The sequence below is a fragment of the Oncorhynchus clarkii genome, chromosome 30 (genome assembly GCF_045791955.1).
Source record: "Oncorhynchus clarkii lewisi isolate Uvic-CL-2024 chromosome 30, UVic_Ocla_1.0, whole genome shotgun sequence".
NCBI lineage: Eukaryota > Metazoa > Chordata > Actinopteri > Salmoniformes > Salmonidae > Oncorhynchus > Oncorhynchus clarkii.
Window position 1 is genome coordinate 22,910,659 of NC_092176.1, and position 143,372 is coordinate 23,054,030.

At 42.4% G+C, this 143,372-nt stretch overlaps 8 protein-coding genes and 1 long non-coding RNA gene across 18 annotated transcripts in view; 5 read left to right on the plus strand and 4 right to left on the minus strand.

Annotated features, from left to right (window-relative positions):
• Positions 1-41,467: 41,467 nt before the first annotated feature.
• LOC139389941 (mesoderm induction early response 1, family member 3 b) lies at positions 41,468-46,280 on the plus strand. Its single transcript, XM_071136978.1, is given in 13 exon segments — positions 41,468-41,489; positions 41,773-41,918; positions 42,859-42,993; positions 43,291-43,414; positions 43,698-43,771; positions 43,984-44,056; positions 44,195-44,343; positions 44,441-44,522; positions 44,605-44,699; positions 44,872-44,999; positions 45,207-45,361; positions 45,603-46,000; positions 46,003-46,280. Coding segments are annotated over 12 exon segments (1,578 nt in total). The 5' UTR covers positions 41,468-41,489; positions 41,773-41,819; the 3' UTR covers positions 46,069-46,280.
• Positions 46,281-50,841: 4,561 nt separating this feature from the next.
• LOC139389697 (chronophin-like) lies at positions 50,842-52,644 on the plus strand. The gene is made up of 2 exons (XM_071136589.1): positions 50,842-51,541; positions 51,681-52,644. The coding sequence occupies exons 1-2, from the start codon at positions 50,938-50,940 to the stop codon at positions 52,004-52,006; spliced, it is 930 nt and encodes a 309-aa protein (XP_070992690.1). The 5' UTR covers positions 50,842-50,937; the 3' UTR covers positions 52,007-52,644.
• A 152-nt stretch (positions 52,645-52,796) lies between these two features.
• On the minus strand, positions 52,797-55,791 carry LOC139389579 (alpha-ketoglutarate dehydrogenase subunit 4). 2 transcript variants are annotated; one of them, XM_071136401.1, is made up of 5 exons: positions 55,418-55,791; positions 55,114-55,206; positions 54,444-54,507; positions 53,659-53,852; positions 52,797-53,429 (listed from the first exon to the last, which is right to left on the minus strand). In XM_071136401.1, exons 2-5 carry the CDS (start codon positions 55,162-55,164, stop codon positions 53,412-53,414), a joined length of 327 nt encoding a protein of 108 aa, XP_070992502.1. In that variant the 5' UTR covers positions 55,165-55,206; positions 55,418-55,791; the 3' UTR covers positions 52,797-53,411. The 2 variants fall into 2 exon arrangements, with proteins under 2 accessions (XP_070992502.1, XP_070992501.1); XM_071136400.1 differs by having other exon boundaries at positions 55,060-55,206; positions 55,418-55,645.
• Positions 55,792-55,928: 137 nt separating this feature from the next.
• On the plus strand, positions 55,929-59,585 carry LOC139389932 (centromere protein H). The gene is made up of 10 exons (XM_071136967.1): positions 55,929-56,018; positions 56,333-56,467; positions 57,108-57,163; positions 57,261-57,309; positions 57,426-57,494; positions 57,691-57,747; positions 58,162-58,225; positions 58,430-58,481; positions 58,725-58,885; positions 59,252-59,585. The coding sequence occupies exons 2-10, from the start codon at positions 56,346-56,348 to the stop codon at positions 59,345-59,347; spliced, it is 726 nt and encodes a 241-aa protein (XP_070993068.1). The 5' UTR covers positions 55,929-56,018; positions 56,333-56,345; the 3' UTR covers positions 59,348-59,585.
• Positions 59,586-59,717: 132 nt separating this feature from the next.
• Positions 59,718-63,190, plus strand: LOC139389355 (DIM1 dimethyladenosine transferase 1-like (S. cerevisiae)). The gene is made up of 12 exons (XM_071136043.1): positions 59,718-59,914; positions 60,388-60,461; positions 60,648-60,734; positions 60,834-60,895; positions 61,003-61,096; positions 61,199-61,248; positions 61,608-61,731; positions 61,935-62,027; positions 62,161-62,225; positions 62,327-62,390; positions 62,507-62,613; positions 62,720-63,190. Exons 1-12 carry the CDS (start codon positions 59,857-59,859, stop codon positions 62,760-62,762), a joined length of 921 nt encoding a protein of 306 aa, XP_070992144.1. The 5' UTR covers positions 59,718-59,856; the 3' UTR covers positions 62,763-63,190.
• A 680-nt stretch (positions 63,191-63,870) lies between these two features.
• On the minus strand, positions 63,871-96,161 carry LOC139389354 (kinesin-like protein KIF2A). 4 transcript variants are annotated; one of them, XM_071136042.1, is made up of 21 exons: positions 95,976-96,161; positions 94,324-94,489; positions 86,112-86,206; positions 85,374-85,496; positions 84,923-84,977; positions 84,682-84,795; positions 83,469-83,569; positions 83,176-83,271; positions 83,022-83,076; positions 81,500-81,662; positions 81,143-81,233; positions 80,891-80,954; positions 80,689-80,780; positions 79,107-79,249; positions 78,752-78,956; positions 78,306-78,416; positions 76,934-77,001; positions 74,932-75,076; positions 74,624-74,725; positions 74,226-74,361; positions 63,871-64,680 (listed from the first exon to the last, which is right to left on the minus strand). In XM_071136042.1, the coding sequence occupies exons 3-21, from the start codon at positions 86,187-86,189 to the stop codon at positions 64,592-64,594; spliced, it is 2,031 nt and encodes a 676-aa protein (XP_070992143.1). In that variant the 5' UTR covers positions 86,190-86,206; positions 94,324-94,489; positions 95,976-96,161; the 3' UTR covers positions 63,871-64,591. The 4 variants fall into 4 exon arrangements, with proteins under 4 accessions (XP_070992143.1, XP_070992140.1, XP_070992139.1 ...); XM_071136039.1 differs by lacking the exon at positions 94,324-94,489 and adding an exon at positions 84,418-84,462 and having other exon boundaries at positions 95,976-96,114; XM_071136038.1 differs by lacking the exon at positions 94,324-94,489 and adding an exon at positions 84,418-84,462 and having other exon boundaries at positions 84,923-84,980; positions 95,976-96,114.
• Positions 96,162-103,493: 7,332 nt separating this feature from the next.
• Positions 103,494-104,811, minus strand: LOC139390015 (uncharacterized). Its single transcript, XR_011629452.1, has 3 exons — positions 104,112-104,811; positions 103,831-103,896; positions 103,494-103,728 (listed from the first exon to the last, which is right to left on the minus strand). It is a non-coding gene; the product is annotated as an uncharacterized lncRNA (long non-coding RNA).
• A 17,749-nt stretch (positions 104,812-122,560) lies between these two features.
• On the minus strand, positions 122,561-141,456 carry LOC139390054 (protein unc-45 homolog B-like). Of its 2 annotated transcripts, none has more exons than XM_071137169.1 (20): positions 141,306-141,456; positions 140,352-140,522; positions 140,188-140,224; positions 139,842-140,017; positions 139,614-139,703; positions 139,298-139,465; positions 138,929-139,094; positions 138,551-138,721; positions 138,154-138,325; positions 137,601-137,901; positions 137,334-137,428; positions 130,611-130,752; positions 130,340-130,480; positions 129,974-130,101; positions 128,944-129,010; positions 128,324-128,437; positions 125,589-125,704; positions 125,171-125,288; positions 124,910-125,065; positions 122,561-124,467 (listed from the first exon to the last, which is right to left on the minus strand). In XM_071137169.1, exons 2-20 carry the CDS (start codon positions 140,520-140,522, stop codon positions 124,198-124,200), a joined length of 2,799 nt encoding a protein of 932 aa, XP_070993270.1. In that variant the 5' UTR covers positions 141,306-141,456; the 3' UTR covers positions 122,561-124,197. The 2 variants fall into 2 exon arrangements, with proteins under 2 accessions (XP_070993270.1, XP_070993269.1); XM_071137168.1 differs by lacking the exon at positions 141,306-141,456 and adding an exon at positions 141,015-141,093.
• Positions 141,457-141,763: 307 nt separating this feature from the next.
• Positions 141,764-143,372, plus strand: part of LOC139389317 (phosphatidylinositol 4-phosphate 5-kinase type-1 beta-like) — a 75,996-nt gene continuing 74,387 nt past the window's right edge. For 2 of the 5 annotated variants that reach the window (XM_071135970.1, XM_071135971.1), the window contains exon 1: positions 141,858-141,944. The gene's annotated coding sequence lies outside the window, so the exon portion shown is untranslated. Of the gene's footprint in view, positions 141,945-142,501; positions 142,672-143,372 lie in introns of those variants that run through there. The other 3 variants (XM_071135969.1, XM_071135968.1, XM_071135972.1) reach the window with 3 other exon arrangements.

A 143,372-nucleotide genomic window follows, 5' to 3' on the forward strand; every position in this document is an offset into this window, starting at 1 on the left:
ACAAATCATGGATACGGCCATGTGGGATAGGCAGATAAAGAGGAGGCAATCAATAAAGTGATGCAGTCCAGGTGAGTCCAATGAATCGCTGATGCGCGTAATGTTGGTGACAGGTAGGAGGGTAGACTAGTGGTTAGAGTGTTTGGCTAGTAACCGAAAGGTTGCAAGTTCAAATCCCTGAGCTGACAAGGTACACATCTGTTGCTCTACCCCTGAACAAGGCAGTTACCCCACTATTCCTAGGTCGTCATTGAAAATAAGAATTTGTTCTTAACTGACTTGCCTAGTTAAATAAAGGTGTGAGTAATGATGGGCAGCCTGATGCCCTTGAGAGTGGGAGCAGGCGTGACACTTTGTTTGTAAATTATGTCTGAGTGGTGGAGTGTCTATCTGTAAAAATAAAACAACAAATTAAAGGACAGTCTGGTTTGCTTAATATCAGCTATTTTTACTTTTGATACTTAAGTATATTTTTGAAATTACGTTTACTCACCAACAGTAACTCTTGAACCATTCAATCTAGATACACCAAACCAACTTCCACATATTCAAGCTATCGTAACTTCAAATTCTTAAAAACTTGTAGCAACTATAACTATAAACGTTTGCATAAGTTAACCCACAAACTAAGGACAGACGCTGGAGACGAGAAGCAGGTAGAGGAAGTGAACATTTAATGAAACACGAACATGAAATAGAAGAGGAACAGCATCTGGACAGGAGAAAAATAACGACATCAGTGCTGACACAGGGAACAAAGTGAGGAGCAGACAGATATAGAGGGGGTAATCAACAAAGTAATGGAGTCCAGGGGAATCTAATATTGCGCAGCTGCATTTAATGATGGTGACATGTGTGCGTAATGAAGGGCAGCCTGGCACCCTTGTGCGCCAGAGAGAGAGCGGGAGCAGGCATGACACAAACCGTAACTCTTGAACCTTTCAAGCTAGAGACACCAAACCAACTGTCACATGTTCAGACTATCCTAACTTCCAATTATTACAAATGTTTATCACCTATAGCCTTATACATTTGCATAAATTATAATTAAATAATCTACCAACATTAACTTTTGAACCGTTCAAGCTATAGACACTAAACCAACGGTCAGATGTTCAGGTTATCCTATTTATCATATCCAATTAACCAATCAATTATTAAATTATTCAATCAAGCTATCTTTCCATCTACCTACTTTTTCAACTATTACCAGTCACTACCATTACTACTGCAGTCATTACCACTAATTTAACTTATTTCACAACCATAAATACTTGAACTTTTCTTGTTTGTTCTTGGTACTCTAGTCTATCCCGAGTGGGCTCCCGAGTGGCGGAGCGGTCTAAGGCACTGCATCTCAGTGCTTTAGGCGTCGCTACATACACCCTGGTTTGAATCCAGGCTGTATCACAACCAACTGTGATTGGGAGTTCCATATTGGGAGATCCATAGGGCGGTGCACAATTGGCCCAGCATCATCTGGGTTTGGCCGGTGTAGGTCATCATTGTAAATAAGAATTTGTTCTTAACTGACTTGCCTATATAAATTAAAAGATATAACCCTGCCATGGCATTTTTTCTTCTTCCAGGACTTTCCATGCAGACTGTGTGATGCTTCAGAAGCCATGTTTCCTTCTGGTATCAGGAAGGTGTTTTTGCAGAGGTAAGCAGACGTGCTCCTGATTGCATCTCACCACCCCTGGGGGTCAACTAGAGCAGAGGGGGACATCCTGAGCTTATACAGAGAAAGTAATGGGGGGAGGGTATACTGTAGAGTGATAGTGCTGTGTGTGTGGAGTTCATAGTGCTGGGAACAGCTGCAGCAGGACTTCCTGTCCTGAACAGGAAACAAAATGGCGGCGGACGGAACACTCAGAACAATGCTGTGAAACTCAGCCGCCACCCAAGTAAAGAGGGGAGGGCCTGGTGAATCAGAGGGGAGAGAGCCGGACTGAGCCCATCCCAGGATCTACATAGGAACCACGTGGTGGAATATTGTTACCACAAAGGCCTTTACAATATGTCCATCCTTATGACAGTACAGTATAAACCACATACTGTAACACTTCACCCCAGTGTATTTTGGTCTGGTCTGGTTTGATTAAAAAAAAACACATACCTTAAAAACATCTTAAATCCAAATATGTTGTTTTTGCTATGGTCCTCTTAGATTGCAGAGTCTATGACAGTATGATGGAGGCTTCAACTTCTGATATCTGGTCTGGCTTTGATATTTAGATAGTAGATTTAGTTAGTTTTGTGATGAAGGAAGCTGATTCTTATCCATTAGATATTTATTCTATAATTGACCTTCTTTTTAGTTCTAAAAGTAACAGACTTCCTCAGTCAAGGTTTCCATGTCCTTCTAACAAAAAAATATTTTGCCATGAGCATTTTCACGTTTCAAAACTTCATTCATTTATTAGAATAGTGAGGAGGATGCAAACGGACATGACTTTCTTGTGTTTAATATGTCACACAGGCCCTATATTTAGCCTGAAAGACATAATAGGCTAGGAACGGTTGTATTGTCCTCAGGACCTGCAAGCTTGGGAAAGGGTCTTCCAGGGTGACTATTGGGGTAAAGATGAGACAGGAGAGAGCAACTTATACACTCAAGGGTTCACAGAAACACAAATACACCCATACTGTACAATACACCCTCAAGTGCAGATACACACAAAAACACACACACGCTCTTATAGACGGGTAAGCTGACAACGTCATGAAAATGATGTGCAAGCATCGATGAGGCAGAAGACCGTGTGGTGCTATGATTCTGAACTTTCAGAAAGCTAGCAACAATGACAAGAAGCTGCCACGTGAGGAATCGTAGGTGGCTTGTGTTAAGAGTCAATGTGCAGCAGGTGGGACGGAGTCAGGCGCAGGACACAGGGAATGAGTAAGAACGGACTTTACTCCACAAAACAACAAAATATACCAGCTCACAAATATAAGCGACCACTTAACACAGAACAAACACACACAAAACCATGGGGGGAACCAGAGGGTTAAATAAGGAACATAATTATGGGAATGGAAACCAGGTGTGTACAATGAAGACAGAACAAATGGAAAATGAAAAGTGGATTGGTGGCGGCTAGAAAACCGGTGACGTCGACCGCCAAACGCCGCCCGAACAAGGAGAGGGACCATCTTCGGCGGAAGTCGTGACAGCTTGTTTCAGCTCGTCTTGCTTTGAAGTGTTTTGACTCATGTCATGTCTATGCTAATATGGCAAAAACGTCATAGCTAAATAACCAACAATTGTTACGATATATTTGAGCGACAACAAGTGCTCATTATGCAAATCTATTTATGTTTTCAATAGTTTACATGTTGTCAATAATCTAAGCCAACCCAGTCTCTTTTGTCCCATAGTTTCGCACGCATCGGTTTTGCTGCTAAACAACCAACCTGAGAATAGACAAATATTTAGACAAAAAAAACAACTGATATAGAACTACAACACTGATATAGAACTAGAACATTCATATAAAACTAGAACACTGGTTTAGAATTAGAACACTGATATAAAACTAGAACACTGATATAAAACTAGAACACTGATATAAAACTAGAACACTGGTTTAGAATTAGAACACTGATATAAAACTAGAACACTGGTTTAGAATTAGAACACTGATATAAAACTAGAACACTGGTTTGGAATTAGAACACTGATATAAAACTAGAACACTGATATAAAACTAGAACACTGGTTTAGAATTAGAACACTGGTTTAGAATTAGAACACTGATATAAAACTAGAACACTGATATAAAACTAGAACACTGGTTTAGAATTAGAACACTGGTTTAGAATTAGAACACTGATATAAAACTAGAACTGTCACGTTCTGACCTTTATTTCCGTTGTATTGTATTTATTTAGTATGGTCAGGGCGTGAGTTGGGTGGGCAGTCTATGTTTGTTTTTCTATGTTTTGGGGCATTTCTATGTTTTCGGCCTAGTATGGTTCTCAATCAGAGGCAGGTGTCATTAGTTGTCTCTGATTGAGAATCATACTTAGGTAGCCTGGGTTGCACTGTTTGTTTGTGGGTGATTGACTTTGTTAGTGGCACTATAGCCCTAGTAAGCTTCACGGTCGAATTTGGTTTATTGTTTTTGTTACTCTTTTGTATAGTGTTCAGTCTTTCTTTATTAAAGATTTTACCATGGACACTTACCACGCCGCATATTGGTCCTCTGATCCTTCTCGCCTCTTCTCTTCAGACGAAGAGGAGGACGACCGTGACAGAATCACCCACCAACCAAGGACCAAGCGGCGTGGTAGAAAACAGCGACGACAGCAGCAGCAGCAGCAGCAACAGCGGCCGGTATCACAGGACTCCTGGACATGGGAGGAGATACTGAACGGAGAGGGACCCTGGGCACAGGCTGGGGAATATCGCCGCCCCAAAGCAGAGCTGGAGGCAGTGAAAGCTGAGCGGCGGCGATATGAGGAGGCAGCACGGCAGTGCGACAGGTACGAGAGACAGCCCCAAAAAAATTTTGGGCGGGGGGCACACGAGGGGTGGAGCTAAGCCAGGTAGCAGACCTGCGCTCACTCCTCGTGCTTATTATAAGGAGCGAAATACTGGGCAGGCACCGTGTTATGCGGTTAAGCGCACGGTGTCGCCAGTACGTGTCCATAGCCCGGTGCGCTATAGGACAGCCCCCCGAGAGTGTCATGCGAGTGCGGGCATCGAGCCAGGGCGTATGGTGCCTGCTCAGCGGGTCTGGTCGCCGGTACGCAGTTTTGGCCCAGGGTATCCTGCGCCGGCTCTGCGTGCTGTGTCTCCGGGGCGCTGGATGGGTGCAGTGCGTCCTCTGCCCGCGCTCCGCTCGTGCCGGGCGAATGTGGGAATGGAGCCGAAGGGAGAGGTGCGTGTAGTAAGCACTAGATCTCCCGTGCTTACCCACAGCCCGGTTCAACCTGTGCCTGCACTCTGGACGGTCCGGGCTAGAGTGGTTATCCAGCCTGGGGAAGTGGTGCCAAGGTTGCGCACCAGAGCTCCAGTGCTCCCCCACAGCCCGGTCTTTCATGTGCCTCCTCTTAACCCCAAGCCTCCTGAAGGTCTTCCCAGCCTGGTGGTTCCTGTGGCAGCCCCACGCACCAGGCTGTCTCTCTGTCTCCTCCCTGCAGGTGGTCCTGTCTGTCCGGCGCCTCTGCCGGAGTCTCCCGCCTGTCCGGCGCCTCTGCCGGAGTCTCCCGCCTGTCCGGCGCCTCTGCCGGAGTCTCCCGCCTGTCCGGCGCCTCTGCCGGAGTCTCCCGCCTGTCCGGCGCCTCTGCCGGAGTCTCCCGCCTGTCCGGCGCCTCTGCCGGAGCCTCCCGCCTGTCCGGCGCCTCTGCCGGAGCCTCCCGCCTGTCCGGCGCCTCTGCCGGAGCCTCCCGCCTGTCCGGCGCCTCTGCCGGAGCCCCCCGCCTGCCCGGCGCCTCTGCCGGAGCCCCCCGCCTGCCCGGCGCCGCTGCCGGAGCCCCCCGCCTGCCCGGCGCCGCTGCCGGAGCCCCCCGCCTGCCCGGCGCCGCTGCCGGAGCCCCCCGCCTGCCCGGCGCCGCTGCCGGAGCCCCCCGCCTGCCCGGCGCCGCTGCCGGAGCCCCCCGCCTGCCCGGCGCCGCTGCCGGAGCCCCCCTGTCCCGAGCAGCTGCCCCTCTGTCCCGAGCAGCTGCCCCTCTGTCCCGAGCAGCTGCCCCTCTGTCCCGAGCAGCTGCCCCTCTGTCCCGAGCAGCTGCCCCTCTGTCCAGTGGGGTCATTGAGAGGGGTGGTCATGGTGAGAAAGCCACGGAGGCGGACAATAAAGCGGACTAAGACAATGATGAAGTGGAGTCCGCGTCCCGCGCCAGAGCCGCCACCGCGGACAGACGCCCACCCAGACCCTCCCCTATAGGTCAAGGTTTTGCGGTCGGAGTCCGCACCTTTGGGGGGGGTACTGTCACGTTCTGACCTTTATTTCCGTTGTATTGTATTTATTTAGTATGGTCAGGGCGTGAGTTGGGTGGGCAGTCTATGTTTGTTTTTCTATGTTTTGGGGCATTTCTATGTTTTCGGCCTAGTATGGTTCTCAATCAGAGGCAGGTGTCATTAGTTGTCTCTGATTGAGAATCATACTTAGGTAGCCTGGGTTGCACTGTTTGTTTGTGGGTGATTGACTTTGTTAGTTGCACTATAGCCCTAGTAAGCTTCACGGTCGAATTTGGTTTATTGTTTTTGTTACTCTTTTGTATAGTGTTCAGTCTTTCTTTATTAAAGATTTTACCATGGACACTTACCACGCCGCATATTGGTCCTCTGATCCTTCTCGCCTCTCCTCTTCAGACGAAGAGGAGGACGACCGTGACAAGAACACTGATATAAAACTAGAACACTGGTTTAGAATTAGAACACTGATATAAAACTAGAACACTGGTTTAGAATTAGAACACTGATATAAAACTAGAACACTGATATAAAACTAGAACACTGGTTTAGAATTACAGTGCATTCGGAAAGTATTCAGACCCCTTGACTTTTTTACACGTTTTGTTACATTATAGCCTTATTCTAAAATGTATTATTGTTCTTTTCCCTCATCTGTCACGTTCTGACCTTTATTTCCTTTGTTTTGTCTTTATTTAGTATGGTCAGGGCGTGAGTTGGGGTGGGCAGTCTGTTTGTTTTTCTATGTTGATTTTTGTGTTCAGCCTAGTATGGTTCTCAATCAGAAGCAGGTGTCGTTAGTTGTCTCTGATTGAGAATCATACTTAGGTAGCCTGGGTTTCACTGTTGGTTTGTGGGTGTTTGTTTTCGGTTTTCGTTTTCATCACATTGTTTATTGTTTTGTATTTCAGTGTTCAGTTCGTTTTTAATAAATCATCAAGAACACTTACCACGCTGCATCTTGGTCCGATCCTTACTCCTCTTCAGACGAAGAGGAAATCTGTCGTTACATCATCATCTACGCACAATACCCCATAATGACAAAACAAAAATGAAAATGTATTAAAGAAACAATGAAATATAAAATGTACATAATTATTCAGACCATTTACTCAGTACTTTGTTGAAGCACCTTTGGCAGCTATTACAGTCTTTTAGGGTATGACGCTACAAGCTTGGTACACCTGTATTTTGGGGAGTTTCTCCCATTTTTCTCTGCAGATCCTGTCAAGCTCTGTCAGGTTGGATGGGGAGCATTGCTGCACAGCTATTTTCAGGTCTCTCCAGAGATGTTAGATCGGATTCAAGTCCGGACTCTGGCTGGGCCACTGAAGGACATTCAGAGACTTGTGCCGAAGCCACTCCTGCGTTGTCTTGGCTGTGTGCTTAGGGTCGTTGTCCTGTTGGATGGTGAACCTTTGCCCCAGGTTGAGATCCTGAGCTCTCTGGAGAAGATTTTCATCAAGGATCTCTCTGTACTTTGCTCTTCATCTTTCCCTCGATCCTGACTAGTCTTCCAGTCCCTGCAGCTGAAAAACATCCCCAAAACATGATGCTGGCACCACCATGCTTCACCATAGGGATGGTGCCTGGTTTCCTCCAGATGTGACGCTTCCCATTCAAGCAAGAGTTCAATCTTGTTTCTCATGGTCTGAGAGTCCTTTAGGTGCCTTTTGGCAAGCTCCGATTGGGCTGTCATGTGCCTTTTACTGAGTGGCTTCCGTCTGGCCAATCTACCATAACGACCTGATTGGTGGAGTGCTGCAGAGATGGTTGTCCTTCTGGAAGGTTCTCCCATCTCCACCGAGGAACTCTGTAGCTGTGTCAGAGTGACCATTGAGTTCTTGGTCACCTCCCTGACCAAGGCCCTTCTCCCCCGAATGCTCAGTTTGGCTGGGTGGCCAGCTCTAGGATGAGTCTTGGTGGGTCAAAACTTTTTCCATTTAAGAATGATTGACGCCACTGTGTTTCTTGGGGACATTCAATTCTGCAGATTTTTTTGGGGGTAAGATCTGTGCCTCGCTCGAAGGACAATTCCTTCGACCTCATGGCTTGGTTTTTGCTCTGACATACACTGTCAACTGTGGGATCTTATATAGACAGGTGTGTGCCTTTCCAAATCATGTCCAATCAATTGAATTTACAATCAAGTTGTAGAAACATCTCAAGGATGCTCAATGGAAACAGGCTGCACAGAGCTCAATTTTGAGTCTCATAGCAAAGGGTAGTAATACATATGTAAATAAGGAATTTCTGTTTTTGACACATTTGCAAACATTTCTAAAAACCTGTTATCGCTTTGTCATTATGGGGTATTGTGTGTAGATTGATGAGAGAAAAAATATATTTATAAATGTTTTTGAACAAGGCTGTAATGTAGCAAAATGAGGAAAAAGTCAAGGGGTCTGAACACTTTCCGAATGCACTGTAGAACACTGATATAGAACTCGGCCACCGATACAGGACACTGCTAGGCTTCCTGTGCACCAGCATTGTCTTACGTCAGATGGCATCACTCCTGCGCGACGGACGTTGCACTATCTGACGTGACACAGAGGCTAAGGGTGATGGAGGCAGAAAGGAAACTCAGCCAATGGAAATATGTAGCTACAGCACACCAGACAGCACTATACCATGACGTAAACCTATTCCTCTGGGATATGCTTTTCCAATTCCAAACTAAACACACACCCTGATATAGGCCTGTAGCTATGAGGTAGAGGGGCCACAATGGAAACACAGTGGAAAGGTTTGATCAAATCTACTACTGTAAGAGCAGGGAGGGCAGGTACCAGGCAGCATGGGATGGATATTCCACTCCATCACCAACTTAGGCTGGTTCCATCATCGTAAGCAAACAGAGGTGGAGTCTCTATCTTCTGGGAGAAGCGTCCATGTGTTGCTCATATGATAATAGGGTTGATTTGTTTAGTGCTTTCCAAAAATAGAATTTCACTTTGTTTTACGTAAAATAAACATTGACAAACTACCAACCATCATTCATTAAACAAAAAAATCACACTGCTGAAAAGGAAAAATAACTCAATAATTTATGCACATACTCACCTTGCTGTGATGATTTTTGTTGTGTTTTTTTATGTTCATGATGTAAACTGAACAGAGGGAAATCAGCATCTGTTTGTCTTCAGGGCCAATCAAGACAGAAACATAAAGTACTAGCCCATGGCTCAACCTTACTTTCACACAAAAATGTATAATTATCATGTTCTAACAGTAGTCAATGGTATTCAATGGCTTGTCATGTATTTCTGTAGCTGCTCCAGGTAACACAGCATCCTTATCCTCTTAGAATTTATACTCCCAAGGTGGGCTGGAAAGCAGCGGAGGAGCTAAGAAGTAATTAAGCTTCTATTTTGAATTTATTTTTATCCGATACCTGCCCACGGAACTGAGACTGACAGACTGACAGTGGAGATTCGTACATAACGGAGGCCCTAAGGATGAAAATCCTGGAATAAGAAGGACCCGGACAGCACTCGTCTCCTTATCGCGTCGCACAGGTGTCTCTGAGTCTTATTGAACATACACCTGGCTGTGTGTGCCTGACAGTTCTGTATACTTAACAACCCCTATTCAACTCCTCTCCCAGTAAGACATATGAGAGATATGCCCTGCAAGTAAACAGGCTGATTGGGTGAATGAAGTGTCACTTGATTGATTTTCTTGTCTCGCTGTCATTATGATTTTGAGAATGACTGTGATAATAATGACAAAATAATTTCCCGGACAATAGTAAATCCCTGACCAGGAAATGGCTCTTGCTTGTGAGGGTAACTGTGATGAGCAATCAGGTACTGTGTAGTTAGTATGGCAACAGTGGTCCACACTGTTCAAAGGAGAGCTCATCTTTTGGTCGAATCTTCCGTAAATGCAATAGGTCTACTGTGCATTTAATCTGTCCCTGAACTTTGAGAAACTCTGTTGGTAGTACACTAACTTTTATTATTACAGAACTAAATGTGTCTGTCGTATGTGTCTACTGCCTGAGAAGATTATGAATAGCGACAGCAGCAAAGGTGTCTTTTCTTTTAAGCAATATCTGATGGTCCTCAAGATGCTGTATCACTGAGCTAAAATACATTCCTTCGCTGTACGCCTACCCAGATGCGTTTTCAAGCCTACAGGGAGCTAACAGCACCTCTCACTTAATCCAACCTGTCCTGTAACTCGCCTCCAACTACTGTAACCTAACGTAGCAGGTGTACAATAAACACCTGAGCGGGGTCCCCACATCCGGTTTTCAGGGGAAAAGGAAGCTAAGTTGAAGATACTATATGTTTACAGTTTCTTCCGACCCCGCTGAGCCTAGCCGCCAACAAAGGTGCTCTGATGAAAACAAAAAAATATTTTCATCTGTCAGCAGTCCGTTCCTGTTGAACAGGCTTATTCTCTCTCTCTCACTCTCTCTCTCTCTCTCTCTCTCTCTCTCTCTCTCTCTCTCCTTCCCTCCCCCTTTCTTTCTGGCAGAGCAGCTCATTCTTCTTCATTAGAGCATGTCTGGAAGAGTGATTGATGCAATAGTAATGGGAAGACAGCAATTTCCCCTCTCCCTGTGAAGGATCCCATAAGGAGGCAAGCTGCTTCATCATGATAGAGGGGTCTCCAGAAACAGTGTTTTATCTTTAAGGGGCAATGTGAGCTAGATAGAACAAAAACAACATACGTAATACATGTGAATTATGGCAGTGGCAGTGGCAGTTCTACTCTACCATTGTGAATTATGTATGCCATTTCTGCCATGTTTCTAAATCGATCAATACATCCACTCTTTCTCATAATGTTACAGTGCCTTGCGAAAGTATTCGGCCCCCTTGAACTTTGCGACCTTTTGCCACATTTCAGGCTTCAAACATAAAGATATAAAACTGTATTTTTTTGTGAAGAATCAACAACAAGTGGGACACAATCATGAAGTGGAATGACATTTATTGGATATTTCAAACTTTTTTAACAAATCAAAAACTGAAAAATTGGGCGTGCAAAATTATTCAGCCCCTTTACTTTCAGTGCAGCAAACTCTCTCCAGAAGTTCAGTGAGGATCTCTGAATGATCCAATGTTGACCTAAATGACTAATGATGATAAATACAATCCACCTGTGTGTAATCAAGTCTCCGTATAAATGCACCTGCACTGTGATAGTCTCAGAGGTCCGTTAAAAGCGCAGAGATCATCATGAAGAACAAGGAACACACCAGGCAGGTCCGAGATACTGTTGTGAAGAAGTTTAAAGCCGGATTTGGATACAAAAATATTTCCCAAGCTTTAAACATCCCAAGGAGCACTGTGCAAGCGATAATATTGAAATGGAAGGAGTATCAGACCACTGCAAATCTACCAAGACCTGGCCGTCCCTCTAAACTTTCAGCTCATACAAGGAGAAGACTGATCAGAGATGCAGCCAAGAGGCCCATGATCACTCTGGATGAACTGCAGAGATCTACAGCTGAGGTGGGAGACTCTGTCCATAGGACAACAATCAGTCGTATATTGCACAAATCTGGCCTTTATGGAAGAGTGGCAAGAAGAAAGCCATTTCTTAAAGATATCCATAAAAAGTGTTGTTTAAAGTTTGCCACAAGACACCTGGGAGACACACCAAACATGTGGAAGAAGGTGCTCTGGTCAGATGAAACCAAAATTGAACTTTTTGGCAACAATGCAAGACGTTATGTTTGGCGTAAAAGCAACACAGCTCATCACCCTGAACACACCATCCCCACTGTCAAACATGGTGGTGGCAGCATCATGGTTTGGGCCTGCTTTTCTTCAGCAGGGACAGGGAAGATGGTTAAAATTGATGGGAAGATGGATGGAGCCAAATACAGGACCATTCTGGAAGAAAACCTGATGGAGTCTGCAAAAGACCTGAGACTGGGACGGAGATTTGTCTTCCAACAAGACAATGATCCAAAACATAAAGCAAAATCTACAATGGAATGGTTCAAAAATAAACATATCCAGGTGTTAGAATGGCCAAGTCAAAGTCCAGACCTGAATCCAATCGAGAATCTGTGGAAAGAACTGAAAACTGCTGTTCACAAATGCTCTCCATCCAACCTCACTGAGCTCGAGCTGTTTTGCAAGGAGGAATGGGAAAAAATGTCAGTCTCTCGATGTGAAAAACTGATAGAGACATACCCCAAGCGACTTACAGCTGTAATCGCAGCAAAAGGTGGCGCTACAAAGTATTAACTTAAGGGGGCTGAATAATTTTGCACGCCCAATTTTTCAGTTTTTGATTTGTTAAAAAAGTTTGAAATATCCAATAAATGTCGTTCCACTTCATGATTGTGTCCCACTTGTTGTTGATTCTTCACAAAAAAATACAGTTTTATATCTTTATGTTTGAAGCCTGAAATATGGCAAAAGGTTGCAAAGTTCAAGGGGGCCGAATACTTTCGCAAGGCACTGTATATACGCCATTAGGAAACAGTCTTGGGTTTGAATAAAGCATGCAGTGCACTCTACTCAGCCTTTTGAACAGCCATATGAGGATACATCTGTCTTCTTCCATTCTACTCTGACCTCTTTTCCTTTTCTCAAAACATCCTGCCAATGATGGCAATCTGTATTCATCCAGCAATCCTCAAGACCTTGTCCTTGAGACATTCTCTGTGTTTAAAACTGCATAGTGTTTTAACCAACAGTATTGGAAAGAGATTTCAGTATTGCATGAATACTTTCCTCTGTGTTCATAATGGCCTAGTGTGGGCTTGATTCATGATCTATTCAGTAAACATTGAGTAACAGCATTTTGAGGATGGAATCTCTGTTGTCCTCCTGATGCACTGAGAGAGTATGGCGGCTGGTTGAGACGAACCCTGACCGTGTTGACTGATATTCACTGGCATTAAACAAGAGGCTGGCACAGCAGCCACTCAGGCCTGTAGCTGTAATGGGAAACTGTAGCGCATGACAGCTAATCAAAGCTAGCTTAGTATCACACAGGAAGGTCTCATTCCCCAAGACCTAAAGTTCTGCAAAACAAGGAGTAGGGTCAAGTTACCCCTAGACACTGATCTAAGATCAGTTTGGTATTTCATCCACTAATGGTTAAGATTAGGATTTGGGAAGTATAAGATTAAACTTCATCCTGAACCCTACAACTGCTCAAGCTGTACTTAATGAGTGAGGATAACATTTTGACACCTTAAAGATGAAATGCAAGTATTTGATACACTGCCGATTTTGCAGGTTTTCCTACTTACAAAGCATGTAGAGGTCTGTCATTTTTATCATAGCTACACTTCAACTGTGAGAGACGGAATCTAAAACAAAAATCCAGAAAGTTCAAGATGACGGTCAATCACCCTCGGATTTTTAAGTAATTAATTTGCATTTTATTGCATGACATAAGTATTTGATCACCTACCAACCAGTAAGAATTCTGGCTCTCACAGACCTGTTTTTCTTTAAGAAGCCCTCCTGTTCTCCACTCACCCTGTATTAACTGCACCTGTTTGAACTCGTTACCTGTATAAAAGACACCTGTCCACACACTCAATCAAACAGACTCCAACCTCGCCACAATGGCCAAGGCCAGAGAGCTGTGTAAGGACATCAGGGGAAAAATCGTAGACCTGCACAAGGCTGGGATGGGCTACAGGACAAAAGGCAAGCAGCTTGGTGAGAAGGCAACAACTGTTGGCGCAATTATTAGAAAATGGAAGAAGTTCAAGATGACGGTCAATCACCCTCGGTCTGGGGCTCCATGCAAGATCTCACCTCGTGGGGCATCAATGATCATGAGGAAGGTGAGGGTTCAGCCCAGAACTGCACGGCAGGACCTGGTCAATGACCTGAAGACAGTCTCAAAGAAAACCATTAGTAACATACTACGCCGTCATGGATTAAAATCCTGCAGCGCACGCAAGGTCCTCCTGCTCAAGCCAGCGCATGTCCAGGCAAGTTTTCCAATGACCATCTGGATTATCCAGAGGAGGAATGGGAGAAGGTCATGTGGTCTGATGAGACAGAAATAGAGCTTTTTGGTCCAAACTGTACTCACCGTGTTTGGAGGAAGAAGAAGGATGAGTACAACCCCAAGAACACCATCCCAACCGTGAAGCATGGAGGTGGAAACATCATTCTTTGGGGATGCTTTTCTGCAAAGGGGACAGGACAACTGCACCGTATTGAGGGAAGGATGGATGGGGCCATGTATCGCGAGATCTTGGCCAACAACCTTCTTCCCTCAGTAAGAGCATTGAAGATGGGTCATGGCTGGGTCTTCCAGCATGACAACGACCCGAAACACACAGCCAGGGCAACTAACGAGTGGCTCCGTAAGAAGCATCTCAAGGTCCTGGAGCGGCCTAGCCAGTCTCCAGACCTGAACACAATAGAAAATCTTTGGAGGGAGCTGAAAGTCCGTATTGCCCAGCGACAGCCCCGAAACCTGAAGGATCTGGAGAAGGTCTGTATGGAGGAGTGAGCCAAAATCCCTGCTGCAGTGTCTGCAAACCTGGTCAAGAACTACAGGAAACGTATGATCTCTGTAATTGCAAACAAAGGTTTCTGTACCAAATATTAAGTTCTGCTTTTCTGATGTATCAAATACTCATGTCATGCAATAAAATGCAAATTAATTACTTAAAAATCATACAATGTGATTTTCTGGATTTTTGTTTTAGATTCCGTCTCTCACAGTTGAAGTGTACCTATGATAACAATTACAGACCTCTACATGCTTTCTAAGTAAGAAAACCTGCAAAATCGGCAGAGTATAAAATACTTGTTCTCCCCACTGTATATTCCCAAAGCTGTATAATTTTAAATACTAGCATAAATTATTGGAGCATTCTTTTGGATTTGGCAGAAAAAAAGGTTTTAGAAAGACTACCAGCAAATTATATATTGAATATTTGATAATAATGGATGTATTGATCATTTTAGAATATATTGATATTCCGAATGAAAGCCTCAAAACACATCTGTATCATTCATGTTTTACTTTCCTCCTACAAAGCACCTTACACCATAAAAACCTTACAGCTAAAATCCAGGGATATAATGATGACCCCATGGTCCCCGGAGCTCTGGACAAATTCCTCCATGTCCTGGGGAAGTGACTTGGAGGGCTTGCACTGGAAGCTGCCCATGTAGACCCTGTTGGCATGGTAGGATTCGGGAAATCAAAGATAAAGTAATTCATTATGAGTCAAATGTCTGCTGCCTGGAAGAACGTCATGTAGTGAATGTCAGTGTCGAAGTGACAAAGTTTAGCTAGGGTTTAGGAGATATGCGATTTGCAAATAAGACATTTTTACCCTCTCAAGAAAAGTAATTTTGTCTAACTTTGCTCCTGGGGCATACTTTTGGTCATGTAGTGGATGTGGACGCCTACTTCATCTCATTCCAAAATCATGGGCATTAAAATGGAGTTGGTCCCCCCTTTGCTGATATAACAGCCTCCACTCTTCTGGGAAGGCTTTCCACTAGATGTTGGTACATTGCTGCGGGGACTTGCTTCCATTCAGCCACAAGAGCATTAGTGAGGTTGGGCACTGATGTTGGGCGATTAGGTCATGACTCTGTGCAGGCCAGTGAAGTTATTCAACAAGCCATTTCTGTATGGACCTTGCTTTGTGCACAGGGGCATTGCCATGAGGAAACAGGAAAAAGCCTTCCCCAAACTGTTGCCACAAAGTTGGAAGCACAGAATCATCTACAATGTTATTGTATGCTGTGGTCGTTAAGATTTCACACAGTGGTAACTTAGTCTCTAGTGCTAGCTGTGCCACTAGAGATTCTGGGTTCGAGTCCAGGCTCTGTCGCAGCCGGCCGCGACCGGGAGACCCATGGGGCAGCACACAATTGTCACAGCGTTATCCGGGTTAGGGGAGTGTTTGGCAAGCAGGGATGTCCTTGTCCCATCGCGCACTAGCGACTCCTGTGGCGGGCTGGGTGCAGTGCACGCTGACACAGTAACCAGGTGCATGGTGTTTCCACCGACACATTGGTGCGGCTGGCTTCCGGGTTAAGTGGGCATTGTGTCAAGAAGCAGTGTGGTTAGGATGGGTTGTGTCTCGGAGGACACAGGGTTCTCGACCTTCCCCTCTCCTGAGTCCGTATGTGAGTTGCAGCAATGAGACAAGACTGTAACTACCAAATTGGATGCCAATTGGATACCACGAAATTGGGGAGAAAACTTTGTAATAAATAAATAATAAATATTTCACTTCACTGGAACTAAGGGTAACCTAGCCCGAACCATGAAAAACAGCCCCAGACCATTATTCCTCCTCCACCAAACTTTACGGTTGGCACTATGCATTGGGGCAGGTAGCGTTCTCCTGGCATCCGCCAAACCCAGATTTGGCCGTCGGACTGCCAGATGGTGAAGCGTGATTCATCACTCCAGAGAACACGTTTTCACTGCTCCAGAGTCCAATGGCGGCTTTACACCACTCCAGCCGATGCTTGGGGTTGCCCATGATGATCTTAGGCTTGTGTGCAGCTTCTTGGCCATGGAAACCCATTTTATGAAGCTCCCGATGAACAGTTATTTTGCTGGTTGCTTCCAGAGGCAGTTTGGAACTCGCGCTTCATCACTCGGTTGTCCCGTTCTGGGAGCTTGTGTGGCCTACCACTTCATGGCTGAGCCGTTGTTGCTCCTAGACGTTTCCACTTCATAGTAACAGCACTTACAGTTGACTGGTGCCACGTTGAAAGTTACTGAGCTCTTCCATAAAGCCATTCTACTTCTTGTCTATGGAGATTGCATGGTTGTGTGCTCGATTTTAAACACCTGTCAGCAACAGGTGTGGCTGAAAGGATGAAAGTTCATTGTGTAGCTAGATGTAGAAGGCTCATGTTAACTAGCTAACGTTGCCCATGAAAGGAAGTTAGGCTAGCGAGCAAGCATTTTAGCCAGGTAGCCTAGGACAAAAAAATGTTAAACGTGCACTGTATGACAGAGTGATAGACCGTTTTGTCGACAGGATGATGTCATTGGCATTTCTCTATCAGTAGGGTGTCAACATGTTTTTTCTACTTGCATGAACGCACTCACACAGACACAAATCAGAACCATGAACAGCCATATCAAATGTAGCTTAGGTTAATTGGACACAATATTTTATTTGTCACTGTATTACACTAAGCATAGGTGATTTGATGATGTTGAAATGTTGGTTGAAATTGTGCTGGAATAGTGAGATGTTAATTAAAACATCACGATGCCCCAAAAGGTGATAACAAAACAAACGTTTCAGCCTCAGGCCATCATCAGTGTAAATCGTTGGCACACACACCTGGCTTGAAGGATAATTGTACACTGTGAGGTTGGAATAATATTGTAACAATTATGATAATGCCCTTTTAGCGTAATAGCTGTTTGTTTGAATAGACCGCCTGAAATGTCTGCCTGTTTTGGTGGGTTGGAATTTTGGCCTGCCTGGTGACATCACCAGGCGGTAAAATAGTTAATAGACCATTAAGAAATAGAGTTCCAAAGCTCTCTGCCAGTGCCAATAACAGCTAGTTTTCAGTTTTACTCTCCCCACTCAGACAACTGTTAAAGTTGTTAAACTTTTAAACTGTTAAACTGTTAAAAATATAAATGTGTTTGTTTTCTTCCAGATGTAAAAAATAATGGCTTTCTGCTGAGATTTAAGCATTGACATGGAACAATTGTAATTTTGAGAGTGAAAAACAAAAACATTCTAAAACCAGATCTATTTAACTGTGTAAACATAATTTGGGAAACATGTCAAATATAATTTGTGGAGGAAATCTGAGATTTCATAGGGCCCCTCTTAGAGTTGTTTATTAACCATTATTTCACCAGGTATACTGACAGAAAAGTTCACTTCTTTCTTTTGTACACTAAGGACCCGGAGAAGAGTGGCAGGGATGAGAAGAGAAGAATGAGCCTATTTGAAAGCAATAAATAAAAATTGTAGCTCACAACATGTTTCATTTGTTAAAAGTAGCTCTCGTGCTTGAAAAGGTTGGAGACCCCTGATGTAAAGTAACAACCTAACAAATAATAGTTATTCTTTTTCATAATATACAACTAAAAGATTTATATCAGCTCCATCAGACACCAAAAGGTATTTCATTTTTACAATTATTATCCAAGTGTTTAAAGGCCTTGATTGTTTAATTCTAACATTATATTATTCCAACATGGAATACAAATCTCCAAACTTATTTTTCTTATTTCGTTAGCATTTTAGCATGTTTTTATATATCTAGAACAAAAAACACAATTTATAAAGCAAACATTATCCCTTAGGTCTAGAACAGCAAATACCTAAATTGTTTAAGTATATGTTGTGTAACAGTAATTACAATATTTTTTCTGAATACTGACAAAAAAATATATCTTAAGGGGGTTAGCCATCAATGAGGGAGTTGACAAGCCACTGATGGAGTTGACAACCGATTCTGTAAACATACAGTCCATGTACATATTTTTGCCTCTAAAAATAGTTCAATAAAACATTTGTAAAATACAGAAAATGATTTGTTTGAAAATCCCCAATAAAAACATGGTGGAGAGCTGCAACGTGTTTACAGTATATGCTATCTGGGGGCCCTGACCTCCGGGGGACCTGCAGTCTGTCAGGAGACCATTCAAGGCCATTCTCAAACAAACCATTGTTGCTGGGACTTGTAATAACACATGATTGTTACTGCATGATGAAATTGTCTTGCCTAACAGTCAGATCTCCATCCAATCTTTTCATTATTTTAGCAGCAGTGTATTTGAACTGTGGAGAGCTGCAACATGATGTCAATGTACACTGTTTCCTCCCTTGCTTCCTCCATATTTGCACATTTGAACTTCTATTTGCACTTCAGATGTCCTTAGCCACATGCAGACAATAGGCCTACTCAGAACACTAGGCCAAAGGGGTGTTCCAATCTAACAAGCATGCCAGACAACCTAAGAGCAGCTACTTCACCACTAGAGAGAGTGAGTAACAGTAGAGAGTGGGCTGTCAGTGCAGTGTGGGTTGGTAATGTTGGGCAGAAAGGAGACAAAAAGAAAGTCGACCAGACAGAAAAATAGACAGGAGGGAGGGCGGACACTGACATGCTGGTGGGTACACAGTGTGATGGGTGGATGGCTGCAGAAGGTGGGTAGATTCTCATGTGTATAACATACAGGCAGAGAGATAGGGGAAGGAAACAGGCAGACACAGGGAGGAAGCTGGGCTGAAGCATAAAAACAGAGGAGATAGATTTCCAGAGTGTTTGCACCTGCTATTTTCAGAAGGGAAAAAAATACACAACACAAAGCTAGAACCATGAAACTGTCTTCAATTTTAAGAGTTTATACACTTTAACATGTTGTTCTAAAACTCCTATAGGTTTTCTACCTCTGGAAAATAACAGGTGTATTGTGTATTTATATAACTGTATACATACGTGCAAGCTGTACACACACACACAAATGCTCAGTAAATCTGACCCTGGCCCTTGTACAGTGCCTTCAGAAAGTATTCATACCCCTTGACTTATTCAACATTTTATTGTGTTATAGCCTGAATTCAAGATTAATTAAATATATTTTTTCCTCACCCATCTACATACAATACCCAATAATGACAAATTGAAAACATGTTTTTAGAAATTTGTGCAAATATATAGAAAATACAATACAGAAATATCTAATTTACATAAGTATTCACACATCTGGGTCAATATTTTGTAGAAGCACCTTTGGCAGCAATTACAGCTGTGAGTATTTCTGGATAAGTTTCCAAGAGCTTTCAACACCTGGAATGTGCAACATTTGCACATTATTATTTAAAACCTTCTTCAAGCATTGTCAAATTGGCTAAACAACCATTTTCATATCTTGCCATAGATCTGTAACTGTAACCTGGCCACTCAGGAACATTCACTGTCTTCTTGGTAAGCAACTACAGTGTAGATTTAAACTCGGGTTTTAGGTTATTGTCCTGCTGAAAAGTGAATTAATTTCCCATTGTCTGGTGGAAAGCAGACTGAACCAGGTTTTCCTCTAGGATTTTTCCTGTGCTTAGCTCGATTCAGGTTATTTTATACCCTGAAAAACTCCCCAGCCCTTAACAAATACAAGCATACCCATAACATGATGCAGCCACCGCTATGCTTGAAAATATGGAGAATGATACTCAGTAATGTGTTGTATTGCATTTGCTCCAAACATAACACTTTGTACTCAGGACAAAAAGTTAATGGCTTTGCTAAAGTTGCGGTATTATTTTATTGCCTTGTTGCAAACAAGAAGCATGTTTTGGAATATTTTTTATTTTGTACAGGTTTCCTTCTTTTCACTCTGTAATTTAGCTTAGTTGTCACGCCCTTATCTTTGGTTTCTTTATTATTTTGATTACGTCAGGGTGTGACGAGGGTGGTTTGTTTAGTTTTTGTATCTTCTAGGGGGTTTTGTATGTCTAGGGGGTTTTGTATGTAATGGGTTTTTGTAAGTCTAGGTGTTTATATGTCTATGGTTGCCTAGATTGGTTCTCAATCAGAGGCAGCTGTTTATCATTGTCTCTGATTGGGGACCATATTTAAGTAGCCATATTCCTTGGGTATTTTGTGGGTTCTTGGTCTATGTTTAGTTGCCTGTCTGCACTATGCATATTAGCTTCATGGGTCGTTTTGTTGTTTTCATAGTCTGTTCAGTGTTCTTTCAGTGTTCTTTCAGTGTTCTTTCAGTGTTCTTTCAGTGTTCTTTCAGTGTTCTTTCAGTGTTCTTTCAGTGTTCTTTCAGTGTTCTTTCAGTGTTCTTTTGTTAATTAAAGAAGAATGTACGCTTATCACACTGCGCCTTGGTCTCCGCATTATAACGACCGTGACATTGGTATTGTGGAGTAAATACAATGTTGATCCATCCTCAGTTTTCTTCTGTCCCAGCCATTAAATTCTGTAACTCTTTTAAAGTCACCATTGGCTTCATGGTGAAATCAATGAGGTTTCCTTCTTCTCCATCAACTGAATTAGGAAGGACGCCTGTATCTTTGTAGTGACTGGGTGTATTGATACACCATCCAAAGTGTAATAACTTCACCATGCTCAAATGGATATTTAATGTATTTTTCTGTTTTTTACCCATCTACCAATAGGTGCCCTTCTTCGCGAGGCATTGGAAAACCTCCCTGGTCTTTGTGGTTTAATCTGTGTTTGAAATTCACAGCTCGGCTGAGGGACCAAACAGATAATTGGATGTGTGGGGTACAAAGATGAGGTAGTCATTCAAAAATCATGTTAAACACTATTATTGCACATAGAGTGAGTCCATGCAACCGATTATGTGACTTGTTAAGCACATTTTTACTCCTGAACTTATTTAGGTTTGCCATATCTAAGGAGTTGAATACTTATTGACTCAATACATTTCAGCTTAAATTGTTTTATTAATTTGTATAAATGTTTCACTTTGACATTATGGGGTCTTGTGTTTAGGCCAGCGACAAAGCATCTCAATTTAATCCATTATACATTCAGGCTGTAAAACTATTTTTGTGGAAAAAGTCAAGAGGTGAGATTTCTTTCTGAAGGCACTGTATATAAACATTTGCTTTAGCATGACTGACAGTCCATGTCTCTGCAGGTGGGAGTTCTATCTGCCTTTACCTCTGTCTGGAAGCTCCCAGGTTGCTCATCCATATTGATATGCCACAACAATCAGACATATTTGGTAGACACTGGAGCTTGTTCAACATTGCAGCCAGGTCAAGACTGACTGACCTACAAATCACCTGGCATAATAAATACTCATTAGTAGATCATCTACTCAGTCATAATTCACACACAGTGCATCCCAGATTTGATCTGCTTGAACACACCCACAGACTGTGCTGTCCTGCATTGAGAGCAAATATCCCTTGATTAAATATTTTGCCGGAGGTCGGTGCTTATCACAGCAGAAAGTCTTCAATTAGTCACTGTGGACCTATAGACAGCCAAAGGTGTGACTAATTGTTAAAATGAGGTAGAGAACTTTGACTGCTCTGTCTGACTCTCAGTTGGTTGCCACAGATAATGGTTGAAACTGTGCAAAGAGATATTTGTTTCAGGTCAAGTGGCCATTGTGCGCTCATCATGCAAGGGAGTCCCAGGTGTTCCATCAGTAGCTGTTCAAGAGGGTCCTTTAAATCAGAAATGAAGTAAATTAACTGATACATTACAACGTGACACGGCTATTAGATTACCACAAAGCTATCCCACTCTACCACTGCATTTTCTCTCATAGTTGTCTTGTTTTTGCCACCTAGTGTGTTAGCAACTTTCTAGATGAGTTACTCCTGTGAACATTTGGCAATGCATTCTATATGTGTGTGTGTGGTGGCAGAATTTGGGGTGAGCTGTTGTAACTTCTAAAGGGATATGTTCGGTGTTGGACTGTGATATTATGCCTTTCACGGACTCCAGGGAGGCTGCTCCCTAACACAAGGCCATTGTGTTCCGGAACTGTTGATTCTATTGAAAGAACTGTTGTGTAACAACATGATTGTATTATTACCTCCCAATATCTAAGGGACATGTAACCATTTCTTCCTAGAGTTGGTCCCTGTGAAATCAGAGCTGGATCTCCCCTGCAGCTGCTTGTATTAACGATTATTCTACACTGCTCAAAGAAATAAAGGGAACACTTAAACAACACAATGTAACTCCAAGTCAATCACACTTCTGTGAAATCAAACTGTCCACTTAGGAAGCAACACTGATTGGCAATCAATTTCACATGCTGTTGTGCAAATGTAATAGACAACAGGTGGAAATTATAGGCAATTAGCAAGACACCCCCAATAAAGGAATGGTTCTGTAGGTGGTGACCACAGACCACTTCTCAGTTCCTATGCTTCCTGGCTGATGTTTTGGTCACTTTTGAATGCTGCCGGTGCTTTCACTCTAGTGGTAGCATGAGACGGAGTCTACAACCCACACAAGTGGCTCAGGTAGTGCAGCTCATCCAGAATGGTACATCAATGCGAGCTGTGGCAAGAAGGTTTGCTGTGTCTGTCAGCGTAGTGTCCAGAGCATGGAGGCGCTACCAGGAGACAGGCCAGTACTTCAGGAGACGTGGAGGAGGCCGTAGGAGGGCATCAACCCAGCAGCAGGACCGCTACCTCCGCCTTTGTGCAAGGAGGAGCAGGAGGAGCACTGCCAGAGCCCTGCAAAATGACCTCCAGCAGGCCACAAATGTGCATGTGTCTGCTCAAACGGTCAGAAACAGACTCCATGAGGGTGGTATGAGTGCCCGACGTCCACAGGTGGGGGTTGTGCTTACAGCCCAACACCGTGCAGGACATTTGGCATTTGCCAGAGAAATTCGCCACTGGCGCCCTGTGCTCTTCACAGATGAAAGCAGGTTCACACTGAGCACATGTGACAGACGTGACTGGGTCTGGAGACGCTGTGGAGAAGGTTCTGCTGCCTGCAACATCCTCCAGCATGACCGGTTTGGCGGTGGGTCAGTCATGGTGTGGGGTGGCATTTCTTTGGGGGGCCGCACAGCCCTCCATGTGCTCGCCAGAGGTAGCCTGACTGTTATTAGGTACCGAGATGAGATCCTCAGACCCCTTGTGAGACCATATGCTGGTGTGGTTGGCCCTGGGTTCCTCCTAATGCAAGACAATGCTACCTCATGTGGCTGTGACTGTCCAGGAGTTGGCGGATGCTTTTGTCCAGGTCTGGGAGGAGATCCCTCAGGAGACCATCCGCCACCTCATCAGGAGAAAGAAAAAAGTATTTAATAAGAATATTTCATTCATTCAGATCTAGGATGTGTTATTTTAGTGTTCCCTTTATTTTTTTGAGCAGTGTATTATAACATTAAATGGTCTCTGCCTTAATCCTTGGATCGAATTTTCCACAACATGTGGGAGTATGAGGCTCCCCCTTTCAAGATCTCACCCTCCAACAAGAGTACAGTAACTTATGTACTTGGGCAACTGTTCTGGTCATAGATGGGTTGCTATAGTGATATCATCACCCACATGGTTTTTCACACACACACACACAGACACACACAGACACACACACACACACACACACACACACACACACACACACAACATTCTCGGTCTATTCTACATTCCTCAATGTATTTGTAAGATAATGAATGCCCTTCAACACAGGAGGGAAAAATGCATATTGTTAAATGACAGTCGAGGTGACAGATTAACAAATGTTAAATCATTTAAAAGCTAAATCTGCATATGGATTAGTTATGGCCACTCCTGAAGTATCATTCCATTACTCACACAGTGATGTTTTGCAGATGAGCAATTGAAAAATCTCTGAAGCCAGTGCTATCTTTAAATGGTCATTTCCATTGTGGAAAAAGTATTTTCATGTAAAAGTCTTCTGCATGACGTAAAGTAGAGATAAGCACACACCTCCGCACCTAGTCACAGGAGTCTAATACAGTTAGAGAGTAAAAAAAGAAATGATTGAGCCCACTCATTTTACTTCCACTGATCCTTTCAGTCAACTGTTATGGTGAAATGACGGTGTATGTCAATTACATTTTTCATTACATAAATCAAACAAAGTCTTTAGTGTTTAATCCACTGGTAGAAGTCACAACCACAAATGCTTCTTGGGGAAGATAAAATGAAGGTAGAATGTTCTCAAGAGATAACTACTTCGCCTCCAGTTCAACCACACACACATACACACACACACACACACACACACACTGGTTTCCGGGCTTACATGAGAGGATGACTCATAAGGTAATGTGCTGTGTAGGAGTTTCAAACATGTGCCTCATTAAAGGTGAGATAGGTGACCCAGCTAGCACATTTGGTTCCTTGGCAGTTGTGGGAACATATGTTTTTGGTTTAATATTTGTTTTGGGAACGAAGCCATATGTTTTCTGACCGGTAAAACTGAACGTTTTTTTAAACGTTCTGAGAACAGAAGTGAAAATGTTGCCTGTTCTGTGAATGTTAAGTTTTAGGTTGCAGGGAGGTTCTGAGAACGTTGAACTCTGGTTCCATTAAAGTTTTCTTGTCAGGTTTTATTAATGCTCTGAGAACAGAAATAATAGGTTATTTGGAGGTTTTTTAATAACGTCCTAAAAACTCACACAGAATGTTTCAATATGACTTTTATTAACACTGTCAACTTTTTTGAACTTGTGGAAACTAATTTCCTTAGGCATTAATCATTGCAACACGTCTTTTTTATTGTGACATGGCATCAGTGAGATTCAAACCTATAATATTTTGTTTTCTATCCATGGAAATGGTCCGCTGCGCCACCAGGATGGAGGACGCATGCTAGGGTTTTTTACAGATACAAAGCTGTTAATTTTAGTCTATTTTAGTCAAGACCCCATTTCAAAGGAAACAAGCACTCATTAAGAACAGGTGTGGCCAATTAATGGGTGTGGCCAACACATCTGAACAGACTTAACAAGATAGAGGATAGAGAGAGTTTTGTTGGTTCTGAGAACGAAATGTATATGTTTTTAAATAACATTCTTGGAATGTTGTCTTAACGTTACTAAAGTTTTATTGTGGTTTTTATGGAAAGTTTTTTAAATAACATTCTTAGAATGTTCTCTGAACGCTAAAGTTTTCTTGTGGTACGTAAAGTTTTCTTAACGTTCTTCGAACATAACTTTAATTAGAACCATGACGAAACCTGTAGAAAACTGAAATTCTCTCAGATGAACATTGTTTCTTAACTTTCTCTGAACTATTTGAGAACATTCCCAATGTCCAACAAGTGTTAGAATGTTCCTAGAATATTACCAACATTTAAATGAAATATAACCATGTTTGAACTTTTAAGAAACGTTTGTTAAATTAAGAAAATATCAAGAAAATAATGTTTTTTTGTCAAGTTCCTTAAATGTGCTGAGATAGTTGCTTGGCTTTGGAACAAGCTTTCACCATTCCCAGAAAGTTGTGGTAAGGTTGTACGCAAAATATATGTTTTTTAGAACATTATGTGCTAGCTGGGGAGAGGGCTCTGTTAAGATCCTGCTGTGCTGTGCTGCATGGCACAGTGTGGGGGAGAGACAGCAAGTACTGCTAACACCCAATGCCCTGACGATAGCATGGAGACCAGCCTGCCAGCCACAGCTTCACCATGTGCAGACTGAGTGAAAGACCCTACAGAGATTTGTGTTCTAACTCAAAATGAGAATGTTACGGTAATGATGCTAAAAAGCCTACTAGTGTGAACTTGTGAACTCTACAAATGGATGAGGACTTTGATTCAGCAGTACCTGAGAGATCAATCAAAGATGAGCTCCTGTGATTCTGAGCTCCAGATGATTTCAGAGGGTTTCTCTTGACCACAAATTAAGTGGCTCAAAACAAAACTGTAAAGGCTTTTATTTATTCTCCAGTACCTAATATGATCAGAGGCTTAAATGCTCACTGGCCTTCGAAGCCCTGTTCTGTAATATTGGCAGACGGTGAGCTGTGTTGAAATTGTCTAGCCTCCAGGAACACTGCATTAAAGCCTTGTACCTGCCTGGAGGCGTCTGAGTTCAGCTGTTTCCTGTTCCTTCCAGAGGCAACGTGACAGGAGACACAGAGGAGAGGGACAGGACACAATGTTCCTGAGGCCCCTCTGGATACTAATGGGGACTGAAGTGACTGAGGTTAACACTAATGCTCAAGCACTATTTTTTGAAATGGGATCATTATGGTCACATAGAAGCGCTTGATAAATCTTTAGAGGGTGTTTCGAGGATTTCAATAGTACATTTAAAGAGTTGTTGTCTGTTCAGTGTGACATGTTTTTAATGAGATGAATACAAACTGCCTGATTATATCTGTAATATCACAATTTTACCTTTCTGCCCATTTAGTGCAGCAGCAGCACTATAATAATGATTTATTTATTTTATATAGCGCTTTTCATTACAACTAGAATCTCAAAGAAAGCTTATGTAATTGGTCTTCAAAAACTTCAGCTGACAGGCAGTTGGGAAAAGTACAGGCGTGGCCAAAAGTTTTGAGAATGACACAAATATACATTTTCACAAAGTCTGCTGCCTCAGTTTGTATGATGGCAATTTGCATATACTCTAGAATGTTATGAAGAGTGATCAGATGAATTGCAATTAATTAACAGAATCCCCCAAAAACATTTCCACTGCATTTCAGCCCTGCCACAAAATGACCAGCTGGCATCATGTCAGTGATTCTCTCGTTAACACAGGTGTGCTGACGAGCACAAGGCTGGATATCACTCTATCATACAGATTTTTTTTCAATTTTATAATATGTTTATTATTTTCCAATAAAAAAGACAGCAATACTAACAATGACATTCATTGTACTGTTGAATGGGATGGCCAATTTAGAGGACAAAACAAAACTTAACTCACACATACACAAAATAAAACTAAATCCTATTAGGTGGTACATGTATAAGAAGACAGCATATAGTCATTACAAGCAGTGTAGTTAAGCCAAAAATAAATATTGAGTGGAGTACAGCACAGAGTAGCAGCAGATCGTCAACCCAGTTATGAAGCGGGACTAGACCATTTATCCAGTATCGGCTGCCATATTTTGTAAAACACTGGACTTCTATTGGAGGTATTGTATCGAATCTTTTCCATATGTATTACATTCCCTAAATCCCGTAACCACATTTCAAAGGTAGGTACAGTCTCCAGTTTCCAAAATTGCAATATGAGCCTTTTGGCTAATAGAGTACAAAGAGAGACAGCCTTCCCTTCCTGGTTATTCTCATCAACTGTACCAAACAGAGTGATCAATAGGTCTGGGGCTAGAACTCTATCAAAGGCTTTAGATAGGTAATCAAAAATGAGAACCCAGTAAGCATGTAACTTAGGACATGTCCAGAATAAGTGGGTCAACGTCCCCTCGTCCTGCTTGCACCTCTCACACAGTGGTGAGGTGTCCGGGAATATTTTATGCAGTTTTGCTTTTGAGTAATGTAGCCTGTGTATCACCTTAAACTGTACAGGGTTGTGTCTGGCATTCACTGAACTGTGGTTTATATTCCTGAGAGCTTCTACCCAGTCCTCATCTGAGATTTCTGAACCAAGTTCTTGTTCTCAAGCCCTTTTAATGGTGTCTGTGGATGCATATTTGTGGGCCTGTAGCACATCATACAGTCTAGATACTGACCCTTTTGATTGGGGTTTGACAAGGAACAAGCTATCTAATGTAGGACTATTTGGCTTCATGCCACACTGTGGGATATGTGTCCTTAAGAAATTCCTGATTTGGAGGTATCTGAAAACTATCATGCTGATTGAGTACGAATAACAGACTGGAAGCATCAAAAGGAGGGTGGTGCATGGAATCATTGTTCTTCCTCTGTCAACCATGGTTACCTGCAAGGAAACACGTGCCGTCATCATTGCTTTGCACAAAAAGGGCTTCACAGGCAAGGGTATTGCTGCCAGTAAGATTGCACCTAAATCAACCATTTATCGGATCATCAAGAACTTCAAGGAGAGCGGTTCAATTGCTGTGAAGAAGGCTTCAGGGCGCTCAAGAAAGTCCAGAAAGCGCCAGAACCGTCTCCTAAAGTTGATTCAGCTGCGGGATCGGGGCACCATCAGTACAGAGCTTGCTCAGGAATCGCAGCAGGCAGGTGTGAGTGCATCTGCACGGGCAGTGAAGCAAAGACTTTTGGAGGATCGCCTGGTGTCAAGAAGGGCAGCAAAGAAGCCACTTCTCTCCAGGAAAAACATCAGGGACAGACTGATATTCTGCAAAAGGTACAGGGATTGGACTGCTGAGGACTGGGGTAAGTCATTTTCTCTGATGAATCCCCTTTCCGATTGTTTGGGGCATCCAGAAAAAAGCTTGTCCGGAGAAGACAAGGTGAGCGCTACCATCAGTCCTGTGTCATGCCAACAATAAAGCATCTTGAGACCATTCATGTGTGGGATTGCTTCTCAGCCAAGGGAGTGGGCTCACTCACAATTTTGCCTAAGAACACAGCCATTAATAAAGAATGGTACCAATACATCCTCTGAGAGCAACTTCTCCCAACCATCCAGGAACAGTTTGGTGACGAACAATGCCTTTTCCAGCATGATGGAGCACCTTGCCATAAGGCAAAAGTGATAACTAAGTTGCTCGGGGAACAAAACATTGATATTTTGGGTCCATGGCCAGGAAACTCCCCAGATCTTAATCCCATTGAGAACTTGTGGTCAATCCTCAAGAGGCGGGCGGACAAACAAAACTCCACAAATTCTGACAAACTCCAAGCATTGATTATGCAAGAATGGGCTGCCATCAGTCAGGATGTGTCCCAGAAGTTAATTGACAGCATGCCAGGGCGGATTGCAGAGATCTTGAAAAAGAAGGGTCAACACTGCAAATATTGACTCTTTGCATCAACTTCATGTAATTGTCAATAAAAGTATTTGACACTTATTAAATGCTTGTAATTATACTTCAGTATTCCATAGTAACATCTGACAAAAATATCTAAAGACTCTGAAGCAGCAAACTTTGTGGAAATTAATATTTGTGTCATTCTCAAAACCTTTGGCCACGACTGTAGTATCTTGAGCAGAGGGATTAGTCCTTCAAAGACATTAATAGAATATGTGTCACCAGTCACCACCAATCTGGTTTAAGTGAAAGTTAATGCAGCAATTATCAAAGATTCCCATCTCTACAAAGCGCTTTAAACTACAGATACCTCTCTCTCTCTCTCGCTGAACATATTTTAGTTCTGGTGATTGTTATCGTGGTATCTAATGGCGGAGTTGATCAGCAAGCTGTTCACCTGCCACAAACCTACTGAATTCACATTTAGGCAACATAAATATCCCAGGTCATAGCCATGGTTGGTCATGTTGAGGAGTTTGATGTGGAGACATGGTCACCAGTTGGACAGTGTTTCCTCCGACACATTGGTGTGGCTGGCTTCTGGGTTAAGTGAGCAGTGTGTCAAGAAGCAGTGTGGCTTGGCTGGGTTGTGTTTCTCGACCTTTGCCTCACCTGACTCCGTACAGAAGTTTCAGCGATGGGACAAGACTGTAACTACCAAGTTACTGAGCACTGCTCACTTAACCCAGAAGCCAGCCACACCAATGTGTCGGAGGAAACACCGTCCAACTGGTGACCGTGTCAGCGTGCATGCGCCCAGCCCTCCACAGGAGTTGATAGAGCGCAATGGGACAAGGACATCCCAGCCAGCCAAACCCTCCCTTAACCCAGACGACGCTGGGCCAATTGTGCACTGCCTCATGGGTCTCCTGGTCACGCCAGGCTGCAACACAGCCCGGGATCGAACCCGGGTCTGTTGTGAAGCCTATAGCACTGTGATGCAGCACCTTAGTCCTCTGCGCCACTCTGGAGGACTGAGAGACATCACATTAAGCCTTCAGATGTTCTTAACATGTCTCCACATCAAACTTCTCAACATGACCAACCATGGCTATGACCTGGGATATTTATGTTGCCTAAATGTGAATTCAGTAGGTTTGTGGCAGGTGAACAGCTTGCTGATCAACTCCGCCATTAGATACCACGATAACAATCACCAGAACTAAAATATGTTCAGAGAGAGAGAGAGGTATCTGTGTCTGGATACCACGGGGCGTGAAAGGGGTCAAAAAATATATATATATTTTATTAGTCCATCCCTATGGAGATGAATCGATTCTGTTCGAATCGATTCTGTATGTCAAGGGTGCTTCACATTAACATATTAAATGCTCAAACATGTCTAGTATTCTGTGCTTTATGCAAGTATAATGGAGCAGTGTCATCATGCAGCTGAGTTGGTGGTGATGGGTGCAGTGTGGGTGTTCAGAGGTGACGAAAATCTTTATTAAGACACAACGTGACTGGCCCTCATTTGCGCATTGTCCGTAAGATTCTATGTCAAATCAAAACATCTCACTTCCTGCCATATGTGCTTTCCAATCACGTCAGCTCATAGATGGTGTTGGATGTCGAGTGGTATGATGATGACTCAGTCATTTGACTCACAGATTTGGATGTGATTAATTATGCATAACCGAGTACAGTAAGTAATGCATCTGTGGAACATAGAATATCTGAACACTCCCTTTCAAATGGGCCCATGCTAACTAACTGGCCTGGGGCTATTCATTGTGCATGATACCATATCACTGGGCAGGTTGGCATTTATTGTCATTAATCCTGCCCTGGAGGCAACTCTGCAGAGTGGTCACTAGCTGGCACAGCCACAAAGTCATAACATCTGATTTTAAACCGAACCCTAACCTTAAAAACGTCCTCCAGTGATTTTTTAAATGCTCCTGTTGAAAAGCGATATCTGAATTATAAATACAGTAGTACACCACTCTCCAGAGTTTCCTCCAGGGCAGGATTAATGACAATATGTTTTGAGCAAAATAGTGTTTTTCAGACACAACTGCAAACTTCAAGGAGTAGGGCATTGAAGGAGTTGATCTGATGTGGATTTGGAATGGCATCTGCCTCCCCCTTGCTTGAGGAACAATAGAGGAGCAATAGAGAACAAAAGAGGAAAGCTCACCCCCACACATACACACTTTGTGCTATGTCACAACTTACCTTGACCACCTACTGGGATGTGCCTTTTGTTGAGTAAATCAGGTGTTAAATAAAGAAAATGAGACTAAGAAATTTAATTTGAATTAAAAACAGGTTCAGCCCCTGGTTTGACCGTGATCAGGCAGAGTTACTCCACCTCAAGAATTCCATTTGGCAAAAGGCTCGGCACACGCATACTCAGGCTGACTGGCTCTCGTTCAGGTAAATAAGAAATAAGTGCACTCAGGCTATCCGGAAGGCCAAAGTGAGTTACTTTAAGGAGCAGTTCTCTCTGTGGGTCTAACCCCAAGAAGTTCTGGAAAGCGGTTAAAGACCTGGAGAATAAACCCTTCTCCTCACAGCTGCCCATGATGTGGTTGTTACTGACAAGGAATACATGGCTGAGCTCTTTAATCACCATTTCAGGATTCCTATTTGAGCCATGCCTCATTTCCCATCCAACATTTCCTCATCTCCCACCCCTTCTAATGCAACTAGCCCAGATGTGCCTCCCTCTTTTCCCCCCGCTACAAAGTTTCTTCCTGCAGGCAGTCACTGAGTCTGAGGTGCTAAAGTTAAACTTGACCCTCTAAAGTTAAACTTGACCCCCTAAAGTTAAACTTGACCCCCTAAAGTTAAACTTGACCCCCTAAAGTTAAACTTGACCCTCTAAAGTTAAACTTGACCCCCAAAAAACATATGGGTCAGATGGTTTAGATCATTTCTTCTTTAAGGTTGCAGCCCCTATAATCACCAAGCCTAACTCTGACCTTTTTAACCTGTTTCTCCTCTTTGGGGAGGTTCCCATTGCTTGGAAGGCAGCCACAGTGCGTCCTTTACTTAAAGGGGAGATCAAGCTGATCATAACTGTTATAGGCCAATTTCAATTTTGCCCTGTTTATCAACATTTTTTGAAAAACTTGTCAATCAACTGACTGGCTTTCTTGATGTCTATAGTATTCTCTCTGGTATGCAATCTGGTTCCCACTCAGGTTATGGATGTGTCACTGCAACCTTAAAGGTCCTAAATAATGTCACCATTGCCCTTTATTCTAAGCAATCTTGTGGGCCGACTAAGGAGTATTGGTGTCTCTGAAGGGTCTTTGGCCTGATTTGCTAACTACCTCTCTCAAAGAGTGCAGTGTATAAAGTCAGAACTGCTGTCTCAGCCACTGCTGTCTCAGCCACTGCCTGTCACCAAGGGAGTGGCCCAAGGCTCGATCCTAGGCCCCACGCTCTTCTCAATTTACATCAACAACATAGCTCAGGCAGTAGGAAGATCTCACCCATTTACATGCAGATGATACAGTCTCATACTCAGCTGGCCCCTCCCCGGATTTTGTGTTAAACACTCTACAACATATATTTTAGTGTACAACAAGCTTTCTCTCCCCTTAACCTTGTTCTGAACACCTCCAAAACAAAGGTTATGTGGTTTGGTAAGAAGAATGCCCCTCTCCCCACTATTGTGATTACTACCTCTGAGGGTTTACAGCTTGAGGTAGTCACCTCAAACAAGTACTTGGGAGTATGGCTGGATGGTACACTGTCCTGTCAAAGCTGCAGGATAAGGTTAAATCTAGACTTGGTTACCTACATCGTAATGGCTCCTCTTTCACCACAGCTGCCAAATTAACCCTGATTCGGATGACCATCCTACCCATGCTGGATTTCGGAGACGTAATTTATTGATCGGCAAGTAAGGGTGCTCTCGAGCGGCTAGATGTTCTTTACCATTCGGCCATCAGATTTGCCACCAATGCTCCATATAGGACACATCCCTGCACTCTATTCTCCTCTGTAAACTGGTCATCTCTGTATAGCTGTCGCAAGACCCACTGGTTGATGCTTATTTATAAAATCCTATTAGGCCTCTCTCCCCCCTATCTGAGATACCTACTGCAGCCCTCATCCTCGACATACAACATCCGTTCTGCCAGTCATATTCTGTTAAAGGTCCCCAAAGCACACACATCCCTGGGTCGCCCCTCTTTTCAGTTTGCTGCAGATGGCAGCTGGAACGAGTTGCAAAAAACACTCAAACTGCACAGTTTTATCTCTTTGGGATATCTCTTCAATCAAAGACTCAATAATGGACACTCTTACTGACAGTTGTGGCTGCTTCATGTGATGTATTGTTGTCTCTACCTTCTTGCCTTTTTGCTGCTGTCTGTGCCCAATAATGCTTAATCCATCATGTTTTGTGCTGCTACCATGTTGTGCTGCTGCCATGTTGTGATGCTGCCATGTTTTGCATCCCAGTATCTCTACTTGCACATCATCATCTGCAACTATATCACTCCAGTGTTAATGCTAAATAGTAATTATTTTTGCCACTATGGCCTGTTTATTGCCTTACCTCATTTGCACACACTGTATATATATTTTTCTATTGTGTTATTGACTGTACGTTTGTCTATCCCATGTGTAACTCTTTGTTGTTGTTCTTTGTCACACTGTTTTGCTTTGTCTTGGCCAGGTTGCAGTTGTAAAAGTGTTCTCAACTGGCCTACCTGGTTAAATAAAGGTGAAATAAAATAAAACAAAAAATGTAATTAAATAAAAATGTTGTTGTCATGTGGCGTTGCTACCATGCTGTGTTGTCATGTGTTGCTGCCGTGCTATGTCGTCGTTTTAGGTCTCTCTTTATGTAGTCTTGTGGTGTCACTCTTGTCGTGATGTGTGTACCCACAGGAGGCCTTTTACCTTAACTGACTTGTCTAGTTAAATAAAGATTAAATAAAAATGTTTACAACAAATTTAAATGAGGTGAAAAGGAGACTGGAGTGTTTACGGTATGGACAATTTTCACTTAGCAGCTGGCCCATCTAGCAGAAATTGCTCAGTTCTGCTTCCAGGCTCGATTGATGACAATAAACAGCAAGCTGTTGGTCCCACAGCTGCTATTCCTATCTATTCTATGGCACAGCCCATCAGATTGTTTTGGGTGACAAATTGGGGATGACACAAATGTAGGATTACAAAATTCTCGGAACTTTCCTGCTTATTCCCTCCTGATACCGGGAATCCTCCAACCAGGATTTTGGGAAAACCAGGGAATTTATAGAAAGTTCCCGGAATTTTGCAACCCTACAAAAGAATTGTTGTATTTTGAAAACATTTTGATAGTCCTTGTGTAGCTTCCAAACAAATACAGTTTACACGGGTCTATAACATCTGAGCTGCAACCAGGCTTTCATAACCTTCATAACTACAATTTCATAGAACAGCTCCGTTGGTAGAGAAGCGCCTGCACTGCAGCTGCTACTTTTCCTTGCTGATTAGAAATGGTGGTTTACATAGAAACTGTAGCCTTCATGTAAACAGACACTGATCTGTTTCAAGTCAGGGCTTAACCTTAAATCAACATACACCGCATCAGCACAGCTGAGATATTCTTTAAGATTTGGTGACGTTGTAGTCAATGTGTTTGCTGTGGTTGGCAGTGGCTAGCATCATGTGTTGCCACTGATAAAGTAAGATCTGTGATTACACATTGCCTTCAGTTTCCATGTGTCTGAGGTGTCTCGGTCATGTCTTTTATGATTTATGTTACTCCTGGCCATTTCTTAGAATCCTTCAGTGAGTTGCCGTGTAACCAGACAGACAGAAGTAAGCCCAGTAGCATTCTGTATTTAATGGAACAACTCTACGGATAGCTAACACTGAGCAAAGTTATAGCATGCAATGCAACTCATGACTCAATAGCCCAACTAACAGACCAAATCAAATAAAAAATAAGAAGAAATTCTACTTTATCCCATTTCTTAGAATTTGTCCTGTTAACTAGCATCCTTATTGGTGTTAATGCCTATTCTTCTAGCCCTGGATCTCCTAAAAAAAACACAATGATGTAATTAGTGTAAACAAAAGGAGAAAATGCATTTCTGTAAATTATTGCTTCAAGGGAAGGGTATGCAATCCATCCGAGAATCTCAGAGAAACCTGTACCTTGTCTGGCATGTAGCCTATTGCATCCACACTTCTTTATTCCATGTGCCAATGTATGCCTTGTAATTTTAAATACCCTCTCTGCATCGACTTGTTTTCATTTGTGTCGTGTTGAATTGGCAGCAGGGCTCCTGTCTCAGATATCTCATTTGTGATCGTCATCGTGATCGTCATGGGTAAAGTTACTGCGGAGTTCACTGCTGAATTACTAGCTAGAAACCACCTCCTCACAAGGTGCTAACATGACAACCCTTTCACATGTTCACTGTTTATTTTTTACCACAACCTACTTTTAAAACGTTGCCATAGTCATCAAGTACATTAACTGACTTTAAAAAACGAATGTCAAGCACAATGTATTTAAAAGTATAATATTACACTATACTTGCATGGGTATTACTAGTGTTATTACAAAGGTATCAGGTATGTAATGTAACATAGAAACTAGTTATATTTACAGTTTCTCATAGTTTCACAGTTGTCCTCCAATGTGTGTGTTTAAGTGAGAAGCCTACACTCAGTTCTTATAATGTCAGGGTGGAAGTTCAGTGGGTGCACTGAGCTCCAAACCAAAGAAAAACCTCTAATGTTTATCCAGAAAACATAACCAAAATTGCATGTTTACTCCAATGCCTTCGAAGATGTTGATGCGTTAAGTGGAATGTATGTTGTTTTTGTCTCTACAGACCAGTGGCGGTTTGTGCCTTCCAAGATTAGGGAGGACACTTTTTTTTATGAGCATGGCCTTATTTTTATTACAGCATATTGGATGACTGTCATTCATATTCCATTCGCCCAGCTCAATGTAACATCGATAGGGTTAGGCTACTACATGATACTCAAATTTTCCCTATACCAATCATGAGGTTGTTACAACCTAGCCTACAAATATAAGTTTATAATTTTGGTGCACAAGACAAGAAACAAAATTGGAGTAATCAAGGTGACCGACAATGACAAATTCAATACCATATTGCACACTCTTGCCTGCATCTAGCTGATCTGGGGTGTAATCATTAGTCCAAACATGAGTTTCTATTGGACAAATTCAGGTAGGTCCCTCCTCATTACGTTCCGTTTGGTTCCGTTTAATTAAGAAACATTTTGCAACAGAATCTGCGGAATGAATAGACCTCTGATCATTCGCACACACAGTTCACTTTCATAGCAGCCACATAGATCATCACTTTGCTCGTTGTATAATTCCTTCTCGCCTCTACGCGCTCTCCTCCTCCTACTCTCACCTTTTCCCTTTGCTACACAGCCTACATCGATGTCACCATATTAATGTTATAGTCAACAAACTAGAACTAGCGAGTTAGCAAACCCACAGTCCAACCCATGTGTACAATCAGTACAAACAGTTACACCGGCAGGCTCCAGTGGCAATAAATGAATACAATCGAAAGATTACCTTGCTTGGAAGAGTTGCAGCGTTGGATAGCTTTAGCCAGCTAGCTAACATAAACATAATTCCTCTCAGGTTGTCCAACACAGAGATAGCATTCCTCTCTGTTTGAGTCAGGTTGTTGAGTAGGCTAAATTAGCTATTAGCTAAGTAAGTGAAAAGTAAACTAAGAAGAACAAATACAATGAAATCTCTCTCTCTCTCTCTCTCTCTCTCTCTCTCTCTCTCTCTCTCTCTGCTCCTTAATTTTTGGCTGAAATGTATATGTTCAGAACTGTTCAACTATTGTCTTTCTCTCTCTTTTAGTCAACTACTCACCACATCTTATGCACAGCAGTGCTAGCTAGTTGTAGCTTATGCTTTCAGTACTAGATTCATTCTCTGATCCTTTGATTGAATGGACAAGATGTTAGTTCATACTGCAAGAGCTCTGATAGGTTGGATGATGTCCTCCGGAAGTCGTAATAATTACTATGTAAGTCTATGGAAGGAGGTGGGAACCACGAGCCTCCTAGGTTTTATATTGAAGTCAATGTACCCAGAGGAGGACTGAAAATAGCAGTCCTCCGCCTACACCATGGTGCTGTTGATGCTACTGTAGACCATCATTGCAAAACAGTGTGTTTTAAATCGGTTATTTGGTGATATGTGAATATTTTTACCTAAAAATTATAACCTTTTAAATGCTTGACTATTATAAGTTCCCTTTCTCCTCTGATGAGCCTCCACTGCTCCAGACAACACCACCAGAAAGATACAAGGCATGAAATAGCCATTTTAATTTCTCCTCTGAGTGTCTACCCCACTCAAAGAAATTCTATCAGCAGTGTGGGTACAGGCTCTGCAGTGAATGGAAGCAGTCTGAATCACAAGCCTGTAGGCTCCCAATGTATACCCCCTCTCTTCTCCTCTATCCATAACCCACAACATTATTAGACCCCATTGTTGATTGTTGTCATCATTGTTGATTTTGATCAAAACCCACTTCTTCCTACAAGTTTTATTGTGGTGGTTGATTATGTATTAACTACCCTGGAACTGAGCCATATTGGTGGTGATGATGATGATGTGCAAAAAGAGTAAAATCCATGAAACAATGATGTCATTCTACATTCCATATTTTCACATTACCATACTCTTATTTGAGGTTGCTGACCATCTCTGCTTTTTGAGCACAAACTAACTCTCTTCACAATAAAGGTAATGAAGTATGGATGGGTGTCTTCCTGAGCCCAGCTGCTCCGTGAGTGAGTTAGTTAGTGTTATTATCTGTTTGTGAAATCCTGTAATCCAAACCCACACCACCCACCTGCTCACAGATAGGGCCACGCTGCTGCCTTTTGGAGCCCTCTGCTTTAAAAACACTGCAGTGGACCTCTGTGCCTTCAGAAAGGATTCATACCCATTGACTTATTCCACATTTTGTTTTGTTACAGCCAGAATTCAAAATGGCTTAAATAAAAAAAAAATTCTCCCCCATCTACACACAATGCTCAATAATGACAAAGTGAAAACATGTTTTTAGATATTTCTGCTAATTTTTTGAAAATAAATAAGTAAATAAATATGTAATTTACATAATTATTCACACCCCTAAGTCAATACATGTTAGAATCACCTTTGGCAGCTATTACAGCTATACGTTTTTCTGGAAAAGTCTAAGTGGTTTACACACCTGAATTGTGTAATATTTGCACATTTATTATTTTTAAAATCCTCAAGCTCTTCAAGTTGGTTGTTGATCATTAATAGACAGCCATTTTCAAGTATTGCCATAGATTTTCAAGACGATTTAAGTCAAAACTGTAACTAGGCCACTCAGGACTTTCAATGTTGTCTTGGTAAGCAACTCCAGTGTACAGTGCATTTGGAAAGTATTCAGACCCCTTGACTTTTTGACACATTGAGAGCACCCCTCCAGGTAGGATGGAGTCCGTCACTCCTCAACAGGCCAGGCTTGGTCCTGTTTGTGGGTGAGTCCCAGAAAGAGGGACAATTATCTACAAATTCCATTTTTTGGGAGGGGCAGAAAACAGTTTTCAACCAGCGATTGAGTTGTGAGACTCTGCTGTAGAGCTCATCACTCCCCCTAACTGGGAGGGGGCCAGAGACAATTACTCGATGCCGACACATCTTTCTAGCTGATTTACACGCTGAAGCTATGTTGCGCTTGGTGACCTCTGACATCGTTGGTGCTGACGTGGATAACAATATCCCTATACTCTCTACACTCGCCAGTTTTAGCTTTAGCCAGCACCATCTTCAGATTAGCCTTAATGTCGGTAGCCCTAAACATCAGCACCACAGGTAACTTCCATAATGCTGTGAACAATCTAAGAGACAAGGTAAGAAGGGCCTTCTACACTATCAAAAGGAACACAACATTTGAGATCCCAATTAGGATCTGGCTAAAAAATCCTTGAATCAGAACCAATTTCCCTTTATAGTTGTGAGGTCTGCGGTCTGCTCACCAACCAAGAATTCACAAAATGGTACAAACACCAAATTGAGACTCTGCATGCAGAATCCTGCAAAAACATCAGTGTGCAATGTAAAACCCCAAATAATGCATGCAGAATAAAATTTGACCGATACCCTTTTATTATCAAAATCCAGAAAAGAGCCATTCAATTCTACAGCCACCGAAAAGGAAGCGATTCCCAAACCATCCTTAACAAAGCCATCACCAACAGAGAGATCCAACCAAATCATGAGAAAAAATAAAGATAATTACTTGACACATTGGAAAGAAATAACAAAAAAAATGAGCAAACTAGAATGCTCTTTGGCCCTAAACAGAGAGTACACAGTGGCAGAATACCTGACCACCGGGTCTGACCCAAAATTAAAGAAAGACATAGTGAACATAGCATTCCTATTGAGAAAAGCCTCCAAAAGCAGACCTGGCTCTCAAGAGAAGACATGCTATGTGCACACTGCCCACAAAATGTGGTGGAAACTGAGCTGCACTTCCTGACCACCTTCCAAATGTATGGCCATATTAGAGACACATATTTCCCTCAGATTACACAGACCCACAAAGAATTCGAAAACAAATCCAATTTTGATAAACTCCCATATCTACTGGGTGAAATTCCACAGTGTGCCATCACAGCAGCAAGATTTGTGACCTGTTGCCACAAGAAAAGTGCAACCAGTGAAGAACAAACACCATTGTAAATACAACCCATATTTATGCTTATTTATTTTCCCTTGTGTACTTTAACCATTTGTACATTGTTACAACACTGTATATATATATATATATAATAAATAATAAAAATGAACAGTTAACAGAAGTTTCAAAACAATAAAGACATTACAAATGCCTTTTGTAATGTCTTTATTGTTTTGAAACTTCTGTACGTGTAATGTTTACTGTTAATTTTTATTGTTTATTTCACTTTTGCATATTATCTACCTCACTTGCTTTGGCAATGTTAACACATGTTTCCCATGCCAATAAAGCCCCTTGAATTGAATTGACACTCCATTTATAGTAGTTCAGCTGTGCCCCCTACTGGTTTTGTAAGTTGGGTCTGCAATGGGTAGGGACTATGGAAATTGCCTGTTAACTGGTTTACCTGAATTGACATTGTCTGATTTAGTTGTAGTACATTTAGTAAATTGCATGATTTTCATCTATTCAAGGAAAAGGAAATTCAGCATTATGAATAGTAATTTCAGAAGTTATTCAACAGTATCTGCTTGGATAGTGGTTTCTGACAGGTCTCAAATTAATACAAACCAATTGAACGTACAATCAGTAAATTTTTTATCCCAGTCAATTTTTACAGTAACATTCCTGGCTAGATTTTGACGGTAGTTAGCCTACCAGTGTTAAATTTGAAAGACGTCACGACTACTGTTACCTGGATCTCTGATTGGTTCAGAGACTCTATCCGGGTACTGAGCTGGAACGAGCTAAAGGTACCAATATGGCGGAGGTAAGAGGGAAAACAGGGGAGAAGCATCAGATTTTAAATCGATGTTTAGAAAATGTGTGTTGACAACTTTCTATTTAAATGTAATCGATTACATAGATTAAGTTGTTTTTGTTCAATATTTGTGGTTTTGTGTCAAAATTGCTGCAACTATCCCTCTAAAATATGTTTGAATGTATACACCGATCCTTCACGACAAGGCCTGTTCGCTCTCAGCTGCTTTGCTAAGGTCTACCGGGCAGACTCAAACGCCAATTTGATGTGGGAAGAAAAATAAATAGACTTGATTTACAATTAATTGCGATTGTGTTTTTCGGTTCTTGTGTAAAAACAAAAACATCGCCTATAACTGGTGAATTGTTTACAGTTTTAGGTTACCGTGTACGAGGCTAAACAATAATTGTTTTTTTTATTGTCAATAAGGTTAGCTTTAAGGCTAATTTCAGAGCATTGGCAGTACACAAAACTGGATATAGGGGCCTTAATGTTATTTTGCGTGCCACATCCAAATGGTATCATATTGCTACTTAATATTACAATTCTACAACATTAAATAAACCGCTGTGCGTTCGGTATGTGTTTTCAGGTTGCGGAAAAATGCAGCTCTTTTTATTTATTTATCCTGGTGGATATTATCGACAATGTCTGCTGTAAAAATCAATGTTTGTTTGAACGAACATTTTCGAAAGTGTAACAGTAATATTCACAGATTCAAAATTGCTTAATTGGTGATATTATATTTTTGTTCTTCTAAACAGGCTTCCTTCGGGAGTTCGAGCCCAGGTAATGTCGGAATACATTTTTTAATGGAACTTGAATGTGAAATTATGAATATGACATGTCCATTTTATATTCAGTTAATGTTTTGATACCATGCAGCTAAATACATTTATAAAATCTTTATTAAGGAAGTAATTCTTGTAAATTATTTAATTGTGCTGTGGGTGCGCCAATGGTATTGACAAGCAGTGGCAGTGCCAGTTTTGTCAAGAGTATCTTAATTTATTTGTGGTTGTCTTTGTAACGGTGCCTTTAAACTGCATTCTAAAATAGTTTTCGCCCACAGTTGGCTCTTTGTCGTCGGAAGATCATGACTTCGATCCGTCAGCCGAGATGCTAGTTCATGAATATGACGATGAGAGGACTTTGGAGGAGGAAGAGTCATTTGAGGGCGAGAAAAACTTCAACTCAGAGATAGCCGATCTAGAGAAGGTTGGTTGGCTATAGCTACAGATTGTAACACCAGATAATGTGATTTAACCCAACTTTTTTTTACCATTATACTGGTATGACAGGTGTGACTATACAAAACATCAGCAGAGATGAACTAACCTTGTATTAGCGATTGGTGGAAACAGGAGTCTCGTAAAATGGATGCATCCAGTTGCACGGGGTCTGTTTGATTTGAGAAAATGCTCTGATATTAAAATAATGTTGTTCATTAAGTAATCCAACAATGTGTACGTCGCCACCTTGTCTATTTCAAGTCTTCTCTCATTAATTGAGACAGGTGTGTCCACCCCCAAAGTGCTGCATGACAGACATCCCTGTCTCTATCAATGTGAGAAGACTTGAAATAGAAAAGATGGTGATATACACATTGTTGGATTACTTCATGGACCAAAATATTTTAGTTATTTTAATAGAGCATTTTCTGAATTCAAACAGACCCACTGCAAACTCCTTTTTCCACGAATCGAGGGCGAAGATGGTATCGCCAATACCAGGTTAGTTGGAAAAATCTCTGACAATGTTTTTTTAATATCCACACCTGTAATTACCAGTATAATGGTACACATCTTTTTCCCATGAAATCACATTTTCTGGTTTTACAATCTGTAGCTAGGTTGGCTAATAATATAAATGAATATACTGTTTCCTTTCTTCTAGACAGGCATTGTAGTTGTCATTTTTATTGGAATATTTTTAAATTCTGTCTATGCTTGAATTACCACTTCCCTACTTCAATGAATAAAATGTTATAGGCTGGGGGGGAAGCATAATGTATACATGACAATGTTCTGTGTTATTATGGAAACAGACACTGTGTCATGGAACTTTTTGTCTAACCATTCTTCACATAGCAGACATGAAATATCATGATTTTGATTGTAGAAACATGGTCTAATAGGATTTATATTTGTTGTAACAGGAGGGGAACATGCCCTTGGAGGAACTGCTGGCCATCTACCGCTACGAGGCGTCTGTCAGTACGGCTGCAGGATCCAGCATGGACAGCTCTTCTGGGGAGCTGACGGATGAACTGCCAGACATGACTTTGGACAAGGTGAGCAAAATTCAGATTTGGTAAAGGGAATATTAATATATATTTAGAAAATTTCACGTGTACTGTATAGACAAATTTGTGGATATTGAAAGAGGTTTTCAGTCAAATGTATTTGTTATATCATCAGTAGGCCATCTATCCCAACTATTATTACGTTATATGTGTCTTACTTTTGTATTACCTCCAAGGTGTGGTTACGACAGATATGAAGCAAAACAAACTTGGAATTTTTAGGGTCAATTGATCCTTGGCGGGTTCCCTTCTAACGTTACAAATGGTGATTGTGTTCTTCCACAGGAGGAGATTGCTAAAGACCTGCTATCAGGAGACTATGAGGAGGAGACCCAGTCCTCCGCTGATGACCTTACTCCTTCAGTCACTTCCCACGAGGCCACTGACTTCTTCCCCAGAACACTCAGATGTAAGGCAATTCACTTCAATTGCAACTTTATTAGGACACCTCAGGGGTAAATAAGACATTGTCAGAGCTCAAGAGAGACCAACCTGCAGTGCAGGTGTCATTATTAACAAAAGCACAGTAACTTATTTATCTTGTGCTTTGTCAGCTATTATCCCCTCCCAAACATTCATACTATCTTTTAATATGATCTTATCTTGTCATGTGATGAGTTGATACGCACAGGACACCATTCGGATAGCAAGAATTTTAATGGGGAGTGCCCTTTCTGTCTTTGCATTGTCAGCTAACACTATCTACGACGGTGATAAGGAGTCGGAATGTGAGGAGGATGGGCCAAGCCCCGAGGACTCCAGAAAGGTAAGAATCCTGTCCTTTTAAAGGTGACTTTATTTGAAGGGGATACAAGATTAGGTTTCCCATAAGCACTAATTGGAGGTCAGTTATTTTACTTTCCAATGGTTACAGTTATTTAGTGACCTTATTTAGTGACCTTTGGTTAACTGAACCTATACCTGCATTTGGAACAGCATGTTCTGTTTTGAGCGGTAAGTCTGTTTTGTATTTCACAGGAAATAATGGTGGGATCGCAGCACCAAGCAGAGGTCCCCACTCACCTCTGTCACTATGGTGTTGATGAGAAGGGTGAGTGGAGGCTTTCTTACGAGGTTAACCCATAAACATATTGTCAAAGTTGCATTTGACAGTCAGATATTTAGTGTTTCCAAGTGTAATATTGCATAGTGTCTAACATTGTGATTGTCATCTGCCATTTTCGTACAGTATACGAAGATGATGACCAGTTGCTATGGACCCCGGACGTGTTGTCAGAGAGTAAGGTCAGGGACTTCCTGTGTGAGGAGTTGTCATGGGCAAATGACGAGAGGACAAGAAGTGACACGGCAGGAGCTCATGTGAGAGACAATGAGCAGGTCAGTCATCACTTTAAGACTCACTGGATGTTATAACATTAGATATGCACCTGCTGCCATCACAGAGTTCACCTATTCCTCTGTCGTCTCCCTGTAGGCGCTGTATGAGCTTGTGAAATGCAACTACAATACCCACAAAGCATTGGAGCGATATTGCAGTAATGTGAAATCCTCAAAGGGTACGTTACCATTTTGAATGATTAGTAGACTCATAAATGTCACTCTATTGTGAGGGAAAATGACTCCTTGTGATTTTTACAGAGGAATCCCCACCGTGGTCTGAAGATGAATGCAGAAACTTTGAACATGCACTACAGATATACGATAAGAACTTTCACCTCATACAGAAACACAAGGTGGGACTCTCTCTGTTACTGATTAAAGGGTGGAGAAATTATCATAATGTTGAAAGCTTCTGTAAGGATATGGACACTTTTTTTTATTTAGCCTTTCTTTAAAAAGCCTTTGACACTAACTTCCTGTGTTGTAGAACTTTTCTCTTTATCGTGTATTTCTGCCCTTCATCAGGTGAAGACACGGACGGTAGCTGAATGTGTGGCCTTTTACTACATGTGGAAGAAGTCGGAGCGCTTTGATTTCTTCGTCCAGCAGAACCGCTTTGGCAAAAAGAAGTATAGCAGCTATCCTGGCGTAACGTAAGTGATCGTTCATTCTGCTCAACAGTAGTAACTGAGGTCTGAATTCATTGCCAAATGTATGTAGACAGAGTTCTCTCTGAATATGATGAAAGCCTGTGTTTGCAGATTTAATTGTATTGTGCTTGCAACTACATGAAAGGGGTGGCTCATGGTTATTAAAGGAGAATGTGTCTATGGCTGAGTGTGTCTTCCCTCTGCCTGCAGGGACCTGATGGACCGGCTAGTGGACGAGGCGGAGGGCCTGGCAGTAGACAGCTCCTCCTCTGTTTGCTCAGGTGGAGGAGGAGGGGTGAGGATGGAGCCCACCACAGAGCAGCAGCTCAGCCTACTCAACTCCATCACTGCCAGCGACCTCACAGGTTAGTCAACAGGGTCTCAGATGTTCCACACTGCATGTAGCACAAACTGACCCCATTTATCCTTGACAGGGTAACTATATTTTTCACAAGCCTAGCTTCAGATCTGGTATTCAGTATGAATCTACAGTACACATATTATACACAACAATACAACTTTATACAATCTACATAAGTCCTAAAAACAATACATATGAAATCCACAGATAACCAAGTAGTTTATATACGTGTCCCCCTCCCTCAGCCCTGAGTAACAGCGTGGCCACAGTGTGCAGCCCAGCGGAGGTGAGCTGCCTGGACTCGTACAGTTTCCCCCCTCTGGAGAGCCTCCACCGGGGGTCCCTGGCCCATGACGAGCCCCTGGGCTTTCCATCCAACGGAGGGGACCCCAACTGTCTCAACATGCTGGATGCTGGCTTCTACCACTCGGACCTGGACCAGCTGGGTGGGGTGTGCGGGGCCAAGGAATGTGAGCGGCCCTCTAAGAGGCTCAAGTTGGCACTGCCCGACTCCTTCATCAACGATGCTTCTGTGGGAAACCTCGGAGTGGACTTTGAGGGGCGGCGGAAAATGACACACCACCGTATCACTGGCACCAAGATGGCAGTGTCCGTCACAGACTTTGGGAGTTTGGCGGGGAGCCCAACAGACTTATGGGAGCACACACACGGCATCACGCACAGCACAGCACGGCGCTCCAGTCAGTGTGACCTCCCGCCGCCCCGCCCCCAGAGTTCCACCTTTAAAACCACCCTCCCATGTGTACATAAGACTCACTCACTGGAGAATTAGATTTGTATTTAATAATTATATATATGAATATACATTTATTTCATTTGTGAAATATGACATCAGTGATGTCTTTATCGTATAGAACTAAAAATCTTGATTTCTCAAGAGTTTATATAGCCATTTATTTTCTCTGGTCCTGAGATGTTTAATGTCCGTGTTTGTGTACAGTGGGGTCCGGCCCAAGGCTGCGGATAGACAGTTGTTTGTCGTCCCCCCCCCCCCAAGTTATCCTGTCACTCATATTCAGCTGCCAAAACATCTTTGTTCTGGTTTTTATATGTAGTTTGTTCATTGTTAAAGTGGTACTTTTGATTGAATATCAGTGTTTACAGGTAATTATAGTATCCAGGCTTGGGCAAATGTTATTTTGTCTGAGATGAGCCTGGGGTTTGTATTTAATGCAACAGCACTCATTGTTGTCGAGGCGTTGTAGGTTATAACTCGTTATAACCTCCCTCTCTGCCTTAGTTTTTTTCTCCTGTGGAAGCTTATTTTGTACTCAACCTGCTTTTTTCAGACCTTAACAGTCCAAAGTGGCCAAACCGGAGGAGAATGTTCTAGAAATGTAACAGTATATTATATGATAATTTCTCATTGTTAATTCTCGTGAGTCGTGACAGGTCAAGACATTTTTAAATTTAGAGACTATAAGGCTGAATCTAACACCCCAATAAGCAGAGCAGCTTTGTCTGTCCATCAGATTGTCTGAAACGTTTCCTTAAAAATCGCTCGTATTGCCCCAGAAATTAGTCTATATCATGAAAATATTATACTTTATGAAGGAAAATGTTTTTTGGATTGGTATAAGTGTTGCTTTGAGATGTAATGTGTTCAGTTACAGTAATGTATATAGTTTCTACCCTATACTCTTGGCACAATACAAATCTATTTGGCCCAGGCAAGTTGTGCTGTTTGCATGTTTATCATGGAGTTCGTTGAGCACTCGGCAAAAAAAAAAAGAGCAAAACAAATGATTCTAAATTGTATTGCTCTATATTGAAACTAAAACAGCCTGGGTAAGATTGTTAAAAGTATTATTTCCTTATTTAAAGCCACTTTCATGTAACTTCCACAGTACGGACTGGAGGATGCCTTTTATTATCCGGTCTATAAATTAATGTCCAGTTGCAGTCTAACAGCCTACTTATATTTCTCTTGACTGAACTAATTGTGAATTGTTGATTGTCGTGGAGTCATCACTGTGTTAATGAGTGCAGTAATAGTGTTTACTTAATTTAACTATGCATTGTGAGTTGGATAATTAGTTCGTTTTGGGGGTATTTAATTCTGAATGTCAGACACAGAAGTCCATAGATTTTTACATAATGATGTACCATCCAATAATTCACTATCCTGAGTGTGTCCTGTCGGGTTTCTTGCATATGATCATTGGTTTTACCTAGGTAGGTGTTATCTAGTCACTATTTCTATGGCAAACATTGGGAGTCGGCTGTTTGTTCACCTTGCATTGTTTCCCCAAATGTGGACAGTTTCATGTAAATAATTAGCTAATAGCCTTGAAAATGTCTTCATCGACTTAAACTTGTCTTAAACTTGTGAATCTGTGTTGATACAAAGACTTTAAATTGTATTTCTTGTAAAAGGGCAATGTGTAGATATGTACAGACATTACATGTTCTTACGTTTTACTGATGGACTTTGTTTGGATACTTTGGGGGGACAATGCATGCTAGCTGTGTGACAGTTCTTGAAAATGTACCACAAAAAGGCTTTACCTAAGACTTATTAATATATTATTCAATGTCGCATTTTGTGTTCTGAAGTCTGCAATCATATGTACAAATCCCATTTTGTTTCTCTTTTATTTTATTTTCACATTGCTGTCTTTGTCTTGGTGATAAAGGGATTGCTTCTGTAGTCCATATCTTGAGAGATGGGTCTAGTCCAGAATCAAGCCCTTGTCCCTATCCCTTAGGTACTTGCATAGATCTGGTATGGTTGGATAAATATAACCAAAAATGGTATACCATATTGCTTATACCCATCAAATACTTACAGATACATCAAGTGCCTAGGGAGATGTACCCAATGATTGTTGCTCACCATCATACAAAGTGCAGATGCAGTGGGTGTGTCCAGGTGCTCTCTAGCTTTAGAAGTGCAGGGATATATTTTTCACCCAATGGTTTGTACAAAGACTCGGAAATACTGTCTGAATGTAAAGGCCGTTGACTAGTAGATTCATATTTAGATTTTACAACCCTGTGCTGAAATCTTGTGATTTCATTGAGACTTGTGTGTAAGAAAGCACTAAACTAATTCCTTTTATATTTTGTATTGTGTTTTGAAGATAGGGGGGAGTGACTATAGCAGATATATATATATATAAAAATCTAGTTCTGTGAATAAAACCTGCAAAACGTGTATCCAGAAATAGACAATCAACACATTTACAATCAAATGTTAAGAAAATCTTTATTGTTTATAAGAATTGTACATAGACACTGAATTGTTTTTTTTCTTTTGGTTTTAAGCATTTTGTATTTTCTGTTCTTTAATACATGGTGTACGGATCCAGAAAAAAGATCTGGAAAATGTCTCAAGACTCCTGCTTTGACTTGTTTGACAGCACAATTGTGATTTTTGTGGTGTTCCCTAAAATGTGTTACCTGTCTCCAACTTCTTCACTGACATCACTATGGTGGGTCTATACTTTATAGTTGTCCCCCACAATCGGGTCTGGGACTGTGGATCTCCGTCTGTTCATACGTTAGTCACATGGGATATCTCAGACAGCAAAGGTGTGATTTTGAAGAAACATCGGTGAATGATCGATCTGTCATTCCATAGAGATCCAGCATTTACAAAATTACACTGATTGGCCAGGTGGTGGTGCTATAAAAGACTGGAAATACCAACTTTGAAAGGTCACACCCCTCACATTGTTTGACCTAAAACATGAAAGTTGGTACATATATCCCTCTCCTCACAAGGAACACATTTGCCTTAGGTCTGCCATGATGGACTTTCTGCCATTTAGAATTTTGTAAAATAAACCCTGCTCTTCTGGTACCGAATGACCGATCTGCATGAAACTGTGGCATCTATGGACAAAGGTCTCTCAATGCAATATTTTCCAGACTAGTACCAATAAACATTCACGTGGGTGTGGTCAAGAACATAAATACATAAATCAGTTAAGGATATTTGTATTGTAACAGTTTGGTAAGTGTTTAAAACACTTTCAAGACATCGACCACACAGTGGCACTATAACAGACATGTTTATATCTTTTGATCTGTTTGACTTGTGTACTGAAATTTGGCACACATGCTCAGGGAAATGAGTCACGTGATATCGCAGACATTTTGATGAAAGTTGAGTGAATGATGCTCTTGCCATAAAGAGACGTCTTTTACAAATTACACTGATTGGCCCAAGGACGACATGTTTACTGTGTGTTCCCGAAGAAAACTACATTATAGGGGGTTTTGGCATAATGTATCTCGGGTTCTGTAGTAGTCACATCGTGTCTGGCATTGTTAATCAATTTGTACTTTTCTAACAGTACTAAGAATGTGTTAGTGGTACTTAAAGTTTTGAAATCAAAATGTACTTTGAGCGCAGTATACAATATTATGCCTAGTTTAGTAGGTTAAACAACGATGCAAAATCTGAATACAAAATCATTCTATTCTGTGGCTGTATGAAATGGCAAACATAACGCGAATAAAGCTACCTGCCGCCCCGGTTAGAGCGTTGGACTAGTAACCGAAAAAATCTGTCGTTCTGCCCCTGAACAAGGCAGTTAACCCACTGTTCCTAGGCCGTCATTGAAAATAATAACTTGTTCTTGACTTGCCTAGTTAAATAAAGGTAAAAAATAATAATTCTGGGATGACATTACTTCATCTTTGTAATTTACCTCCATGATAAAATGGAAACAACCATTACTGTAGTTAGATGTGTTGAAAAAGATTCCACGATATGGCCTTTTATTTGATTAACAACTCATTACACAAAGTATCTTACAAAACAGTATACCAACTAATACAGACAAACTTTATACACAGGGGTATAAACATTTATTTTTTTTTAAATACAAAAGGCTTTACAGGGATTTAGGGTTTGTTTTGCTTTACCATTTTTCAGATTATGCAAACATTTAAATAAAATGTAAATTCTATACATTTTGTCCACAATCCGGATTTGGGCGGGTGCTCGGCTCGTTCTCGATGCAGTGTGCTGTTGAAATCTACGACCACTAGGAGAAATGCGGTGAAAAGAGTGTCCATGTTACAACCGAACTTTCTGGTTACATTGAAGGGGATCGATTAAAGTTCCCAGGGCCCGTGTAGGCGTGTTTCGGTTGGAAATCGATTGCATTCGATTTGGAACCGGGCTGCCTCCCGGGCATGAGCCAGGTGCCCCTTTAAAAAGCCACAACAACCCTTTCAGAGCAAGGGGAACAACTACTTCAAGGTCTCAGAGCGAGTGACGTCACCGATCGAAACATTATTAGTGTGCACCCCGCTAACTAGCTAGTCATTTCACACCGGTTACACACAGATTACCGTTCGATTTGAGAATTGCCCTCCTCCCCGTTTTTGCCCGCCCCGTGGCTGAGCATAATCGAATCCGCCCATTGTAACAACGTTGGATACAATGCGAATGCTGCAGTTTCATTGGTTTATCATTACAGAAAGGCGTGGTTAAATCTTGTTTATTCTGTTGATTATGAAAGGTCAAATGGTGGTTGAAACCTATGACATTGCAGTAGATTTTGGCATATGAAAAGGTGAGAAATTGGCTATCTAACGTTAAGAATGGCCGGCGCACGCGCCCTCGGCTTCAAGGGATGTCTGAAGATTGGAGGCTCTCAAATAAGAAATCTGCTTAATGCAAAAGATTTCTTCCTTTTCGATTGCGATGGCGTGATATGGCACGGAGAAGAGGCAATAACTGGTGCCCCTAAGGTGGTGAGTTCTTTGATCAAACACGGCAAAAACGTGTTTTTCGTTACAAACAATTGCACTAGGCCACGTAAGAATTACGTGAACAAGTTCTACCGTCTGGGCTTTACTGGTGTTATGCAAGAGCAGATATTCAGCTCCTCGTATTGTTCGGCGCTTTACCTGAGAGATGTCGCTAAGGTGCAAGGTAAGGTGTTTGTCATCGGCGGAGAGGGAGTGCGTAATGAACTGTTACAGGCTGGCATTTCTTTCGTTGGTGACGAAGACGCGCCCGACGGCACTATATTTAACTGCGCATTGGCCTCGGATGTCAAAGCGGTCCTCGTTGGACATGATGACAAGTTTACCTTCCTTAAATTGGCCAAAGCCTCCTGCTATTTGCGGGATCCAGAGTGTCTGTTTTTGGCCACTGATGTGGACCCCTGGCACCCGCTGCATGATGGAAGGATATTGCCAGGTATGGTACCGATGCTGTGCACTAACTAACCTAGCTAGTAAACTAACCGACTGGTGTGCGTGTGGAAGAGAGGAGCAGAGCTAGAGAAAAAATAATAATAACATGTACTCTATTTCCAACCCCCATCTCTCTCTGTCAGGTTCTGGGTGTCTGACAGCAGCGCTGGAAGTGGCCACAGGTCGGAAGGCTATGGTGATAGGCAAGCCCAGCCCCTTCATGTTTGAGTGCATCTCCAGCCAGTTCAGAGTTGACCCAGCCCAGTGCCTGATGGTGGGTGACCGCCTGGAGACAGACATGCTGTTTGGGGCCAACTGTGGCCTGGATACCATGCTTACACTCACAGGGATCTCTCAGATGAAGACAGCCCAGGAGTACAGAGACAGTGATCACTCCACAAATCAGAGCTTTGTACCGGACTATGTAGTGGATACCATTGCTGACTTCTTACCTGCATTTGAGGACTGACTTTGTGTTTCAGATGGCGGTGTTGTCGGTTCACCAGTGTTGAGTGACTCTGCTGTTATAACTGTCTTATAACTACTGTTCAAAATATTACTAAGTTTAAGAAAAACAGTTGTAGGATCAGGAGTGAAATGTTACTTCTTTATTCCAGTATTGGTTGTAAGAACTACTCATCCCAGGTAATGCCGTTTGTTAACATTAAAGGTTTTAGCAATCAGGTCTCAATAATGTTGACCTTTTTGGCAGTGCATGTAGGCCTGCTGTAAATATTCCAATGCATTTTTGATGTGTATAGTGGTATCCCTTATTGGTTTTAGAAGAACATGTGAAGATCCATATTTCTGAATGGCCTGTGACCTTTGCAGACTTACCACATTGATGAGGCAATCAATGCACAAATAGTATTGGAGAAATACTGAAAACATTTGAAAAAAAGCTTTGAGATAATGACTGTCTTTTCAATGTATTATGATCTTGTAATTTAATACAACTGGTGCCAGTACTGTCAGTTGAACTATCCCTGTTGTGAACTCCTTTGCTGGAAGACTGAAATGTGAGATTTGACATTCATTAGACTTTCCCTTGGGTGTGGTGTTTGACATGTATTGTCAGATCCAATAAATGTATATTTTATATCTGAACGCTTCTGTCTCAATTAATCATTCTCTAAATACTCAACACCAGACATAAAACCAAGTTAATGTTAATGGTCTAACATGTATAAGAGTGTGTTAAGGTCCATTGTTTACCCACTGTGGCACAAATGCCATCTTAAATATAAAATCACAGGCAATTTCACAGTAATCATTTTAATCATTCTTGTCCAATATCAAACAAAATCCATTCACTTCCATTATGTATCCTACTTGCTTTGTACCCAAACAAACTTGCACCAGATTAATCCATGTTAATCTGGACCATGAGAAATGAGCCCTTCATTTTCTTCAGTTTTGTGGCGTAATTCAGTCTTGTCATAAAAATATGCAACTATCGACAACAATGTAGCGTAGGGATGGGATAACAGGCTGGTCAATGGTACACAGATGTACTGTTGATGCCAACATTAACCTTCAAGAATTGAATTAAGTGAAGGTGTAAAATAGTGAGCACTGAATGAGGTGGGTGCTGAACAAATAATATAATTATAAGATTTACTGTAATGGCTTTTCTAAAATAAAACAATTAAAATGTACCCATTGAAATTAAGGTAGAATCAAGCAAAAAATATCTACAGTCACATCTTTAAAAATAAACTTTATATGTACAATTTCAACATGAATAAAATCTTTATTCTGCATGACGTTTAATGAGGTGTTGCAGCAGGTCCTCTTGTTGAAGAACAAAATTAGGCAAAGAAACTGATTTCCACAGATAAGGACCTTGGTTGTATTCACTGAGTCACTCAACTTCACTCTGGTCCACCACGCTGAAAAATAAACCAGAAGAGTGGTTAGTGAGATCTTAACTGTATTACAACACTAAGGTAACAGTTAATGCACTTTGTGTACCCGGGATGCCTTCTGTAACACTACGGGCTGAATTCAAAGCACATATCATACCCATGAGTGTAGCCGTATGTTACCACCTGTTACTTTTTAAAATCAACAATACCACACAATTACAGCACTTTTTCAGTGACACAGATAGGCATTAACCTGAATATATTCCATCTCTTCTGCTTCCAGTGATCTCCTGCGGTATCTTTGGGGGAGTTCCTTCACTGTGGCCAAGCTGTCTGGGGTTCCAGGGAGCCAAGTGAGAGGTCCAGGGGGTCTTGATAACGGCAGCGGCACTACAAGTGGAGGTGGACTAGGAGAGCTGACTGCTAATGTTTTAAGAGCCTCTTGGACTGAAACAGAGGAAATGGTTGTTTGTTTTTAAACAATTTTCATGTAGCTTTTAAAATCAGTGACTTTGTTTTAAACATCCTTTGTGTTTTATGTTATTTTAATTCATCACTTTTATTGCTTCGATTAGCACATTCATAGCACTGTTTCTATAATGAAATTGGAAAGGACTAAAATAACCTTTTCCTAAATTACAGTCGTTGACATGTTTTTTAAAATGGAAAATCAAGTCAGTGTTTCCCCTTTTATTTGAAAATAACCTCATAACAATACCCAGGTTGGGCAACATAATGTCAAACTAACAGGACAAATGTTTTTAATGCGGAGAGCTACAAAGTAATATTACAATAGAACATTGTTTGACGCAATTCATACTGCCTATCATGTTCAAGTTAATGCAACTAATCAACATGCAACCAACACATTGATATGCAATAGGCTACATGTTGACGAACAAAGCACAATTGCATACAGTAGCCGAGTCCCTGAACAGTCAAAGGGTGGAATGTCCTCTTCAATAGGATTAGCACTATGCATGGACAAAAATAAAAAAAATAGCTAGTGCAACATCAAACTGACAAGTTGCTACTCACCATTCGGCCTGGGTACCCCCTCTCTGCTGGGAAACTTGATTAGTGGAGCATGAGGTTTCACAGCCTGAAAGGTAGTCAAATGAAACCAGACAAATTAAATCAACCACTTAAATTAAAAGTAGTTGTTATGACACACTTGTCTTTTGCAGCCAGACAGTCCTATATACTGTTTAATGCTATGAAGTGAAAAAAATGCCATATTGTATTGTAGGCCTACACATGTTTATCATTACTTTGAATAAACTGCATACTGGGAAGCTGCATGGCGATAACTAGCCAGCTAGCTACTGGACAAGATAAATTAGCTAGCTAGAGTAAACACTTTGACAGCAAGAACTACTGATTAATGAACTTGCTATTTATAGCTTTAGTTCAAAGCCAAACCACATAAATAAATGTTACACTTATGCCAGTTAGAGTGGAGCTAGTTAGTCAGTCAACTTTCATCTATATACTAGCTAACATTTTGGAATTTCATGCAGACCAACAAGGGCATTAGCACGGGTAGCTTGCTCGTTAGCTTTGGGGATGCACAGCAATAACATAAATGTCGCTGGTTTCTGACCTTGAAACCGTAACGTCTTACATTAACTAGTCAACTTTTAAATGTACTCACTTGAGTGACAATAGTTGTTGCAGAGCGATAAATTACCCAGTTAGACAAGCGTACCTGTACAACCCGCCCAACAGTCGCCATTTTGCTACTGACTTTGCCCCCCATGACCTCACGGGTCTTCTTCCGGTTGAAAACAATTCGCAGTTCCTAAAAAGTACCAGAGCATTTGTCATGTGAAAATAACCAAGTCCACTGTATGGAAACCATAGATTGAGAACAACGGTATGGATGGGATGTGATGCGAATGTGAGCTGTCAAAAAGCTAACCGGGTCACCGGCGGATTACACCGTCACATTCAGAGTCAAATACAGAATAAAACATCTATGTACGGGCTCCAAACCCTTCAGAATTTCTTACCTTTGTATAGATGCAGTCAGCTGAAAATAGGCTTTATTATTCGAAATAACAGTAAACGTTCAGGTCAGTTTCTCATGCCATTACTGTCAAACGTGACTTTTGCTTGCACCAACTTGATTTCTAAGAATAACACAAGGAAAATCCTCTTAATCGATCAAAATGCTGGTAGCAGACAAATTCCATCAACCACATTGAGCTACGTAGGGTCCATTGAAAATTAACATTGTTTTATATGTCCAAATAATCACTATAGAGTATAAGCAATGACAACCGCGGTTAGCAAAGGAAAATAACCTACCGGTAATTTAATTTTACTCCGCCTAGAAAAAAGCAGGATGGATACTGAAGAATTACTTGGTCACGTGGTTAGTCTTAATTTCCTGGCGGTATATTCAATATTGCACCAAGAGCCTATCATCGAGTCGAATTTTAAAGGACGTGAAGTTTAACCAATGGAAATATTGTTACGGAAATTGTTAAAATGACTTGTCCAATAGGATTAGACTTCTCACTTCAGTTGAGTAGAAATGTTGTATTGGTTTGCAAGTTAACCGCTAAAAGGAATCCATACATTGTTTGTGTATTGAAAACTAAGAAAAGGGTACGTATTATATAAACGTCTGTATTATATATTATATTTCAGTTAGTGTTAATTAATTCGTTGCTTTCAAGTTCTTGCCCGACATTCCTGTCATTTAGCTGGCTAGCTAACTTTAGCTGGGGTTGTCTGCTTGCCTTTATCAAAGTCGTTCACAGATCATCTCTGGTTTCACTGACTTCGATGGAAAAGTAATTGCAGAGTTAAACAATTACAGAAAATCATAGCTAAATGTCCTTTCCTTGAGTTGATTGTTCTTCTCTATGGTTCTCTTGACGTTGGCGGTGAACACACTGACTGACACTTTAATTTTCCAGGTAATAATTGAACATGGAGTCCTTGGATAGACTGGATAACCTTGCCTCAAGTCTTGAGACCGTGGCATTGAATGGTTTTCAGGCTACTACGGTTGACAATGGACAGAAGGACAGCTCACCTGCAGAGATGCTAAGGTTTCTCCACAATTCTTATCTATAGATCATTCAATCATTCTGCAATACTTTCAGATGAATATGTATCATTCAGAATTACCATTTAACCAACCCATCTGTCATAGAGTATGTAATACAGGTAACTGCCAAAATAATAGAAACACTTGAGTAAATGAGGGATACAAAGTATACTGAATCAGGTGCTTCCATCCAGGTGGGGTTTCTTCGGGAAACGTGCCTCAATGAAGGGATGGGATAGCCCCTGTACTTCAGCATGAGGACGAAAAGGGCAGTTTTCCTGGAAAATTAGCAGTATTTTCAATCTTCTCAATGGAGCAGTGTGGATAAAGGTACAATTTTGAGCACAGTGGCATATCCCATCCCTGCATTGAGGTACTCTTTCCCGACCAATATCTCGTGCCGGCTCCATGGTTTCTTAATGTAACTATGACTGCTTTACGATCTCAATGCAGCTCGGAATGGTTGGTATCTTCTGGCAAGGTGCAATTGAAGCTGTTCTGGCTCGTGGAGGCCCAACGCCCTATTAAGAGACTTGTATGTTGGTGTTTCCTTTATTTTGGCAGTTACCTATGAATGTAGCTGACACTGCTTAACAAGACTTGGTATTAAATTCTACATTCATGAGTGTTTCTCCCCTCAGGATGAAAGAACAGATGTCAAATCAATGTTTTGAGATGGCAGTGAAGCTCCAAGCAGGTAAATTACATTACCTTTATTACTGAATTGGGTATGCTGATATACTATGTGACAATAAGACTGTAATTATTTAGCAATTTCAAATGTTCTTTAACAGGAAAAAGCAAAAGATCTTCTTGCAGTGCATCTGATGCTGAGAAAGACTTGTGAGTGTCTTTAGTTTGCAATATCGTCTCATGTAGGCCTATCCATAACCAAAAGGAATATTTTCTCAACTCATATTTTGAAAATGTGGATTTCTTTGTCTCTGGATAATCCACAGGCTGGATTATGCAAATACTTTGGAGGAAGCAAAAATCATTCATTTTAACAAGACATTGGCCTTACACAGGTAACTATCACATTTCTGTATTGATATGTAAAGTAACGGTCTTTCAATCCATTAATTACTAGTGCATTAGTTATGATAATAGTCATTTGTTGCTTGCAAACCCTTTAAGTAGATGTTTGGAGCATCAGTTCCATTTGGACAGTCTACCTTTTTTAATTTTTTTTTTACTGATTATATATTGTGTTGTATTTGTTAGGATGCAGGTGTGGCATGCCATCTCTGAGAAGCTGAAACAGAGTGATCCAGAGGCTGTGTAAGTCCAACAGGAGCAGATTGTAACAGCCTGTTTGCGTCCCAAATGGCACCCAATTCCCTATACAGTCCACTACTGTTTACCAGAGCCATATTTACTATATAGGAAATAGGGTGCCAGGAAATAGACCCTGTCTTATTGATAGCAGTTCCTCCTAAACTGGCCTTTGAGAATAAAAATATTATTAACACTACCATTGATATACTTTGGGATTGATTTGAATTTGTTTGCATTGTTTGTAAAAATGTCAATTACACAAACCACCAATAGTTATCAGTTGTTTCCCTACTGACATTGTTATTACACTTTACCTGCCTATACTGTACATAACTAACGTTACCAATTTAAAAACATGTAACTATATATTTTTAGCACTACTTGATGTAGTGTGGGGCCTGTATATTTTTATTCCAGAGCAATGAGGGGACTGACCAGTTGTAGCCTAGACCTTTGTTCAAAGATAAAGACACTTCAGCAGGTGGGTGCATCTGTTTTCAATATGGTTGGAAGTTTTCAACAATCTGATCTGATCTGTATCCAACTGTTTTATAAATGAGAACAGAATGCACCATTTTTCTGATGAAAACAATAAACAGTCATTGGCTTGGCTCTGCTGTGGTGTCACCAATTGTTGCAGATTTATGGAATGTTCTTTCTGACCTCTTGTTTGCTTTGTCAAAAGGAATCATGTGAGCTGCAGGACCAAATCACAGATGTTAAAAAGCAGAGGCTAGGTATTACATCACCCACACTATTACTGCTTTACCAAGGATGTATAGGAAAGTTCAAATGTATTTTTTGAACCTACTCTTATGAGGGTGTAAGAATTCACTACATTTGAATGAAGATTAACAATCACTTCTTTAGTGAATGTTTTCGTACTTTGCCGTGTAGTTCAGGAGGATAAGTGACATGAATAAAATAAAATCCCTCAAGCATATTTTATTCTTTGACATGTTTTATTTATTTTTCTGCAGATCTAAAGCGTCTCACTCATGAGAAGATGAAGGAGATGGATGAACTGAAGAGGAAGAGGGAGCACCCAGAGGCAGAGAAGTACAGAAATGTCCTGCAGAAAGGCCAGTCTCATCTGGAGAAGTACCAGAAGATGGCCACCATCACACAGAATGTCCTGCGGGTAAATTGCACTCTATATCTTTAAGAATACAGCTCTTTATTCTTAGGGTGTGTCCCAATAATATCTCATTTCTTTTGAAGTGTGCACTTGATTACTTCGTCTCACAAATCTGAAAGCTTTGGACTTGTGTGAATGTCCATGATATTTCTTGTACCAGTTATTTCCTTCCAAATCAGTAAAGGGATGTGGGGAAGGGGTTTGTAAATGAGAACTTGTTCTCAACTTGCCTACCTGGTTAAATAAAGGTGAAATAAAATAAAGGAGATTTAATTGGGACAGAGCCTTTGTGCCAAGAGGATGGTAGCATTTTACCTGTTCTGTTAATAATGTCAGAACTCATGATGCTATGTTGTTTTTTTTCTCCAGGGGATCATCATTGCCAGTAAAGTGAACTGGAGAGACGACCCCAAATTGAGAGACATCTCCATGACGCTGGAGGACATTCCCATCTCTGAGGAATGAGCTTTCCGCATGGAAGGGAAACATTTCTGTGACATTGTTTATATGTATAATATGTTCAGTTATCAAGGGAGAGGGGGGAGAGAGATAACATTAACTGATGTTAAGAGCACTTGGTAAAGTGCATAATACACTGCATCAGAGATGGACATATTTTTGTAATAAACCATTAGTTGTTTTTACAATAAAAAGCATATTTGTATTGACCATGTGTTTTTATGAATAAAACTGCTGTTCACCAGTTTTGAAATGTAGTAAATGTTTTAGTGAAAGGATGGGAGAGAAATTTGATTCATGATGAAACCACAAGTGTATGGCTCTGCCAGTAGATGGCGGTACGTACCAATCGGCAAAGGTTTCTACCATTCTAACCACGGTAGCACATTTCCTGCAGACGTCATAAATCAGGATATTTCGGTTATTTGCACGTGTTGATTTTTTTTTTTGTTGCGACTGGAACAATTTTTGTCTAATTAGTTTTTCTTTGGGAGTGTCTCAAAGTCGATTGAAAAATGCCAAAAGTAAGGGCAGAAAAGAGAACCAGACAACACCAACAGGTTAAAAACCAAGGTTTGTTTCAGCTGTTTCTAGTATCTAGCAGCTAACGTTAGCAGTGGCTTAGTGCGAGTCGGAGCTAGCCAGTGGCAGATACGTTTTTAACAAACGTTAGCTAGTCAGGCTTATGGCTATATATAGGCTAGAAAGAAGACATTATTGATCTGGCGTGATTTATCTAACCGTGCGTTAGCTAATATCTGGCGTGATTTAGTAGATAGCTAGTTCATTATGTTAACAGCATAAGGTGGCGTTGCGGTCTAAAGGCACTGCATCTCCGTGCTAGAGACCCTGGTTCGATCCCGGGCTGTATCACAACTGGCCGTGATCGGGAGTCCCATAGGGCGGCACAATTGGCATAGCGTCGTCCGGGTTAGGGGAGAGTTTGGCCTGGGTAGGCCTTCATTGTAAAATAAGAATGTGTTCTTAACTGACTTGCGTAGTTGAATTAAAAACATAAAACAACTGTTTATGTAAATGTATTCTAGGGGTCATGTTCAACACTGGCCTTGGTCAACACATCTTGAAAAACCCACTGGTAGTCAATGGAATCATTGAAAAGGTAATGTACTGGTTGTAACCACTTTGTTTACCATTGGTAAAGGTCAAGGATCACAACCACCCCTTCTACAATTTTCAGAAGCATGCACAGAAATGCCTTCACATTTTCAAGCAGCTGTACCCTCTCTGGTCAATATTACATGATATTGATAGGAAGGCTCACTCATTCCTATATCCATGTTGGCAGGCTGCTCTCAGGCCGACAGATGTGGTGTTGGAGGTGGGACCTGGCACAGGAAACATGACTGTCAAACTGCTTGAGAAAGCCAAAAAGGTGAGAGATGCGTTCTTACTGTCAGTGAATGTTTGTAGCTAAAGGCTTATTTGAAGCTTCTGGTACTTACTGTTGCTTTCATCTTCCCCTTGTCTGAAGGTAGTGGCCTGTGAGTTGGACGGTAGGCTGGTTGCTGAGCTCCAGAAGAGAGTGCAGTGCACGTGAGTACTTGCCATAACTTAGCTACTGAGATACATTTACAATTCCTTAAAGGGGGAGTATAAGTTGAAAGTGTGATAGTGACATCTGTGTTCATTGTCTGTAATAGGCCTATGCAAACTAAACTACAGATCTTAGTGGGGGATGTCCTGAAAACAGAGCTGCCTTTCTTTGATGTCTGTGTTGCCAATTTACCTTACCAGGTAAAACTCATCACCCTCAGTAACCAACACTTACCCAGTTCAGTAGCATAATTCTGACAATAATACATACCTACAGAAACATGTTTCATTGTTGTTTTGCAGATTTCATCACCTTTTGTCTTCAAGTTACTTCTGCACAGGCCTTTCTTTAGGTAAGAGACAAGAGAAGCTGGCTGGTTCCAGAGCTGAAAAATTCCCCTGATACTGTCAGATTTTTTCCCCCCGCATCCATTAGTACACTTGGGGGCCAAATGTGAACCTCAAACAGGCATTGGTAGACCAGACTGTTGTGTAAATCATGCATTATTATCAATGTGAGATATTTAGGGACATTTGAGTGATGTGCATGGATCTCAAGTTGGGATTTGGCCAAATTAAAGTGTATTTGTCATATGCACAGGATACAGTGTAGTGTACACAGTACAATGACATGCATACTCGCAAGCTCTCCTCATAACCAGTGCAACAACTTAAACAACGGCTAAAACCGTTTGATTTGGTGTCTTGTCAGATGTGCAGTGCTGATGTTCCAGAGAGAGTTTGCCATGCGTCTGGTTGCCAAGCCTGGAGACAAGCTGTACTGCAGGCTATCCATCAACACTCAGCTGCTGGCTCGAGTAGACCACCTCATGAAGGTCAGTGGGATCTCTTGATTGCGTCCCAAATGGGCTCTGGTCAAAAGTAGTGCACTATATAATAGGGAATAGGATGCCATTTACATTTTGGGACAGAACCATTGACTCAGCCATGAAACTTGCATTGTGCATGCGGACTATTGTGTTTCTCAGCTATGTTTCATTCTTGCTTCATTCTTAATTCTCATTTCTCTCTTGCTCAGGTGGGGAAGAATAACTTCCGTCCTCCTCCTAAAGTGGAGTCGAGTGTTGTCAGAATAGAGCCTAAGAACCCACCACCTCCTGTTAACTTCCAGGTAAGTGTTAGTTCTGTGAAGGTGACTGTATAAGAGACATGGTTCACTGTCACCTACATGGGAAAGATGGGAGTTTAAATGTTCTGCTGCACAGTAGGTCTTGTGATCAGGTTTGTAATCTTGCCTCCAACAGGAATGGGATGGTCTCGTCAGAATTGCATTTGTGAGGAAAAACAAAACCCTCAACGCAGGTTTCAAGTGAGTACCAAAACAAAGCATATTCAAATCATTCATGGTCATATCCTGTCAGCCTCAAATGGTTGTGTGACAAGCTATAGCCTGAAGATGGTTCTTTCCAGGTCCACCGCAGTTGAGCAGCTGTTGGAGAAGAACTACAGGATTCACTGTTCAGTACACAACGTGGTAAGCACACACATGCCAATATTCCACTTATGCAGTCTATATTTTCACATTCTGGATGTGGTTGGGTGATTTATTACTAGTTAACGAGTCATTACATTTGATTGTTTCTGGAACAGGAAATCCCAGCAGACTTCAGCATCACCAAGAAGATTGAGAGTGTTTTGCAGGAGGCTGAGTTTAGTGAGAAGCGAGCCAGGATCATGGACATAGATGACTTCATGGTGTAAGTGGAGCTGGACTTCTTATTCTTATGTTTGCAGTTTTTTTTCTCCTTTAATGTTAATTTGTTTTTTTTTTGAGATTCTTCATGTCATCTGTCTTCTATCTAGGCTTCTCCACGCGTTCAACTCTGCTGGGATCCACTTTTCTTAACTGGACAGCTGAGGACTTTGTGCAGGAGCGCAACATGGTGGAAACATATCCAGTTGTTAAACCTCCAGTGTTCTTTAAAGAACAGAAACTGGATTGAGATCACAACTACTTTCACTGGCTGGAGGAATGCAGAAAAACACCTCAGACTCATGCCTTTTATATCAACATGAAAGCTGGTGAAATGGTTTGTTTTGCTGAAATGTACATATTTATTAAGCGGTAACAGGTATAGTTGATGTTCATACATAAAACAGGTGACACGAGTACCTGTTGATGTGTTCTATGGTCAGCCCTACAGTATGTGCTTGGTTGTAAAATATACTTTATCAGATGTCTGACTCATGGTTGTGTGAGGAGCCCTGAGATAATCTTTGTTTCATGAAGTTAATTACTGCTTTACCACCATAAAAAAAATGACCTTAACTCTTCATCGGAAAGACATAGCTATTACTATCCTGCTAATAAGGTATGCAAAATATATAATGACAACTTGGAAGTATTCAAACAGGCTTTGCTGCACTATACCCATCTCCCTATGAAGTCTGCCTCTAGATGGTGCTGGTGTCACTTCTGCCGCGTTACAGGGCCAGAGTCACCACAGTCCCTGACAACTGTCTCTGGGTCCTACAAACAAAGGACATCACCCTGCTTACTACACACCTGGACATCCTATCATAAACTAGAGGTTTTCCTACCCATGACGACTGGAAATTAATCAAGGGCTATATATAATGTGTCATAGCTCAATTGACATTTAAATGCAATATTCACGGTAAACCATGCATGTCGGTGCAATCGGAAATACCATTTAAATATCAACCGTTCTGGATTGAAACTAGCCCAAACTCACAGCCCTGTAAAATCCAGGTTGTATTTTGACTGCATGTGCATTTGTCAGTTAAGGAGACAGAGGTTCTAATGGCATTTCAGTGGTGCAGGTCAAGGGTCAAATCAAACAGAATACTCTTAAGAGCGTTGGGCCAGTAACCGAAAGGTTGCTGGATCGAATCCCCGAGCGGACAAGGTAACAATGTGTTCCCCGGGAGCTGAAGAGGTGATTAAGGCTGCCACTCTGATTCAGAGGGTTTGGGTTAAATGAGGAAGAAACATTTCAGGTACCACTGACTAGGTATCCCCTTTATTACTTCTGCCAGTGTTACATCTGTGGCAAACACAGAAACATGCAACAGTAGGTCAGTGGTATTTACTATACATTTGTCTTTACAAAGTTAAATGGGTGAAAAATGACTTTTTACAGTATTAAATAACAGGGAGAACAAAACAGAATCAAACTATAGACAAGGACTGGTAAGACATGAGAACCACAACTAGATTTGACTTCATCTCAACTCAGGAAATTGAAGAGGGAAAGAAAGACTGGCCCTACAGAGTAATGTCTATTCTGTACAGTGCCAACTGAACAGGGAATCAACCACACGCGTTGGAAGCCAACAGAGAGTTGCACATGCATACATGTCAATCTGACCTACCAGAATACACAACACTGGTGTTGTAGAACCCAAAAGCACAACCAACATGGAGGTCTCTGATGCAGACAAGTCAACAGCCGTTCAATTTAAAGTACAAAAAAATAAAATAGAACAGGGCAAAACAAGAGTGAAAATGTAAAATCAGCTATAAAAGGGATCCAAGGTTGCATTCCCCTCCTGTTATTTCTGATGACATCCGTGGTGAGCCTGATTAGAAAACAGATGAGTCCGTTTCTTTGTTTGTGACAGCTGTGCCACGTTTTTATAGTCATGTTCCTGTACGTGCCACTGCCCATTCCACACACAAAGACCACACCCCCATCCCATGTCAGGCCTGGTCTACAGCAGGGCACGTGGCCTCTTAGGATTGATCTGCTTACTGGCTTGTTCCTCTTCTTGGAGCGACGAGCGGAACGACTTCACTTTATCTGAAAAGAAAGAAGCAGAAAGAGTGGATTAGATATTACTGCTTATTAAAAGAATACGATGATTCATGTTAATAAAGGTGAAACCTACTACTGAATGTCAACGGTGATACATGCAGAGAGACCAAAATCAACAAAATAACGAAAGAGGTGGTGAATAATACAAATATGCTGGCATGCATACGCCAGGAGTCAAAATAAATCGCTAATTTTGAGCATGTGGACACCCCTTCAAATTAGTGGATTTGGCTATTTCAGCCACACACGTTGCAGAAAGGTGTACAACATTGAGTACACAGCCATGCAATCTCCATAGACAAATATTGGCATACTGAAGGGTCAGTGACTTTCAACATGGCACCATCATGGGATGGCAAATTTCTGCCCTAATAGAGCTGCCCCGGTCAACTGCAAGTTCTGTTATTGTGAAGTGGAGACATCGAGGAGCAACAGCTGCGAAGTGGCACCCCACACAAGCTCACGGAACAGGATCGCTGATGCGCGTAAAAATCGTCTGTCCTCGGTTGCAACTAGGGTTGCAAATTTGGGGGAATATTCAAAACGTGGAAACTTTCTGTGAGAATTAACAGGAATATATGGGAATTAATGGTAACATATGCAAATTAATATTAATACCATTTAAAAGTAGATGTTTTTTTGCATTGGATATATTTACCATATCATATGGAGACAGAAACAAACATTTGACCTTATCATAAGTAGACATAATTGCAAATTATTAAATCCTTCCAATATAAATTTAAAAAACAATTCAGTTACAAATGTAACTGTAATTGAGTTGACTCTTCACATCAACTACTTCTCTGATAGAGTTCAGTGTGTCAAATCGGAGGGTCTGCTGTCCGGACCCCTGGCAGTCTCTATGGGGGTGCCACAGGGTTCAAATCTTGGACCGACTCTCTTCTCTGTATACATCAATGATGTCGCTCTTGCTGCTGGTGAGTCTCTGATCCACTTCTACGCAGACGACACCATTCTGTATACTTCTGGCCCTTCTTTGGACACTGTTAACAACCCTCCAGGCAAGCTTCAATGCCATACAACTCTCCTTCCGTGGCCTCCAATTGCTCTTACAGTTTTTCTCATTCGCTTTGGTGCATTTCTTAGATCAAAAGTGCAATTCTTGATACTACTTGTACAAATTCCAAATCATCTAGTCACTTGTGCACATCATTAAAGCAATTTCTTATTCCTTTGAACAAATTGCAATTGATAAATGTACAAGTGTCATCTTTTTTCCACATTATCAATTGCTCATGTCATGTTGATCAAAATATAGTAGATGGTTCTCTGTTGAATAGTCTTACCCCTCAAAACATCTAGGCATTAGTTCCTTGCATAAGCCATTACATGCAAAATTGTTGAACTATTTGTCATAAACTGTCAAGCATAGTTTTACAAATTTCTATTAGACCTTTTGTACAAAAACGTGAATTGAGGAATCGTGCAGGTGAAATTCACCCTCACTCATGAAGGAATGTAAAGTGTTAGTTCAACCAACAATCAACCAGTTGTCTAAATTGCTCAAAGGTGCATCTCATGAAGAATCAATTGGCAAGCATATATAGACAGACCAAAACATAGAGTTGCAATTTTCCAATAATGGATGGACCAGGAAACGAACAGGGTCAACAGCCAAGTGGAGGAAGAAGAGGAGCAAGGATGTGTGGTGGAAGGCAAAACAGAGGAAGAGGCAGAAGAGGACATAGCCGCATATCTGATGACATAAGGGCCACTATTGTAGACCATGTTGTCAATCATGGCCTTACAATGGCTGAGGCGGGTCGAAGGGTGCAGCTGAATATTGGGAGATCAACAGTGTCCTCAATAGTTCAAACGTTTAGAAGAGAACAGGTCTGTCCACCAATGTACAGTGCACTGTTACTGTATATAAGCAATATACTGTATACTTCCTACAATGCTTCATATTACAGTAGTCCACTTGTATTTCACAGCATACAGAAATATACTCTATACAGATACATACTGCACCTTACATGCACCCACCTGTATGTTTTACAGTAAAATGTGTGTTCGCATAGTTTTTGTCTATGTGAAAGTGTGCGATGCATCACTGCATTTTTCCCCACATAGGACTGCAAGATTACCTCAAACCGGTGGCAGAGGACGCCTTTTCACACCTCAACAGGAGGAGGCTATTTGCACCATGGTCCGAGTAAACAATGCCATGAGACTCAGGGAAATACAAAGGACCATTATAGAAGACAACAATGTCTTTGAAAACATCCATACGGTTAGCATCTCAACCATCGACAGGGTGCTGCATAGAAACCAGATGAGTATGAAACAGTTGTACCGTGTACCATTCCAAAGGAATGAGGACAGAGTTAAGGAGCTACGGTACCAGTATGTACAGGTAAAACATATATCTATGTAACTACTTTACAGCAACATTTTATAGTGATACAGTGCCTTGCGAAAGTTTTCGGCCCCCTTGAACTTTGCAACCTTTTGCCACATTTCAGGCTTCAAACAAAGATAAAAAAAATTTTTTTTGTGAAGAATCAACAACAAGTGGGACACAATCATGAAGTGGAACGACATTTATTGGATATTTCAAACTTTTTTAACAAATCAAAAACTGAAAAATTGGGCGTGCAAAATTATTCAGCCCCCTTAAGTTAATACTTTGTAGCGCCACCTTTTGCTGCGATTACAGCTGTAAGTCGCTTGGGGTATGTCTCTATCAGTTTTGCACATCCGAGAGACTGAATTTTTTTCCCATTCCTCCTTGCAAAACAGCTCGAGCTCAGTGAGGTTGGATGAAGAGCATTTGCGAACAGCAGTTTTCAGTTCTTTCCACAAATACAGTTTTATATCTTTATGTTTGAAGCCTGAAATGTGGCAAAAGGTCGCAAAGTTCAAGGGGGCCGAATACTTTCGCAAGGCACTGTACATAGTACAGTAAGCATAAACTGCACACATTTCCATTGCTGTGGAAGGAACATGCAATATATGTACATTTTATGTCACTCTTCCTTACCAAAACAAATTCAACTGTGTGTTCTGGGATATAGTGTATAATGGAGTTGGAATCAAGTGAACCCTCTCACAACTTTGTATACGTGGATGAGGCTGGCTTGAACCTGACCAAATGCAGAAGGCGGGGTTGGAATATCATCGGTCACAGAGCTACTGTGGATTTGCCAGGCCAACGGGGAGGAAATATCACCATGTGTGCTGCTATTTTCGGAGCATGGTGTCCTAACCTATATCCCCCTAATAGGGCCATACAACACCCAGCATCTACTCAACTTTTTAGAGACTCTCTATAGGGCTCTCATCCCTGATGATGAGAGGGGTCTGTTTAGAGAGGATTTGCCAAAGTATGTAGTCATTTGTGATAATGTGAGTTTCCATCGATCAAACATCATAAGGCAATGGTTTGTGACCCACCCGAGGATGCTCATATAATTCCTCCCACCTTATTCACCATTCCTTAACCCAATTGAAGAGTTATTTTCAGCATGGAGGTGGAAGGTGTACGATCGTCAGCCACACACACACAGATGACCCTGCTGGCTGCAATGGATGCAGCATGTGAGGACATCACAGTAGACGCCTGCAGAGGATGGATAAGGCATTCCAAAAGATTCTTTCCACGTTGCATTGGAAGGGAAAATATCCGGTATGATGTGGATGAGAATATGTGGGCCGACAGACAGGAACGTCTGGATGTGTAGAGACAGCACAATAGTGCTGCGGGCAAAGTTGTGCCTTAGGGGTGGTTTCCTTCTAATTCTTTCTAATTTAGTTTTTTTCCTTTGTGCCCCTTGGGTTGTCCAGTCTCTTTCAATCAATAACCCACATACAGTAATATGTAAATAGTACTGTTAAAATTGATATATGCCATAGAAGTGCAGCCTTGTGCATTTTCAATACAGTAACTGTCATCCAAACTGTAGCCTACGTTTACATAAGGTAATACTGTCAAAGTACACAGTTACACTGACAACATGCCTAAACATTTTGACAACCTTGTTCGTGAACAATGACTCAATGACTTATCATTCTGATGACACTGACATGATCATTGGCATGAATATTTACTTTTGAGAGATGTACTAAGGATTTTTAGTGACTGACTAGCTTTAGAAACATATCTATTGTATATTGCAGTTTGTACAAATTGTTCTGAGAAATGCACTTATTTTGCACATGTTAGGGATGATGTGCACCAACTGTCAGAGCAGCTCACAGATTACTGCACCTGTACATAGCCCACCTATAATTTAGCCCAAACAACTACCTCTTTCCCTACTGTATTTATTTTATTTATTTTGCTCCTTTGCACCCCATTATTTTTATTTCTACTTTGCACATTCTTCCACTGCAAATCTACCATTCCAGTGTTTTACTTGCTATATTGTATTTACTTTGCCACCATGGCCTTTTTTTGCCTTTACCTCCCTTATCTCACCTCATTTGCTCACATCGTATATAGACTTGTTTATACTGTATTATTGACTGTATGTTTGTTTTACTCCATGTGTAACTCTGTGTCGTTGTATGTGTCGAACTGCTTTGCTTTATCTTGGCCAGGTCGCAATTGTAAATGAGAACTTGTTCTCAACTTGCCTACCTGGTTAAATAAAGGTGATTTTTTTTTTATATAATATTTTTTTTTTTAAACATGAGATGATTTCACTGAACAACAAAAAGGGAATATTGAATGATCCCCAATGATCCATCGCATCTCCCAAAAACATGTTCAACATACATCTGTAAAATTATAGTCTAGAAACTAAAGCTTTCATTGTCTTCCTCTCAGGCTTCCATGTCTTCTCCCTGGACATCCTCAATGTCCATCTCTTGAACATTAGACTTTGAAGCTTCACTGTCACTTTCCAACCTTGTTGAGGATGGCTCGTTGTCGGGCTCAAAAAGGCTCAAATTTGCCTGGATGGCCACCAATTTTTCAACCCTTGTATTGGTCAGCCTGTTGCGTGCTTTGGTGTGTGTGTTCCCAAACAAGGACCAGTTGCGCTCAAATCCACAAATTCCCTTCCACCAGGTAGCCTAGTGGTTAGAGCCTAGTGGTTAGAGCGTTGGGCCAGTAACCGAAAGGTTGCTGGATCGAATCCCAGAGCTGACAAGGTAAAAATCTGTCGTTCTGCCCCTGAACAAGGCAGTTAACCCACTGTTCCCCGGTAGGCCGTCAATGTAAATAAGAATTTGTTCTTAACTGACTTAAATAAAAATAAATACATTAGATATGTTGGAACGACTGCTATATTGCATCTCCATCCCAAAGCCCTTGCTTGGAAGTGTACTTCGCCAAACTGCCAAGAACCTTGCCCTCATCCAGGCCAAAGTGGAGAGACACGGTAGTGATGACACCATAGGCCTTGTTGATCTCTGCACCAGACAGGATGCTCTTGCCAGCATACTTGGGGTCCAACATGTACGCTGCAGTATGTATGGGCTTCAGGCAGAAGTCTCTATGCTTTTTGATGTACAGTGGGGCAAAAAAGTATTTAGTCAGCCACCAATTGTGCAAGTTCTCCCACTTAAAAAGATGAGGCCTGTAATTTTCATCATAGGTACACTTCAACTATGACAGACAAAATGAGAAAAAAAAATCCAGAAAATCACATTGTAGGATTTTTAATTAATTTATTTGCAAATTATGGTGGAAAATAAGTATTTGGTCAATAACAAAGTTTCTCAATACTTTGTTATATACCCTTTGTTGGCAATGACAGAGGTCAAACGTTTTCTGTAAGTCTTCACAAGGTTTTCACACACTGTTGCTGGTATTTTGGCCCATTGCTCCATACAGATCTCCTCTAGAGCAGTGATGTTTTGGGGCTGTTGCTGGGCAACACAGACTTTCAACTCCCTCCAAAGATTTTCTATGGGGTTGAGATCTGGAGACTGGCTAGGCCACTCCAGGACCTTGAAATGCTTCTTACGAAGCCACTCCTTCGTTGCCCGGGTGGTGTGTTTGGGATCATTGTCATGCTGAAAGACCCAGCCACGTTTCATCTTCAATGCCCTGGCTGATGGAAGGAGGTTTTTACTCAAAATCTCACGATACATGGCCCCATTCATTCTTTCCTTTACACGGATCAGTCGTCCTGGTCCCTTTGCAGCCCCAAAGCATGATGTTTCCACCCCCATGCTTCACGGTAGGTATGGTGTTCTTTGGATGCAACTCAGCATTCTTTGTCCTCCAAACACAACGAGTTGAGTTTACCAAAAAGTTATGTTTTGGTTTCATCTGACCATATGACATTCTCCCAATTCTGGATCATCCAAATGCTCTCTAGCAAACTTCAGACGGGCCTGGACATGTACTGGCTTAAGCAGGGGGACACGTCTGGCACTGCAGGATTTGAGTCCCTGGCAGCGTAGTGTGTTACTGATGGTAGGCTCTCTGCAGGTCATTCACTAGGTCCCCCCGTGTGGTTCTGGGATTTTTGCTCACCGTTCTTGTGATCATTTTGACCCCACAGTGTGAGATTATCCCCACGGAGGGAGATTATCAGTTGTCTTGTATGTCTTCCATTTCCTAATAATTGCTCCCACAGTTGATTTCTTCAAAACAAGCTGTTTACCTATTGCAGATTCAGTCTTCCCAGCCTGGTGCAGGTCTACAATTTTGTTTCTGGTGTCCTTTGACAGCTCTTTGGTCTTGGCCATAGTGGAGTTTGGAGTGTGACTGTTTGAGGTTGTGGACAGGTGTTTTTTATACTAATAACAAGTTCAAACAGGTGCCATTAATACAGGTAACAAGTGGAGGACAGAGGAGCCTCTTAAAAAAGAAGTTACAGGTCTGTGAGAGCCAGAAATCTGGCTTGTTTGTAGGTGACCAAATACTTATTTTCCACAATAATTTGCAAATAAATTCATTAAAAATCCTACAATGTGATTTTCTGGATTTTTCTTCTCATTTTGTCTGTCATAGTGGAAGTGTACCTATGATGAAAATTACAGGCCTCTCATCTTTTTAAGTGGGAGAACTTGCACAATTGGTGGCTGACTAAATACTTTTTTGCCCCACTGTATTCCAGAACTGCAGTTTCCTCTGCTTGGAGCAACAGTGAAGTGGGCAGGACAGTATGGATTCCTTCTCTTCTCTTCTCTGGATTCCTGCAAGCAGAGTCTGAACATTAGACAGGATGGCATTGTCTCCCTCAATCAGTGCAATGGTTACTGCTATAGGTTTCAGAAGTTTCAGGTTGCTCTCTCCCAAAATACATCATCCAGGAGGATCCTCTTGATGGGGTTGTCCACATCGGCAGACTGTGATACGGCCATTTCTTGGAGAGACTCCTTCCCCTACAGGCGACTGTAGAACATGATGACTACACCACCCCAACAGGTGTTGTTGGGCAGCTTCAATGTGGTGCTCTTATTCTTCTCACTTTGCTTGGTGAGGTAGATTGCTGCTATAACTTGATGACCCTTCACATACCTAACCATTTCCTTGGCTCTCTTGTAGAGTGTATCCATTGTTTTCAGTGCCATGATGTCCTTGAGGAGCAGATTCAATGCATGAGCAGCACAGCCAATGGGTGTGATGTGAGGGTAGGACTCCTCCACTTTAGACCAAGCAGCCTTCATGTTCGCAGCATTGTCTGTCACCAGTGCAAATACCTTCTGTGGTACAAGGTCATTAATGACTGCCTTCAGCGCATGTATGTAGAGACCGGTGTGTCTGTTGTCCCTTGTGTCTCTGCTCTTTTAGAATACTGGTTGAGGGGCGGAGATGATGTAGTTAATTATTCCTTGCCCATGAACATTTGACCACCCATCAGAGATGATTGCAATACAGTCTGCTTTCTCTACGATTTGCTTGACCTTCACTTGAACTCTGCATCCAGCAAATTAGTAGATTAAGCATGTCTGGTTGGGGATTGGTGAATAGAAGTAGAAGGACTTTTTGTGAGCGCTGAGGGAACTTTATGCACTTGGCCAAATTATTCTGCATCTTTGTTGCAAATGTACACAGCTTTTCCTTCTACATTAGCTGCAGTGAAATGTCTCCATACATCAGATAGTGCCCGTAGCATTTTCATGTAAAGATTAGGGGACAAAATGAGTTTAAAAAAATATAAATAAAATTCCATGTACAGATAAATAGTTAAGCAGTTAGATTAAAACAACTCCTTTGTAAGGTACATGTTTTAAAATGAAACATGTATGGAAACAGGTGAATTAAAACTCCTCAGTTAGCAGGCTCAAGCAAGCTAAAACCCACATGGTAGCAAAAACTAACTAGCAAAAATGATTAAGTTACAAAATTATTTAAACAAACTTTTCTGTAGGCTACCATTTACAAGAAATCATGTGTCATATAAAATATATTCACCCAGTATTGTAACTAGAAAGCATGTAGTCCTTGGCTCAGACAGTGTAGTAGTGTGGGCTCAATAGCATCTCATTAGTGTGCAAGATCTTGAGAATCAGCTGTACATGTGATGGAAGAATGCACTGTGCATGCAGAGGGTTGCAATTCCATTGAATTGGGGATAGTTTAACCAAAATATGCCACAAGACCAAGAATAGCCTTATGTGTATCCCACAAAAAGGTTCACTGTTATATAATTTAAGAAAAATTCCCAGGCTTAATTTCGTATCGGAAATTTCCCGGAAAGTTTCAACACTTACTACCGAGTTCCAAACTGTCTCTGGAAGCAACAGCAGCACAATACCTTTTCGTCGGGAGCTTCATGAAATGGATTTCCATATCCGAGCACCCGCACACAAGCCTAAGATCACAATGCACAATGCCAAGCGTCGGCTGGAGTGGTGTAAAGCTCGCCACCATTGGACTCTGGAGTAGTAGAAATGAGTTCTCTCACGCTTCACCATCTGGCAGTCTGACGGACAAATCTGGGTTTGGCGGATTCCAGGAGAACACTACCTGCACAAATTAATAGTGCCAACTGTAAAGTTTGGTAGAGGAGGAATAATGGTCTAGGGCTTCTTTTTCATGGTTCGGACTAGGCCCCTTAGTTCAGTTGAAGGGAAATCTTAATGCTACAGCATACAATGACATTCTAGACAATTCTGTGCTTCAAACTTTGTGGAAACAGTTTAGTGAAGGCCCTTTCCTGTTTCAGCATGACAATGCCCCCATGCACGAAGTGAGGTCCATACAGAAATGGTTTGTTGAAATCGGTGTGGAAGAACTTGAGTGGCCTGCACAGAGCCCTGACCTCAACCCCATTGAACACCTTCGGGATGAATTGGAACGCCAACTGCGAACCAGGCATAATCGCCCAACCTCACTAATGCTCGTGGCTGAATGGAAGCAAGTCTCTGCAGCAATGTTCCAACATCTAGTGGAAAGCCTTCCCAGAAGAGTGGAGGCTGTTATAGCAGCAAAGGGGGACCAACTCCATGTTAATGCCTTTGATTTTGGAATGGGATTTTCCAGGTGAGCATACTTTTGGCCATGTAGTGTAAATGGACCAAACCTCATTCCTTAGCGATGTTCTTCCATCTGACTGAAACGGTACCATGTCACTGTAATAATACATGTCTAGGCTGCTTACCTCTGAGCTCAGTGAGGATATCAATCTTCTGATCCAGTATCTGCTCTAGCTGAGTGGCGTAGGAGTCCACGTCATAGTCCACCTCCTCAGTCATTTCCAGCAGAACCTTCTCATCCTCCAGCCACCGGATAGACTCCTGCTCACAAAAGACACACACACATTAACAACTCACCAATAACGGTCATCTCATCTTCCTACTGACAAACAAATTATTTAAATCAATGACTTTGCTCCCATCAAGTCAGTATTACATTAGCTTGAAGAAGTGGATGATTTAGAGAATTTCATGGATAGTCGCTCCACAGGACATTAATCTTGCAGATTAATTCAACACAGAGGTCCTCCCCTAACCATATGTGAAAGGATCTAAGAGGAGCCATCTGTTAATGTCGTCTGACCTGGAAGACAGCTCTGTGGTCCTCCAGCACCTGTTCCTCCATCTCCACCATCTGAGACACAGCCTCATGGAAGTTAAAGAGCTGGGGTGACACCTCCTCCTCCTAGAAAGACAGACAACAGTCAGAGTAACACACACACACACCAGCATCACCTCTTTTGAATAAATGGCCTCAGGGAAGGAAGAGCTGGGGCTCATGCACAAACTCATGCACACACACACACACCCACACAGTGAGAAAACCATCTAGGATACAAGCTGAGTGAGCATAAAAGTGCAATAAGAGTGTATTATAAGTGTGGCGCTTACGTTCTGCTCACAGAGCAGTTTGAGGTCGTCTCTCTGGGGGGAGCTGCCCAGGTGGTCCCAGTCATAGTCCAGCAGGTCCACCACATGGATGTTGGGCCGGACCCCCTCGGTCACCTGGTTAGCGTCCACCGTCAACTCCTTCACTCTGTGTGTCAATAAACACCATCCTCCAGTCAGCTGACAGTGCTGCTCAGCCCAGTTAAATACACTCCATATGCTGGGCCTTATTCAGTAGGGACAAACAGTCAGGATATTGCAGATAGAAATGCATTACTTGGATATGACTTTGACTCAGAATATTAAGTCTCGTCAGTTCTATGCAATACATTTGGCTGAATGTTTTGGCCCATTGAATAGATACCCAGAAACCATCACAACACCAGTGACACCATGTGCAGCCAATGGGTCCATCATCTGTGATCTTATTGGTTGCAACTTGCTTGACAATCCATTTTAAGTTACAGTGATATGGTATCTTTAAAATCAAATGTTTTATTTGTTCAGTCGATAAAACCGAATTAAGCAATATAAGAATAATGAGTTAATCAAATTCAGAGTGCTAGATTAGTTGTTCCCCACTAAAGCAGCTCTAAATGATGATGCTATAGAACTGTAGAAGCTGTGTGTTTCAACAGGGCCCTTGCATGTTAGCCATGTTTGGCATGACAATGAGCGACAATGAGTTGGCATGATAGCACAAACATATGGCCAGGACTGTCTATACTTCTGGCATCTCGTGTATGTTTAATGAGGTGTGACTGAGCTGATATGGTCCAGTACAGCCTAACCTTATTGACTTGTGTCTAAGCCATGACTGACTGGGTGGTGACAGGAATTGCTGTAGCAGTTGGAATAAACACAGGCTGGTCTCAATGCACCTTTGGCAATAATTGCAGGTACTTAGCCAAGGAACTATCCTCTAACTAGCATAGTATAAAATGACCAGTCAAATACTAGGCATTAACTAATAGGCCTGACTGACTGGTTATGCTACATGACACCATAAACAAAGATTTGGAACCAAATGCCACATCACAAGAACATTATGTGAAAAAGCACGAGGGCACACATTATTGTCCATGAGAAGATATGAGGAGAACAGCTTTCACAAGTTAACACAATCTCACTCAGCACAGCAAAAGATGATCGCAGAGCACATGCCAAGGCTGGAGAAAAGGATGAAAGAATGTTTCATGGAGATGGAATAAAAAGGGAAGGAAATGAGGAATAAGACGCATGGACAAGTCCTCCACAGAGACCGGTGAGAACGATGGAACAAAGACCAAAAGAAGAAAGTGTGTTGTGTGTATTATACAACTAATGTATGCATACAGGGAAAGCATGCAGGTAAGTGTATGCTTTGACAACCAAAAAGGTATTTGTATGTGTGTGCACACAATGGGAAGGTGCTTGAACTGCAGGAAGAAGTAGCAAAGTCATCGTACTCATGGGTGGGCGAGAGCTCCGAGCGACTTCCACCGCCCTGGGAGAAGGGGATGTCTGAGGGACTGATCCCAAACTCCTTTACTCTGCAGAGCAGAGCACAGCACCAGGCCCAGAGTAGAGGAGCAGGAAACACAAGAGAGAGGGGACGAGGGTCAGGACACACAAAACTAGAGAGAAATAGGCATTTTCCTTTCCCCATGACCTGCCTGCCACAGTGGCACTCATTCAGTCTTTCACATGTAGCCTACATCTCATCAAACTGCTGCAGACAGATATTCCCAATTCAAATACTTGTATGATCATAGAGAGCCCTTTCTTTACATCATTATATCTGCCTATTGAGGCTCAGAAGCATCCTCTACCCATTTCTAAGCACAAAAATGCTGTGTGAACGAGCACAGTGAAGAGTTCAAGGTCCATAGAAACGTAAAGGGAGCGTATTCAAAGAAGAGGTTCCTATATTCCTTTTCTCAGACACTTCTGTGCTGATCACAGATGGAAAGCACAATTGTAGGAGAGACAGTTTCCCATGGCCAGCTGTAACACGTGTGCCCACCTGTTAGCGTAGCGTAGCGTGTTGAGGGTGTTCTCACAGGATGTCATGCCAGGAGAGATGGTGGCTATCTGGATAGGACAGAGGTGAGGAGAAAATCAGTGGAGATAAGGTAAGGCCAGTACAAAGACCAAGTAAGGTCCTCTGCAGAAAGTGTGCTTACTTACAAGCTACAGGGTCCCCTACAGGGTCGGTATAGGCCTAGACCAGTGGTCACCAACCTTTCTGAGTCAAGATCACTTCAAAAACATGTCTATGCAACATTAACCAATTAAAAACAGTTCTGTAGCATTGAGGTTCATACAGTAGGTTATAGGCCCAACACATTAACACTGCATATTGGCTACAGTTGAATTTCCCTGAAAATTATATACTTTTTTTGAGGTAGTCTATATGATCACACCGGTAATAGATCAGTTGTTGTATTACTTGTGAGGCACAGCTGAGTGAACATACATTTAAATAATTAGCTTTTTCTTTTTCTGGGCTGATTGATGGTGCCTGCATCTGATGGTCAATCTCAGCAGAGGGAGAGAGCAGCAGACTGAGGGTCAGCCTCTCAACATCCCTCCACTCCCTTTCCTCCACTGACACTGACCAAAAAGGGACACCGTCTTCTAGCTGATAGCCAAACTCTAGTCACACCAAATTATTTCTGCCTCATGCACAAATTAATGTTGTTATTCCTATGAACAGAGAAAGTGAAATATTCCCAAGCTGCTAATAATAACAACAAGCCTATCGATACACTTTCCTTCTCATTCATTACAGCTGCAGTGGTGGTTGTAGCACAAGTGGAAGAACACCCATTAAATGGCTTATGAAAGAGTTGAATAAAGTGTTGACAGTGCTGAGTAAGAACAAACATGAGCTCAGTCATAAAAACAGCAGCTCTTTGCTGTATTCATTGACAGTCTCTCTCTAGTCATGGTTTTAAACGTTTTAATCTCACAGCATCAACTTTAGCTTTCTTTTAAGCCTGCTACGTTATCGCAGACATGGTAATCTGAGACATCCGATTGGCCAGCAGTAGGCCTATAGTGTGCTTGATTTGCTCTCTGGGCCCGACGAGAAGGCAGAGTATGTACCTTCAGACACATGAAATGGTTCAAAATGGGAACACTTCGCCTACCCAGGAAACGGCGCGATACAAAAAAAATAAATAAATTGAAACGCAAGGCTTTATCGTTGTTTTTTTAAAAGAAATGTTTGGCGATCGACTAGGAATACTTTGGTGACCCCTGGCCTAGACCATGGGCAAGGTGTCTTAAAAAAAGTACTTTTTTATAAAATCAGAGATGACTGAACCATATGCCAGTGAGGAAAGAATTCACCAATTACCAATCCCACTAGCAGTGACTAATGATGAACTCACCATGCATGTGCGGGAGTTCTCCCCTATGAAGGAGTCTCGGAGGACCTGTGTGAGCTTGCTGGCCCTGAATGGAGTGTGTGGTTTGTTCCGTCCCAGCGCCCTGATGCACTCCTGGTAGAGTTAAAGAGAGATACAATGAGCTTCAGTTTGTCTGCCTGCTGCTAAGTCTGACTGGCTGACTGATATACATTCTGAGAGAGATGGGACAGGAAAAATACAGTTGACCATTTCTATAAGATTACGTTATGTCCAACTAAGCCTGCTAGTTCTGTTCAACTGGAGGAAAATGCATCTCAGACAGCACACTATCAGAGCTGTATTCATGTAAAATCCTGTAAAGATGAATAAACTTTTACTTGAACTACCAGACTAAACATCTGCTGACTTTCTACCGAGTGTCCCTGTCAGAATACTCTGCAGCTGCCCTCTGACCTCTCCCCTCTGACCTTTAGTGCCAGAAGGCTCTTGTTGATCTCAGCGCCCTCCAGGCGTGTCTGGCGGTCAGCGCTGGATGTGTCGGCCCCCCTCTCGTTCCCCGCCAGGTCGATCAGGGAGAACTTGCCATGCATCTTCCCCTTCCTTCTCAGAATGATCTGGAACACGGCGTGGCTACGGGACGAGTGGGCGTTGGCCGAGGTCTGCCCTGACGTTCTGAGAGAGAGGGACAGAGAGGGAGAAAGAAAGCAGGAAGGAGAGCATTTAAATGTAATGCACAATAACATTTTAAAGATCACCGTTTATGTCATTAGTTAGGGCAACTGTGGGATGTTGCTACAAATACCTTCCACTCCGTTGCCTTACCTGCAGCTGTTGCCCACTTCTATGAGTTTGAGGACGTCCTCTGTGCATTTGACATCTCTCTCATGCAACCCCACCACCTGCACCTGCTGCTTCCCATCCTCCAGCACCCGGAGCTTAGCCTTACCATTCAGCAGGTCAAACACCTAGAAGACACACACAACAAGCATGTCAAATACCTATACAACCACACACGCAGTCAGGTTAAACACAGTCAGGTCCAACACATATAGAACCGCAACTTAAAACCAGTCTGTCAATATAATCACCCACGGGAGCAATACACAGTTTCCCCTTACAGGCCGAGTTAAACACTTACAACCAAGTTCCCTACATTATTTTGGGGCACTGACCAATTGAGGTCTTGGAAGCAGAAACTTGAACGTTGTGAGAATTCTGTGCAACCTCCAGCACATGTTTACAGTGAACACTGAGGCTGTACCCTTACCGTTTCAGACAGTAGTCAATAGTCTAATGGCTATTTGAGCATAATGTAGGCCTATCAGTGGCCTACCAACGAAACCAATGGAGAAAATCCTCTAATATTTTCACATGGAAATAGCTTTAAATTTCTATGATAGGCCTACATTCCATGAGACTTAAAAAAAAACATTTTTTTAACATCATGGACCAAATAGGTCATTGTAAATTGCATTGTAATGTGTTATATGATGCAATATAAACTGTGCGGTTCAAGCACCGAATGCTCATTGGCTGACAGCTGTGCTATATCAGACCGTATACCATGGGTATGACAAAACATGTATTTTTACTGCTCTAATTACATTGGTAACCAGTTTATAATAGCAATAAGGCACCTCGGGGGTTTGTGATATATAGCCAATATACCACGGCTAAGGGCTGTGTCCAGGCACTCCGCGTTGCGTCGTGCACAAGAACAGCCCTTAGTCGTGGTATATAGGTCATATACCACACCCCTTGTGCCTTATTGCTTAAATAAACCACATTACAAAATCAAATATATTATTATTACCAAGCAATAAGGCCCGAGGGGGTGTGGTATATGGCTAATATACCACGGCTAAGGGATGTTCTTAAGCACAACGCAGAGTGCCTGAATACAGCCCTTATATGGCCAATATACCACAGCTATCACAAAACCCTGAGGTGCCTTATTGATATTATAATCTAGATAACAACAGAATTAGGGCAGTATAAATACATTTTTTGTCATACCCATGGTATACGGGCTGATATACCACAGCTTTCAGCCAACCAGCATTCAGGGCTCGAACCACCCAGTTTATAAAGAGAATTGGACAATGTAGGCTACACTCTGCCTATTAATTTATATGCAACAGACCCTTCATATTAAAGACTCAAACTTGCAAAGTTAGATTTGTTTTGTTGCATTGAAAAGGGGCTGATAATGTTGATTCGATCACAGAGAAAAACGTTGATAGTGCAAACTGATGAGACGAACTCAGTGAAACTCAATCTCTTGCGTCTACTGCCCCCGCAGTCCTGGAGATGCGTGGCCACGCACACGCACAGCTTAGAAGGAACATTGCCTACAACCAAAACCACAAGTGGATGCTGTATAAACAAGTCATTAATCACTTGCCTTTCCACTGTAGATTTCAAAGAAGGTTGCGTACACCTGAAGATCTAACTTCTTGTGGCAAGGTTTCTTCAACATGACAAACACATCCCGAGCTGCATGATGACAAAGGGGAAAAAGACTAAGAGAAAGTTTTACAATTGTAATAGGTTCTGAGCATTACAGCACCAACAACAATACTAAGAATACACTAAGAATCACTTACCAGCTAATGCATAAATCCCTTTAGAACAATCCTGGTTCTTTCCAGAAAAATCTCCACCCATAGTCTGAAACAAAAGACGGCAATATTCACAGTTCTGATTGTGGGTGAAACATAAATAGAAATGAAAATGCAACAACGCTTGTACACATTGAACCTGGATGTCGCGGATGTAATGTTATTGTTAAGTTAGTGTTTAATAATTGACATGCATCAGCAGAAGAGGATGAGGAGGCTGGTGTGTGTGCGACTCACATGTGTTTTGCCACTACCAGTCTGTCCATAGGCGAAGCACGTGGCCATGCCCCTCTCAAAGATGGTCTCCACCAGGGGCCTGGCAGTAAACCTGTAGTAGAAACACACAAATCCACTCATCAGTGTGTGTGCATTCACACACACTAGCAAAACACATACTTGCACACATTCCATCACAACACCCTAACACACACCATCAAAATACATCCCCCCCCCACACACACACACACACACACACACACACACACACACACACTGCAAGCAGTCCTCCTGGATTGAATTCCAGTAAAAACATACAGCTGACACATCAAACAAAACAGTTGTTTTACTGCAACAACCGACTGCTCTCTGTCTGACCTGTAAACCATTTCATTAGTGGTGCTGTCATCAAATGCGTAGTCGAAGCGGAAGGTCTGGTTCTCCAGGTAGCGTGTCAGGTCCACCTTCTGCTTGGGCTCATGGACCATCACCACATCCTTACTGGGGATGGTAATCACATCCAGGTCCCTTATAGTCAACTCTGGAACACACACAGCCATGTTAATGAAAGTATACAGAGAAGATACACTATATAGACAAAACTATGTGGACACCCCTTCAAATTAGCGACTTCAGCTATTTCAGCCACACTCGTTGCTGACAGGTATCTAAAATTGAGCACACCGCCATGCAATCTCCATAAACAAACATTGGCCTTACTGAAGAGTTCAGTGACGTTCAACGTTGCACCGTCATAGGATGCCACCTTTCCAACAAGTCAGTTCGTCAAATTTCTGCCCTGCTAGAGCTGCACCGGTCAACTGTAAGTGCTGTTATTGAGAAGTTCAAACGTCTAGGAGCAACAACGGCTCAGCCGCAAATTGGAAGACCACACAAGCTCACAGAACAGGACCGGCGTGTGCTGAAATGTAGAAAAATAGTTTGTCCTCGGTTGCAACACTCACTACCGAGTTCCAAACTGCCTCTGGAAGCAATGTCAGCACAAGAACTGTTCGTCGACAGCTTCAAGAAATGGGCTTCCATGGCCAAGTAGCCGCACACAAGCCTAACATGCGCAAAGCCAAGCGTTGGCTAGAGTGGTGTAAAGCTCGCCGCCATTGGGCTCCGGAGCAGTGGAAACGCGTTCTCTTGAGTGATGAATCACGCTTCACTATCTGGCAGCCCGACGGATTAATCTGGGTTTGGCAGATGCCAAGAGAACGCTACCTACCGGAATGCATAGTGCAAACTGTAAAGTTTGGTGGAGGAGGAATAATGGTCTGGGGCTGTTTTTCATGGGTCGAGCTAGGCCCCTAAGTTCAGGTGAAGGGAAATGACATTCTACATGATTCTGTGCTTCCAACTTCGTGGCAACAGTTTGGGGAAGGCCCTTTCCTGTTTCAACATGACAATTCCCCTGTGCACAAAGCAAGGTCCATACAGAAATAGTTTGTCGAGATCGGTGTGGAAGAACTTGACTGGCCTGCACAGAGCCCTGACCTCAACTCCATCGAACACTTTTGGAATGAATTGGAAATTCAACTGCGAGCCAGGCCTAATCGCCCAACATCAGTGCCTGACCTCACTAATGCTCGTGGCTAAATGGAAGCAAGTCCCCGCAGCAATATTCAAACATCTAGTGGAAATCCTTCCCAAAAGAGTGGAGGCTGTTATAGCAGCAAAGGGGGGACCAACTCCATATGAATGCCCATGATATTGGAATGATGATCAGACGAGCAGGTGTCAACATACTTTTGGTCATGTAGTGTAGTTTCCCTGATTGCAGGCCATAAGAAAATACCTGAACCTGACTGATTATGACCGTCCAAAAGCTCATAGTAGGTAAACTCGTGACTGGTTCCTCATTATGATTAAAGGCTCTGTTGGATGTCCTCCTTACCTTTCTTGTTGAGTGGACGTTTCCTCACACAAACACATATTCTGTGCTCTTCAATCTGACAAAATAAAAACACACATTAATCAGGCCATTGTATTGGGACAGAGGGAGAGAAAGCAGGGAGAGGGAGAGAGAGCAGGGTGTTGTCTGTACTCACCAAATCTGTGGTGGACAGCGGCCGGTAGTCCAGACTGGCACGAAAGTCTCTGATCATATGCAGGATCTCATAGTTAGGGACAGTGGTGTCCACCTCCTGGGAACGGTTATGTTAGGTCACTGTTCAATTTATACTCGAATTGAATTAGCAAGTTATTATCACTAAAGAAAATGTGTTCAATGACTAACATCGCTATAGTGAGTCAATTATCTTATTTTATCCTCATTTTAAAAACCCAGATATTAGAGAAGATATGGGGGGGCCAGAGGATGGAAGGAGGAGTGCCCCTGTACCTGTGCCTTCTTCTCCCTCAGCTCCTGTTGCTGTATCCGTCGTTTCTCTCTCTTCTCCTGCAGTTTCTCCACTTCCTTCACACAGTTGGACTTCCTCCTCGCTGCCAGGAAACCCCGGCAAAGGAACAGGAAGTCACAAACGCTGCCTTTCACAGAACATGCACACTCAACCTTTCTGAAAGGGATCTCTTCCTCTGCTGGTGTTTCCCTACTATAGGGTTGTCCAGACAGAGTGGTGGCTGGCTGGGGACTGGGCCTTCTAGCATCCAGGGGGACAGCAACTTTATACAGGCCTGAGGGCAGGCTACAGCAGCTGGCACAAACCTTACCCTGGTAACCCTTCTATTCCTATTACACTACTATAGGGCTCCTGACCAACCACTGATCCAACAACAGTTAAATGCTGACTGGGAAAGCAGAGATATGAGTACATAGTCTAGGTTCCTCAAAAGTTACATAAATCCTGCATCACATTACAGTTAGTACCATTTAGAAACCCAATTCATAATTTGAAAATCCGATCATAAGAGAGAGGAGAGTATAAAGTGAGTGTCAGTAGCCCATTTCTGATTCCACCAGACCCCAAGATATCCAGCTGAGCAGCACAGTAACCCTTCCTCTAGCATACAGCCCCATCTGAAGGCCTGCAGGCTCGTCATTCAGAGCAGAGAGCGAGGATTAATAACCTGCAGTAATCTGGGGGAGCAGGGCCAGGACAGAACCAGTGCCAGGCTGGCCGGCAGGAAGGAAGAGAGAAATAGAGAGAGAGCTACGAGGATGTCTCTCTGTTTCTGATTCCATTGGTAGGGGGGAGCCCCCATCAAGGCTTTGAATATAGCGGAAGCCTTTTAGGCGAGTAATAATCACAAACTAAAGGTTCTCCAAAGGAAAGCGACAGGGCTCTAAGATAGCATTAAGCATTGGGGTGGTTGGGAGAGTTGATACATACAAAGCTGTCCAAACTCCTTTCTGCTTAGCTGATGCAATGACGCTTCTGTGACACACATGTGATCGACAAAACATAGAAAATCAGGAACATCAAGCCTATTGGTCAGATGTTATCGTAACAAATACACAACATGAAATGGAATAACAAATAATATTTCCAGGGAATGCTTAGGAGGGTGAAAATTACAGAACATTCAGATTTCCGGAATGAGTAAATATGTAAAAATAACTCCAACATAGATGGATATAGCCGTAATGTTCCTACCATTGGCTAACTGTTGGGCTGTCTGGGCCTGGGTGGGCTGGGCTGGCAGATGGGCAGGAGGAGGAGAAGGCTCTGGCTGCTGGGGTGGAGCTGGTCTGGCCCGGGTCGACACCACTGTGGAACCCACAACACAGAGAGTTATCAAGAGGGCCGTTTCAAGTGAATTAAGCGACATGGTACCCATGAACATTGTCTTGAAATGTTCAACTGTCAATGATCAAAAACAAGTACACAAACACACCTCTGTTATCCCTGGATGGAGTGCCATTCTTAGTGGGCGCTATTGTTCGCCGGTTCTGCTAAAGAACACAAAAGAGGGAGATAAGATAAATGCATTGACAAAAATAATTGAAGCCATGAGGATTAAACTGTAATCATGGTTTGCGAAATGATTTTACCCAGCAGATCACTAGATCACAACCCTGAAGAATACAACACTTCTCACTCCCATGACTGCAAAATAAGGGTTATAGAAATGGACAAATACTGAGAATCAGATTACTGGAGCTTCCTTTGTTCGCATCTGTTCTGTGTTTTTTTGCCATGCCAGCAGTGGGCCTCTGAGGCCACACACTGCACCATAGGCAAGATATCAGGTTCTTCACCTATGCACTACACAGGCAGACTTCACCCTGCAGTGGTTATCCTAGCAGTCCATAACAAAACTAAATTCCATCGCATGAAACGCTCACCATGGAGATCTTGTTGACCTTCACAGAGGTGGGCGTTGGTGGGGGAGGGGTCTCTGGGCTGGGGACGATCTCCTCTTCTGGGGCCACATCTGGGTTTAGTGCAAATATACTCTCCAAGTCAATCTGGATAGAGAGCAGTGTGTGTCACTGTAATTGTACCTAACCCATACAGATCGCTCCTGAACAATTCTACTAGTCCCTTCTCTTTGCCCTTCTTGTGTGTGTGTCTGTGTGTGGTGTGGCAATAAATGTGTTGACTGTACATCTCTCTCCTACTGGTCATCATTACCACACCTAACAGAGGCCATAACCAATTGGTGCCCTTTCTCATGGTCCTTCGAGCCAGACTTTTCAAGTCAATATTCAACAGGAGATCTAACACAATATACTCTACACATCAATATGCAGAAGAGATTAGGTGCAAATATACTCTGTTAATATGTACCTTATATGTTAGTATATGGAGAGCAGAGAAGTATATCTGTGTAGCTCAGAGGAGCAGAGAGCAGCAGGACAACATCTGTATTCAACAGCAAAGCTAAGGAAATATGACTGCTGTAAGGCTCTCTAAACTCAAGTATATTCAGGGCAGAGAGTGATGTCTGGCAGAACATGCAGAAGGATTGTGTAATCTCCAAAACTCTAGAATGTCTTCAAATGCATTATTCATAGGGCTCAATGCCTAAGAGCTGAGCGGACGCCGGCTGCCGTGCTAAGCTACTAGCTAGGCTTGGTTACCTCTTTCCCTTTGGTGTCTCCATTTTCGATCCACTCCACAGTGACGCTCTCATTGTCTTCATTCAACGACGTGACCATGGCTTGGTGTATTCGTCCTGTAACAAAGCACGTGTGGTTGTGCATTATCTGACAAACACCCACAGCACAGAGAAGTTGGAAGACTAAAAAGGGGAGTTCTCTGAAATGTAACAAATTAGTTAATTCCTTAAAATTGTTGCACAGTACTGTCCTAACTCTGGCCTACACTACTCACAGTGCACTACAGTCATTAGGGATGACTGACTGCATGACACATCTTTATTGTAAGGGCGGGAGTGGGAGGACTTTCCCCAGGGAATCAGTCAGCAGGGAAGACTGTAGCTACTAGTAGCTACCCAACTGGAGAAGTGCATAGGGACATTAAACTACTACAATGAAGCTGGAGTACACAGACCCCTGCAGCACACACATTTCAACATGCTCTCTGAAACTGTATGGCTATACCAGCCTGACAATACATGACAAAATAATTGGCCTTAAACATCCCAAACTAGCTTCTCCAGGACATTACTCAACAGAAGTGTGCGAAGACAAGAGAGGTGGTCTATCTAAACTTCAGCCACAGATATGCCATTTAGCAGACACTTTTATCCAAAGCAAGTTACTGTCATGCATGCATATATTTTAAATATGGGTGGCCCTGGGAATCAAACCCACAACCCTGATGGTGCAATCACCATGCTCGACCAACTGAGACATAGAAAGCCATGTCAAACAAGTTAGGAAGCATGTAGTCAATATACATGGAGTTACCCGTTCCCTGTCCTCCCTCCCATCTACCGCTGGTCTAAATACACACTTCACAGGCAGCCTGAGCTGAGTCTGCTCCATAATTACCAGCAGCTTCCTGTGCCTAACCCTGGTCTATGACACACTACATCCCCTGGCTGCTAACTGTCAGGGGGGAAGCGGGGGGGACATGTTCCCAGCATTCATTATTTAGAGCAGAGAGCTTTATGGATGCTTTTAGTGTTCGCTGCTGCTGAGTTCTACCCAAGTAATGATTCTACAGCGCACATCAGTGAAAGCCCACTTAAATAACTAAGTAACATAACAATAATCCCTTTGATCTGAGATAGTAAGTGTCAGACAGTGATGTAAAAATAGCTTACATCAGCACTGACAGAGGCGGCAAGTGAAATGTGGAACATGCGGTCAGATGCCTGTCATGAGTCCATATGCATGTCACTCCACCATGATGTCTTTCCCTCTCCTCTTTGGCAGATCTGCTCTAGAAAACTCTGCTTCTGGTCAAGAGGGACACACCAACTGATGTGTGTGTCTTGGTGAGCCTATGCACTACTACACTGACCTGAAGAAATACAACTTGCTGAGGAGAACTTGCTGCATTGAGACTAGAGGTTGACCGATTATGATTTTTCAACGCCGATACCGATTATTGGAGGACCAAAAAAGCCGATACCGAATAAATCGGACGATTTTTTAAATGTATTTATTTATTTGTAATAATGACAATTACAACAATACTGAATGAACACTTATTTTAACTTAACATAATACATCAATAAAATCAATTTAGCCTCAAGTAAATAATGAAACATGTTCAATTTGGTTTAAATAATGCAAAAACAAAGTGCTGGAGTAGAAAGTAAAAGTGCAATATGTGCTATGTAAGAAAGCTAACGTTTCAGTTCCTTGCTCAGAATAGTTGAAGTCATAAACAGCGCAATGCTTGACGCACAACGAAGAGCTGCTGGCAAAACGCACAAAAGTGCTGTTTGAATGAATGTTTACGCGCCTGCTTCTGCCTACCACCACTCAGTCAGATACTTCGATACTTGTATGCTTGTATGCTCAGTCAGATTATATGCAACGCAGGACACGCTAGATAATATCTAGTAATATCATCAACCATGTTTAGTTAACTAGTGATTATGATTGATTGTTTTTTTACAAGATAAGTTTAATGCTAGCTAGCATCTTACCTTGGCTTACTGCATTCGCGTAACAGGCAGTCTCCTTGTGGAGTGCAACGAGAGAGAGGCAGGTCGTTATTGCGTTGGACTACTTAACTGTAAGGTTGCAAGATTGAATCCCTAGAGCTGACAAGGTGAAAATCTGTCTTTCTGACCCATAACAAGGCAGTTAACCCACCGTTCCTAGGCCGTCATTGAAAATAAGAATGTGTTCTTAACTGACTTGCCCAGTTAAATAAAAGGTATAAAAAAATATTTTATATATATATATTTTTTTTTAATCGGCGCCCAAAAATACTGATTTCCGAATTGTTATGAAAACTTGAAATCGGCCATTCCGATTAATCGGTTGACCTCTAATAGAGACTGCGTGTGTGTGTGTGTGTGTGATTCTGAGAGCTGTGTCTCAGATCTTTATGGTAGGGCTGGACCAGCGCCAAGCTAGCTGGCAGTTAAATCCCATCTTGGATCAGCAGGTTGATTGCAAGCTACCCTGGCAACAGCAGGTGACTGTAGACACACAATGGCAGACAGACAGCATTACTTAAGAACAGGGACACATGGGAGGTGACAGAGCCCAGTGTGTTCCGGAGGATTAGATGAGGACACACAGACAAGGAAAAGGAATCGCTTACCATTGTGGAGGGAGCAAGAGCAGCAGGCGAATACTGAACAGACTGGCACTCAGGCTTGCAAGACCTGATGCAATTGAATCACTAAGAATAGAGAATGGCCTGGTCCTCCAAGAACTTCCTTGTACAGACCAACCAACCACCACACACTCCTCAAATAGCACTACATGCAAACAGAATCTGTATTGTGTATTCTGTGTGTAGAGAAACTTACACAACACATGCAGCCATCTCATCTGTAAACATGTGAATGGTAACTGACAGGTGAATGGTACCCTGTCCGTGTGCACTGACTGCAGTGCAGTGCCATACTCTAGCCCTTTAATACAAACCTAAGGTGACTAAAAGCATCCGCGTGCTTCCCAGCCGAAGCAGTTCGTTAGTTTGTGCATACACTACCAGTCAAAAGTTTGGACACACCTACTCATTCAAGGGTTTTTATTTTTACTATTTTCTACATTGTAGAATAATAGAAGACATCAAAACTTTGAAATAACAAATCAAGATTATCCTACCAACAGGACATTAAAAGCGAATCTCTCGTGTTTTACAGAGTCGTAGCTGAACGACGACATGGATAATATAGAGCTGGAGGGGTTTTCCATGCATCGGCATGACAGAGAAGCAACGTCTGGTAAGATGAGGGGTGGGGGTCTGTGTCCATTTGTCAATAACAGCTGGTGAGTGATGTCTAATATTAAAGAAGTCTCGAGGTATTGCTTGCCTGAGGTAGAGTACCTTATGATAAACTGTAGACCACAATAACTACCAAGAGAGTTCTCATCTATATTATTCGTAGCCGTCTATTTACCACCACAAACCGATGCTGGCACTAAGACCGCACTCGACCAGCTGTATTAGGCCATAAGAAAACGCTCATCCAAAGGCGGCGCTCCTAGTGGCTGGGGACTTTAATGCAGTGAAACTTAAATCCGTTGTGTAATTTCTACCAGCATGACACATGTGCAACCAGAGGGAGATTTTTTTTTAAATATAATAAATAGAAACAAAAACTCTAGACCACCTTTACTCCACACACAGAGACGCGTACAAAGCTCTCTCTCGGCCTCCATTTGGCAAATCTGACCATAATTCACTTGATTCCGGCTTACAAGCAAAAACTAAGGCAGGAAGTACCAGTAACTCCCACAATACGGAAGTGGTCAGATGACGCGGATGCAACACTAAGGGACTGTTTTGCTAGCACAGACTGGAATATGTTCCGGGATTCATCCAATGGCATTGAGGAGTATACCACCTCAATCATTGGCTCAATCAATAAGTGCATCGACGACGTCGTCCCCACAGTGACCGTACGTACATACCCCAACCAGAAGCCATAGATTACAGGCAACATCCGCATCGAGCTAAAGGCTAGAGCTGCCACTTTCAAGGAGCGGGACACTAGTCCCTATGCCCTCAGACGAACCATCAAACAGGCAAAGTGTCAATACAGGATTAAGATTGAATCCTACTATACCATCTCTGGCTCTCGTCGGATGTAGCAGGGCTTGAAAACGATTATGGACTACAAAGGGAAACCCAGCTGCGAGCTGCACAGTGACGCGAGCCTACCAGAAGAGCTAGACCCCTTTTATGCTCACTTCAAGGCAAGCAACACAGAAGCATGCATGAGAGCACAGTCTGTTACGGACGACAGTGTGATAATGCTCTCCGTAGCCGATGTGAGCAAGACAGGTCAACATTCACAAGGCCATGGGGCCAGACGGATTACCAGGACGTGAACAAAAGACCAACTGGCAAGTGTCTTCACCGACATTTTCAACCTCTCCCTGACCGAGTCTGAAATACCTACTGTTGAAGTCGGAAGTTCACATTCACTTAGGTTGGAGTCATTAAAACTCGTTTTTCAACCACTCCACAAATTTCTAGTTTACAAACTATAGTTTTGGCAAGACGGTTAGGACATCTACTTTGTGCATGACAAGTAATTTTTCCAACAATTGTTTACAGATAGATTATTTCACCTATAATTCACTCTATCACAATTCCAGTGGGTCAGAAGTTTACATTCACTAAGTTGACTGTGCCTTTAAACTAGAGATCGACTGATTAATCGGAATAGACGATTAATTAGGGCCGATTTCAAGTTTTCATGATCGGAAATCGGTCAAATGGGACACCGATTTGACCTTTTTTTAACACCTTTATTTAATCTCTATTTAACTAGGCAAGTCAGTTAGGAATACATTATTACTTTCAATGACGGCCTAGTTAACTGCCTCGTTCAGGGGCAGAACGACAGATTTTCACCTTGTCAGCTTGGGGGATTCAATCTTGCAACCTTACAGTTAACTAGTCCAACGCTCTAACCACCTGCCTCTCATTGCACTCCACGAGGAGACTGCCTGTTACGTGAATGCAGTAAACCAAGGTAAATTGCTAGCTAGCATTAAACTTACCTTATAAAAAACAATCAATCAATCATAATCACTAGTTAATCTAGCGTGTCCTGAGTTGCATATAATCGATGCGGTGCGTATCTTTGCTCCAATGTGTACCTAACCATGAACATCAATGCCTTTCTTAAAATCAATACACACAAGTATATATTTAGCTAAAAGAAATCCAGGTTAGCAGGCAATATTAACCAGGTGAAATTGTGTCACTTCTCTTGCGTTCATTGCACGCAGAGTCAGTGTATATGCAACAGTTTGGGCTGCCTAATTTGCCAGAATTTTACGTAATTATGACATAACATTGAAGGTTGTGCAATGTAACAGGAATATTTAGACTTATGGATGCCACCGTTAAATAAAATACAGAACAGTTCCGTATTTCACTGAAAGAATAAACGTTTTGTTTTCGAAATTATAGTTTCTGGATTTGACCATATTAAATGACCTAAGGCTGGTATTTCTGTGTGTTATGTTATAATAAAGTATATGATTTGATAGAGCAGTCTCGCTGTGCAATGGTAGGCACCAGCAGGCTCTTAAGCATTCATTCAAACAGCACTTTCGTGCGTTTGCCAGCAGCTCTTCATTGTGCGTCAAGCATTGCGCTGTTATGACTTCAAGCCTATCAACTCCCGAGATTAGGCTGGCAATACTAAAGTGCCTATTAGAACATTCAATAGTCAAAGGAATATGAAATACAAATGGTATAGAGAGAAATAGTCCTATAATAACTAAATAACTTTCATATGTTCTCATGTTCTGAGCAAGGAACTGAAACGTTAGCACATATTGCACTTTTACTTTCTTCTCCAACACTTTGTTTTTGCATTATTTAAACCAAATTGAACATGTTTCATTATTTATTTGAGGCTGATTAATCGTTATCGGCTTTTTTTGGTCCTCTAATAATCGGCATCTCTGTTGAAAAATCATAATCGGTCGACCTCTAGATGATACAGTACAATATAAAGTAGCTCAAACATGACGACTCCATTTTTTGAGCAAGGTTAACCCCCCTACAACAACTGCTCCTGGGCGCCAATGACGTGGACGTCGATTAAGGCACATCTCTGATTCAGAGGGGTTGGGTTAAATACGGAAGACACATTTCGGTTGAATGCATTCAGTTGTGCAATTGACGAGGTATCCCCTTTCCCCCCTTCCCTATTCCCAATGGGCACAACTTTATAGTACTGCAGGAGAGAATAATCTTGCTTTCTCCCCAACTGCCTCAAAGCAGATGATCTAAAGTGGGCTTAAAGAGTAGACATCATTTACCATGGTGGCCCACTTTGGTGCTGAAACCTGGCTGAGTGGGTGTGTTGACACTAGATGTCGACCGATTAGGGCCGATCAAGTTTTCATAATCGGTAATCGGCATTCTTGGACGCCGATTATGGCCGATTACATTGCGCTCCACGAGGAGACTGCGTGGCAGGCTGACCACCTGTTACGCGAGTGCAGCAAGGATCCAAGGTAAGTTGGTAGCTAGCATTAAACTTAACTTATAAAAAAAACTATCAATCTTATTACTAGTTAAACTAGTAATATCATCAACCATGTGTGGTTAACTAGCTTGTTCTGCGTTGCAAATAATCAATGCAGTGCCTGTTAATTTATCATCGAATCACAGCCTACTTCGCCAAACGGGTGATGATATAACAAACGCATTCGCAAAAAAGCACTGTCGTTTCACCAATGTACCTAGCCATAAACATCAAATGGCTTCCTTAAAATCAATACACAAATATATTTTTTTAAACCAGCATATTTAGTTAGTTTAGTTTAGAAATTCATGTTAGCAGGCAATATTAACTAGGGAAATTGTCTTCTCTTGCGTTCTGTGCAAGCAGAGTCAGGGTATATGTAGCAGTTTGGGCCGCCTGGCTCGTTGCGAACTGTGAAGACCATTTCTTCCTAACAAAGACCATAATTAATTTGCCAGAACTTTACATAATGATGACATAACATTGAAGGTTGTGCAATGTAACAGCAATATTTAGACTTATGGATGCCACATCGTTCAATAAAATACAGACCGATTCCGTACTTCACAGCAGCAGGCTCATAAGCTTTCATTCAGACAGGACTTTCCTGAGTTTTCCAGCAGCTCTTCGCAATGCTTGAAGCACAGCGCCGTTTATGACTTCAAGCCTATCAACTCCTGAGATGAGGCTGGCAAAACTAACATCCAATAGTCAAAGGTATATGAAATAGAAAATGGTAGAGAGAAATAATACTAATAATTCCTATAATAACTACAACCTAAAACTTCTTACCTGGGAATATTGAAGACTCATGTTAAAAGGAACCACCAGCTTTCATATGTTCTCATGCTCTGAGCAAGGAACTGAAACGTTAGCTTTCTTACATGGCACTTTTACTTTCTTCTCCAACACTTTGTTTTTGCATTATTTAAACCAAATTGAACATGTTTCATTATTTATTTGAGATTATATTGATTTTTATTTAGGTATTATATTAAGTTCAAATAAGTGTTAATTCAGTATTGTTGTAATTGTCTTTATTACAAATATATAAATATATATATATATTTTTTTTAAATAAGCTTTTTTTGGTCCTCCAATAAATCGGTATAGGCGTTGAAAAATCATAATCGGTTGACCTCTAGTTGACACCTCATATGTTGAGCGGGGGACAGAGTGGGCAGTTACAAAACACATCAAGTTAGAGCAACTTAAAGGAGCAATTATGGTCAAGTGCCTTGCTCAAAGGCACACACCAATATTTTGCTTAGTTTGCGGGGGGATTCGAACCAGAAATATTTTGTTTACTGGCCCAACACTCTTAACCACTAAGCTACCTGCCGCTTCCTTACTTAACTGACTGCTGTCAGTTGGTCAAAAAATGTCTCCATGGCATCTACTATGAAAGACACTGAATGGGGATCATTTCATGCAGACATTAGAATACAGTTGATAATCCACATAAAGATTAAATAGGCCTTTCTCTTATGCCATTGAAAGAGGGCAAAAAGTGTTTCCTGTCCTGGCTGGGATTAAAAGGAATGCTGGTGCCAGACACACCCTGCAGTTAAAGTTCTAGTAGACTAGACTGAAGTGTCAATGTCAAAAGTGAAATTAGCTGATATATTTTTATATTTAAAAAGAGATGATAAAATGTAATAGAGGCTTAAAGCCTCATCTAACTGCTATACTTTTACCACTTTTCCTCTCAAGTCCTTATGATAGTCTGCTATCATGGCACACAGTAGGCTATTCTGTGGTTGAGTGATGCCTCCATTCATCGCAGAGCCCATCAGTGCCTGGCTAATGGCAGGACTAGTGACTGAGGGAGGAGGGTACTCCTGGTATATTCCAGAGAGCTGCCTGCAACAGATGAGGGGGTGGTGGTTAATAGCTTGAATCGGGCTTCGCCAGGCACCGCCCCCAGAGATAGCACAGACAGCTCTACCTACGCACACTAGAGAGGACCCACTTCCCATACATGATACACCAGTAAACATTAAAACACCCACGTAATCCATAACAACTAAATTTACGCAACAAAAAAAGTAAGAACTCTTCACCCCTAGTTTATAGTTATCAGAAGGATATGATGGTTTTGTTGCGGCGCTATACCTCATCCCAGGAGGGATCTGTCTCCTAGGAGTGTTAACCCGGTTTGGCTGCCTGGCGCAGGTACACAGAAACGGGCAAATGGCAAAAAACAGCCAGCCCCTTTCTCTCCCTTATAACAAATCAGTCAAGCTCATCTTGGGTGCACTGCAAAGCTACCAGATCAAGTTGATCTGAATATAAAAACTGTGCGTGCTAGTCAATGATGTGTATGGTGGTAGTCCTAAAAATAAAATAAATAAAAAGGAGGCCATTAGACTGGTTGTCATAGTTATTTTTACTGACAGCTGCCTGCTATACCTCTAACATTCATGGGTAGCTAGATAGCAGCTAAGTGCCTCAGTTTCAAACCATCTGTAACGTTACAGTACCCGCCTAGCTTACTAAACTCCACAGTGAAGGAAGTTTGATGAACTCCACAACTTCCTTCACCGCGAAGTTCAGTCAGCTAGCTACTACCCGCACAACAATTATCTGCAGTAGCTAGATATTGTAACGTTATTGGGAGACCTCAAAACCCTGGTTGATAATACCCACCAAACGACCTATGTAACTTATGTAGCTAGTCGTAGTATGACACAATGCTAACTTGACAATAAGTTTAACAGCCAGCCTTCTCACCCCCCAAAAAATAAAACACTATCAAAGTTAACTAGCTAGAAATTATATTAAATATACTTTTAGCTAACGTTAACCTCTATATAACCAGTTAAGTTAGCCAGTTAAATTACCTAGCCACTTCAGTGTTCTGAAGCATACAAGGACAGCTGGTAGCTTACCTTTGCTAACTAACCAGAACACGTATTTTGCGGTACCTTTCACAACCTAACGTTACTTAACTAGCGGGTGGCTTTGGTTAGCTAGTTTGTTGTTAGCTGCTAAACTAACGTTAACTAGCTAACGTTAGTGTGGTAACCAGAGCTGTGCATACTGTAGTTACTGTAAAGCGTTAAGGAGCTAGCTGCTTTAACTGGCAAACTACACTAGTTAGTCCAATAACCCATTTTAACTGGTTGTTAACTATCCAGTTAGAATGTGCATTTGTCGTCTAGGTAGTCAGCTAGTTAACGTTACATAGGCCAAGTTGGCTAGCAAGCACAGCCACCCCAACTTTGCGGCTGCTACTCGGCTTCAACGGTTGCAGTGTATTCACAGCAACACAAAGCTTCTCAAAACAACTACCAGCGAGGTAAAAAACAATCGAGACATCAGAAATGACATACGAACGTAAACTTACCATCGCTTCGCTTTATTTCAACGTACACGCCGACGACGATTTTCCCAAAACTACCCGCCATTCTTCATTAGTGTATAGTATCCTGAAAGATGTTGACTTGTGTTTGAAATAAATCTACTTTGACCGGAGGATGCATGGACAGCCAGCCAGAGAGAAATAAGGGATTTCAATAGTTACCACAGCCACAAAGGGGGAGTTGGATACACATCGTAAAAAAATATTTAAAAAAATAACTTTTTGGTATTCCTTTAGGGTTAGGTTTAAAATCACATTTTAAGACGATGAATTGTAGAAATTGGCGTTTCTTTTACTAGTGACGATCGGAAAAAAGTGACCTAACGTGTATGCGCATACTCTGTCAAACAGACAATTTCGCAATCCATACTGCTGCACATAACAGTCTGGTCCAAGATCAATATGTGTTCTTGCCAATGCCAACACCATTGCTGTGTCTGTTTGGCATGATAGCACACAGGCTATGCACAAGCATTCTGTCAACATCTGACCCCCCCAATAACCTGTTGATTGGTGTTGTACCAAGGTCAGAGAACCTATCCCCACACCTCACCGACAAGAGCGTGTCCGAACGCTGCACCAGGGTGTCATTCCACTTCAAACGCCTATGTGAATAGTGCATTAACGTTTCTCCTCCTAAAGCACAGTCAACGAAGAACAGCTTCGTTTTATGAATGTTAAACAGTGTTATGAGGTTTTATTATTGACAGGTTACACGGGGGATTTCCTCAAACTTACCCAAAAGATTACATAATGATAAAAAATGTATAAGGCCATGTGTCTACAGCTGTTCAAGTGAAGTATCAACATAAAACTTTCAAAATCTGCTAGCGAGGATAAAGAAATGCATGTGAAAACCAAATCAGAGTTCACTCAAAATCTTGAAGGCTACAATTAAAAGTAGAATAATTCATATTTAATTGCTGCAATTAACAGAGTTGATTGAATGACAGCCTAATTGTTCATAATTCTTTCATTTATTTGAACAAATATGGACAGGTAAGCCATAGGATGGAAAAAAGCAAAAAATGTGAAGCCCCAAAGCAGTTCCCTTAATAATTTGCATTCCATTTTCACTGATCAATAAAATCAGGGTCTTATGCCATCTTTGTTCCACACTGAAATATGTTGAAAACACAAGTTACACAAACACGCACTATCTGTTGAAATGAAAATGTAAGATGTGCCACATTTTGAACATGAACATAAAAAAAAACACTTCATAGACAAGCCAGGTCAAATCAGTACCATAGTCTCTATGCTAACCATGCTGCCGGAGACAGCTCCACGGGCCCTCATTACTGCCGATGGCTCAGGGGGCCCCCATTGTCAAGCATGTTCACAGCCATCACTTCATTATTGTCTCTAAAGGAACAAGATGCATGTCATTGACATGGCAAATCAATGTTGAGTAGCAAAATACCATATCATATCTATTACCTGGGGTGTGTTCAGTTCGCTTCAACTTTTGCTATGTTGAGTGATGGTGCGTACTGAACAGCACGTTTCTCCAAAACTATGTGCAATCTTCAACAACCTTTGGTGAACCTTTGCTCCCATTGGGTGGGTGTGGTGTATGTGGCCTGACCAATATGGGTGTGACCATTTGAAATATCAAAACTCGCGCAGCACACCATACGGTAATAGCCCTCTGGGTCATCATAATCACTACGTTTTTCAATTGGTTGTTAAGTACAGTATAGTTTCCATTGAATTCAGCCTTGAACACCGTTCGGTCATACTGAACGCACCCCAGGTAGTCAAATATTGTTCTCTACTATACCTATTGGCAGGACCTCCATTCTGATTGATACCGTTGTTCAGAGCACTCATCTCAGTCTCTTCATCTCTGCAGCAAAACATGCAGCAGTAATCACTCAATATATCTTACATCTGATTATGATTAAAACCATGAATATTAGACTTACTGGTTTCTACTGGCACCCTGCTGCTTTTGTCTGTAGGGAGACAGATGCAGTGTTTTAACTTGTAACAGAGAGAATAAAATATTATTCTAAAAGACAGTGAATATTTTATGAAAGTTCTAGTATGAATATCTGTGTGTGTGTCTAAGCGCAACTTTAACAGAACATACCTGATCAAATAGACTGCAACAACGACACCAATAAAGCCTGACAGAGAAAAGTGCCAATTAATCAAAAACATTACTTTCAAAGACTTAATACTGTGATCCTAGCATTAGAGAGGAGTAATGCAAGCTCTAATGGTGCTAAACTGCACCTGGAACTATAGATGAAGCAATCATTTCAACATGGAACTGAGTAAGTATCAGGTGAATATAATGTGGAAGATATTCTAAAGAAACTAGTATCTCACCTCGTAACAGGATAATCAATGCAGTGTCAGGCAATCAGAAGAAGAATACAGGAGACCATGGCAAGAGCAGCAGCAGATACAGCAGCAGCAAAGCTTAGCCCTCAAGCAATCATTGATATTAGTTATGCCTGCAAGACCCACTTCACAAAATATACAAATTCATGTTTATAAGACATATTCTGTATAAGTACTTTAGCAATACATGTAAAGGATTAACTACAGCCATGCCAGCGGCGACAGGAAAAGCAGTAGCAGAGCCATCTAATATTAATAATAATGCATTTAATGTGCATAGTGCTTTTCATTAGAGTCCTTCTCAAGGCTCTACTTAGGCAAAGAAAAATGCAAATGGAATAGATGCGCAAAAAATAAATAAAACTGTTTTCAGATTAGGATTAGACCTATGAGAAAAGGTCTGTAGAAGTGGGTTATAAAGGCCCATTTTAAACGCTTGGATTGGTGGAGCAGCGCTCAGAGGGTAAGGGAGAGCATTCCATTAGCAAGAAACAAGGGAGCAAAAGGCTTGTTCCCACCCCCCTCCCCCAAAAAGCACATTTAAGATGTAGTACAGGATAGGATTGATAGGAGGGGCCCTTTTCGATGAAATTTACCAATAACTAAAATGACAATGACTCCGACAAACAATGAACCTATGGGAACAGAAAATCACAAACTGTTTAATTGCACAAACATGGCAGTTTGACCTTTGTAATTCTGTCTATTGGATCTTACCATTTTCAGGTGGTGGTGAGGTAGTCATATCAGCTGTTGAATCAAATCAAACTTTATTTGTCACATGCACCGAATACAACAAGTGTAGACCTTACCGTGAAATGTTTACTTACAAGTCCTTAACCAACAGTGCAGTTCAAGAAGAGTTAAGAAAATATTTACCAAATAAACGAAAGTAAAAAATAATAATAACATAACAATAAATAGGTTATATACAGGGGGTACCGGTACCGAGTCAGTGTGCGTGGGTACAGGTTAGAGGTCATTTGTACATGTAGGTAGGGGTGAAGTGACTATGCATAGGTAATAAACAGTTAGCAGCAGTATACAAAAAGCAGTATACTTCCCTGGATTGCGGGAAGCTTGGCTCCAGTGATGTACTGGGCCGTACGCGCCACCCTCTGTAGCGCCTTATGGTCAGATGCCGAGCAGTTGCCATACCAGGTGGTGATGCAACCATGCTCTCGATGAGGCAGCTGTTGAACTTTGAGGCTCTGGGGACCCATGCCAAATCTTTTCAGTCTCCTGAGGGGGAAAAGGTTTTGTCGTGCCCTCTTCATGACTGTCTTGGTGTGTTTGGACCATGATAGATCATTGGTGATGTGGACACCAAGGAACTTGAAACTATCGACCCGCTCCACTACAGCCCAGTTGATGTTAAAGGGGGCCTGTTCGGCCACCTTTTCCTGTAGTCCACGATCAGCGCCTTTGTCTTGCTCACATTGAGGGAGAGGTTCTTGTCCTGGCACCACACTGCCAGTTCTCTGACCTCCTCCCTATAGGCTGTCTCATCGTTGTCGGTGATCACTGTTGTGTAGTCAGCAAACTTAATGATGGTGTTGCAGTCGTGGGTGGACAGGAAGTACAGGAGGGGAATAAGTACACACCCCTGAAGGGCCCCAGTGTTGAGGATCAGCGTGGCAGACGTGTGGTTGCCTATCCTTACCACCTGGGGACAGACCGTCAGCAAGTCGAGGATCCAGTTGCAGAGGGAGGTATTTAGTCCCAGGGTTCTTAGCTTAGTGATGAGCTTCGTGGGCACTATGGTGTTGAACGCTGAGCTGTAGTCAATGAACAGCATTCTCACATACAATACCGTTCAAAAGTTTGGGGTCATTTATAAATGTCCTTGTTTTTGAAAGAAACACATTTTTGGTCAATTAAAATAACATCAAATTGATCAGAAATACAGTGTAGACATTGTTAATGTAGTAAATTACTATTATAGCTGGAAACAGCTGATTTTTAATGGAATATCTACATAGGTGTACAGAGGCCCATTATCAGCAACCATCACTCCTGTGTTCCAAAGGCAGGTTGTGTTAGCTAATCCAAGTTTATCATTTTAAAAAGGCTAACTGATCCTTAGAAAATCCTTTTGCAATTATGTTGGCACAGCTGTAAACTGTTGTTCTGTTTAAAGAAGCAATAAAACTGTCCTTCTTTAGACTAGTTGAGTATCTTGAGCATCAGCATTTGAGGATTCGATTACAGGCACAAAATGGCCAGAAACAAATAACTTTCTTCTGAAACGCATCAGTCTATTCTTGTTCTGAGAAATGAAGGCTATTCCATGTGAGAAATTGCCAAGAAACTGAAGGTCTGGTACAAGTACATGTCCTGGTAATCCATCTGGCTCCGCAGCTTTGTGAATGTTGACCTGTTTAAAGGTCTTTCTCACATTGGCTACCGAGAGCATTATCACACAGTCATCCAGAACAGCTAGTGCTCTCGTGCATGCTTCAGTGTTGCTTGCCTTGAAACGAGCATAAAAAGGCATTTAGCTCGTCCGGTAGGCCCGCGTCACTGGGCAGCTCGTGTCTGGGTTTCCCTTTGTAGTCCGTAATAGTTTTCAAGCCCTGCCTCTAGCCTTTAGCTCGATGCAGATGTTGCCTGTAATCCATGGCTTCTGGTTTGGATATGTACGTATGGTCACTGTTACGGATACCATTATCCTGTGTGTGTATCCTGTGTGTGTGTTTTTTTTCTCTCCTTCTCCCCTCACAGGTGAAAATCATCACTCCCCAATCAGTCAACAATCAACCCATCAATCAGAAGACACACCTCCTCCTGTTTCCTACCCTATCACAGTTCCTTCCCCATGGTTTAAAAAACCCATCATTTGTTTGCTCAGTAGCTCAATCTCTTTGTAAATGCCATGTTGGTAGATCTCTGTTCTTCATAGATTTCAGTAGCTCAATCTCTTTGTAAATGCCATGTTTGTAGATCTCTGTTCTTCGCTCGCTCTCTGTGTATTAATTAACCTCTTTTGTTTGAGCACCTCCATAGCACTTTGTCATCACCTGTGAGTATTGTTTTGGTTATGGTGTTTCTTTGTTTGCTAGTGGGAAAAGGGGAAACCAAGACAAGTCGCCCATGGGCATACACTACCCGTAGGTAAACTTTGTTAAAAACACTAGTTAGAACTGGGCGGACCACCCACTGTATTTTTGGTTAGTTAGTTAGCTGTTGTTGAAATAGGCTAGTCTAGCTTAGGGGTGTTTTTGCATATTTGTTTCTTTCCTTGGGTCCAGCTCAGCCCCTTTTCCTGCTCCCCCCATTACCGTGTGTTTATCAAATAAACCTTGAGTTTGACGGTAGATTTCAGTTGTCCTGGTTATTACGTTCACACTTTTACTTTGTCACAATTATAATTTGCATGAGTTATGTTACGCGTCTCATTACCATCCCCCCTAGACTGTCGGGCCAAAAGGGATTCGTAACAGTCACCGTGGAGACGTTGTTGTTGATGCACTTATTGATGAAGCCGATGACTGAGGTGATATACTCCTCAATGCCATTGGATGAATCCCAGAACATATTCCAGTCTGTGCTAGCAAAACAGTCCTTTAGCGTAGCATCCGCACCATCTGACCACTTCTGTATTGAGCGAGTCACTGGTACTTCCTGATTTCGTTTTTTCTTGTAAGCAGGAATCAGGAGGATAGAACTATGGTTGGATTTGCCAAATGGAGAGCGAGGGAGAGCTTTGTATGCATTTCTGTGTGTGGAGTAAAGGTGGTCTAGAGTTTTTTTTCCCCCTCTGGTTGCACATGTGACATGCTCGTAAAAATTTGGTAAAACGGATTTAAGTCCCAGGCCACTAGGAGCGCCGCTTCTAGGTGAGCATTTTCTTTTTTGCTTATGGCCTTATAGAGTTGGTTGAGTGAGCTCTTAGTGCCAGCATCGGTCTGTGGTGGTATGTAGACGGCTACGAAAAATATAGATGAGAACTCTCTTGGTAGTGTGGTCTACAACTTATGATAAGGTACTCTACCTCAGGCGAGCAATCCCTTGTTTTATATTAGACATCGTGCACCAGCTGTTATTGATAAAAAGACACACAACCCCACCCCTCGTCTTACCAGACGTAGCTTCTCGGTTCTCCCGGTGCATTGAAAATCCCTCCAGCTCTATATTGTCCGCGTAGTCATTCAGCCACGACTCGATATTACAGTTCTTAATGTTCCGTTGGTAGGATAATCGTAGGTCATCCATTTTATTTTCCAATGATTGCATGTTAGCAAGTAGAATTGATGGCAATGGGAGTTTACTCGCTCGCCTACGGATTCGCAAAAGGCAGCCTGATCTGCGTCCTCTTTTCCTCCGTCTTTTCTTCACACAAATGACGTGTATCTGGACCTGTATATCTTTCTCGTCTGACTCGTTAAAGGAAAAAGCTTCTTCCAGTCCGTGAAGAGCAATCCCAGTTCTGATGTCCAGAAGTTATTCTCTTTCATAAGAGACGGAAGCAGCAGCATTATGTACAAAATAAGCTACAAACAACGCAAAAAAAAAATTGAACTAAATAGCACAATTAATTACGGACATGTAAAACGTCAGCCATTCTCTTCGACAACATTTTATCCCTGAAGACAGGGGGGGAATATGGCCAATATAAGGCCTGTTCTTATGCACAACGCAACATGGAGTGCCTGGATACAGACCTTAGCCGTGACATATTGGTATGTAAGTAGATCAGTAAAAATACATGTTCTGTCATATCCGTGGAATACGGTCTGATATACCACAGCTGTCAGCCAATCGGCATTCAGGGCTCGAACTACCTAGTTATTAATTCAGAATAATACACAGTTAAAACCTAACCCTTCTGTTATAGCTCACCATTGAGAGTTGGTGCTGACAAAGTGGTGTCACCTATGTAAACAATTAAATAAGATTCACAAACTAAACGATGAAAATGTAATATTTTAAGTTAACTCAGAAACATGTTTTTGTATGTGTTGCATAAACAAACAGACCCTATGGACAGAGAGCTTGCCTCGAACAGTGTCCAACCTTGAGTCTTGAGCAGCCTCCAACCTTGGTGGACACTCAAACATAATTCCAGAAATGTTAATCATTTTAAAAAAAAAAACAAGGTTCAACATAGACATAGTAGAATGTGTCTTCAGTTGAAGTCAATACCTGTCTTTTCAGAGGGCACATGGTCATGATATTGTTCCATATCACACTTCTTGCCCTCTTCAATCATAAGCACAAATGTCCGACCACCATGCTGGCAAACAGTCTTGGACTTTTGGGAAATGCTTGTGCAGAGTGGGATCGGTAAACCCTTCAACAGTTCATCCTCCCCACACCATATCTTAGTCACATCAGCAGCACATCCAGGACTCTTGCAAGGCGATGCATGACAAACTCTGGTGATCTACAATGGCACACAGAAAGACAATGCACTTGGCATAAGAAATACCTGTTCTGTTAAATGTACAGAAAAAAAAGTATGGCAAAATGTTTGATCCATCCTCACCGTTGCTTGTAAAGACACCCCCAGTGCCAGATGCCACCCCGAGCATGACTATACAAAATAAACTATCTACAGAGAAACAAAATATTAGAGGCATATCTATAGCATATGGATCACATCAGGGTTGGAGTCAATTCCATTTAAATTCAGAATGTAAACTGAAATTCCAATTTTCCTTAATGCTTCTCCAAGAGAAAATGTGGAATCGGAATTTCAGTGTACTACCTGAATTCAAATGGACTTGACCCTGAAAATGAATCCCATGTACATATCTTACAACTTACTTGGGGACCAGCATAACATTGTTGGTGAGAATGCCTGCAGCCATAGGAAGACTGACAGTAGCCATGAGAGAACAGTCTCTACAAAGGAAGCACTGGAATTTGACTCTGTCACGTTGAGGTTTGGCTGATCGTCTGCGTTTCCTTATATTCTTCCTCTTGGGAGCCACCTTGTGTTCTTTCTCTAGGACTAGTTTTCCCTCTGTATCTTTCTCTTCAATCTCTCTCTTCACAGCCCTCTCAGCAACCAACTCCTCCCCTGACTCATAACTGTTTGTCCCCTTTCCCTCTTTCATTTCAGCTCTCATCCCATCTTCAAACTCCCCCTCAGCAGCCATCTCAGTCACCTCTACTCCAACTGGGACAAAGCAGTCTCCCTCTCTCCACTCTGCACTGACTGTCACTCACACCCTCCTCTGAGAAAGCATCTCTCCTTTCCTCCTTATCACGGTCACCTGAGTTCCAACTCAGCTCTTTAGCAATCCCACTTGTATCCTCATCACCAGTGAACACCCTCTCTACACTTCCCCCACCCTTGCCTCCCTCAGGCAAGTTCAGGTTTATCTCTCCAGATTCATGAATATTCTCCAGGATAGCTGTTGGTAGAGCTGGCAACACCTCTCTACTGCTAGAGATGGAGGTACCAGATTCCAGTGCTGAGCTTGTTTCTGGTGGAAGGTTTGTGTCCTGTGCAGGGCTTGAAAGACACAGTACAGAAACCATTATAATTCATATATATTTGACTCCTAATTTGGTTTGAGACATGCAGCGAGTAAATGCATGCACTCAGAATGTAGATATAATGGAGCAAGTAAAATTTGTGAACACTATACTGTACTGTTTTGCAGTATCAGGACATTATCATCTCAGCACATGACAACACATTCTTCAAAATATAGTAAAGACAAGCAAAAATTACTGTACAAAATAATTCAAATACTGAGCTATATTGTGTGCAAAAATACAAATTAGTATTTTATACTAATACAATTTCTCAGAGAACAAGATTTATTTGAACAAGTAATACAAATTCTCAACTTACATCAATAACAAAACATCAAAGATCCACCCAGCAGTGGTGGGTTTGGCATTGAAATAAGAATCCATGAGCAGAAAATAACCCCATACCTACTGTAAAATAAGGTGGTGGATCTTTGATGTTATGGGGCTATTTTACTTCTATTGGTCCTGGGGACATTTTTGCCAAAAACCTGGTTGCCTCTGCTAAGAGGCTGAAACTTGGCCACCATTGCATCTTCCAGCAAGACAATAACCCCAAGCACACATCAATATCCACAAAGAAATGGTTAATTGGCCACAAAAGCAACACTTTTCAATGGCCATCTCAGTCTCCGGACTTGAAAACCCGTGGTTTGAATTGAAGAGGGTAGTTCATAAGCGCTGACGATTGATATCAAGGACCTGAAAGAATTCTGTATTAGAGGAATGGTCTGGGATCCCTCCCAAAGTCTTTAACGGATAAAACACTTTAGAAAAAGGCTGTGAGGTATTGAAAACAGTGGTGTCAATAATTTTGACCCCTACCTTTGAGAAAAAAAATATTTACTTAATATATATTTTTCAATTGCTTTCTGAGCAATTGTATTAATATAAAATGTAGCATACAATATAGCTCAGTATTTGAATTATTTTAGTCATTTTTGCTCATCTTTATCGAGTGTCACTGTATATCACATATGTCAGAGTCAAGGCCCGTGGGCCACATCCGGCCCGCAAGAAGGTTTTTTACGGCCCCTGGGATGATCTTGATTTATTATTAGAACCGGCCCGCAGCAAGCCGGCAGCCCGCAGATCTTTTACACGCACCAATACTACATTTCCCACAATGCAAAGGTGACGCACCGAGCAGTAGGCTGCTTCATTTCAATATTTATTGGCACAGCAGTCGTCAGCATCACAGTAAAATTAACTTTCAGATACCCATCAAAAATGGCAAAACGGAAGGTGGATACTGAGAACCGGGGGTTTCAAACAAGGTGGGAGTCGGAGTATATGTTCACGAAGGTAGCTGGAAAACCTGTGTGTCTTCTGTGTGGAGAAAGTGTGGCGGTACTGAAAGAGTATAATCTGAGACGACATTATGAAACGAAACACGCGGACAAAAACAAGAATATGGACATGGAACAAAGGCTACAAAAGGCAGAGGAATTAAAACGAGGCCTCAAATCTCGACAGGCTCTGTTCAAAAAAGCCAAATCACAAGGCCAGGCTGCTGTCAAGGCCAGTTTTATTTTGGCAGAAGAGATCGCTAAATCAGCCCGGCCATTTACGGAGGGGGATTTCATCAAAAACTGCATGATTAAAGTTTGTGACGAAGTTTGCCCAGAAAAAAGGCAACTCTTTTTAAATGTGAGTCTGAGCAGAAACACCATTGCCGAGAGAGTAGACCAGTTGTCCATCAATCTAAAAGAGCAGCTTGTGAAAAAGGGAAAAGATTTTATTGCATATTCCTTGGCTGTGGATGAGAGCACCGACATTTCTGACATTGCCCAGTTGTCAATTTTCATCCGCGGAGTGGACTCCAACCTAAGCGTGACAGAGGAGTTTTTGGCTTTACGTCCTATGCATGGCACAACTACGGGGCATGATTTGTATGAAGAGGTGTCAAGATGTGTAAATGAGATGGAGCTGCCTTGGGAAAAACTCGTGGGTTTGACAACCGACGGAGCACCTGCGATGTGTGGACACAGGAGCGGACTGGTGGCGAAGATACGGGAAAAGATGCAAGAGGAAAACGCGACAGGTGAGCTGACAGCTTATCATTGTATCATACACCAGGAAGCGTTGTGCGGTAAAGCCTTGAAAATGGAGCATGTAATGAGCATCATCACGCGCACAGTTAACTTTATCAGAGCCAAAGGTTTGAATCACCGCCAGTTCAAGGCATTTCTGACGGAGTTAGAAACGGAGCATGGTGATTTGCCTTATCACACAGAGGTGCGATGGCTAAGCCAGGGAAAGGTGCTTCAAAGATGTTTCGAGCTTCGTGAGGAGATTTGTCTGTTCTTGGACAGCAAAGGGAAAGACACAACACAACTCCGAGACGAAATGTTTCTGTGTGAAATGGCTTTTCTGTGTGACATTACGAGTCATCTGAATGCAATAAACTTGCAGCTGCAGGGTCGGGATCGTGTCATCTCTGATATGTACAGTACAGTGAAGGCATTTAAAACCAAACTGACTCTGTGGGAGACGCAGATGCGGAAAGAAAATTTGAGCCACTTTCCCAGCTGCCAGACCATGAAAGAGAAGCTCTCTACCAGTGCGTTCCCGAGCACACAGTTGGCTGATAAAATAGGTATGCTTGCCGCTGACTTTCGACGCCGATTTGCTGACTTTGAAGCACAAAAAAGCAGGTTGGAACTGCTCGGTAACCCATTTGCTGTTGACGTGGAAAGCTCACCACCAAACCTCCAAATGGAGTTGATTGACCTCCAATGCAATGATGCACTGAGGGCAAAATATGCGGCAGTGGGTGCTGCGGAGTTCGCCCGTTTCCTCCCCGGCACAATGCCCCAGCTGCGCATCCAGGCTGCTCAAACGTTGTCTATGTTTGGCAGCACATACCTGTGTGAACAACTGTTTTCTTTGATGAACCTGAACAAAACATCACACAGAAGTCGACTTACTGCTGAACACCTCCACTCAATTCTGAGGATTTCTTCAGCTCAGAGCCTTACCCCGAACATTGATGAACTTGTGGAAAAGATGGGACACCACCAAGTATCACCCTCAACCTCAAACAAGTGAACATTACTGTGCAATCACATATTTAGAGTTTTTACTCAGTTCAAGTTTAAAAGTTAAAATTTAATATTTGTTTTCACTGCATGTTACTTCTCCTTAAACAAAGTGTTGTTTTTGATTAATAGATTTTTGCACTTTATTTTTTTGTATTTCAATCCAATTATATTTTAAAAATATTTCAGTTGAGTGGATGATAGAAAATTGCTATTATTGTTTTTTCTTTGAAGTAAATTTAGCCCACTTTTGCTAAAATAGAAAATATAGTCTACTGATGGTGCCTTGAATACCGGTTTCTTTCATTTAATGTTCATGTTATGGGGATATTTATATAAAGGAAATTTGTCTTTTGTGTCTGTTGAAAATTAAAGATTACTGACAGAGCCATAAGAAAATATTGCTTTATTTATCTGATCATATTGTAATATATTTGTTAGGTTTTCAGTAGGTTCAATTAGGTTCACTAGACTATATGCGTCATTTAAACATTTTTCAATGAACATTCGAACAGTCCGGCCCTCGTCTTGTAGCTGATTTTTTTATTTGGCCCTCCGTCCATTTGACTTTGACACCCCTGCTGTATATGAAGGCTTACCAGTTTTCTGCATTCAGTTTCTTCATAGACCGCCACCGCCATAGCTGACCCACCTACTTGAGATAATACAAATCGACCTCAAATTCCATTCATGATCCTTCTCTCCAGCCATTAGCAAAAACATAAAATGTACATGTTTGTCAAATATTCAACTTTTTTAAATAGAAAAAGACCCTACACATTTACAACAGCTTTCATTAACGAGTCATACTATTTAGACTATAAAATGTCCATTGGAATGTGACTTGTTAGGATACTCAGAAAATAATATCAAAGTTTGGTGTTTCAAATATTTTGATGCCATAACTTCCCTCAGTGAATTGCTGGCATTGCAGTACAATCTGCTGAGAGCTGAGATCCTGTAATTATACTACTTCTGGTTACATCTAGGCCTGGGGAGAATCTCAACAGGATTACCTCGATTCCTCGCATCCTCTCCTCGCCTCTTTTTGAAAAATGTCAAAAGTACTCAAGGAGAGGAGGCGAGGAGATGAAACGTGGAAACAAATGCACTTGAATTAAATGAGATGGGTGGAATCCCAAAACACATATGTAAAGTGGTAAAAAATCTATTTATTCTAGTTGTGCAAGACATTTTATAGATAAAAGGACAAGTAGCGGTATCATTTTTAAATGTGTGCATGCTTTTCTATGCTGAGAAAACAGCTGAATCAAAGGTGGTGTGGCAGATTTGAAAACTCTTCAGCAGTATGGTCGGCCTACACCCGAGTATCCTCCACCAGAGGAGGCAATCAAATAGTAGAGAACTCCCCTGTTCACCTATTGGGCCGTCAACGTTTTCACCATCATTGCAAAGCCCTAGTTATTTTTTTGCTTTGACTAAGTCATTTCTGAAGATGATTTACTTCATGTGATCAGCGATTCATTTATGCAGGTCCCTCATTTTAAGGTCAACCCTGTTATGTGAACTGAACAATTTATTTAATATGGTGAAACTTTTCCTATTTAAATTTATATTTTTTAAGAAACATTGAACATCTAATTAGAGGTCAACCGATTATGATTTTTCAACGCCGAAACCGATTATTGAAGGACCAAAAAAAAACGATACCGATTATTGGAGGACCAAAAAAGGCGATACCGATAAAATCGGCCGATTCTTATTTATAATAATGACAATAACAATACTGAATGAAAACTTATTTTAACATAATACATAAATAAAATCAATTTAGCCTCAAATAAATAATGAAACATGTTCAATTTGGTTTAAATAATGCAAAAACAAGTGTGTGCCATGTAAGAAAGCTAACGTTTAAGTTCCTTGCTCAGAACATGAGAACATATGAAAGCTGGTGGTTCCTTTTAACATGAGTCTTCAATTTTCCCAGGTAAGAAGTTTTAGGTTGTAGTTATAGGAATTATTAGGACTCTCTCTCTATACCATTTGTATTTCATATACCTTTGACTATTGTATGTTTATATGGATGTTGGATGATATTGGATGGTTATAGGCACTTTAGTATTGCCAGTGTAACAGTATAGCTTCCGCCCCCCTCCTCGCCCCTACCTGGGCTTGAACCAGGAACACATCATCAACAGCCACCCTCGAAGCATCGTTACCCATCGCTCCACAAAAGCCAAGGCACTTGCAGAGTAAGGGGAACAACTACTTCAAGGTCTCAGAGCGAGTGACGTCACCAATTGAAACGCTATCAGCGCGCACCCCGCTAACTAGCAAGCCATTTCACATCGGTTACATCAGCCTAATCTCGGGAGTTGATAGGCTTGAAGTCATAAACAGCTCAATGCTTGAAGCACAGCGAAGAGCTGCTGGCAAACGTACAAAAGTGCTGTTTGAATGAATGCTTAAGAGCCTGCTGGTGCCTACCATCGCTCAATGAGACTGCTCTATCAAATCATAGACTTTATTATAACACACAGAAGTACGAGCCTTAGGTCATTAATATGGTCAAATCCAGAAATTATAATTTCGAAAACAAAACGTTTATTCTTTCAGTGAAATACGGAACCGTTCCGTATTTTATTTAACGGTGGCATCCATAAGTCTAAATATTCCTGTTACATTGCATAACCTTCAATGTTATGTCATAATTACGTAAAATTCTGGCAAAGTAGTTCGCAACGAGCCAGGTGGCCCAAACTGTTGCATTTTCCCTGACTCTGCGTGCAAATGCTTGCAAATGTATAAGAAATATATACATTAATAACAAACATTTAGACCCTTTGCCATGACACTTGAAATTTAGCTCAGGTGCATCCTTTTTCCATTGATCATCCTTGAGATGATGCTACAACTTGACTGGAATCCACCTGTGGAAGCCACTCCTCTGTAAAAGGCACATGACAGCCCGCTTGGAGTTTGCCAAAAAGCACCTAAAGGACTCTCAGACCATGAGAAACAAGATTCTCTGGTCTGATGAAACCATCATTGAACCATTTGACCTGAACGCCAAGCGTCACATCTGGAGGGAACCGAACACCATGCCTACAGTGAAGCATGGTGCTGGTAAAATACTGTTAGGTTCTTATTTTTCAGAGTAAATAACTCACGGACACTATAGAAACTTTAACCAATTTGAATCATTCCCCAAAAGGTTCTGTACAGCTGAAAACAGACAGCAAAAGATTTCAGACTTCAGTTTATATGCATCCTACTTAAGACACTCCCCTTTCTCTACAATCCTTACATTGTATGGCTCTACAGGAAGCTAATAAAGAGGGTAACAGGATTCCAAACATTTATTACACTTAAGTAGAGGTCAACCGATTAAATCGGAATGGCTGATTAATTAGGGCCGATTTCAAGTTTTCATAATCGGAAATCGGTCAAATGGGACACCGATTTGACCTTTTTTTAACACCTTTATTTAATCTCTATTTAACTAGGCAAGTCAGTTAGGAACACATTATTACTTTCAATGACGACCTAGTTAACTGCCTCGTTCAGGTGCAGAACGACAGATTTTCACCTTGTCAGCTCGGGGGATTCAATCTTGCAACCTTACAGTTAACTAGTCCAACGCTCTAACCACCTGCCTCTCTCTCGTTGCACTCCACAAGGAGACTGTCTGTTACGCGAATGCAGTAAGCCAAGGTAAGATGCTAGCTAGCATTAAACTGATCTTATAAAAAACTAGTTAACTAAACATGGTTGATGATATTACTAGATATTATCTAGCGGTGGAAGATATTAGTAGATATTAGACCGGTGGAAATCTGTCCTTTGGTCTGATGAGTCTAATGTTGAGATTTTTGGTTTCAACCGCTGTGTCTTTGTGAGAAGCAGAGTACGTGAACAGATGATCTCTGCATGTGTGGTTCCCACCGTGAAACATGGAGGTGTGATGGTGTGGGCGTGCTTTGCTGGTGACACTGTCTGTGATGTATTTAGAATTCAAGGCACACTTAACCAGCACAGCTACCACAGCATTCTGCAGCACTACGCCATCCCATCTGGTTTGCGCTTAGCGTGACTGTCATTTGTTTTTCAACAGGACAATGACCCAACACACCCCCAGGCTGTGTAAGGGCTATTTGAACAAGAAGGAGAGTGATGGTGCTACATCAGGTGACCTGGCCTCCACAAATCACCCAACCTCAACCCAATTGAGATGGTTTTGGATGAGTTGGACCAGATTGAAGGAAAAGCAGCCAACAAGTGCTCAGCATATGTGGGAACTCCTTCAAGACTGTTGGAAAAACATTCCTCATGAAGCTGGTTGAGAGAATGCAAGAGTGTGCAAAGCTGTCAAGGCAAAGGGTGGCTACATTGAAGAATCTCTAAAATATATTTAGATTTGTTTAACACTTTTTTGATTATTACATGTCTACATATGTAATAATTTGTCTTCACTATTATTCTACAATGTAGAAAATAGTACAAATAAAGAAACCCTTGAATGAGTAGGTGTGTCCAAACTTTTGACTGGTACTGTATATCTCCACATATCCCAAAAACAAATTATTAATTCTTTAAGCTCATGGAGGTAAGCAATCCCATTGAGGATTTCCAATCACCTCCAAAATACATTTGGCATCCACAAATGTATCTAAAAGTAAACAGATTTCCTGCTCAAAATCTTGAAATAGGTCTTTGTGTCTCACCCTGATCCGTTTCACCTGTCCTTGTGATTGTCTCCACCCCCTCCAGGTGTCCCTTGTTTTCCCCAGTGTATTTATCCCTGTGTTTCCTGTCTCTCTGTGCCAGTTCGTCTTGTATGTTTCCAAGTCAACCAGCATTTTTCCTGTTCTCCTGCTATTTGCATTCTTTCTCGTCCTCTCGGTTTTGACCCATGCCCGTTTCTGGACTTTGTACCCGCCTGCCTGACTATTCTGCCTCCTGTGTCTGCATTTGGGTCTTGCGTTGTTTTTTTTAACTGTTATTTGTAGCATAAATGTTTCCCAAAATGAAAGGCACAACATTCACATCTATAAGTAAAATCAACCATCTTCCAGAATGATCAGCCTTACTCTTGACTATTGCTGGACGCAGACATCTAACTCCCTTCATAGACTTTGAGAGCACTGGGTGGCCAACCATGGGTCCCTCCTGGCCATCGTCCTGACACATTGAAATTGTGGCAAATACACTCTCAAAGTAGAGTCATGCTCAGCCCGCATCAAGTAGTGATTGTAAACTGTAAAACTGCTTGTACATCCCCACGACTCATGGCAAAATTATGACCATCACACCAAGTACAGAATATGCCCCCAGCGCATTTGAAGAAGCAGCCCTGGCGGAAGAAGCAGCCCTGGCGTTCTGCAACGTGTTTACCACATTGTCCTGAATGCCTAGACTTGCCCATTTACACCTCTCAGGGGCCAAGCCCAAAAGCTGGAGGCAGCGTGTGTCTGGATGCCACAGCGTGTCCCCCGAGCCTGAGAGAGCAGGTTGGGTCTTATTGGCAGCTGCCATGGGATCCCAGAGAGGGACAACAGGAGGCTGAACCATGGTCGTCTCAGCCAGTATGGGGCAATCAGGAGCAGCTGGTGGTCCTTCACACTAACCCTGTCTAGTGTATTTGTGATCAGGGGAAATGGTGGGAATGCATAACGTGTAACTGTCGGCCAATCGTGAGGGAGGGCATCCAAACCCAGAGGGCCTGGAGGGTCCGACATCGAGAACCAGCTGGGACAATGAGTGTTCTCCTGAGATACAAACAGGTTCACCTGCACTCTCCCAAACCTTTCCCACAGCTGTAACACGACCTGAGGGTGTAGACTCCAGTCCCGCTCCAGCAGGCCATTTCTAGAAAGCATTCCGCTGCCCGGTTCAAAACCCCGGGGATGTGCTCTGCCCGCAATGACGTTAAGCAGGTCTGAGCCCACAGCAAGAGCTCCAGAGACTTACCTCGCAGAGGTGCTGATCTCAGTCCCCCCAGTAATTGATATACACCACTAGTGGTGTTGTCTGAGCTGACCAGGACATGTTTCCCCTTCAAGTAGGGCAGGAACTGTTGGAGTGCCAGTCAAACCACCCTGAGCTCAGGCACATTGATGCGCTTTCCACTCCATGGGGGGCTCCTGCCACCGCTCGCTGCCATGCTTCTCAACACTGTCCCCCAACCTGCTAGTGAGGCATCAGTGCACACATGCTCCCTGCGGTGGACTCTTTTCAGGCGTGAGAGTGCCATTTCAGAGTCCTCACACATGCATTAGTCACCGGTAACTGACGAAGTCTGTGTCGTCTCTGGTGTAGATGGTGAGAGTTGAACCATAGCTGGAGTGGCCTGAGGTGAGGAAGGCCCAGTGGAATCCACAGAGAAGCCAACGTGAGTATGCCGAGTAGCTTCTGGCACTCTAATACAGACACGGCTCATCCAAGCAGGAAACAGTCTAGGTAGGTCTGTATCTTCTCCAATCTCACCTGAGGGAGACGTGCTCTCAGAAAATGTGAATAAATCAACATCCCCTGGAAGACCACCATCTGTGAGGGAGTCAGGTTGTTCTTCACCCTATGTTTAGGGTGAGGCCCAGGTTTTGAATGTCATTCACAATTATCCTTGGGTCTGCTGTAGCTTGCTCTCTTGATTGAGCACACACCAGCCAGTCATCCAGGTAGGTCAGCACTAGAATACCCTGGGACGTGATAGGCGCTAGGACTACGTCCATGTACTTTGTGAATGTACGTGGCACCAGTGAGAGGCCGAACGGGAGGACTTTGAATTCGTAAGCCACAGAGGTACTTCCAATGATCTCGATGAACAGGAACGTGGAAGTACACATTCTTCAGGTCGAGCTCAAGACTGCCTGCAACACCTGCGCTGGTGAGAGCATCTTGAACTTGAGCGCCTTTAAACATTTGTTGAGGTCAGGATCATCTGAAAGTTGGAACTATGAAATACGTTGAGTACAACCCACTTCGCCATTCTAGTGGCTCTACCTTCCTGATTGGTCTTGCTCCTGAGCAAGGATGCAATCTCCAACCAGAGCGCCTCTTTCCTCACCCCATCTGCCACTCTAGGTGATGCAGATGCTCCTGTAGGTCGTCGGTATCAGAATTGGAGTTTGTAACCCCCCAGAACTGTGCCCAGAACCCAGAGAGAATCCTTGCCTCTCCCAGTTTGCCGTTTGGGCCAGGAAAAGATGGCAGAGGCCAAACGCCAGCACCTCAGGAGTACTGCCAGGGCCCATGCGTTTTAGCAGTGTGCCGCTGCTTGTAAGGGTGGTCACGACTAGAGGTTGACTGATTAAGCTCACTAGGGCAGGGGGCATTATTTTCACCTCCGGATGAAAAGCGTGCCCAAAGTAAACTGCCTGTTACTCAGGCCCAGAAGATAGGATATGCATATAATTGGTAGATTTGGATAGAAAACACTAAAGTTTCTAAAGCTGTTAAAATAATGTCTGTGGGTATAACAGAACTGATATGGCAGGCAGAAACCTGAGAAGAATCCATCCAGGAAGTGGGATTTTATTTATGTTTGTAGTTTTTCCATTGACTGCCTATACAGTATCCCATGACTTAGGACTCAAATTGCACTTCCTATGGCTTCCACTAGATGTCAACAGTCTTTAGAAATTGTTTCAGGCTTGTATTCTGAAAAATGAGGGAGTAAGACCACTGAGTAAGTGGATAGTGGAAAGTCCCCAGACCCGTTTTCTGAGCGCGACCGAGAGCGCATCTTTCTTGTTTTTCTTTTATATTGACAAAGCTATTGTCCGGTTGAAATATTATCGATTATTATGACTAAAAACAACCTGAGGATTGATTATAAACATCGTTTGACATGTTTCCACGAACTCTACGGATACTATTTGGATTTTTCGTCTGCCTGTTGTGACTGCCTTTGAGCCATTGGATAACTGAACAAAACAGAGGTTTTTGGATATAAAGAGGGACTTGATCGAACAAATGAACATTTATTGTGAAACTGGGAGTGCAACCATATGAAGATCAAAGTTAAGTGATTCATTTTATCACTATTTCTGACTTTTGTAACTCCAATACTTGGCTGGTAACTGTTTGTAAATGCTTTGTGTGCTGGGCGCTGTCCTCAGATAATAACATGGTATGCTTTCGCTGTAAAGCCTTTTTGAAATCTGACACCGCGGTTGGATTATCAAGAAGTTCATCTTTAAGCCGATGTATAACACTTGTATGTTTTATGAATTTGTATTATGAGTATTTCTGTTTTTGAATTTGGTGCTCTGCAATTTCACCGGATGTTGGCCAGGTAGGAGGGTAGCGTCCCACATACCCATAAGAAGTTAATCGGCATGGCCAATTTCAAGTTTTCATAAGAATTGGTAATTATTATGGCCGATTACATTGCACTTCGAGGAGACTGCGTGGCAGGCTGATCACCTGTCACGCGAGTGCAGCAAGGAGCCATGGTAAGTTGCTAACTAGCATTAAACTTATTTTATAAACAATCAACCTTAACATAATCACTAGTTAACTACACATAGCTGATGATATTACTAGTTTAACTATCCTGTCCTGCGTTGCATACAATTAATGTGGTGGCTGTTAATTCATCATCGAATCAGACTACTTCGCCAAACGGGTGATGATTTAACAAGCGCATTCGCGAAAAAAAGCACTGTCGGTGCACTAATGTATCAAACCATAAACATCAAATGGCTTCCTTAAAATCAATACACAAGTATATATTTTTAAACCTGCATATTTAAGAAATTCATGTTAGCAGGCAATATTAACTAGGGAAATTGTGTCACTTCTCGTGTTCTGTGCAAGCAGAGTCAGGATATATGCAGGAGTTTGGGCCGCCTGGCTCGTTGCGAACGGTTTCTTCCTAACAACGACCGTAATTAATTTGCCAGAATTGAACATAATTATGACATAACATTGAAGGTTGTGCAATGTAACAGCAATATTTAGACTTATGGATGCCACCCATTCAAGAAAATACGGAACGGTTCCGTATTTCACTGAAAGAATAAACGTTTTGTTTTCAAAATGATAGTGTCCAGATTTGACCATATTAATGACCTAAGGCTCGTATTTCTGTGTTTATTATAATTAAGTCTATTATTTCATATTTGATAGAGCAGTCTGACTGAGCAGTGGTAGGCAGCAACAGGTTCGTAAGCATTCATTCAAACAGCACTTTTTTCTGCATTTGCCAGCAGCTCTTCGCAATGCTTGAAGCACAGCGCTGTTAATGACTTCAAGCCTATCAACTCCCGAGATTAGGCTGGCAACACTATAGTGCCTATAAGAACATCCAATAGTCAAAAGGTGTATGAAATACAAATGGTATAAAGAGAAAGTCCTATAATAACTAAAACTTCTTACCTGGGAATATTGAAGACTCATGTTAAAAGGAACCACCAGCTTTCACATGTTCTCAGGTTATGAGCAAAAAATAAAACAATTTGCCGATTAATCTGTATCGCCTTTTTTTGGTCCTCCAATAAATCAGTATCGGCGTAGAAAAATTTAAAAATAAAATAAATTTTTTTTTAAAAAGTTGACACCTCCCATCCTGCCCCGTCTTCCTGCTCGTCCAAGGATCAGGGGTAGGGCGCACAGTTTCCAAGAACTGCGGCAAAGTCGATCTGTCTTTGCTCAGTTTTGTAGTCTGCTGTATGAGGTTGTTGACCCTTCACCCAATGGTGGAACCTGGCATGAAGGTGAGCTCCAAGAATGTTTTCTTATCTGGCGGAGGCAGTTTAGATTGTGCAGTCACCACTGAAGCCAAAGCCTTGCGGTTGGCACGTGCCATATCCATCTGGAGCATTGTGAGCAGCCTTGACACCTTTGTGGCCTCCTTAAGAAGCTCGTCATCACCACCTGGGAGGCTAGGGTTCAGCAGGGCGAGGTAGGATTGCAGCATCGTAGCCGCTTCTACGAGGCACGCCTTGATGGAGAGGGTCCCGGAAGTGCTTTGCAGCCGTTTATCACTTACTCTTTCAGGTCCTGGTTTGAGGCGAGGCACCATTCCAACGATCTCCTTGTCAAGGAGGATCATGGCAACCACCATGTCATCCATCACTGGATTGTGGTCTAGCCCCAAGGACTCTGCATCCATTAGGAGAGTCCACGGCCTGGTCTGGTTGTCACAACGGAAGCCCCCTTCCATCTTGCGCCAGTATTTGCGGAGAGCCAAAGCGAACTTGGGGCAGATGGGGATAAGGAGCTGCTCAGATGGTGCTTCTTCCAGCTTGATATCAAGGACGGTAGCCACCCTCACTAAAATTTCCAGTGTTGCTTACGTCACCGCCTGGGGTGCCTCTGTAGAGGCGCTCCCATCTACAGATGGCGCTGTGGACTGGGTCGATCCCTGATGTGCTCGGAACACTGGAGCACTGTCACCCAACTCCAACTCGTCTCCAGAGTGGAGAGAGAGGGCCTCGTTGCCGTCATCATCCCCCTGTAAAGCATCCCCTTCCTCCCGCAGGCTTTCCGCCTGATGTTTGAGGCAGATCAACTCCTTAGCCGTACTAAGTTTGGAGGGTGGGTCCCCAAAGCGGCCGAAAGGGGTGCTGCTGCGACGACGCATCAACCCAGAGGGGGGAATACGGTCATCAGATGGGAGGACTGTACTGTGGCCCTCATCCCCTTCAGGCGTGCTAAGCGCAGGCGGCGCAGGCCAAACAACTATTAGGTTCTCTAACCACTCTTGTGTGTGATCTAACCCAAGACAGGTAATGTAGGCAGAGTGTGCTTTAAGTTATTGAACTACACTCTAACATAGAGCTCTTACCAAGCGAATGCTCTCTGGAATGAGCTGAGAAAAGGTAGTGTGGCGGCAGCTATTTAAGGGGGTCAGCTGCAGCACTACCCAGAACACGGGACTAATCTGATATTCTTACTTGGAATGTATCCTGCTGAGCGAAAGGATACCACATTGGCGTGATCCAATATAGTGCTACATAACAGCACAGCAGACAATCACTCGTTGTTTCATGCCGTCTCCCTCTTGTTCAGGAAGCGCATAGAGTTTCAAATTCAATCTCCTCTGATTTCCTCCCTTTCTTGGGAGCGGGGGTGTTGGACACATAGTCCGGCTGCTCCACCAGATCAGGGCAAGTTGCATCAGAACGTGCATAACAGTGAATATTTTCTGTTAGCCTTAGCTAGCTAGTGGAGTAGCTTAGATGTTAAAACATTCCACTTCATGAAGGGTATCGTCAAAAGGCTATTTTTTCTTGCACTTTTAATTCAGTGCAACATCAGATTACCAATTTGGCCAGGTTTGTTCACAAAAAAAAATTGTTAAGCGGGAAAAATCAAACAAAGTTCATCAGGCACGGTATACTACGACCACAAGGAACAAAGAGACCGATATTTCACCAGATATATAAAATGTGAAGCATCCAGTTGGCATTTCCACTCACTAACACTGGGTGGTGAGGAAGTCCAGTGGCAGAAGATGTTGAGAGATGAATTTTAGCCAATGGTGGAAAAAGTACCCAATTGTCATACTTGAGCAAAGATAAATTAATAGAAAATGACTCAAGTAAATGTGAAGGTCACTTAAGTAAAAGTGTAACAGATTTGGTTTTAAATATACATAAGTATCAAAAGTACAGTGGGCAAAAAAGTATTTAGTCAGCCACCAATTGTGCAAGTTCTCCCACTTAAAAAAATTAGGCCTGTAATTCATCATAGGTACACTTCAACTATTACAAACAAAATGAGAAGAAAAATCCAGAAAATCACATTGTAGGATTTTTAATGAATGTATTTGCAAATTATGGTGGAAAATAAGTATTTGGTCACCTACAAACAAGCAAGAATTCTGGCTCTCACAGACCTGTAACTTCTTCTTTAACCTCTTGAACCTCTAGGGGCAGTATTTCATTTTTGGATGAAAAACGTTCCCGTTTTAAACAAGATATTTTGTCACAAAAAGATGCTTGACTATGCATATAATTGACAGCTTTGGAAAGAAAACACTGACATTTCCAAAACTGCAAAGATATTGTCTGCGAGTGCCACAGAACTAATGCTACAGGCGAAACCAAGATGAAATTTCATACAGGAAGTGAGCCAGATTTTGAATGCGCTGTGTTCCAATGTCTCCTTATACGGCTGTGAAAGCGCAAGGAATGAGCCTACACTTTCTGTCGTTTCCCCAAGGTGTCTGCAGCATTGTGACGTATTTGTAGGCATATCATTGGAAAATTGAACATAAGAGACTACATTTACCAGGTGTCCGCTCGGTGTCCTCCGTCGAAACTATTGCGTAATCTCCAGGCGCGTGCATTTTTCCATTTTGTTCAGAGGAGAAACAAAACTGCCACGAGTGATTTATCATCGAATAGATATGTGAAAAACACCTTGAGGATTGATTCTAAACAACGTTAGCCATGTTTCTGTCAATATTATGGAGTTAATTTGGAAAAAAGTTCGCCGTTGTAATGACTGAATTTTCGGGTTTTTTCTTAGCCAAACAAAACGGAGCAATTTCTCCTACACAAATAATATTTCTGGAAAAACTGAACATTTGCTATCTAACTGAGTCTCCTCATTGAAAACATCCAAAGTTCTTCAAAGGTAAATTATTTTATTTGAATGCTTTTCTTGTTTTTGTGATAATGTTGCCTGCTGAATGCTAGGCTTAATGCTATGCTAGCTATCAATACTCTTACACAAATGCTTGTGTAGCTATGGTTGAAAAGCATTTTTTGAAAATCTGAGATGACAGTGTTAACAAAAGGCTAAGCTTGTGAGCCAATATTTATTTCATTTCATTTGCGATTTTCATTAATAGTTAACGTTGCGTTATGGTAATGAGCTTGAGGCTATAATTACGCTCCCGGATAACAGGTTAAGACGCTCCTCTGTCCTCCACTCGTTACCTGTATTAATGCCACCTGTTTGAACTTGTTATCAGTATAAAAGACACGTCCACAACCTCAAACAGTCACACTCCAAACTCCACTATGGCCAAGACCAAAGAGCTGTCAAAGGACACCAGAAACAAAATTGTAGACCTGCACCAGGCTGGGAAGACTGAAGCTGCAATAGGTAAGCAGCTTGGTTTGAAGAAATCAACTGTGGGAGCAATTATTAGGAAATGGAAGACATACAAGACCACTGATAATCTCCCTCGATCTGGGGCTCCACGCAAGATCTCACCCCGTGGGGTCAAAATGATCACAAGAACGGTGAGCAAAAATCCCAGAACCACACAGGAGGACCTAGTGAATGACCTGCAGAGAGCTGGGACCAAAGTAACAAAGCCTACCATCAGCAAGGGCATTGAAGATGAAACATGGCTGGGTCTTTCAGCATGACAATGATCCCAAACACACCGCCCGGGCAACAAAGTAGTGGCTTCATAAGAAGCATTTCAAGGTCCTGGAGTGGCCTAGCCAGTCTCCAGATCTCAACCCCATAGATAATCTTTGGAGGGAGTTGAAAGTCTGTGTTGCCCAGCAACAGCCCCAAAACGTCACTGCTCTAGAGTAGATCTGCATGGAGGAATGGCCCAAAATACCAGCAACAGTGTGTGAAAACCTTGTGAAGACTTACAGAAAACATATGGTATAAAAAAAAAACAAGGGTATATAACAAAGTATTGAGATAAACTTTTGTTATGGTGGAAAATAAGTATTTGGTCAATAATTTGCAAATAAATTCATTAAAAATCGTACAATGTGATTTTCTGGATTTCTCTCATTTTGTCTGCCATAGTTGAAGTGACCTATGATAAATCACAGGCCTCTCATCTTTTTAAGTGGGAGAACTTGCACAATTGGTGGCTGACTAAATACTTTTTTGCCCCACTGTATAAATCACTTCACATTCCTTATATTAAGCAAACCACACTGCACAATTATATATTTTTTTTTTACAGAGCCAGGGGCACACGCCAACAATTTACAAATGAAGACATTCTGCTTTTGCTTCGATCACACCGACAATGTCGTTGCATTTTGGTACACCGGCATTACATTAATTTCCAATGAAAGCTGCTTTTGCCTTTCAGCATTGTGGATTGGATTTATCGAAAGTATGCGTCAAACTGTATGAGTAGACGGCTTGACAGAAATGGTAGCAGAAGTTGAATACATATTCAGATTATGCTGTGTAGTATTTCGCACAAAAACACTGTCGGTGTTTTCGAAACGTAATTTTCTCATCGATTAAAATTATCTCCACAGCTAGAATCTGTTACGAACAGATTGGTCTAAATGTAGCAGACTTTACCCGTTGACAAAGTCTCAAATTGTGTTGTTTAGGAGTGCAAGGGTGCATTGAACAAATTGTCTGTCGACATTTATAAAATAGTACCGGCATTTCCTGATTCCAACAGCCCACTCGGGACTTTATGGATCAGGTAATTAATCCGCATGAAATGGTTGGATGGAAACATTTACTACCTTTTCTTCTAGCTGTTTTTTAGCGACAATATATTTAGAATGGACACGGACTCTAGCAGGCAATTGTTGCCCTATAAGACAAACTTTCTAAACGTCGACAAAAAATGCTTTATCACTGGACAAGTCAATGGAAACAGTTACGGTTAACTATTTACACTTACCTTATTTCTGGTAATCACAAATAACGATGCAATACCCGCCGACAGGAAAAGTCAACTAATACGTTCGTTTGAAGTGTAAGGTGGAGAAAATTAAGTGTTGCCAACTCATTTCGAGTGTAACACGGAACCCAAACCGACTACGCGTGCGCTATCGTGCATACATTTATTTAGCCCCCCACACCAAACGTCATCACAACACGCAGGTTAAAATATCAAAACAAACTCTGAACCAATTACATTAATTTGGGGACAGGTCGAAAAGCATTAAACATGTATGGCAATTTAGCTAGTTAGCTTGCACTTGCTAGCTAACGTTAATTTGTCCTATTTAGCTAACTTGCTGTTGCTTGCTAATTTGTCCTGGGATATAAACATTAAACTGTTATTTTACCTGAAATGCACAAGGACCTTTACTCCGACAATTAATCCACACATAAACCGGCCAACCGAATCGTTTCTAGTCATCTCTCCTCCTTCCAGGCTTTTTCATCGTTTAATTTATATGGTGATCCCATCTAGAGGCAGGTTGATTTGTTGCTAATTGACGTTGCGATGTCATTGCGAGAACGTAATGAAGAATACAATGACGTTACTCAAATTGACTGGCCATCTTGGCAAAAAAATATTATTTGACATTTGTTCAGGTACAGACCCACTCTTTTCTGTACAATTTTGATTTATGTTGTAAGTTCTGTTCAAGATCAAACATTCGTGTCCAACTATATTCATTGGGTTTGGCTAGTCGAACCCGTACTACTGCTGCTGCAGTCAACCAACAATGATTTGCAATTTACTGTGCACAGCTGAGCGTCTGCTGCTGACGTCACTCACAACGCACTTTTGCAGCCAGGCCCGTGTTGTGACAGAGAATCTTTTTTTGTGTCATTTAGATGGAAAATGCGTGCATTTTAGCGTTTGAGTCACTTTTCAAAAGTTGCTAAAAATTCAAAATACATTTTTAAAACTAGGTCCATTTGTTGTCAGGTGCTGTTTGAAAAAATAGTTGCCAGGGTAGTCTGAAAAGTTGCTAAATCTAGCAACAAAATTGCTAAATTGGCATCACTGGGAGAAATACTGTAGGTACGTGCACTATGATACCAATATTTTAGAAAGGCGGGGTTTGAGTGGCTGGTATCTATTGACAACCCTAACAATCCATGCAAGAATCGAACAGCGTATTTTTCCTAAAAATCCAATCTTTATCCTTAAGTGAAAAATTACATTAAACAAACACCTCTCATCAACACAAATACACTTTACTTAACTGACTGAAAACTCAGATAAATATATTTGTATGGTCTCTGAATTCAGGAGAGCAGACCCTGCTTTAATTGCTCAGGTGGATCGGTCCTATCGCCTTGCCTCCCTGTCCATAGGCCTACAACCTTAAATCTCTGGACCTCAATCTGTGGGATGAATCTCAGTCCATAAGCAAGTTACTGTAATTAGCTCTCAATTTGTAGTTTTAGGTACAATCTGCAAGTTCAATGTCCTGTGACAAGTGTTAGCCTGACACTTTGGGGGGGACTGAGGGTAGTGAGGCGGTATGGGCATCTGCAGGTGTACCCGCCAAATAAGAGGGGGAACATGAGCACTCATTGGACTAGAATGGAATTGGCATACAGGTTATTATTTCTGTATGTGTGTGATTTGTTTCTGGTTGATTGGGTTTGTATTTCCTCTCATTGCCACAAGAGACAAATAACTTGGTGTTGCGCCTTTGAGGGGGTAGGACCAATGCATGCCAGTCCCTGGTACTACAAAAAGGTTGAGGAACACTGCTTTAAGGGGTTGTGAAGGGCTTGATGAGGCCGAGGTCCATGGCCTTGACCAGGCAGGTGCGTGCCACATCGATTACAATCTGCCTCTTGGGGTTGTCCATTGCTTTGCCAATCACTGTCAGGATCTCCAGGATCTCGCTCTCCATCAGCTTCTTGGCCAGCTCGTTGTCATCCGAGTTCAGCATGTTGTACACGATCACAAGGCCTCTGTGCTGAATCTGGGGCTGATCATGGAGAATCAGCCTCTGAAGGATCTCCATCCACTGCAGCGTCTGTGGAGAGAACCGAGAAAAGATTGATCAGTCAGTCAAATGATTACAAGCGCTTTACATTTGACAAGTGATGTGGATGAGGCCTCATAATTATGACACATATTGATTAGGTAATATATATTTTGTTCAAAATATTAGGAACACCTGCTCTTTCCATGACAGACTGACAAGATGAATGCTATGATCCCTTATTGATGTCACTTGTTAAATCCACTTCAATCAGTGTAGATGAAGGGGAGGAGACAGTTATTGATTATGTAATATATAACTATATTCACTGTTGTGATTCTACACTAATTCGGTAACATAGAACTGTAATTAGTATCAAGATGATTCAGTGTTGTGCTTGATTGGCACAGTTCAATTAAATTAGGAACTTTGCACAGGAACTGTCCTTGGGGTCACCCCAAAGTGAGTGGTGAATGCAACCAGACAGACGTACCACCAGGGTCATCTTGGTGCACAGCTTCTTCTGGGCAGCGGTGAGCATGGCCAGGCCCCCGGCTGCAGCTCTCTGGAGCTTTTCATTGTCCTCAACACACATCAGCACCAGCAGCTTCAGTCTATCATTCCCATCCTCCAGGTACCGATCCTGCACCTGGAATACACACACACACAATGATGACGTTACACTGGGTGACACGTTTATCACACACACAATGGCATGACATTGTTCCCAAAGAGTGATGGGGTTCCCTCTTACCTCTTTGCACGTCACCAGGTTGCACATGCACTCTGTGGCTGCCTGTCTGATATGGTCATGGTCTTCAAACATGTACTGCTCAATCTCAGGGAGAGCCTTCTCTTTCAGGATCTTCACCCTAGTGCCACAGAGGATGGGAAGAAAGAGTTAATGAATCAGGCAACCATCTCATCTCCTCCACTCAAAATGGTTTGGCAGCAACAGTGAAAAAATCTAAATGAACTCTGGAAAGTCCCCAGAGCATATATTAGCCCATGTTTAGTGCCATATGAATAAACACACTTATCCTCTCACACCTCAATATTACCTTATATTGATTGTTGAATTGTGTAATTAATCCAAAATAGTCTCTGGTGTTTTGTTGGGTTGTACATACATACTGTGGTGTGGTGTGGTTGGTAAACAAACAGACCCTCACCTCAGTTTGTCGTTGAGACCAGCCAAATTGGTGAGACTCAGAAGTGCCTCGTAGTTCTGCACCCCATCTCTTTCAGGGTGCAACAGGCTGACTAGAGGACGCACCACCTCATAGATCTGCCAGAGAGAGATGACAAGGCATTTTTTATTTAACCAGGTAGGCTAGTTGAGAACAAGTTCTCATTTACAACTGTGACCTGGCCAAGATAAAGCAAAGCAGTGTGACACAGACAACAACACTGAGTTACACGTGGAATAAACAATAAACAAGCCAATGACACAGTAGAAAAAAAGAAAGTCTATATACAGTGTGTGCAAAAGGCATGAGGAGGTAGGCAATAAATAGGCCATAGGAGCAAATAATTACAAATTAGCAGATTAACACTGGAGTGATAAATGAGTAGATGATGTGCAAGTAGAGATACTGGTGTGCAAAAGAGCAGAAAAGTAAATGCAAACAGTATGGGGATGAGGTAGGTAGATTGGGTGGGCTATTTACAGATGGACTATGTATAGCTGCAGCGATCGGTTAGCTGATGTTTAAAGTTGGTGAGGGGAAAAACAATCTCCAACTTCAGCGATTTTTGCAATTCGTTCCAGTCACTGGCAGCAGAGAACTGGAAGGAAAGGCGGCCAAACGAGGTGTTGGCTTTGGGGATGATCAGTGAGATATACCTGCTGGAACGTGTGCTACGGGTGTGTGTTGTTATCGTGACCAATGAACTGAGAAGGCGGAGCTTTACCTAGCATAGACTTATAGATGACCTGGAGCCAGTGGGTCTGGCGCCGAACATGTTGCGAGGGCCAGCTGACTAGAGCATACAGGTCGCAGTGGTGGGTGGTATAAGGTGATTTGGTAACAAAATGGATGGCACTGTGATAGACTGCATCCAGTTTGCTGAGTAGAGTATTGGAAGCTATTTTAAAGATGACATCGCCAAAGTCGAGGATCGGTAGGATAGTCAGTTTTACTAGGGTCAGTTTGGCGGCGTGAGTGAAGGAGGCTTTGTTGCGAAATAGAAAGCCGATTCTAGATTTGATTTTGGATTGGAGATGTTTAATATGAGTCTGGAAGGAGAGTTTACAGTCTAACCAGACACCTAGGTATTTATAGTTGTCCACATATTCTACGTCGGAACCGTCCAGGGTGGGGATGCTAGTCAGGCGGGCGGGTGCGGGCAACGGACGGTTGAAAAGCATGCATTTAGTTTTACTAGCGATTAAGAGCAGTTGGAGGCCACGGAAGGATTGTTGTATGTCATTGAAGCTCGTTTGGAGGTTAGTTAGCACAGTGTCCAAGGAAGGGCCAGAAGTATACAGAATGGTGTCGTCTTGGATTCGAAATGGTCAGTGATCTGTTTATTAACTTGGCTTTCGAAGACTTTAGATAGGCAGGGCATGATAGATATAGGTCTGTAACAGTTTGGGTCTAGGGTGTCACCCCCTTTGAAGAGGGGGATGACCGCGGCAGCTTTCCAATCTTTAGGGATCTCGGATGTTACGAAAGAGAGGTTGAACAGGCTGGTAATAGGCGTTGCAACAATGGCGGCGGATAGTTTTAGTAAGAGAGGGTCCAGATTGTCTAGCCCAGCTGATTTGTAAGGGTCCAGGTTTTGCAGCTCTTTCAGAACATCTGCTATCTGGATTTCTGTGAAGGAGAAGCTTGGGAGGCTTGGGTGAGTAGCTGCGGAGGGGGGGGGGGGGGGGGGGGGGGGGGGGGGAGCTGTTGGCCAGGGTTGGAGTAGCCAGGAGGAAGGCATGGCCAGCCGTTGAGAAATGCTTATTGAAATCTTCGATTATCATGGATTTATTGATGGTGACAGTATTACCTAGCCTCAGTGCAGTGGGCAGCTGGGAGGAGGTGCTCTTGTTCTCCATGGACTTTACCGTGTCCCAAAACTTTTGAGTTAGAGCTACAGGATGCACATTTCTGCTTGAAAAAGCTGGCCTTTGCTTTCCTGACTGACTGCGTGTATTGGTTCCTGACTTCCCTGAACAGTTGCATATCGCGGGGACCATTTGATGCTAATGCAGTCGGCCACAGGATGTTTTTGTGCTGTTCAAGGGCAGTCAGCTCTGGAGTGAACCAAGGGCTATATCTGTTCTTAGTTCTGCATTTTTTGAACGGGGCATGCTTATCTAAGATGGTGAGGAAATTACTTTTAAAGAATGACCAGGCATCCTCGACTGACGGGATGAGGTCAATATCCTTCCAGGATACCCGGGCCAGGTCGATTAGAAAGGCCTGCTCGCAGAAGTGTTTTAGGGAGCGTTTGACAGTGATGAGGGGTGGTCGTTTGACCGTGGACCCATAGTGGATACAGGCAATGAGGCAGTGATCGCTGAGATCCTGATTGAAAACAGAGGAGGTGTATTTGGAGGGCAAGTTGGTCAGGATAATGTCTATGGGGGTGCCCATGTTTACAGATTTAGGGTTGTACCTGGTGGGTTCCTTGATGATTTGTGTGAGATTGAGGGCATCTAGCTTAGATTGTAGGACTGCCGGGGTGTTACGCATATCCCAGTTTAGGTCACCTAACAGAACAAACTCTAAAGCTAGGCATGATGAGGGAGGGAGGGTAAAAGAGAGGAACCCGAAAGAGAGTGACATAGTAAGAAAGGATATGAAGGACAGAGAAAGAAGAATAAAGTTGAGTTGAAAAAGTATGAGTTTTACTGAATGCAAGACAACTAAAATACATACACGTAACAGGAAGTGGTCAGACAGGTTCTTACCCTCTCTCCAGGGAATGCGATCTCCGGGTTGGAGACAGCAGCGATCTTGGCCAGGGCATGTGCGGCCCTTACTTTCCCTATAGCTGATCCCTCCAGAGCCAGTGGGATCAGAGCCTGGTGATCACACAGCAAGAGATCAGAGGTTCAGACACAGACCCACACACACACTTCAACTTTTACTGTGACATTACAACATACTCTAGCCCAGGGGTCGGCAACCCTGTTCCTGAATGCTGCAGGTATTGCAGGATATTGTCCCAACTAGGCACCATGCCAGCCCAACTGAGCTAATTTATCAGTTCAGTGATTGACTAAATTCAACACACCTGATCTTCCAGCTTGGTTAAATCAAAAACATGAAGTGCCTGCTGCACTCCAGGACTGCCTACCCCTGCTCTAGCCTGCATTCGCCTATGGTTGGCCAGACACTACTTGACTGATCCATGCTCAAACCACAGTTTAGTTTTAACTATGACACCTCATAGTTGTTTTGAAAAGATAACGTTTTCTCTATAGAGTCAGAAAACTACTGGTTAAATAAAGGTAATAAATCAAATGTAAATTTAGACTGTGTTATAGATTATACTAGAATGGAAAATATTGTTATGTCTGTCACTCACCTTGCCCCCTCCATGGGCGCAAATAGTGCCACGGTCTTTGGGATCATCTGCCAAGGCAAGGAACACCCTGCAAATCAAAGCAAATACCAATTATTTCAATCTCATTTGTTCTGCAGTATTGCTAATTGCATGTACTGACTGGATAAATATGAGTATTTTATTAGGATCCCCATTATCTGTTGCTGAAGCAGCAGCTACTCTTCCTGGGGTGCACACAAAACATGGCATAATACAGAACATTAATAGACAAGAACAGCTCAAGGACGGAACTACACACATTTAAAATAAGAACAATAGAACCAAAAAAAGTCCTGCTGACACAACACAGAGAAACAGAGAGACCCATTACTCTAGGCCTACATACAAATACATGAATTATTACATTTCCAATCTCATATATTCCATTCACATTCAGTAGCATCTATCAGTTACACGCATACATACATCAGTACATATGCATATACACTGAGTATACAAAACATAAAGAATACCTGCTCTTTCCATGACATAGACTGACCAGGTGAATCCAGGTGAAAACTATGATCCCTTATTGATGTCACTTGTTAAATCCCCTTCAATCAGTGTAGATGAAGGAGAGGAGACGGGTTAAAGAACGATTTTTAAGCCTTGAGACAATTGAGACATGGATTGTGTATGTGTGCCATCCGGAGGGAGAATGGGCAAGACAAATCATTTAAGTGCCTTGAACTGGGTATGGTAGTAGGTGCCAGGCGCACCAGTTTGTGTCAAGAACTGCAACGCTGCTGGGTTTTTCACACTCAACAGTTTCCTGTGTGTATCAAGAATGGTCCACCACCAAAGGACATCCAGCCAACTTGACACAACTGTGGGAAGCATTGGAGTGAACATGGGCCAGCATCCCTGTGAAACGCTTTGAGGCTATTCTGAGGGCAAAAGGAGATGCAACTCAATATTAGGAAGTTGTTCCTAATGTTTGGTATACTCAGTTTATGAGAATGTCTGTGACATAGCTAAATCCTCGAGCCTAGTACAGTTCCAGGTTGCTCACCTTGCCAGCATCTCTTTGGTCTGGTCAGTCAGGAGAACGTTGTCAGCTTTCACCATGACAGTGAGAGCTGAGATGACCCCTCCCTTTAGCATCCTCTTCACTCTCTTCTGGATGAAATCTTTCTTGTCCTAAGGGCAGAGAAGTGTGTGTATTGTCAGCACCTCCCTCAGATAATATACAGTACCTAGGGCCTCACAATAAAATATATAACTTTTCTTACAGTAGAGAGCAGCATAGTCACATTTATATATACTTTATGCTAGTTAAGTTAACAGTGCTTATTCTGTCCTGACATAAGGATGACTTGTTGTACAGTTCTGCCCACCAGACAGACAGAGGGAGGCCTGTGTCTTTCTCTTATCTTACCTTGGGGTGCTGCTCAGGGACGTGCTGCTTGGAGAACTTGGCCAGCTGAACCAGCTCAGGCATGATGTCTTTCTTCTCATAGCTGTTGGTGCAGTTGACCAGGGTACAGGCCACAGCATACAGGATGGTCTTATCTTTAGACTGTGTCACAGGGAAACAGGGAATAGTGAAGTTTAATCCTCTCCTCCAGGTCGCATAGGTAATGCCACTATGCTCATGTTATGTGCTATGAGTGGTGTCTATCCTCTGTCTTCAATAATACAGTACCTACCTTGGCCAGGTCAAACATGGCTTTCATGGCAGGATCGTCCTCAACAAAGTCATCTTTTACATCAGCGTCTTGGGTTAAGTAGGCCAAACCTTCTATTGCCCACTTCCTGGTCCTCGTGTCCATGGCAGAGTTACACAACCACCTGACACACACAGGAAGAGTGTTAACAGGGAACAGGGCTAACAGGAAATGGTCCGCCATCTTGGGATTATGATCATGGGAAGCTATTTCAAAATCACTCTGAGGGAATATAATGAACATAAGGTTACAGCTCAATCTATTACTCCTGATATTGTTAGTCCATAATACTTTTGAAAAAGAGCCTGTGATGGACTGTCTATCTATTAATACTTCAATGAGCATTAACACCAAAAAGTTACACAACAGCTACAGTTGTATGTGAACCCTTTGGAATTACCTGGATTTCTGCATGAATTGGTCATAAAATTTGATCTGATCTTCATCTAAGTCACAACAATAGAGAAACACAGGGTGCTTAAATTAATAACACACAAGTTATTGTATTTTTTTTGTCTATATTGAATACATAATTGAAACATTCACAGTGTAGGTTGGAAAAATTATGTGAACCCCTAGGCTAATGACTTCTCCAAAAGCTAATTGGAGTCAGGAGTCAGCTAACCTGGAGTCCAATCAATGAGACGAGATTGGAGATGGTTAGAGCTGCCCTTCCCTATAAAAAACACTCACAACAGTTTAGTTTGCTATTCAGAAGAAGCATTGCCTGATGTGAACCATGCCTCGAACAAAAGAGATCGCAGAAGACTTAATAAGATTAAGAATTGTTGACTTGCATAAAGCTGGAAAGGGTTACAAAACTATCTCTAAAAGCCTTGATGTTCATCAGTCCACAGTAAGACAAATTGTCTATAAATGGAAAACATTCAGCACTGTTGCTATTCTCCCTAGGAGTGGCTGACCTGCAAAGATGACTGCAAGAGCACAGCGCAGAATGATCAATGAGGTTAAGAAGAATCCTAGAGTGTCAGTTAAAGATTTACAGAAATCTCTGGGATATGCTAACATCTCTGACGGGTCTACGATACGTAAAACACTAAACAAGAACGGTGTTCATGGGAAGACACCACGGAAGAAGCCACTGCTGTCCAAAAAAACATTCCTGCATGTCTGAAGTTCGCAAAAGAGCACCTGTATGTTCCACAACGCTACTGGCAAACTATTCTGTCGACAGATTAAACTAAAGTTGAGTTGTTTGGAAGGAACACACAACACTATGTGTGGAGAAAAAAAAGGCACAGCACACCAACATCAACCTCATCCCAACTGTAAAGTATGGTGGAGTGAGCATCATGGTTTGGGGCTGCTTTGCTGCCTCAGGGCCTTGACAGCTTGCTATCAATGCCGGAAAAATAAATTCACAAGTTTATCAAGACATTTTGCAGGAGAATGTTAGGCTATCTGCCCGCCAATTGAAGCTCAACAGAAGTTGAGTGATGCAACAAGACGACAACCTAACACACCGAAGTAAATCAACAACAGAATGGCTTCAACAGAAAATTTGCAGTCTGGAGTAGAGGTCGACCGATTAATCGGGATGGCCGATTTCAAGTTTTCATACCAATCGGTATTGGCCGATTTTATTATTTAAATGTTGTATTTTTTAAAACACCTTTATTTAACTAGGCAAGTCGGTTAAAAACACATTCTTATTTTCAATGACGGCCTAGGAACGATGGGTTAACTGCCTTGTTCAGGGGCAGAACGACAGATTTTTACCTGGTCAGCTCGGGGATTCGTTTTTGCAACCTTCTGGTTACTAGTCCAACACTCTAACCACCTGCCTTACATTGCACTCCACGAGGAGCAGGCTGACTACCTGTTACGCGAAGGCAGCAAGAAGCCAAGGTAAGTTGCTAGCTAGCATTAAATGTATCTTATAACAAACAATCAACCTTAACATAATCACTAGTTAACTACACATGGTTGCACCAATGTACCTATCCATAAACATCAATGCCTTTCTTTAAAATTAATAGACAAGTATATATTTTTAAACCTGCATATTTAGTTAATATTGCCTGCTAACATGAATTTATTATAACATGGGAAATTGTGTCACTTCTCTTGCGTTCCGTGCAAGCAGTCAGGGTATATGCAGCAGTTTTTTGGGCCGCCTGGCTCATTGCGAACTGTGTGAAGTACATTTATTCCTAACAAAGACCGTAATTAATTTGCCAGAATTGTACATAATAATGACATAACATTGAAGATTGTACAATGTAACAGCAAAATTTAGGAATGCCATCCGTTAGATAAAATACGGAACGGTTCCGTAATTCACTGAAAGAATAAACATTTTGTTTTCGAAATGATAGTTTCCGTATTCGACCATATTAATGACCAAAGGCTCTTATTTCTGTGTTATTATGTTATAATTAAGTCTATGATTTGATAGAGCAGTCTGACTGAGCGGTGGTAGGCAGCAGCAGTCTCGTAAGCATTCATTCAAACAGCACTTTTGTGCGTTTGCCAGCAGCTCGCTGTTTGACTTCAAGCCTATCAACTCTCAAGATTAGGCTGGTGTAACCGATGTGAAATGGCTAGCTAGTTAGCGTGTTGCACGCTAATAGTGTTTCAAACGTCACTCGCTCTGAGACTTGGAGTAGTTCCCCTTGCTCTGCAAGGGCCGCGGCTTTGGTATAGAGAGATATAGTCCTATAATAACTACAACCTAAAACTTCTTACCTGGGAATATTGAAGACTCATGTTAAAAGGAACCACCAGCTTTCATATGTTCTCATGTTCTGAGCAAGGAACTTAAACGTTAGCTTTTTTACATGGCACATATTGCACTTTTACTTTCTTATCCAACACTGTTTTTGCATTATTTAAACCAAATTGAACATGTTTCATTATTTATTTGAGGCTAAATTTATTTTATTGATCTATTATATTAAGTTAAAATAAGTGTTCATTCAGTATTGTTGTAATTGTCATTATTACAAATACATTTTTAAAAACCGGCCGATTTTAATTGGTATCGGCTTTTTTTGGTCTTCCAATAATCGGTATCGGCTTTTTTTGGTCCTCCAATCGGTATCTGTTGAAAAATCATAATCGGTTGACCTCTAGTCTGGTGTTGTCACGCCCTGACCATAGTTTACTTTGTATTTTCTATGTTTTGATTGGTCAGGGTGTGATCTGAGTGGGTATTCTATGTTTCATGTCTTGTTTGTCTATTTCTATGTTCAGCCTGATATGGTTCTCAGTCAGAGGCAGGTGTTCGTCATTGTCTCTGATTGGGAACCATATTTAGGTAGCCTGGGTTTCACTGTGTGTTTGTGGGTGATTGTTCCTGTCTATGTGTTTTTCACCAGATAGGCTGTTTAGGTTTTCGTTACGTTCGTTACGTTTTGTTTTGTAGTATTGTATTGGAGATTCGTGTTTCGTATTATTAATAAACATGGATCGTAAACCACACGCTGCATTTTGGTCCGATCCTTGTTCTACCTCTTCATCAGAAGAGGAGATAGAAGAAAGCCGTTACAGAATCACCCACCACAAATGGACCAAGCAGCGTGTCAACAGGCAGGAACAGCCCAAAGTGGAGTACAGTATGGACTATACTTCTTGGGAGGAGATAGACAGGTGGGCGGTCGACCCAGGGAGAGTGCCGGAGCCCGCCTGGGATTCGATGGAGCAGTGCGCGGAAGGATATAGGAGAATGGAGTTTGCGAAGCAAGCAAGGCGGCGCGGACGGAGGCCCCAGAGTCAGCCCCAAAAATTTCTTGGGGGGGGGCTCAGGGAGAGTGTGGCAGAGTCAGGAGCCAGACCTGAGCCAACTCTCCCTGTTTATCGTGAGGAGCCAAGGAGGAGACCAGAACCAGAGCCGGTGTTGGAGGTGAGCGAAACAGAGACTGTGAAGGAGTTAATGGGGAAATTGGAGGAGAGAGAAATGAGGGAGTTGCTGTGTTGGTGTTTTAAACATGGAATTCGCCCGACGGAGCGTGTCGGGGATTTGATGGCACCTGGGTCAGCGCTCCATACTCGTCCTGAGGTGCGTGTTAGTCGGCTGGTGGAGATGGTGCCAGTCTCACGTACCAGGCCTCCTGTGCACCTCCCTAGCCTTGCATGTCCTGTGCCAGCACCGCTCTCAAGATCTCCAGTACGCCTTCACGGTCTAACCCATCCTGTGCCACCTCCACACCCCAGCCCTCCGGTAGCAGCTCCCCGCACCAGGCTTCCCGTGCGTGTCCTTGGCCCAGTACCACCAGTGCCAGCACCACGCATCAGGCCTACAGTGCGCCTCGCCTGTCCAGCGCTGTCGGAGCCCTCCTCCTCTCCAGCGCTGTCGGAGTCTCCCGCCTGTTTAGCGCTGTTAGAGCATTCCTTCTCTACAGCGCTGCCGGAGTCTCCCGCCTGTTCAGAACTGCCAGTTAGCATAGAGCTGCCAGTTAGCATAGAGCTGCCAGTTAGCATAGAGCTGCCAGTTAGCATAGAGCTGCCAGTTAGCTTAGAGCTGCCAGTCTGCAAGGAGCTGCCAGTCTGCAAGGAGCTGCCAGTCTGCAAGGAGCTGCCAGTCTGCATGGAGCTGCCAGTCTGCATAGAGCTGCCAGTCTGCATGGAGCTGCCAGTCTGCAAGGAGCCGCCAGAGCTGCCTGTCTGCAGGATGCCGCCAAAGCTGCCAGTCTGCAAGGAGCCGCCAGAGCTGCCAGTCTGCAAGGAGCCGCCAGAGCTGCCAGTCTGCAAGGAGCCGCCAGAGCTGCCAGTCAGCATGGAGCAGCCAGGGCCGCCAGTCAGCATGGAGCAGCCAGGGCCGCCAGTCAGCATGGAGCAGCCAGGGCCGCCAGTCAGCATGGAGCAGCCAGTCAGCATGGAGCAGCCAGTCAGCATGGAGCAGCCAGAGCTGCCAGTCAGCATGGAGCAGCCAGAGCTGCCAGTCAGCGTGGAGCAGCCAGTCAGCATGGAGCAGCCAGAGCTACCAGTCATCATGGAGCAGCCAGTCAGCATGGAGCAGCCAGAGCTGCCAGTCGTCCAGACTCTTCCAGATCTGCCAGTCGTCCAGACTCTTCCAGATCTGCCAGTCGTCCAGACTCTTCCAGATCTGCCAGTCGTCCAGACTCTTCCAGATCTGCCAGTCGACCAGACTCTTCCAGATCTGCCAGTCGACCAGACTCTTCCAGATCTGCCAGTCGACCAGACTCTTCCAGATCTGCCAGTCGACCAGACTCTTCCAGATCTGCCAGTCGTCCAGACTCTTCCAGATCTGCCAGTCGTCCAGACTCTTCCAGATCTGCCAGTCGACCAGACTCTTCCAGATCTGCCAGTCGACCAGACTCTTCCAGATCTGCCAGTCGACCAGATTCTCCTAGATCCGCCAGTCGACCAGATTCTCCCAGATCCGCCAGTCGACCAGATTCTCCCAGATCCGCCAGTCGACCAGATTCTCCCAGATCCGCCAGTCGACCAGATTCTCCCAGATCCGCCAGTCGACCAGATTCTCCCAGATCCGCCAGTCGACCAGATTCTCCCAGATCTGCTAGTTGACCAGGATCTGCTGAAACCGCCAGCCAGCCAGGTTCTGGTAGTTTCTACTACCTGCCTGGGCTTCCTCTCAGTGCTGAGCTTCTTCTCAGTGCTGAGCTTCCTCTCAGTGCTGAGCTACCTATCTGTCCCGAGTTACCTCTGTCCCGAGCTGTCCCTCTGTCCCATGTTATCATTGTGGTGGGTAACCTATTTAGGGACGTTTAGGAGGGGGATTAAAACTGTCATGGAGTGGGGTCCACGTCCAGCGCCAGAGCCGCCACCGCGGACAGATGCCCACCCAGACCCTCCCCTATAGGTTCAGGTTTTGCGGCCGGAGTCCGCACCTTGGGGGGGGGGTACTGTCACGCCCTGACCATAGTTTACTTTGTATTTTCTATGTTTTGATTGGTCAGGGTGTGATCTGAGTGGGTATTCTATGTTTCATGTCTTGTTTGTCTATTTCTATGTTCAGACTGATATGGTTCTCAGTCAGAGGCAGGTGTTCGTCATTGTCTCTGATTGGGAACCATATTTAGGTAGCCTGGGTTTCACTGTGTGTTTGTGGGTGATTGTTCCTGTCTATGTGTTTTTCACCAGATAGGCTGTTTAGGTTTTCGTTACGTTCGTTACGTTTTGTTTTGTAGTATTGTATTGGAGATTCGTGTTTCGTATTATTAATAAACATGGATCGTAAACCACACGCTGCATTTTGGTCCGATCCTTGTTCTACCTCTTCATCAGAAGAGGAGATAGAAGAAAGCCGTTACAGGTGTAGCCCAGTCAGTCCTGAACTCAACCCGATTGAGATGCTGTGGCATGACCTCAAGACAGCGGTTCACACCAGACATCCCAAGAATATTGCTGAACTGAAACAGTTTCTTTTTAAAGAGGAATGGTCCAAAATTCCTCCTGACCGTTGTGCAGGTCTGATCCACAACTACAGAAAAAGTTTGGTTGAGGTTATTGCTGCCAAAGGAGGGTCAACCAGTTATTAAATCCAAGGGTTCACATACTTTTTCCACCCTACACTGTGAATGTTTACAGTGTTAATAAAATACATAATTGTTTGTGTTATTAGTTTAAGCAGACTGTTTGTCTAATGTTGTGACTTAGATGACATTTTATGACCAATTTATGCAGAAATCCAGGTAATTCCAAAGGGTTCATTTACTTTTTCTTGCCACTGTACATAATCAGAGCCACAAAACCACTTACTTCCTACACTGCTTGGCCAGTTTCTCAGTGGAGCCTTCAGCAAACTGCCTCATACTATAGTCATCTCCACCTGCTGAGCCTAGCTTACACAGACCCTGGGGAAAGGGACCCACACACACAATATTGAGTTCATGAACTTGTAAGGTTGGATAAATCTGAAGAGTCCCTGTAATGCTTTCAAACATGAACTATCAATGAACCCCTAAAAAATAAAAATGTCCATTCTATTCCATCTTTCCATAGTATGGAAATCTAAAGCTCGCTCACCACCAGCGCACGGATTTTGATCTTATCGTTCTTCGTCTTCTTGTAGATGTCTTTGAGCAGTGACACACCGTTGGTGATGATGAAGGAGGCGCGGCTCATCTTGGTCGAGGAGTGGATCAGTGCTTCCACTGCGACCATCTGGTCCACCTCACGCTCGGAGCCGCACAGCGCCACCATCATCTCCATGATGCCCTGGCGACCCACCAGCTGGTTGCCCACCTCGAAGGGGCCCTGCAGCAGGCCTGACAGAGCATTGATGGCATGGATGTTCCTGTCCATGTCGTTGGGGTCAAACTTGCCTCTGTGGAACGGGACATGGTCAGGTGGAGCGGGGTTAAGGAATAGATGAGGGAGGAGGTCAGGGATAAATGTTAGTCTGTTAATTTAGTACTTATCCCCACCACCAACTCTATGGTGCTGTTAGATACTTCCCCTGGTGTAACATTACTCATGATGTATGCATGCATCACATATCGCTTAATGTCTGTATGATGTTATTGTAATTAGATATGGTACTTGTACGTTGCTGTTATGTTACTAATTTGTAACTCACTTGATGTACTCGTCACAGACTTCCCTGTAGTTGTCTCTCTCGGGGTCGCAGCGCAGGTCGTCCCAGAGCTTGTCGAGGAGCACGCTGGCGATGAGCTGAGTGTTCTCTGTCATGGGCAGCTGGTCTGGGAGGTCAGGTATCTGGCCACACACCTTCAGGATCTTCTTCAGACCTGGGGGGGGGGGGGGGGGGGGTTCACAAAGCAAGATGAATGGCAACTTTCCTACATTAAGTTGTTACTCTCAGTACTACATATTTATTTTTTTCAATACAAACCATAAAATAATGTTTCTCAAGAACAAGACATAAACCCACAACTGACATAAACAGAGAATAACTATTTCACAGGCCTACTTAGTGTCACAAATCATGGTCAAAGCTACAGTAACCCACTCACCGTGGTCGATCGTAAAGAGGCTCTTGGAGTGGTCAGGGTCTTTCTTGTCCTTGCGAGGCACGTTTCTGGTCAGAAGGTTCAGGGCCTGGTCTCTGCCATGTCCTGAAACCTTCTTGCTGGCAACCATCTCCAGCAGGGCCATCAGGATGCTCTTCAAGTCCTTGCTTGCATCTGCAGGGGAGCATAGAAAGTGTCAGACCCGTTTTATAAAACACAAACAAGATTAGAATGACGAGACCTTCAAAATCAGTTTATATAGCTGATGATGCTATTCAGAGGCATTTCAAGTTTGGTAAAAAGCATTACATAAATGTATATACATTTAGGGCTTTTGAGTGAAACTGCTTAGGAAATCAGGAATGTGAGTGGATGTCTCACCCAAAACCAGGGCTTCCTCCTTCCCATAAAACCTCCGGTCTCCTCCAGTGAGGGAGTCATTGATGCACTGGAACAGGTCACAGGTTGCCAAGGCAATGTCCTCGTTGTCGACGGCCATGATGCTGCACAACTTGTCTATGCCCACCAGGTGGATAATGGCCATGGCCTGTTCAGAGACAAACATACAGGTCAACTGAGTGTCCAAAAGGGAACTATTGCTAGACATTACAATAGCAACTTTGAAAATGATCCATATCTGGCTGGAAGGACCAGGAGTTGTGAGGATCAGAAGTACTTGAGGTTTGGCTCCCCATTTATCCCCTTCTCACAGAACCTATAATGCACCTCTCTGTCTTCCCTGCCCCTCACCCGAGCTTTGTGTCCAGTGCACATTCCAGCAAAGGTGCGGATAGCGGCCAGGACCATCTCTACTTTTCCGGTCTCAAGCAAATCCAGTAGCAGAGGCACTCCATTGTTCTGGAAGATTCTCTCTGCGCCAGCTTCTTCTCTGGCCAGAACCACCAGGTTGTTAGCAGCCTACATGGGAAGAAAATATTATTCATATTGCCATTAAAGTTACACACATTGCATTTGATATCAGACTTTAAAAATATTAAAGACCACAGCATCATGCTTAGTACAGTTGAATCAATGGAACTGATCTCTACTATGGTGTCATACAAACCATTTCCTTCTTGTCCTTGTCCATCTCCTCATCAAGCAGAATGTCAAACATGTTCTGAACCCGTGAGTCTGTGGAGAAGGTTGTCTTCAGCTGTAGACAGAGAGCGAGAGAGAAGTATCAGATGTGTTTTTTATGTCTAGTTCATAAGTCAATAAAATATTATAATCACATAGTCATCTGTAAGTAAACCAATGGATTGTGTCTAAACTGTCCCAGAGGGTAGCAGACCTTGGCTTGGATCTCAGCCCCCAGCCTCCTGAGGGTCTCCAGGAAGGTCTTGTTTTTGGGCTCGATGGTGGAACACCTCTGGACATCTTTAAAGGCCATGTCCAGCTTGCCCAGCTTCTCCAGAGCCTGGCAGCGCCGGAACAGGGCTTTGACGTCTGCTGCATCCACGTCAATGGCTGTCGGAGAGCAGAGAAGTATACAAGTGTCTGGGTTGAAGTGAAAATATCACTGTGGCATGAGCATAATACATTATTTGTCATGTTATGTGACTGAGTGAGCAAAAACCATAACTGGCTGTGTTTTGATTCTTGTTTACGTACTAAACATTTGGTAGACTGTACCGTACCTTTGGAGGCATCGGAGGCTGCATTGGTGTAGCTTTCCTGAGAAGAAAAAAGAGTTCAAAAACATCAGAAGATCAGGAAATCACACCCAAGGATAATTATGAATAATTATAAATCTATTCAAATTTTGCTTGATGAAGGCTTGTGGTTTAGGTGAGGTGTTTACCTTTTTCAGAAAACAGGCTGATCTGTTCCTGTAGACAACGGCGAGAACCTTTTTGTCCGTGCACAACTTGATGGCTTTAGTGTAACACTCAATGGCCTTGTCGACCTCACCGGCTTGGAAATGCTTGTTCCCCTCATCTTTGAACTGGATTGGATCTGCCATCTCACCCATCTGGTAAGGAGAGGAGAAGTTGTAGCTCAAAATCCTAAATATCTTGGTTAGAATTCAGTTGGATTTTTTTTACTTCAGGTTTCGGGGTCACTGGTACTTACAAAGTAAACAGCACATGTTTCTGGAATATTCCATTACTCTTCTAACACTATACATTGAACATGTACAGTGGCTATATATACTTAATAACACATTAATGAACTTTAGAACAGATTGCAGCCCACTCTAAATCTGGAAGAATAATAATGTTACCAAATATAACCCTGTTTCTGGTAGATTGTTTAACTTTACAACCACTTAAAGGAAACAAGTCAAGAATAATGCCAGCTAAAACATGATCATTTTGACAAGGTTTCCATTCATTGTGAATTAAACATATTAACAGCATGACTCAAACTTTAAGTCAGCATGAGCGATGTACCACATTTCCTAAAAATGACAAACAAATGACAGAAAATATAACATTCTATGAAAAACGGTTACTCTTCTTACCATTTTCACTATAATGTCTCCTTCTGACCCGAGTCCCCTTTAGCAAATGGCCCTGCACATGTAATCTCTAACTTGAAATGGCCTCCCCTCATGCCTTATTTGGGCATCATTCTGCACCCCAGTGGGGGCCTTACCACTGATACAACCATCCTAATGGACAGACAGCTTCCTGCCACTCCTGATAGAAAATCACCATGCCCCTCTCCCCTGGCCTGAGAGCCCCTGGCAGGCAAGCATGTCACTCAAGACCTTGTACACTCAAGACATGTGTTCCTTAGAGCCATACGGTACCTTTAGGATTGTGTGATTGTGTCGTCTCCTCTCTTCTCTTCTCTTCCCTTGCTTGGGTTGTCTAGTGTTGAGCTTCACTGCCTGATTGTTGCGCTGTCAACTTTTTTTGTAGTAATGCAACTCCCCCTCCGTCACAATTTATATTTATACTGAATCTCAATGAGGTGGACCAGAACCAAGGTGGATATATTTTAAATAAGGGATGGGGGTCTACTCTCCACAGAACAGACACTTGCTGGGAGAACTCTACACTGAATTCCCACATTTAGCATTGGTTTGGGTTTGTTACAATGTCTCATTGCTTTTATGACAACATTCCAATGGAGAATCTTTAGAATAACTGCATAGTAGTTCCTCTTTTTGTTCTCTATTTGTACATAATGACATAGGTAACCCCCTTGAATCATGGCCTGTTCCTGATATGGTCTATTTAAGGAATAGGTTCGATGACAGCTGAGAATTTACCAGCAAATGCATCTACAGCTCTAGTGAAGCGTGGGGCAGATTGGGTGGAGTGGGGGGTATGGCAGCCACTGACAGCTGTAGGAACACACAGAATGGCCTGGCAGCTTCTAGAAAGAGAACTCTCTCGTGTGTGTGAGAGAGGTATTTTCTACAACTTTCTGGATCTACTTGAAGGTAAACTCCAGTCCTGACCGATGTGTATAGTGTATGTATGTGTTTCATGTAGAATATCGAAGGGGAAAAATAGAAAGACTGTGTATAGGCTCATCTGTCATTAAAAAATACACATCCCTTTATCAAAAACAAACAGCAGGCAGATGTCAACAACAAGCAACTGTCTCCCCCTCAGTCTGGTTCTTCTAAAGTTTTCTTCTGACCTAGGGAGTTTTTCCTCGTCAACTGTGCCTATGCATATTCTCTGTGGGTTTTAGTTGGGTTATGGAAATGACAGCCATTGAATTGTACAACTTTGTTAGCAGACAAATGTAACAGACGTTCTCAGCCACTAAAAGGCGTTATTTGCCATAATAAATGCACCGTACTGCAAGTGGCAGATCAGTGGTGAAAATCAAATATTTTGCAGCCTAACATTACCATAACTGCCCTGTAGATGGCTAGCTGATTCTAGTTCTGCATCACAGCAGAGTAGGTTGTTGGTGCACAATGTCTGGTTATGCTGAGAGGCAGAGAATGAGACATGTGTAACCAAGCCTACCCCTCTCTGTCAGTAGGCTACAGCATAAACTAGGTTACACAGGGAGCCGCACTCACAATTGCTCGCTCGCTCTCGTAAATATTGCTACCCGGGACTGGAATACTCCCTGTAATCCCACAGAAACATAAAAAAAATCAACGTCAATCAATCGGTGTACTTCGCTTCACAAACGAGGGCGAACAGCTGGTAAGATTGAGGTGTTATTCATGATAACGAGAATTCTGATATTTACCTATCCATTGAGCTATCGATTTGAAATTGACAATATTGGTCAGGTGACATGGGGATGACGTTTCAGCAATTGCTTGGCGAAGGTGTTTTTCTCAGTCGAAGAATGTGTCAGACTAATTTGTATTAATATTAATAACAGAATACGCTGCTACCTCACGTCAAGAGCTGGCAGTAAACCTTGCCAGACTGCAGCTGTATTCAAGGTAATCGGGGTGCACCGAAGTGTTTGCTTGTGCAGGCTATTGGCAATTAGGTTTTCTGGTGTTGTGTTCTTATCAACATCCTCGCCCTATTTTGAAAAACACAGTTTATTCAGGAAAGTGAAATTACGTAATATTGCGGGGAAGTGGCACCTAGCTTGGGGTTAACTTGAACTATTGTGAGTTTGCGACATGAAAGTGGTCAGTTCTTGAACACAGTGCAGTTGACAATTTACCATTGGTGATAAATTGGCTAGACTGGTGCAATTCCACGGTGAAAGTGATGCTAACAGAATGACAGCACAAACCATCATTTTACCCAACTTTCCTTCTACACTAATTCTGCAAGTAAATGTGTTTCTGTAAACGTTTCCATGGAAATGGTTCAAAGTAGTCATTGTGCAATGTACATAGAGTTGCATGGTTTGTTTAACTTTGTAATAATTGTTTTTTGTT

What these genes read in the sequence shown, in the direction of transcription:
- LOC139389579 (XM_071136400.1), bottom strand. Translation starts at nt 55,164, where the DNA reads ATGGGGGGCAAAGTCAGTAGCAAAATGGCGACTGTTGGGCGGGTTGTA. An exon ending in CAACAACTATTGTCACTCAA is followed by an intron (nt 54,508 to 55,059) that starts GTGAGTACATTT and finishes ACTACCTTTCAG; the next exon opens with GCTGTGAAACCTCATGCTCC. An exon ending in GGGGGTACCCAGGCCGAATG is followed by an intron (nt 53,853 to 54,443) that starts GTGAGTAGCAAC and finishes CCTCTGTTTCAG; the next exon opens with TCCAAGAGGCTCTTAAAACA.
- LOC139389354 (XM_071136038.1), bottom strand. Translation starts at nt 96,036, where the DNA reads ATGGCGGGTAGTTTTGGGAAAATCGTCGTCGGCGTGTACGTTGAAATA. An exon ending in AGCCCAACAGTTAGCCAATG is followed by an intron (nt 84,463 to 84,681) that starts GTAGGAACATTA and finishes TGTGTGTCACAG; the next exon opens with AAGCGTCATTGCATCAGCTA. An exon ending in CTGGTAGTGGCAAAACACAT is followed by an intron (nt 80,955 to 81,142) that starts GTGAGTCGCACA and finishes CTTTTGTTTCAG; the next exon opens with ACTATGGGTGGAGATTTTTC.
- LOC139389932 (XM_071136967.1), top strand. Translation starts at nt 56,346, where the DNA reads ATGGAGTCCTTGGATAGACTGGATAACCTTGCCTCAAGTCTTGAGACC. An exon ending in TCTGATGCTGAGAAAGACTT is followed by an intron (nt 57,310 to 57,425) that starts GTGAGTGTCTTT and finishes GATAATCCACAG; the next exon opens with GCTGGATTATGCAAATACTT. An exon ending in TCACACAGAATGTCCTGCGG is followed by an intron (nt 58,886 to 59,251) that starts GTAAATTGCACT and finishes TTTTTTCTCCAG; the next exon opens with GGGATCATCATTGCCAGTAA.
- LOC139390054 (XM_071137168.1), bottom strand. An exon ending in CTGGCCAAGCAGTGTAGGAA is followed by an intron (nt 130,753 to 137,333) that starts GTAAGTGGTTTT and finishes TGTGTGTGTCAG; the next exon opens with GTGGTTGTGTAACTCTGCCA. An exon ending in TCGCATTCCCTGGAGAGAGG is followed by an intron (nt 125,705 to 128,323) that starts GTAAGAACCTGT and finishes TCTCTCTGGCAG; the next exon opens with ATCTATGAGGTGGTGCGTCC.
- LOC139389697 (XM_071136589.1), top strand. Translation starts at nt 50,938, where the DNA reads ATGGCCGGCGCACGCGCCCTCGGCTTCAAGGGATGTCTGAAGATTGGA. An exon ending in TGATGGAAGGATATTGCCAG is followed by an intron (nt 51,542 to 51,680) that starts GTATGGTACCGA and finishes TCTCTCTGTCAG; the next exon opens with GTTCTGGGTGTCTGACAGCA.
- LOC139389355 (XM_071136043.1), top strand. Translation starts at nt 59,857, where the DNA reads ATGCCAAAAGTAAGGGCAGAAAAGAGAACCAGACAACACCAACAGGTT. An exon ending in TTGCCAATTTACCTTACCAG is followed by an intron (nt 61,097 to 61,198) that starts GTAAAACTCATC and finishes GTTGTTTTGCAG; the next exon opens with ATTTCATCACCTTTTGTCTT. An exon ending in ACTGTTCAGTACACAACGTG is followed by an intron (nt 62,391 to 62,506) that starts GTAAGCACACAC and finishes TTTCTGGAACAG; the next exon opens with GAAATCCCAGCAGACTTCAG.